This window comes from Cryptomeria japonica, chromosome 5 (genome assembly GCF_030272615.1).
Source record: "Cryptomeria japonica chromosome 5, Sugi_1.0, whole genome shotgun sequence".
In the NCBI taxonomy this organism is placed as follows: Eukaryota; Viridiplantae; Streptophyta; class Pinopsida; order Cupressales; family Cupressaceae; genus Cryptomeria; species Cryptomeria japonica.
The window spans coordinates 900,960,620-901,104,798 of NC_081409.1; the positions used below are offsets into that span (position 1 = coordinate 900,960,620).

General features: G+C 34.5%; 1 protein-coding gene across 1 annotated transcript; it reads left to right on the top strand.

The window, feature by feature from the left end:
• The first annotated feature begins 648 nt into the window (after positions 1-648).
• On the top strand, positions 649-2,619 carry LOC131034690 (subtilisin-like protease SBT1.3). The gene has a single exon (XM_057966260.2). The coding sequence runs from the start codon at positions 649-651 to the stop codon at positions 2,581-2,583; it is 1,935 nt and encodes a 644-aa protein (XP_057822243.2). The 3' UTR covers positions 2,584-2,619.
• The last annotated feature ends 141,560 nt before the right edge of the window (positions 2,620-144,179 follow it).

Sequence of the window (144,179 nt, forward strand, 5' to 3'; positions counted from 1 at the left end):
TTGAATGAAATAAACTTGCTTCTACATTGAATGTTAACATTTGATTTAACACATTTGACTTTTGAATATATTCAAAGTGTGAAGAAATAAAGATTTTTCTTACGTTATCTATCTCTCTATTTAAATATCTAAATAGGCGCGGAATTTCAAATTTATATTTGTTAATCAAAACAATTTATGATTGTTTGAAAGAATACAAATAACTAGAAAGAAGTAACAAAATTTGAACATTTGAATTTATTTACTCTTCATTCTATATAAATATGATTATTTAAAAATCAAATAGTCAATAATAATCATACAAAGCTATATTAACTAAAAATTATTCTTAATCAAGAATCATAATTTAAGAACAGTTCTGATGTAATAGATGGGTAATGGAAAAACTGTTCACATGATTCAATCCATAAAATGGAAACTTTATCTTGATATTATTGTCAATCACATGAAAGGACAATGTCCATCGTCACTTTAAATAAAGCTGGATGTAGGGACCTACACTGTTGTCTCATAGAATATGATCCGAACGCAACTATAGTTTTATCACTCGGGTTACTCACAACAGTTGTTAGTCCTAGCTACCTCCGCCAATCCTTATAAAACTCACTTTGGATTTCATTCATCCATACACAAGATAGTCTTTCCGCGATGGCGAAAGCCTGTCTTGCCACCTTCATACTCACGCTGCTTTCTCTCTCTGCCATTTTGGGCACTACTGAAAATTATGGTGGAAGAAAAGCTTACATTGTTCACATCCTCAAGTCCATGAAGCCCCAACAGTTCAATTCGCACCACCACTGGTATGCTTCAATGCTTGACCAGATCGTGCAGTCCGATCCCAGTGCAAAGGAGATGTTATATACATATGACACTCTCTTGCACGGCTTTGCTGCGCGGCTGACCAAGGCAGAGGCCCAGGCCATGGAGGTTATGGACGGCTGCTTGGCTGTCATCCACTCCTCCCTCAATAAAATTTCCACCACCCACACACCAGAGTTTCTTGGTCTCTCCTCCTCTGGATTGTGGTCGCGCTACTCTACATATGGCAAAGATATCATCGTGGGCATGATCGATACGGGAATATGGCCTGAAAGCAAAAGCTTCAAAGATGAAGGCCTTGGACCTGCTCCCACTGGATGGAAAGGCGCGTGCGAAAGTGGGAGGCGCTTCGATTCCTCCAACTGCAATGGAAAAATCATCGGAGCTCGATACTTCTCCAAAGGCTACGAAGCGCAGAACCCGACTCCAATTAATGAAACCTTGGAATACAAATCTCCTAGAGACAACGATGGGCATGGCACTCACACAGCTTCAACCGTGGCCGGCGCCGCAGTTTCCGGGATCAGTTACTTTGGCTTTGCCAATGGGACGGCGAGAGGGATGGCCCCTCAAGCTAGGCTGGCCATCTACAAAGCCTGCTGGGCAGACGGTTGCTATGACACGGACACCGTTGCTGCCATGGAACAAGCCATTGCTGACGGCGTCCACATCATTTCTATTTCAATTGGGTCACGAGATACGGCATTTTACAATGATAACAGAGCTATTGCAGCATTTGGGGCCATCGAAAGGGGTGTCTTTGTTTCTGCGTCAGCAGGAAACGGTGGGCCTTATCCGTTTACTCTTGGTAACGTGGCGCCCTGGATTACTACTGTGGGTGCGAGCAGCATCGATAGAGATTTCCCTGCATCTGTTGTTTTGGGCAACCAAGAGATGTACAAAGGCACTTCCACCTACAGCCGAGTAGATGATGCAACCTTGCAACGGCCTCTGCCATTGGTGTATGTCTCGACCAACGACAGAACAAGCTATTGTGTCCCTGGCAGCCTTGATCCCAATTTGGTTAAGGGAAAAATTGTGATCTGTAATCAAATATCTTCCTTCAAACAAGTGGCCCGAGCAGGGGGTGCGGGACTGATTGGTGCAAACGATGAGAGTTATGGGTCACAGCAGGGCATTACAAATCCAAACACTCTGCCGGCTATCAGCGTGAGTTTTACAACTGGAGAAAAAATCAAAGCTTACATCAAGAGCACCGGGAGTAATGCAACGGCTACCATGAGTCTCAAAGGATTGACGATTGTGGGAAAGGAAACAACTGCTCCCATTGTTGCTGCCTTTTCTTCAAGGGGGCCGAGCGAAGAGTATCCGCAAGTTGTCAAGCCAGATATAATTGCACCGGGTGTGAACATACTGGCAGCATACGCCGGAAAGTTGCCCTATAAGTTTCTTTCAGGGACTTCCATGGCGTGTCCTCACGTCAGTGGCATAGCAGCGCTGATTAAAGCCATACATCCTACATGGCGCCCTGCCGCTATCAAGTCCGCTCTCATGACGTCATCCTACTTGACTGACAATGCAGAGCAGCCAATCACGGATTCATTTACAATGAGAGCAGCCAATCCCTTCGTGTTGGGCGCGGGTCACGTAAATCCAAATACTGCGGTAGACCCTGGACTTGTCTACGACATGGTGCCTCAAGATTACATCACCTTCCTCTGCTCTCTCAACTACACCGAACAACAAATTGCTCCTCACAAAGTACTCAGTTTCCTGTCCCAACTCCAGTTTGGAAGCCGGTGATCTCAACTACCCATCCTTTTCCGTTGTGATGAAATCAGGGAGCAATTCAGTTCAGGTAAAGAAGAGAACAGTGACATATGTGGGTAGAGAGGGTGATGCAGTGTACCAAGTGAGTGTGAAGAACCCTGCTGGCATCACTATAAGTGTGGAACCGCAAACATTAAAGTTCGCAAAACCCTTGGAAACTGCCAGCTATAATCTAAAATTCGAAGGCACAGTCGCTTCTTGTGGCTACACATTTGGAGAGATAATTTGGAAATGTATCCAAGGAGGGTCACAGATTGTGCGAAGCCCGGTTGCCGTAAGCATCAAAGCTTGACAGTTTCATCGTACCAATATTATAATATAATATTATGTATTAAAATGTACCGTTAAAGTAGTTCTTACTTAGCTCACAAAGAGCACTTCTTATATGCAGTGGGACGACAATACTATGTATATTACCTCTCTCATGTTTGCAGTTTTTATATATTTATATATATATACATAATTTGAGTTCAATGCTTTTCTGTCTATTTTATTAAAAAATAAAAATTTGTAATAATTATAAAAGTGATTTAGATCAATTGGATACATATAAATCTTATCAAAGTCTTCAATATATGTGTCACAGTTCTCTTTCTTATGTGTCCTCACACATGTGAGAGATACATGTGTTGTAGCCCTCTTGTCTATGTGTTCTTTTCAAGCATGTGAAAGTACCCATTCTCTACCATTAGATTTAGTCAAACAATTTCTCTCTCTCTCTCACACACACACACATATACATCTATCCTCTCTTTCGATATATTATCTCATCTTCTAAATTCATCAATCTAGTGATGTTAATTGGCATCTTCTCCTCAACCCCAATCTCTCATGAATCATTCACCCTTGATCTCAAATTTAATTTTAACTCTTGATCTTCTATTCTTAACATCTACAAATCAACCCCTTTTCTATTCTTAAGCACTCCATGTTAATTCCATCACAAAATCATTAATCTTGAACAATATCCACATAAGATAATATGCAACATGTTGGAAAAGTCAAGCTATGAAAATAGGATCATGATATTTTCTACTACAAAATAAATGAGCACAAAAGCATGTCTATCAAGTATAAAAGTATACAATGAGATCCTTGTATATGAAGGCAAGGTAGAGGAGGTAGGAAGGTAGGACAAAATGATTGGCTGCCCCTCCAAATGTACAACACATGTTTTCTCATGTGACAAGTAATTGCACATGTCTTAGGTGTGCATGCAATAGGTGTCTAAAAGGGTGAGTACATATGTCTCAACCACATGAAGCAAGATAAAAGTTGAAATTCCCTAAATAGAGACTTAACTAGTGTAAATAAGTTATCCTAGAAAGGATGATTAGCTAACTAAATATGAAAAGACCATATTTACACTAACACCCCCTCTTAAATGCAACTTAAGGAATAATTTATGCAAATATGATGGGTCTAAGCTACTAAGCCATGTTTGTACCCATTTATAGATCTTTTTATAAATGAAATGAAAAAACTTGTAAAATAAAATCTCCTCTCTAGGAGATAAATGATAGAATAAAATGTACAAATGAAGAAAATAGAAGATAGGAGTCATTATGACCTCCCAAGAACTACTTTTCAATAAAATGTACAATAATTTTTCCACCCAAAGGAGAGAAAGAGAGAATTTTTATGTGACCCTCCTAAAAATTGAAAAGGATAGAACTTCAATTTGAGGATTCAATGCTCCCTCCCAAAACTAAGATGGGAAGGGAAACCATGCAACCTCTCATCAAAATATCTCTTGTATTGCTAGTAGATGTTTGACCCTAGATATTAAAAATGATCTATGATTGTTGAACAATGGTTCTCTACTTGGAAAGTAACAATATCATAAATTTGTGCAAGATGACTTCTTATTATAGATATAAATATGTTGAAAGTGTCATGAATAATTGATAATAGATTTCTATAATCCATGCAAATATCTATTCTATGTTTCTAGATTTGATTGTGTATGAAATTATTTTAACATAAATATTTATGTTAAAATAATTGAATCATCATTAGGATGAGAGAGAGCTCAAGGAATTGTAAAATGTTTAGTTGCAAAAAAAGACTCTCTAAAAAATGGGAGAGAGGGAAGGGAAAGAGAAAGGAAGGATCATGTGATTTGGGGTGAAGGACAAGGATATGAATAAACCAAGTAATATAAATTATTAATGTAACATAGTAGTAATAATAAATCCATACCTATAAACAAGTAGGAAAATAGGAAAATGAAGAATAAAGCTAAAAAATAAATTTATGAGTGAATGTTTACAAAAACATATAAATCTACTTGAAAAACTAATCAAATGAAATAATAGATACCATAAACTAAATAATTATGAGATAAAGTAAAAATGCAAAAAAGAATTAAATGAAGTATAAGATTAAAAGCTACCATGAATTAGATGAATATCTCCAAATTCATCTCATGATCCACATACTAATATGCTTCCCATGATGATGCCTGGAATTGATACTTAAATATGTTTAATCCAATGTTAGACTATGAATAATATTGATAATTTGAATCAAGTATGATATAATATTCAACTACATGAACCATGGATGTTTGGTGACAACTAGCCAAATGAAATATAATACTTCTATATAGTATGCCAAAATGGAATTTTATTAGAGTGAGACAGATGAATACATCGATACTTTGATTATAGTTTAGATGAAATTTCTACACCACAAAGGAGGCTATTAGAAAGTACAAAATCAACAATGGACATTTATAGAAACTGCAATAGATTTATATAGTGTAATACACCAACATTTCACCCTTACTAGATTGTTCCTACACACGTACCATCCAAACCTCAAGTTTCACCTGGCTAAGGGACACCATTAAGGCTAACATCATAAAACTTTCTAATTACATAAATTGAATTATATATTTTGAGAAGATCTTTCTTTGAAAAAACAAATCATGAATCAAGTGGAGCTCCATCAAAATTTCCTAATGACTCAAAAGGTCAACCCTCATTAAGGTGTAGCTCTGAGCTAAATTATTGAGCTCTTAGTCCCAAAATCTCAAATCACAAACATGGAATTATTCTAGATAACAATCCATATTGATCTTTGCACCAATAGGGCTCCATCTTGTTGTCTTTGATCCTTGTAAGGGTGATAATTGTTGATCAGAGTCTTGTGAACTTTCTGGGAAACCATCCATACTAAGATCTACACCAAACCCTTACATGTCTCCAAAAATCAAACTCTACAATACACATATTCTTAAAAAAATATTAGCATTAAAAAGGAAATCTAAAGGAAAGCAAGAAAGAAAAGAAAAAAATGATTATCATACAAAGCACCATCTCAAATCAAGAAGCTAGCTTGAGATGATGGAAATACCCATCCTCCAATGTAGCCAGTCTCCAACATGATCTTATTACAATTTATCCATTGAGTATCCATCCTCCAATGTAGCCAATCTCCAACATGATCTTATTACAATTTATCCATTCAATGACTCATATGGACCTTTGGAGGCCTTGTTAGGTGTAGCAAATATAGCCCTGAATGTCCAATCATATCTATTTGAAGATCCTTTAAAACCTTCAAAAATTTTGTCAACTGTAAAATGGATGGCTCCAAAGACATTCTTAATTTTACCTCATTATGATTAGATGATCCAAAGGTCACATGTGCCTCAACCTAATGAAATGTTTTAATTTTTGTTTTGTTCATGCCATCAAAGTTCCGCCTCAACTTTAAAAGTTGCATAATATTATTGTATTGGGATGCATATCATTGATATCAACTTGTATGGAAGTCTCCACATACTTGAATAGTGGGATGCATAGGCAACCTAATGTGTGGATATTAAAAATGCAACCCAAACACCAAAGTCGTCAATGGTTAAATGTCCAAACATTGAATTTGTTCTTCATGCAACACTCAAACTTCAGCCACCATTATCATAATTATTTACAAAAAATTATGGGTTTACAATAAAATGTTTCTTTTATTTCTGATGTTCTAATTTTCAAATTTCTTTTCATACATGAGTTCAAACTTTGTTGTTGTAAATAACCCTACTCCAAACTAACCAAAACAAAACTACACGCTAAATGTACACGGTCTATTTTATTACTTTTACCCGACTACTCTATATTAGATTATTACCACACAACAATAAAACTTTTCCTCATGTTCCTAACAAGCCTCTTCTCATGAAAAAATAAAAAGATTGAAAATCAAACTATGCACCTTTAGAAAACACTGTAGGCGTATCCATCCAATCCAGGAGTCAATCTGTAGAACATCTTCTACACCTAAGAGAGATTCAACGCATGAAGTTGTAATGACTTAAGAGTTACTTGACAATAGAAACCACGCCTCAAATACCACTGACTAAAGAAAAGCATGGCAGTTCACTGAAACACATGTGTCACCAGGCTATCATGATAGAGGTGATCAAAGATTTGATGAAACCAAGAAATCATCAGCACGAACAGTATGTGACCCCATAATGCTGACTAGAAGCATGACAGTTCACTGAAAACATGGTATTAGAGCTAACAATCTGGTAGCTCCTTCGAGTTTGGAGAGTTCTCAATATTTTTAAGTTTTGAGGTGCTGTACGTCGATTGTGGCAGCTTTGCCACATCTGCAGTAGTGTTTCCAGATCCAGTCCTTATCAGAAGGCATTCATTTTATTGTGGGAGGCTTGCATCTACTCATCTGTGGTGCGGTTGTAAGTTTCTCATTGTTCTGGTGGCCTTGAAGTCGTTTCTCATTTTGCAATCGACTTTTTGCATTCAGCTCTTGCGCAAACAAACTATTGTGTTTGTAGGATCGACTTCTTTGCTTGTTGAGGCCTTATCAAGATTGGTTGACTTCATCGGCTGGCTTTCTCTAGCAGGCATTCATTGTTTGCAGCCAAATCGAAAGTTTGCGAGTTTCTTGCGAAGGGTTACTCTGTTGGGTATTGCCTTGACCGACAGTTTCTATATCTACTTGGATCGATGAGATTTCTATCATTTGTGGAGATTTTTTTATTGGCTCCATTTGCTAGTTGAGATCATCCTGTGCATCTTGGAGCTTTGATCATGCCGTGTTCATTGTTTGGAGTGATCCATTCACCTTAGCCGAGTATTTAATTGTTTTCTTGACGTGGATCTATTTGGCGCGAGGAACCCTCTGGTAGATCGACTCTTTGTAACTCCTTCCACAGTTGGTGCAGATCTTCTTGTTTTGACCAATCGATGGCTGCTTTAGCCGTTGGTTTCCTTGTTTCCAAAGAAGGCCCATTGTGATCGAGCCAGATCGGGAAGATTAAGCTAAATCAATTTTTTTGGTGATTCACGTGTTTTGTGGATCGTGACAGTTGTTGGAAGTGGAAACAGGGGTGAATTAGAGTGAATAGATTTCTTTCTAATTAAAAATAACTAGAAGATACAGTCACAGTACAACACTAAAACAATATTCAAAAACATTCAAATAGATTGTTCTATTGAGGAGTAACAATCATTATTAATGCTTTAACAGAAATCTGAAAATTACCAGAGTGCTGCAATTAACGGAATTCTGAAAATTACCAGAGTGCTGCAATAAAACCCACTGCCATATAAAACAGATTTATGTAACATAAACATGCATAACCCATGATAGATAATATGACAAATAATAGACCAATTATGTATCAAAGCTTGACAAGAATATGATAAACTGAAATGCACAAAACAATGAGACGTCACATGACACAATTATTTTCCCGAGTGGAAAACCCTCATGGGGTAGAAAAACCACTCGAGCCTATTTTTCATTAACATCAAATCTTCAACTCTGTTACATCTGTTTTCATAGGAGCACCAACTCCTTCCACTATACTGCCTTTGTTAAGCCCAGAAACTGAAATATCATCTGCAATACTGTAGATATACAAAACCTTTTCTGTTTTTAAGAGATTTTCTATTTGAATTTTTCAATCCCGACTCCTTGCTTTAAGCAAAGAAAATATATATTTATAGATAGAACAATGAAGCCATCCTTCATTCATGAACATCACCAACTCAAGGTCATCACCTCCTTGAGTTGGGGTTAACCCAACCGCTGTAACTAAAAAACTAAAAAAAATGAAGAAGATTCCTCTTTCAGTGAACCCAAGACGGTAAAACTGAAAACTTCCTTATTTACTTTGGTTTGCATCTTAAAATGCAAATAAAAGTAATTAGAAAGTTATTTAACAATAAACTGAAACAATGTAGCTGTCCAGAAATATACGCAAGTAACAGAAAATAATAGCCTTTATTCTTCATTTCCAAAATCAAAGAATCCTTGCAAGATACCAAAGATTTACCTATTCCAACTGTAAAGGTAAAAACTGAGCAGTGTTTGAAATAAAACTCACATTCTTTTGCACTTTTACAATGGTGCCTAGAAAACAAATAAACCTACCGCATCTTGAAAAATGCTACCAAGAAAAAACTGCTTGAGAAAGTGCTATGATGTTGACTAGGGTTTGAAACATTTCAAAGCGATGAAGAAAATATCTTGGCTTAATTCCTTTGTATTTGAAAACCAAAATACTTTGCCAAAATAAAAAGATCTTTGAAGTCCAGGGCAATAAAAACATAAAGTCATTAAAAAACTTTCAATAAATAATTCTGTTTTGAGATCTGCATAATTTGTGCCACATCATCTTATTCATCCACATCATTGTCCAGGTCAAATCAAATACCTTCAGTAAGACTAATAAAACAAGATGGTCACGTGTTGTAAAATATCTGCCACAACCAATGAGATTCAACTAATCAAGTGAATCATCCAAGAGCAATTTTGTCATCAAGGACAACACAGAAGAGAAGTCAACAACAGTCCCTTTCTTGCAAGTTTGGCTGGGACAAGTATTGTGTTTGATCGGTATTTATTGTGAAGATCTAGCTGATGATCCATAGAGCCCGCAACGCACAATTGATTGAGGGGCTCGAGCTTCGTGCATTACCAAGAACGTAGCATGCTATGTGTTTGGTCAGCACATTAATAGTGGGTGGTGTTGAAGTCCTTAGCTACGATTTGGAGATCCTTGCTTGCCGGGCAACGTGCTTTGTCTTTTCCTTTGGCCACCGCATAAATGAGATTTGAAAGCTCAGTTTGGGCCCCACGATCACTTATGACAAGCGACTTGAATGCCCCTACAATAATCACAACATTAGGTTTTCTTGATCGCGCCAGAGTCTATTTTTTGTCGGCTCATTGATGTATGGTATATGCTTTGCTATGAGTATGGGGGGTGGAGAGCCACCATCGGATTGAAGAGTTGAAAAACTGTCCTAGAACAAAGATCATAGAAATATAATTACAAACAAGAATAAAGAATCTACTATAGAGTCAATTTACACAAGTCTAAAAAATTGTTTCTATGAATAACATTCACATTTTTATTATTCTATAAAACGACACAATTATAAAGGAAACATAGTAGCTTATATAAAAGCCACATTTAATACAATATTGACAACATTACATAAAAAAACAAAAACTAACTAATAAGAACTAACTTTAGTCCAACATTTGGAAAATAACTAAATCATTCACTAGACTGTTCTATGAAAATAGAATCTTGTAATAAAAAACTTGGTTGCAATCCAAAGCAGAAACTGGAAGAAGTTGTAATGACCAAACAAAACTAGTGAAGACATCGCAATTACTAAATAGAAATGTGGATGCAATCATTAATTGCCAACATACTCCCCTTGATGCGGAGAGGAGAAACAGGACAATCTTGGAGCATAAAAAATTGACTCTTGGCAACTACCTTTGTAAAAATATCAGCAAGTTGTTTTGTAGTCGTTATGTACCTGAATTCAACTTCCTTCTTCTGTACCAAAGCTTTGATAAAATGATATTTCAGATCAAAGTGTTTAGTTCTGCTATGATGTACGGGATTTTTGGCCAACTTTATGGTGCTTATATTATCATGATATATAACCGTAGACTAAACTTGTGTTTCACCTATCTCCTCAAGAACTTTCCTCAGCCACAATGCTTGAGTACTTGCAGAGGTGATTGCAACAGATTCTGCCTCCATGAATAAAAGAGAAGCTATGCTTTGCTTCTTCAAACTCCATGAAACCAAACCTGAATCGAAAGTAAAACAATTACCAGAGGTAGATTTTCGGTCATCCACACTACCTCCCCAATCAGAATCACTAAAACCAACTAGATTATATCTTTTAGTACTGCAGTAATTGTAGACGTCTAAAAATGGTCAACGCTTGCGGAGTCATACTTTAACATTTACGCATTGCCTTATTTTAGGGTTCTTGCATCGCATTAACATTTCTTCTATGTCGCGCACTTGGTCTTTATCATTTGTGAGCATCAAGTCCTTCTTCTGCATTTCTCATTTTTTATCGCTTTCGAATTAGGGTTTTGTCCTCTTGCTAATCTTGTCATTTTGTGATCGATTCATCATTGATCCTTGTCCTCTGGTCAATCTCGTCAATTTTGTGATCGATTTGTCATCGATCGTTGTCCTTTTCAAACTTGTCATTTTGTGATCGATTTGTCATCGATCCTCGTCCTTGTCAATCTTGTCATTTTGCAATTGATTTGTCATCGATCCTTGTCCTCTTGTCAATCTCGTCAATTTTGCGATCGATTTGTCATCAATCGTTGTTCTTTTCAATCATGTCAATTTGGATCAATTATTGTTCCTCGTCAATTGGCACCTTTCAATTTGGTCTCTTTATCAATCTTGGTCAATTCGCCACCAATCTCAATCGTTGGTCTCTTTATAATCTTGGTCAATTCGACAACCAATCTCAATCATTGGTCTCTTTATCAATCTTGGTCAATTCGTCAACCAATCTCAATCATTTATCAGCATTGATCCTCTGTCAATTAAAATCATGATTAAATCGACATCAATTATCTTTTGTCAAGACCTAATTGTCGTCCTTGCATTTCTAATTCATCTTCTAGGATTTTATAGTTTATTCATTTAATCTTGTCTGTCATTTTCCCTCTAGGTTAAATAATTTATTTATTTATCCTAAGTCTTCTTGTCACAATTAAATATTTATTTAATTGGCTAATTAATTCCCTCTCTTTTTGTGAATTAATTAATGAATGAAAAATTGTTAATTAATTCACCTATTTTTCTAATTTCATCAATTTCTAATTTCCTAATTTCCAATTCATTAATTCACCTAATTTTCTAATTTCTCCTAAATTCCTAAATTTCTATTTCTATTTCAAAATCTTGTCATAACTTCTTGCATAGCAATTTGTCATAAATTGTCATAAATTGTCATAACTCCTTGCATAGCAATTTGTCATACACTTGTCATAATTTTGCTATTCTTGATTTGAATTTCCTTTCAAATCTCTTCATGCTAATCTTGCCTTTTCTCCAATTTATCTATAAATTGGATGAATTTCTTCAATCAGGGATCCGAATCAATCACGCTTCTAGTATCCTTATGATGTCTTGTCAATCTTGCTTTCATATTATGCTTATGCACTTGTAGGTGAGATCCACAAACACACTAATTTGAAGGAGAAAGAAGGACAATGGGGAATTCTGGAGGAGACATTCGCATTTGTAATGGTTTGCATTTGGTTTAAATGTCTTATTTTCAGTATCTCTTTTGAATGTTATTAGGATTTGTCATTGTAATTTAGTTTTTGTGATTGAGCTAGTTTAATGTTTATATTTGCTTTGATGATTTCCAAATTCCAATCTACAGTAATGAATGCTAAAATTCATAATTCCTTTCACATACCTCAAAATTCTTTTTACAACCTTCATATGTAACTCAAAAAGTTCTAACATATATCTTGAAACAAGAGATATAACATATGCAATACCAGGCCTAAAGTGAGTGAGAAATATCAAACTCCCAACTACACTTCTATAAGTTGTCCCATGAAATTTTTCAGCACCATCATCTCTACACAATAAAACTCCTTGAGAAAGTGGGGTGGAGGTTGGTTTACAATCAATCATATCAAACTTTTTCAACATATCTTTGACATATTTTGTTTGACAGAGCAAAATTTTTTCCTTACTTTGATAAACTTCCATTCCTAAAAAATAGTACACTAGGACTAAATCGGATATCTCAAATTATTTCATCATAGAAGATTTGAAGTTATCTTTCATCATAGAATTGCTACCCATATACAACAACCCATCAACATACAAACTGACATTGAGAATGTCATTAGCTTCTTGTTTATAGTATAGGGTAGGTTCACCCTTAATTCTAGAGTGAATCCATTCTCTTATAAATAACCATCAATCCTCACATACCAAGCTTGTGGTGCTGGCTTGAGGCCATACAAGGCCTTCTTGAACTTGTAAAGTTGATGCTCCTTACCTTGCACCTCAATACCTTGTGGCTGCTCCACATAAATTTATTCTTTCAAGTACCCATTCAAGAAGGCACTTTTTACATCCATATGATGGATGCTCCATTTCTTTTGGGCTGCAAGTGAAATCAACATTCTAATAGTCTCTTGGCATGCTACAAGTGCAAATGTTTCTTCATAATTTATGCCATACATTTGAGTGAATCCTTTAGCAACTAATCTTGCTTTGTGTCTTTCAACACTTCCATCACTATGGTACTTAGTCTTGTATACCCATTTAGTACCAATCTTGTTCTTATCATGTGGAAGCTCGGTAAGCTCCCAAGACCATTTTTGTTAATAGAATCCATCTCTTGTTGCATTTCTTGCACCCAAACTTCATTAGTAAATTCATCCTCATAACATGATGGTTCGAAATTATCTTGCAAGAATAATGCAAAAGGGCCTATCTCACCTCTATGATTTTCATAATGATCTTGAATTACACTTCTTTCATAAATATCAACTAACCTTCGAACCTTCCTATTAGGACATGGGGTTGATGTTGGTCTTGCACTTGAAACTAAAGAACTAGAAGATGAGCTTCTTGGTGGATGCGTAGCACTTGGAATTAAAGTAGTAGATAGTTGTCCATGATCAATATCAACAAGAATACCACCTTTCAAAATAGATTTAGACTTCTCAACATGGTCTTTTTGATGACCATAAACCCCCCCTTCATAAAAAATTACATCTCTTGAGGCAAAAATTCTATTAGTGGAAGGGTTATATTGTTGGATATTGTTGAGAAGTTTGTTGGAATGATGTTTTGTCACTGATGTTAACATATTATTTGGTGTATTCCATTGTTGCAGTTAGAATAAATGAGTTGGTTTGGTTAGTGTGTTGTAGATGAGTTGTTGTGGTTTAATGGGTTTTGAGATGCTTATCTCTAGTTGATTCAGCAGAAGTTTCAGTGGTCTGCATGATGTTTTGATCAAGTTGTGTGATCCCGCGTGAAAGTTTGAAGCAATTAAGACTGTGAAGGTGATTCGGTGGAGGAACCCTAATTAGGTATATAAGGTATTTATCTAGAAAGATTGTGAATTCGATATTTTTGAGTAAGATCTTCATTTGCATAGATATTTGAAGGAGCCAAAAATTTCTTGGAAGATATGGAAGGAAGTAGAGCACTATTCACAAAATATTGGATTTTAGCTAAGGTGGCCCGGAGGCAAGGAAATGAAATATAGTAGCTGCAAAAGATATCAAGGAAGCCACGTAGAAGAAAGAGAAAGTTGAGGTAGGCAATATTTATTCTCTTGAGGATACTCAGATCCTCTAGATCAATCTCAAGATGGAATTCCTATGGAGTTTGAGGTAGATGCAGAGTAAATGTTGAAGCATAGGAGATTGAAGCTATGGTACCTATTTTAGATGCAAGTGGTAGTGAGAGAATTCTTTGAGGAAGACCAATAAGAATCTTTGAGTTGAAAAATCTTATTAGTTTGGTAAATACTCATTTTTGAATATTTTGTGAAAACTGTAGTGATTTAGATCAGGAAAGGAGTTGGCTGCAAATGGATTTAGTATGTTGATGAGTATGATTGCTAATTATAGAGATTTTTTACACACATGAGGTACATTATCTGAAGGTGGAATTTTTTTCAAAGCATGTTTATCATCTGAGGATATAGAGAAGGAAGTTATGCAGTTTGGAAAACAGTTTGCAAATCTATTTTTGAGTGTTTTTAAGTAGTTGGGATAGCAATTTGAGTTCTTTTGTAGACATATTCAAGCTTGTGTAAATTTGTGGAGTCAGTTTCTTCATAGTCATTCTTGTCATTGATGTTAAAGGATGAATAATTAGTGTTGTGGTTCAGATGATTCTTATTTTTGAGTTTGTCAAAAGGGCGAGAGAGAGAGAGAGAGAGAGAGAGAGAGAGAGAGAGAGAGAGAGAGAGAGAGAGAGAGAGAGAGAGAGAGAGAGAGAGAGAGATGTTGGATATTGTTGAGTTGTATGTGTGATCTAAGGGGAAGAGAATCATGATTTGCATATGTGTCTTTTTGAATTGATGTCAAAGGGGGAGAGAGTCATGTGAAAAATTGTCATATCTTGTGTTGATCTCAGGGGGAGATTGTAGAGAATTATGGGTTGTTGATTTATTTCTTTTCATTGATTTCTTTTCACATTCATATGTTTCCATCAATGCCAAAGGAGGAGATTGTTGGATATTGTTGAGAAGTTTGCTAGAATGATGTTTTGTCATTGATGTCAACATTTTCTTCTATGTATTCCAATATTGCAGTCAGATTAAATGAGTTGGTTTGGTCAGTGTGTTGCAGATAAGTTGTTTTAGTTTAATGGGTTTTGAGATGCTTATCTCTAGTTAATTTAGTAGAAGTTTGAATGGTCCACATGATGTTTTGATTAAGTTGTGTGATCCGGTATTATGATTGATATTCAGTTGTTCGTATTATTTGGTATTCTGGGTTGTTCTCTGCATTGCTTTGGAATAACCATATCTTGTTTTACAAAATTGGCAAAGTGTTTGGGACATTCAGACATGTCCTCAATTCATATTATTCATGATTTGGAAGTCCGCAAGTGAATCTTTCTTTTTGACAATTAGTTGAGTTGATGTTCTTGAGGTTCGGTATAATGATGATGAAGATTCTAGTAACTGGTGATGTTGTGGTTTTTATTGTGGCAATTCATGTTGCTTGTGTATGCTTCTAGATCATGTTTTGTTTGTCTTGGTGGTCTGCGTTGATTTTTGTGTGCTATAATGTTGCTTTTCTTGGTCCGGTGGTGTTCTTCATGTTATGTGACATTCATGATGAGTGTGGCGTGTTGCGGATGTTCGAGGCATAATTCTTGGATATGTTTCATGATCATGGTGGTGATTTGGGTTCAGACCATGTGTGTTGGACTTCATATTGAATAACTTGCTATTACACATTTCATTTATGTGTTATGCATTTTTGGGCCATGTAGAAGATCTAATTTCATGTTGTGGATATGTAAGAGCGATTGGTATGGTCATTTTATATATCAGTAGTTATGCGGTGAGTATTGGTAATCAAGTATGTGTAGTTCCTCGTGCGTAGGTGGAATATTGGTGCTCCAAATTGCAACAAAATAGAATATTAGATTAGAGTGTGTTGCAGAGCGTGCAGTTTGATATATGAGCTTAACTAGAACTATTTCCAGGCATTTGTAGATGCTATTTATTAGTTCAAACATCTTAGTTATCTATTATAGTAGATTTGTAAGGCAGTGAGCCTTCCAAGGTTGTAGCCCTTATTGTAATTTGAGCTGTGAGATCTAGGTAGTGTTCCTGAGTGCATATGCACTCCCCATTGTAATATTTTTATACTTCTAACAAAGTATATTAATATTGTGGGTCTCAATCCCACCGTTGTTTTTCCCATAACCGGGTTTGCACATAAAAATCTTGGTGTTATGGTGTTATGAGTACTTGCTTTATCTTTATGCATCTTTCCTCTCTTTATATGTGCTATGTGGTTATATGATCAGTTTAATAAAGTTAAAGATTGTTGAGCACTGATTCACCCCCCCCTCTTAGTGTTCCTTAATTCTAACATACACAACTTGTTATCTTTACTATGCTCTATTGGTATTTTGGTATGGTTTTGTCATTGATGTCAACACCTACTATCACTTATCAACTCTAGCTGAAGAATCGACAATGTTCAAGGGTGTTAGTGAATGGATTTTGCCTTTCTTAAAAATGATCAATTTCAAACTCTGTCGCCTTCTTTTAAAAACAAGTGTTCAACTAAACAGTTGGGTAAGTGTTATATAAACCACCTCCCTCTGAATTTTCCATAGGTTTGGCTCCCTATCTTAGTTATTCGGGGAAAAATCTAATTAATTTTTGATTGGTATGCTTTTAACCTAAAAGCATGTAAGGCTGCCTACTTCATTCTTGGATGAGAGGCCAATATTTCACACATATTTCAGAGAAAAATAATTAATTTTCCAACTGATTCAACACAAGGGATGGAAGTAACTGAAACAAAGTTCAGAAAACCATTCCAACAATTCAGATTGAATAGATAAGAGAAACCAAATCTATCTTCAAGCATAAATCTTTTTGAACAAAACAAAACTCATAGGAAGGAGTCCTAGAAAAATAATAATTTTCTGCAATAGAAAGGTGATTACTATTGTTTGATTAGATCAACATATGCAAAACATATGCGACTACACAGATTCAAAACCCATAGATTTTCCTTCTCCCAAAAATAGTATGATCTTATATATATATATATATATATATATATATATATATATATATATATATATATATATATATATATATATATATTATGTAACAAAGGCACAACAATACATCTATAAATTCTTTTCTATTACAGATTTTAAAGTCTGATCCTTCCTTCCACAAAACAGGACCTTTACCACACAGAGGAAAATAAAACCAAAAACTAACTAAAAATTCTTCACAAAATCTAACCCCTATCCTATATATCTTCCTTTAATTTATAGTTTTTAGAACAGGGGAGGTCTCCCTGAAAACTCGACCTCCCCCAAAATACTAATGAAACTAACAAGATATAATTGGAACAGATGTTCCGAAGTCTTTGCATAAACATGAAAAATTACATAAACAAAAAATGGAGCCTAGATCAACATATTATGTCGCGTTCTCATCATTATCTTCTTCTCCACTTTCTTGGGCATCATGGGCGGTTGTGAGTTCCTGGATTATAGATTGGTTTGAAACTTTAATCGCATTGAACTTTGCCTTTGACGCCTCCTTGTTCCACCGGTGCTTCACCATCTTTTCGGCATGTTTTGGTAACTGATCATTACCAATAAAGGTCATAGACTCAATCTGAGCAACCCATGTTATATCCTCAGGAATGAAATTACCCTTGGCTTTGATTTTCTCCATGTATATTTGCAAAACTTTTATCACATCCTGCGTGTTCAGCCTGCAAATTCCCAACTGCCAATCGTGGTCAGGGTTAACCACCTTGTTGTCATTAACAATACTGCATTGGAGATCTTGGAGTTCATACACAGAAGTCTTAGCCTCGGAGATCATAGATTTGAAGGTAAGCACCCACCACATTATGGTTTTCTTCAGCACGAAGAGCTGGCATTCATCTGTCACCAATTTGATTGAATGCTCTGTCAGGAATCGGGTAACTCCATACTCTTTTATTTTCATGAACAACGACAAGACGCTCTCCCATTTGTGTTCCTCTTTCGCCCATGGTGAAATCTGATTTTGAACTTCTATGATGAGGCTCTGTATTTCATCACATAACTTCTAGGAGTCAGTGATATACTTCTCTCCATCCTTGACTATTCCTTCAACCCATTTCTCCATAGCCTCTGCAATACTTTTGGCCCGTTGAACCTGGCTCATTAAATTTTTATTTTCTGGTGAAGTCGGGTCAAAGTTCTCTGTAGCATGAGATATAGGGAGTGCCCCAAAACAACCAATGTTTTCAATGAACTAGGCAAGAATATTTATGTGTCGCTTTAGCTCTCTCTTTTCCCGGCCGTCTTTCTCCGATCTGGTGAGCATTTTCTTTGCCGATACCTGGAAGAAATGATTGTCTGAGTCCCTACTCATGTTTCCCAGCTCCACCTTAGTAATCTCAAAATCATCTGCATTGGCCTCCTTGTTTTCATCCTTGGGCTTGTATGAGGCAATTTCAGCAACCCATTTTCTGGTTCTTTCATCATTATCCAAACGAGAAGCTTTTTTGAACTTTTTTAGCTTGGGCCTCTTCACAGTATATTTCACAACCATCTCCTGAATTGGAATAGTCACAGGAAGGAAATTTCGCTTTTTGTTTACCGAAGTGGTTAACCACTTGGGAGTTGCACTAGAATTAGTTGTTCCTTCAATGGCTTTGGAAGGTGGTGTCATAGCTATGGTTACCATATGGGAGTCTAGGGCATTAGCAATATCGCTATCCAGGTCTTCAGCTTCAAATATTTGGGTATCAAGAATCGTATCCTTCACCTCTACATCCTTAGCATGATCCATCCTTCTCTAAGAAGCACTTTGTGACCGGGTATGCCGAGGAGTACAAAAATCCAAAGCTGAGTTAGACTTGTGTCTAACCTGAGGTGGCTTTCTATCTTTACCTACATGAACAGGCATAGAAGCATTATTAGAAAAATGCTTTGGTGAACGCAGAGGAACCTCATTACTTCTCACAGAATTAGACTTGACGCCTAATTTCACTACTTTCTTCCTAGTAACCCATGCCATGGTCCTCTCTAGAACTCCTCTAGTTCTTAGTTGTATATCATCTTCTTCTTCCTCATCCCAGTTAATTGAAGGCACCTCAGTTTCTGCTCAGGATAAGTATCCGGGTTCAGAAAGTTCTAGATAGTCCTCTTCGAGCCCCTTAATGTCCAGCTTTACCCGCAGTGAAATAACCTCCTCCAACACCATCCTCATGTTTCCCCTTTTGAACACCTCGATTTCATCAGTACAATCTTCCCAGAAGTCCTCTAACTGTGGCATTGGGAGATATGGCATTAGACCAAGACTTCGAGAAAAACCCTTATTATCGAAACCTTTTCTTTCGGGATGCAGGGAGAAATTGAAGTTCTTGAGATCTGCTCCAATGCTCAAGGCGTCGGACATTGAACTGCAAGCCAACACACCTAATTGGATGGGAAAATGACCCTCCCATTTATCCCTGGGTTGCGCCTTTTTAATCACAGAGGTCAGTTGCCTACATATCTCCGCTAAAACAAAGCAATCTGAACAAAAATGTGGGAGCTTGAAGGGTTCCTCTTCAAAACCGCCTATTCTTATATAGCAAAAATGGGGAAACTAGATAAAGAAATTGCCAAACCTCCTTATCAATGTTTGCGCATCCTCGAAGAATCTTTTGGTTTTCATACATTTCAATTCATAGCACAAATCACCCAGAAAAGCATTGTGTACCCTTCTAAAATCCTACAAGGCATTATCCTTTTGTAGCATGGGGTAGAAATCATACACGGGAACATCCTCCTCAGTGAGCTGTCATGGTATTCCAACTAAATCCTTAACACATGCCAAACAGTATACAAGATATGAAGACATGAAGAAATTCTGCTTAAATTGTTTAGCCATACTCAGTTGCTCCCTCATTGAATCGGCAATCAGTTCCACCCAATCAAGGTATTGCTTCCCCTCTAGCACTAGCTGCACATAGCAATAAATCCAGTCATCGAAACTGTAGGCTTCTGCAGAGCCTCTGACTCGGTGCAACAAAAGCATGACATCATGAATGTGAGGTAGCATGTGATTCTTGGGCAACCTGGAACCACCCCTTTGAGGAACCTTTAGCTAGTATTTTGCTACATTATTTCGGTATCCGGTCCTATCCATGTTGAACTTGGTGATTGACTGAGCAGGGGAAAAATTGGAGAACTTGTAATCAGGTATCTTGAAGATAGAAGAAATTACTTCACGGTTTACAGCGAGAAGGGTTTCATTGTCGTCTTTTCTAATGGTCTCAGAGACTGGATCATACCTATTGATACATTCCCTAACCAATTCTCGGCATGGGATAGCTGGGGGGAAAGTTGTTGCCTCTATGAGACGGCTACTCAAAATCTCCACACCAAAAGAACCATCAATCCCCTTGAATATCCTTTCTTTTATAACTTCAAGATTTTCCCCTTTAAGGTCGGTATTGCTAACTATGGGCTCTGTACATGCAAGGCTAAAAACATTCCCAAACAAGTGCAGTGTGGACTTCATAATGCAAAGTGATAAGCCTTATTTTGTTGCAGCAACCCTACTACGAGAGAAGAAATACAAGCAAAAATTACAGGACAGAATGAGAAAGGAACTCACCTTCACAGTTGAGCAACCAGACAACTACCGGCGATTAATACTTCTATTCAGGAAAAAAAAAAAACACCGCAACAGCAAGGAACAATTTTTTTTAGAGAATTAATCCTTCATACCTTATAGCGAGGCCAATGATATGGAACTATTAAGTGCAATAATTCCAATTGTCAGTTTGAGTGTGTTAAATTTGAGGATTGGACATCACACGCATGCATTAAATGCATGGCGGCGTTTTTTAAGTAACCACCAGTTCTCGAAATGATTACTTACTTCGAAAAGCCAAGGATTGACATCACTCAAGATATGGTTCACCTTCCTCATATTTGGCAATTAATGCACCATCAAACCATTTAACCTACCGGACCCACCAACTTCAAACACATATGAACATCCTGAACAGACTTCATTGGGGTTCAAGTAGTTCAAGGTGTATGCCGCGCTCATGGGAAATCTTTGTTGAGAATGTTAATTATGCCAGGCTGCTAACCATTTGTGTTGTGTTGAACATGTTGAACACGTTTGAACCTTTTGAACTTGGTTTAATGAGTTCAACGCCTAGAGAGATGACATAAAATGTCACCGAACAAAAACCCTTAAAGAGCCACTGCAACACACTTAAGAAAATGTTAGTATGAAAAATCCCCTGAACACCTAGGAACCTGTGGAACCTAATTGAACCTATTGAACCCAGTTCAGGATGGTTCAAAGTGTTCACAGAGTTCAACCTATTACTACAACTCGACATTTTTTTTTATATTGTAAGGCGATTTACAAACGGACTAAGGGCTTGAACAGAGGGATTACAAGAAAGACTAGGACTCCGAAAGGAATTTTAAAAAGGAATTTGTGCCCATTACGAAGGAAAAATGATGTGGTAACAACCGGCAAGCAAGTGACTTATGCATAGTCACCTGTATCTGGTACACCGACAGGATATGATGTTCACCGGCACTTGGAATGGCACGCAAATCACCTGGTTATGCCAAAGATATCATTTGGACACTTTGTCTTGGAGATTTGTTCATTGGCATATTCATATTTGCATATTTGTTGTTATCGGCAAATTGGTCCAGGTTATACACCGACAAGCTTATCTATTCCAATTCAGCATGACACGCTATGGAGATGTTTTATTATTGTTGTAAATGCATCAAACCGACATGTTGAATCAGTTATTGCATCGAATATTGTTTTATTTGTAAATTGATTTTATTGTAATATCCTTTAGAGTTGACCTACAAAAATTGGTCTCAGGTTATGATATAAATGTAAGATCTTATTTGTAAGATCAAGTGTGGAATGTGAAGGAAGAAATAATTTGGTATATGCGAGAATAAGTAGAGCTTTACCCATGGACATCATTTGAAGGTGAAGCAAGGTTTTTATGAAGACAATCAGAACTACACCGGTACTGAGTCCAGCATAGCAAGATGCTATTTTGAGCAGTACATCCTTATTGGATTTAACCATCCAATTATAGTCAGTGTGACTCCTATTTGTGTTTGAGCGGTGAGCTCTAGGCGCTTGGCCTTTCTACATGTGTAGACCCCATTTGTATACACATACTATCTGCAGTAGTATCATCTGATTGTGGGTAAGGTTTCCCACCGTGGTTTTTCCCCTTACAGGGTTTCCAGGTACAAATATTGGTTTTATGTGTTGTGGATGTTATTGTCTTTCTATTTCATGCTTTAATCTTTACCGGTATTGTAATTAACTGATAAAACTATCTACTGGCATAAAATTTTGGTTTACCGATATTAAGCATTAAAGCTGGTTAAGTTGTTTTGTTTGAAATTATTTGACAACTGATTCACCCCCCCCTCTCAATTGTCTCTGGGACCTAACAATTGGTATCAGAGCCTATTCCTCTTTTGTAGAAGTTTAATAGCTTGAGGAGATCCAATGTCTACTAACTATTTCAGGAAGGACAGTCCTAAGCTTGATGGAACCAACTATGGCATATGGAAGATCAGAATGGAGACACGTTTGAATTGCATTAGAAAGGACATCTAGGAAGTTACAAAGAATGGCTATACTGCTCCTACTCTCGGTCAGCCTAATCCACCTACCTTAGGAAAAGATGAAGAAAATGATTGCAAAGCTAGAGAAGCACTTTTGAGCGCATTATCAGATCAACAAATGCTAGGATTATCAGATAGATCAACTGCTAAAGCTATTTGGGATCACTTGGAAACTTTGAATGAAGGAGATTCCATAGTCAAAATTGCAAAACTTGAAAGCTTCTGGGTCAGGTATGAAAATCTGAAAATGAAAGAAGATGAAAGGATTTATGATTTTATGGAAAGGGTAAATGAAATTGTTTTTTGGTATTAAATGTTGTGGAGGAACCTTAATTGAAGATGAAAAGCCCAAAGGAGAAGATAACCTCCTTGACTTCTTCATCAGAAACCCTCCTGTCTAAGAAACACAAGTCTGACTGGTCAATAATATTTGAAACAACCTAATTTATTCCTTCAAAGACTTCCATGAAGACCACATCCTAGGGATTCTTGGGGTTGAGTAAAGAAGAAAAATGAGATAACACCTACTGACTGATATCCTCAATCTTAGAAACTAGGGAATCCTTTGCTCCATATAATTCTTTGTTTCTATTCCTTTTCCTATGTCTATTAACTGACTAATGGAAGAATTTAGTTTTCATATTTCCCTCCTTGATCCATTTCATTCTCCATCTCTACTTCTAGTAAAGTTCTTTAACTAGCAGACTAGGAAGATCAACTTGAAGGGCTTTCTCACTACTTGATCTGTCTAGGGAAGCACCTAGGGCCTCAAACTCTTTCTGGACCAGATTGATTTGATACTTCAAATCATTTTTTTACTAATAAATATTTCCAAAGGAATCTTTACTCCATGAACACATACTATTCATAAGGAGTGACAATGAACTAAGGATATTGTATTAGTGCATCCTTATAGCTCTGCTAACAAGCACTATGGTACCTCACCTAAAAATAAAAAGAAACAATGAATATTGTGATGACATTAACACAAAATGATGCAACTTGAATTCACTGGATTCAATTAAAATGTTGAAAAACATGAAAGTTGAGGCAGCTTTCTAGTTTTTCTTTAAGGGATTCAATTAAAATGTTGAAAACTATGATATGCGCATTGATTAGAGAGATTTAGTATCATTTTATTCCTTCCTAGTGGACCATATTTATGAAGAGGGCAAAAATAAATATAGTTTTCTTCTACTAATAGTATGGGACTATATTCTACTGTAGTTTTTTGTATGACTTTGGTTTCACTACAAATGCATGATTTATCATGAAAACATATTTATGTATAGGAAAATGAATATATTTTTTTTTGAGAAAAATAGACGAAATGAGTGATAATTTAAAAAATATATTTTAAGAATTGTATTAAAGTTTGGTGAATTTTGTTCAAGTATATTAATTTTTATGGTGATTGTTATAAAAATTGATTTTGTTGAGAAATTATTTATATTATTAGAAATTTGTGTTAAATTTTGAAGAATGTTAATGAAAGCTATAAATTATTATGGTAATTTAAAAAAATATATATTTATGTTAACATAGAAGTGGATAGCAAGCAATCATAAGATTTACCCCTGTGTTGATACACTCATGTCATAATATAAATGGAGTCAAGAGAGAAAACCCCTCACCACCAAGCACAAACCCGTTGTTGGAAAGATATTGGAGCACACAAAATGCACAATGTAAAAAATTTGTGCTATAAAAAATACTCTAAAGTAGGATCCCTATAGCTGATTTTCCTTATGATCTAATTATTATAATTTGATTTTGTGGATCTATAAGAATATGTTAGGAATAATATTTGTTCAGCATAAAACCTTTTTTAATTCTTAGTAATTTTACTAAAAATTAATTGTGTGTTTCAACAGAAATTTCTATACAAATTTGAGAAAAAATGGCTGAATAAGATATTTTTGAAATTCAATACATTGAAGCCAACACGATATATTTGAACATTCCAGAAATGAGAAAAAGAATGATTTCTCTACCTTAATAATGAAATGTCAACAATTATTTTTTATTTCTTAAACACAACCCTTGTTTTTAATCGATAATCTTAGTTTAAGAGCAGTTCCTCATATAATAGATGGGTACTGAAACTCTATAGTGATGCTATTGTCAGTCGCATGAAAGGAGAATGTCTACCGACACTCTCATGTCATGGAGTATGAGCTGAACTCAACTATGGCTTTTTCACACGGGTTAGTCACAACACTAGTTAGTCCTAGCTGCCTCTACCAATCCTTATAAAAACTCCCTCTGGTTTTCATTCATCCATACACAAGATCTTCTCTTATATTCTTTCCGCCATGGCGGAGGCCTGTCTTGCCACCTTCCTATTCATACTGCTTTTTCTCTCTGCCATTTTGGGCATTGCTTAAAATAATGATGGGAGAAAGGCTTATACTGTTCACACCCCCAAGTCCATGAAGCCCCAACACTTCACTTCCCACCACCACTGCTATGTTTCAATGCTTGACCAGATTGTGCAATCAGATCCGAGTGCAAAGGAGATGTTATATACATATGACACTCTCTTGCATGGCTGAGCAAGGCAGAGGCCCAGGCCATGGAGGCTATGGACGGCTGCTTGGCTGCCATCCCATCTTCCCTCAATAAAATTTCAATCACGCACACACCAGATTTTCTGGGTCTCTTCTCCTCCTCTGGATTGTGGTCGCACTACTCTACATATGGTAATGATATCATAGCGGGCATGATCGACACCGGAAAATGGCCTAAAAGCAAAAGCTTCAAAGATGAAGTCCCGGGACCCGTTCCAGCTAGATGGAAAGGCACGTGTGAAAGAGGGCAGAACTTCAATCTCGTCATACTTGCAGACTGGATGCACTCACTGAACTTAGATTTAAGTTCGAATTCCCTAGCATAAGATTCCAAGTAATCTATGAACTGCGACTTGGAAGGATATGGGGAAGTCTTCAGGAAATGGCTTTCTGGGAGCTCACAGAATTGAGTTGTTTGGTGAGATGGAGCTTGAGTCTATTGTAAGTCATATGTTGCCTCATAGGCTATACAATCTTCTTTTTATACAATCTTCTTTTTCTACTATGCTTGAGGCCACTCCTTGCTCTTTTAAACAGGCTATAGTTCCCTGAGTGCCCTCAATCATACTAGAAAAAGCTGACTGTATAGCCTCTTTGTGGCAATATAGGACTTACAATAGACTCAGGCTCCATCTCCCACAAATCCTTCCAAGTTAGTTCATAGACTACTTAGAATCCTATGCTAGGGAATTCGAACTTAACCCGGTTCAATGAGTGCGTTCAGTCTCCAAAGTATGACGAGACCTGTGGTTTGTGGAGGGTTAATTAGCTCTAAGAGTTGTCCCAAGGGTTTGGCCGTACGTGAGTTTGAGTACATTTGCTGTTGGCGGACTGTTGCTACTGAAGAAATCCCGAACCAGTGTACATTTGCCGGTGGCCGATTGTATCTTCCTATGAAGAAGTGGCGAGAGCAGGCCGTCCAGGAAATTTCCTGTCAAATGATATGATATGTTATAGGGTGATAACAGTTTTGGTAGGGAATGGCTTAAATCACACACATTAAGCTTGTATTTTGGTTTAAAAGTGTTAAAGATTCGGAGTTGACTGATATTTTCTACACTTAATATGTTCTTTAATGTGTGTGATTACACTTAAAATACATTTTTAACAATAAAAATGTTTAACATTCAGAATTGACTAACATTCTCTAAACTTAAAATATTACTTAATGCATATAGTATAAAGCTGACTGGTAGATAAACCCTGAACTTGTCCAAAACATGGTGCCTCAAGATTACATCACCTTTCTCTGCTCTCTCAACTACACAGAACAACAAATTGCTCTTCTCACAAAGGACTCAGTTTCCTGTCCCAACTCTAGTTTGGAAGCCGGCTATCTCAACTATTCATCCTTTTCCGTAGTGATGCAATCAGGGAGCAATTCAGTCCAGGTAAAGAGTAGAACGGTAACATAGGTGGAAACAGGGACTGATGCAGTGTACCAAGTGAATGTGAAGATCCCTGTTGTCACCACTATAAGCGTGCTCCTGGATACTGCCAGCTATAGTGAAAAATTCGAAAGTACACTCGCTTCTAGTGGGTACACATTTCGAGAGATGATGTGGAAATGCATTATTGTACGAAGCCCAGTTGCCGTAAACATTAAAGCTTGACAGTGACTGTTTCATTATAGCATTACATTGTATATTTAAATGTACCTTTAATTACTATTTATAATTTAGCTGGCCACAAGGAGCCCTTATCATATGTAGTTGGATGGCAATACTATGTATACCTACTATTTATTAATTGATAAGAGCTGTTCTATTTAAAAATGTCTCGGGAAGAATTTTGGATCACAAAGTTGTGTTCTCTTGAATGATTATATATACAATCTCGCTAAATCATAATAGACAATAGATAAGTGTGCAAGCATATTGCATATTGTATGTGGTTGGTGCTATTAGACATAGATTTTGAATGGTGTGATTAGATTTCAACAAAAAAATATATATAATTTGGTTGGTTGGTTGGTTGGTGCGATTAGACTCTAACAAAAAAGCACAATGAGAGAGGAAGAGTCTAAATGGGAATTGATAAATGTGGTATGTGGTTGGTGCGATTAGACATCGATTTTGAATGGTGTAATTAGATTTCAACAAAAAATTATATATAATTTGGTTGGTTGGTTGGTGCGATTAGACTCCAACAAAAAAGCACAAAGAGAGAGGAAGAGTCTAAATGGGAATTGATAAATGTGGTATGTGGTTGGTGTGATTAGACTTTTGAAAAAAATAAATGCATAGAATTTGGTTGGTGTGATTAGATTCCAACAAAAAAATATATATAATTTGGTTGGTTGGTTGGTGGGATTAGACTCCAACAAAAAGTACATAGAATATTCTTTGTACTAATGATATAAGAGTGTATTATTTTGTAGCTTGTGTAATGGCATCATAGAATTTGGTTTGTGTGATTAGACTCCAACAAAAAAATATATGGAATTTGGTTGGTGTGATTAGACAACAACAAAAAATACATAGAATTTTCTTTGTACTAATGATATGGGAGTGTATTATATTGTAGCTTTTGTAATGGCATTGATAGAGTAGAATTCTTTACAACTTTGGTTTCACTACAATGCATGATTTATCATGAAACCGTTAGTGTAGGTTTTTATTTTCTTTTATGTTCGGTAACATTTATTTTTTCTACACATTATTAAGCTTGCTTAGGTTATATTAGAATGGTTAGAATGGGGACACGTGGCATAATCCTACATTCACATGTGCCATTTGCATCCACATTTGGGTGGTTGAATGTTACAACCTCTTTTGGATTTATTTGTCACCTCCCCATAACCATTTCTTGTATTTACCTGAGCTGACATAACCATGTATTTAGCATTTACCAAGTAGGTAAAACTCCCTCCTATTTTGGGCTACACAGAGTTATTGTTCCTCTTGGTTTTACATGCCCATATTTTTCTATATAAACAAGTCCCCAACTCTCCCTACACTAAGTACTGAGAATGAGAACACTAGCTCAGATTATGAGTCTAGTTTAGTGCTAGGACAATGCTGAGTTTTGTTCATCTTTGGGTTCTTGTCTTTCTTTCCTTCAGTCACATTGATCTTGGGTGACTTTATAGCTAAATTTAATAGAAACGGATTTATATAATTTATTTTAGTAAAAAGAAAAAAAATAGTCATAATTTTAAGTAAAGATATTTTTTAAAATTGTTTAAAAGTTAGGTGAATTTTGATTAAGTATATTAATTTTATGATGATTTTTTAAATATTGATTTTATGATCAAAATTGTTTGTATTATTAGAAATTTGTGTAAATTTTTGTTGAATACCAATGAAAGATATTAACTGATATGATAAATCTTTCTTCTAAAAATAATGTTTCTATAAATATACTTGACACATTAGTCAATGTTAGTAGTCTTTACACATTATTGTCATGATATAGGTAGGGTCAAGGGACAAAGCCCCTTACCACCAAACACAAATCTACAACTGGAAAGGTGTTGGATACAAACTAAACAAAGTTGTGTTTGAAAGATTGACATAAATATTAAAATCTCAGCCATACAATTTGTATTGCACCAAACAATGGTTGTGCTTGAAAGATTGATGAAATGAACAAGGTATGTAGTTGCTTACAATGACAACATGATAGTACATTAACCAATGCCCCTCCAGAATGACTTATGGAAGGGTGACTTTAAAAAAATTAGATGGAGGGATCAATAATGTGGATTGGTTGAGAGATTAAAATGGATTGGTGGAGATTACAATAATTTTAATATTTCTTCTTTATTTTTTAAGTGTAAACCTGGATTAGTTTGGTGATTAAGTAAGATCTTTTAGAGATTTAAGGTACAAAAATAAATTTTAATAAAAAATATCAAATCAAGTGAAAAGGGAATATGAGGAATAAATTAATGTATTTTATTTAATTAACAAGATATTTTTGTGGGGTAGGCGATCTTAGGACATGAGTATTTTTAATTGTTTGTATTTTATCCCTATTTAAGATAGTGTTGCAAATAGATGAAGTAATATCATTTGAAAAATTAACTTAAATACAATGGCTTTGGAAGAGATGTAACTAGTGGTTGGATACCTCAACAATAGGAAGGATGTGAGAGATGATGAGGGAGGTATTATGCCAGTTCACTTAGAGGATAGGTTAGTTTGTAGAACATGGATGTTCTTTTGAAATGGATGAATGAATTGGAGGATAAAAGATAAGAGGATACTCAAATATGGATGGATAAGGATAAGAAGATGGATTAAGAGATGGAAGGATAGGAGATGGGAAGGTTTTGAGATGATATCCATGCTAGTTGATGTGAGTAGCATGATATTTATGTATCACTTAACATCACAGACCTTGAGGTATAAGGACCAAGGTGGTTATGTGTCAATTGTGTATATGATTGACCTAAAATAAAAGGTTTGCATGTAATTATATGTTGTATAATATCATGATATGTAAAACTATGATGACTGTGTGATTATAAGATGCAAGAATTTTTATAAATACAACGAGCCATAATACACAATCATTATAATGTTAGAATGTTTTAGATGGTGTGATATATATTGTTTGTCAGGATTGCACATATTAAGATAGTTTGCATGTGTATTTATTGATTTTGGGATGTTAGAATTGAGGAACTTAGGATAGGTGTATTGGACTAGATTATTGTTGATTTATTTACTTTCCACAGTCAACCCATATATAATTCACAAATAACTTTATATCTTTTAAAATTATATTAAATTTTGTAATGGAATTCAATTATCTAAAGGCTTCGAATGTCAAGTCTTGACTTGAAAGGTAACTCAACAACTCTCTATGAACTATTGTTCTCCAAAAAGGGACTTACAAACTAGAGATAGTAGAAAATAAGGTTACATTTGAAAAAATAATACTTAATTCACATATTCCACCCTAAATAAGTGCTTTGTAATGTATAATCAGATTAAATTATGGACCTGGGACAACTTATATATCATTTGATACACTAAATATTTAAATTTTAACTTCTTATTATGAAAGAAAATTAAAAAAGAGGAAAGAGAAACAAAGATTAGAAATCATAAATCAACAATCTTGTAGGAATATACTTTAGAATTGGAAGATATATCAGTTTTAGTGTATGATTCACCATAACCTAACACAATTGTAGATAAACAATGTAAATATCCAAAAGAAACTTATAATAGATATTTGTCTAAAATTTTAAATCCTTAGAAAATGATCCTATTGATGCCAGCCTGCCTGCAACTTTGTTGCCTTCCCTTCTCATGTGACAAAGATGAATGTGGCTAATTATTTGAATGAGGGTCTTACACTTGGCAACCGTGTCTTCAAATTTCTAGTCCAGAGTAGCTTCATTGTGAAGAAGAAGGATAGTTTTTCACGAATCACCTTCTATTATAATTTGATTGTACTTTCTTTCATTGATACTAATTAGGCCATAATCAATGGCAATCACCTCTACAAAAAATGATGTTTTTGATCCCAAGTTGGCTAAGTAAGCCCCAAAAAAAATACCCCTATGGTCATGGACTACACCACCCCCACCCACCCGAGCTAGGTTACCTTTGGAGAAGAAGTTGAAGTTCAAATTCAACCAATCAGTGTTAGGAGGGGGGGGCATTTGATTTAATTTTCAAAACCAATAGATAGAACCATGAATCTGGCCAAAGAGTCAAATAAGCATAATTTTTTAGTCATCTATCAGTCTAAAGCGAGGGGGGAATAGAGTGCTTACATTTATCAAAACAACTCATATTTTCCTTGATATTAGACATTATGGTAGCAGCAAGCAGCTCCCAAAAACTCTTCTTGTCCCTGGAAAATTCAATTGTTTCTTTATTTTCACATACATCTATTAGAATGGAAAAAGTCTTGCCACCATAACTCTTTAATAAAGGGATGATTTAAAGGGGGCACAATCCTTCAAATATCCCCCTAGATCTAATTAACAAGTAACAAGTTAGAGATCCTTTGTCTAACATTCCATAAAATTTCACAATGAAACATAATATGATTGATACTTTCTTCTCTGCTCTCACACAACACACATCTATTGACAAATTGAAAATCTCATTTTTTGAGGCTATAAATAGTGAGGATATTACTATGACAACTTGTGCACAAGAAGAAACACACTTTAGGGATTGCACAAGTTCTCTAAATGACCAACTAATTAAATTAGGGAGAAGGGGAGGGATAAGCCAACTCAAAATCCAAAATGAACTATATACTTACAATCTTTGGAAGAGGCCTAGATTAATCTATCCACAACATCTTGCCTAAAACACTTGACATTAATAATAATCTTGAGGAGTTCCAAAGTTGTCATTCTTAAAGGAGGATCAAAGTTAAATGGATTGAAGTTCCATTTTCAAGGGGAGGAGCTAGGAATCCAGTAATCACTAACTACAACTCCAAGTCTTTTCATTAGGAGGCCTTCAATGGTAGAGTAGGTCGGGTGGAATTCCAAAGGGACAAAGGAAACCCATGGTTCTTTCTAGAATCTTACCCTTTGGCAATTACAAATTTTCCACTAAATTCCTTTCAAAATTATATCTTTAGTTTTTATCAAATTATTCTAGACATGGGAACCCCTCGAAAGTTCCATAGAGAACAAGAAGGAATAAGTTTTCCTTCTATGAAGATACTTAAAGTTCATGACATACAACTAGTTACCCTCTTCAAAAGCAAGTCTTGATAAAAAATTATCCATAAGGGAAATAGTCAAAGAGCGGGAATCATGAATACTAAGGCCACTAGACCTCTTATTATAACATAATTTACCCCAATCAAGGAGAGACATTCTATTTTTTTTTTGACTTTCACCAAAGGAACTCGCTTTGGATTTTCTCTAATTTCTTGGCCCAAGATGTTAGGATATGGAAAAGAGATAGGATATAAATAGAAAAGATTTGGAGGGAATAATTTAGGAGATGAAGTTTACTAATTTTACTAAGATCATTACCCTTCCATCTAGCTAACTTTATTTGAATCCTTTCAAGCAATCTAGTTCGGACTGACTCTTACATCTTCAGAGTTGTTAAAGGTAGACATAAATAAGAAGAGGGGAGGAAAGTAATCTAAAAATTCAAAATTCTAGCAATACAGACTTGAATATCATTGGGAATGTTCATGGAGAATAATGAACTCTTGTCCAGATTAATTATTTTCTCTGATGTGCTAGCATAATCTAAAAGTAAGGAGAACCATCCTCTAGCCTCCACCATTGAAACTTCACTACGTAAAATCATACCATCCACAAATTTTGGGTGGGAGATAATAAAAGAACTTGAAGAGGGCTTACTTGCTTCAAGATTACCCTAAAGAAAATATTTATGAATATTACAACCAAGCACATTAGCCATCAAAATGAATAGATATAGGGAGAGAGGAACAACACCTTGTCTGAGACTACTAGAGGAGGAGAAAAATTTCATAAGGAGAACCATTGACCATCACAAAGTATGAGGGATTTTTATAATAGGCTTCAATTAACTTCATAAGGGCCATGCAACCATATCATAGGCCTTAGAGATATCCAACTTCAAAATTGTACCCTCATTATTATTCTCCATAGAATAGATAGTTTCATGGACCACAAGAGCCGCATCAAAGATCCGATGAGTTCGTATAAATCCTTTCTGGTTACCATAGATTTTTTTTCCAAGAAAGGGCTTGAATTGATTGACATGAATTTTAGAAATTTTTTTATAAAGGGTATTATAGAGGCTTATGGGTTTTAACTCAAACATGCGGTGGTCACTCATTTTTTTGATATTAAGACAATTAAAGTTTTGTTGATCTCTTTAAGCAATCTAGCTGAAGACATAAATTTTTTCACAACCAAGATGATGTTTAAACCCATAATGTCCCAATATTTGTGGAAGAAAATAGGTGGAAATTTGTCAGGACCCGAGGGTTAGAAAATCCCAAAGGAAAAGACAACCTCCTTGACTTCTTCATCAGAAACCCTCCTGTCCAAGAAACACAAGTCTGACTAGGCAATAATATTTGAAACAACCTAATTTATTCCTTCCAAGACTTCCATGAAGACCACATCCTAGGGATTCTGGGGGTTGAGTAAAGAAGAAAAATGAGATAACACCTACTGACTGATAACCTCAATCATAGAAACTAGGGAATCCTTTGCTCCATATAATTCTTGGTTTCTATTCCTTTTCCTATGTCTATTAACTGACTAATGGAAGAATTTAGTATTCATATTTCCCTCCTTGATCCATTTCATTCTCCATCTCTACTTCTAGTAAACTTCTTTAACTACCAGACTAGGAAGATCAACTTGAAGGGCTTTCTCACTACTTGATCTGTCTAGGGAAGCACCTAGGGCCTCATACTCTTTTTGGACTAGATTGATTTGATACTTCAAATCATTTTTTTACTAATAAATATTTCCAAAGGAATCTTTACTCCATGAACACATACTATTCATAAGGAGTGACAATGAACTAAGGATATTGTATTAGTGCATCCTTATAGCTCTGATAACAAGCACTATGGTACCTCACCTAAAAAAAAAAAGAAACAATGAATATTGTGATGACATTAACACAAAATGATGCAACTTGAATTCGCTGGATTCAATTAAAAAGTTGAAAAACATGAAAGTTGAGGAAGCTTTCTTGTTTTTCTTTAAGGGATTCAATTAAAATGTTGAAAACTCTGATACGCGCATTGATTAGAGAGATTTAGTATTGTTTTATTCCTTCCTAGTCGACCATATTTATGAAGAGGGCAAAAATAAATATAGTTTTCTTCTACTAATAGTATGGGACTATATTCTACTGTAGTTTTTTGTATGACTTTGGTTTCACTACAAATGCATGATTTATCATGAAAATAGATTTATGTAGAGGAAAATGAATATAGTTTATTTTTAGAAAAATAGATGAAATGAGTGATAATTTAAAAAATATATTTTAAGAATTGTATTAAAGTTTGGTGAATTTTGTTCAAGTATATTAATTTTTATGGTGATTGTTATAAAGGTTGATTTTGTTAAGAAATTATTTATATTATTAGAAATTTGTGTTAAATTTTGAAGAATGTTAATGAAAGCTATAAATTATTATGGTAATTTAAAAAAATATATATTTATGTTAACATAGAAGTGGATAGCAAGCAATCATAAGATTTACCCCTGTGTTGATACACTCATGTCATAATATAAATGGAGTCGAGAGACAAAACCCCTCACCACCAAGCACAAACCCGTTGTTGGAAAGATATTGGAGCACACAAAATGCACAATGTAAAAAACTTGTGCTATAAAAAATACTCTAAAGTAGGATCCCTATAGTTGATTTTCCTTATGATCTAATTATTATAATTTGATTTTGTGGATCTATAAGAACATGTTAGGAATAATATTTGTTCAACATAAAATCTTTTTTTAATTCTTAGTAATTTTACTAAAAATTAATTGTGTGTTTCAAAAGAAATTTCTATACAAATTTGAGAAAAAATGGCTGAGTAAGATATTTTTGAAATTCAATACATTGAAGCCAACAAGATATATTTGAACATTCCAGAAATGAGAAAAAGAATGATTTCTCTACCTTAATAATGAAATGCCAACAATTATTTTTTATTTCTTAAACACAACCCTTGTTTGTCATCGATAATCCTAATTTAAGAGCAGTTCCTCATATAATAGATGGGTACTGAAACTCTATAGTGATGCTATTGTCAGTCGCATGAAAGGAGAATGTCTACCGACACTCTCATGTCATGGAGTATGAGCTGAACTCAACTATGGCTTTTTCACACGGGTTAGTCACAACACTAGTTAGTCCTAGCTGCCTCTACCAATCCTTATAAAAACTCCCTCTGGTTTTCATTCATTCATACACAAGATCTTCTCTTATATTCTTTCCGCCATGGCGGAGGCCTGTCTTGCCACCTTCCTATTCATACTGCTTTCTCTCTCTGCCATTTTGGGCATTGCTTAAAATAATGATGGGAGAAAGGCTTATACTGTTCACACCCCCAAGTCCATGAAGCCCCAACACTTCACTTCCCACCACCACTGCTATGTTTCAATGCTTGACCAGATTGTGCAATCAGATCCGAGTGCAAAGGAGATGTTATATACATATGACACTCTCTTGCATGGCTGAGCAAGGCAGAGGCCCAGGCCATGGAAGCTATGGACGGCTGCTTGGCTGCCATCCCATCTTCCCTCAATAAAATTTCAATCACTCACACACCAGATTTTCTGGGTCTCTTCTCTTCCTCTGGATTGTGGTCGCACTACTCTACATATGGTAATGATATCATAGCGGGCATGATCGACACCGGAAAATGGCCTGAAAGCAAAAGCTTCAAAGATGAAGTCCCGGGACCCGTTCCAGCTAGATGGAAAGGCACGTGTGAAAGAGGGCAGAACTTCAATCTCGTCATACTTGCAGACTGGATGCACTCATTGAACTTAGATTTAAGTTCGAATTCCCTAGCATAAGATTCCAAGTAATCTATGAACTGCGACTTGGAAGGATATGGGGAAGTCCTCAGGAAATGGCTTTCTGGGAGCTCACAGAATTGAATTGTTTGGTGAGATGGAGCTTGAGTCTATTGTAAGTCATATGTTGCCTCAGAGGCTATACAATCTTCTTTTTCTAGTATGCTTGAGGCCATTCCTTGCTCTTTTAAACAGGCTACCGTTCCCTGAGTGCTCTCAATCATACTAGAAAAAGCTGACTGTATAGCCTCTTTGTGGCAATATAGGACTTACAATAGACTCAGGCTCCATCTCCCACAAATCCTTCCAAGTTAGTTCATAGACTACTTAGAATCCTATGCTAGAGAATTCGAACTTAACGCGGTTCAATGAGTGCGTTCAGTCTCCAAAGTATGACGAGACCTGTGGTTTGTGGAGGGTTAATTAGCTCTAAGAGTTGTCCCAAGGGTTTGGCCGTACGTGAGTTTGAGTACATTTGCTGCTGGCGGACTGTTGCCACTGAAGAAATCCCGAACCAGTGTACATTTGCCGGTTGCCGACTGTATCTTCCTATGAAGAAGTGGCGAGAGCAGGCCATGCAGGAAATTATTTCCTGTCAAATGATATGATATGTTATAGGGTGATAACAGTTCTGGTAGGGAATGGCTTAAATCACACACATTAAGCTTGTATTTTGGTTTAAAAGTGTTAAAGATTCGAAGTTGACTGATATTTTCTATGCTTAATATGTTCTTTAATGTGTGTGATTACACTTAAAATATTACTTAATGCATATAGTGTAAAGCTGACTGATAGATAAACCCTGAACTTGTCCAAAACATGGTGCCTGAAGATTACATCACCTTTCTCTGTTCTCTCAACTACACAGAACAACAAATTGCTCTTCTCACAAAGGACTCGGTTTCCTGTCCCAACTCTAGTTTGGAAGCCGGCTATCTCAACTATTCATCCTTTTCCGTAGTGATGCAATCAGGGAGCAATTCAGTCCAGGTAAAGAGTAGAACAGTAACATAGTTGGAAACAGGGACTGATCCAGTGTACCAAGTGAATGTGAAGATCCCTGTTGTCACCACTATAAGCTATAGTGAAAAATTCGGAAGTACACTCGCTTCTAGTGGGTACACATTTGGAGAGATGATGTGGAAATGCATTAAGGAGGGTCACAGATTGTACGAAGCCCAGTTGCCGTAAACATTAAAGCTTGACAGTGACTGTTTCATTATAGCATTACATTGTATATTTAAATGTACCTTTATTTACTACTTATAATTTAGCTGGCCACAAAGAGCCCTTATCATATGTAGTTGGATGGCAATACTATGTATACCTACTGTTTATTAATTGATAAGAGCTGCTTATATTTAAAAATGTCTCGGGAAGAATTTTGGATCACAAAGTTGTGTTCTCTTGAATGATTATTATACAATCTCGCTAAATCATAATAGACAATAGATAAGTGTGCAAGCATATTGTATATTGATTCTAATGCAATAAACAATTCCTTTTAAAGCTTGAAATAAAAATGTTCCTACTAAGTTTTCCTTAAATACTCTAAGATTTTGAACAAATGATCATTAGGAGTGAAATAATGTTAAAACAAATATCTCAAATATCAAGACTCCACGTATTTTTATAGAAATTTGTATCAAGTCTATTCAAAATGACTAGTGGAAAGTGTAAGAGTAGACAAATTTAAATTTTAGGTTAGATCTCCAATATATTCACACATCATGGAAATGACTATAGTTTTTGCAATTACATTGATAGAGTAGAATTCTCTACAACTTTGGTTTCATTACAATGCACAATTTATCTTGAAAACAAATTTATATATTATTCATGGGAAAATAAATATAATGTAATTTTTAAAAAATCGATGAAATTAGTGATAATTTAAGAAATCGATTCATGAATTTGGGTTAAGTATATTGATTTTTATGGTCATTTTTGTTCTAATTTTTTATTTTGTAATGAAAATATTTTTACTCTTAAGAATTTGTATAAAAATTTGATGAATATTAATTAAAATTGTTAAATAATATGATAATTTTTTTTTTAAAAATAATGCCTTTATTAATATACTCGACACATCACATGGTCAAGGATCATAGTCTTGATACACTCATGTCATGATATAGGTGGGGTCAAGGGACAAAGCCCCTCACCACCAAGCACAAATCCAAAGACTAAACAAAGTAAAAACATTGTGTCATTGGCTCATGGGTTGGTGAAGAGTGCATAGGTTAGATTTCAAATGTTTTTAACTTTCTCATAAGATAGTTTATCTACATAAAATTATCTTTTTTGATGCCTCTTGTTGAACCAGCTGTTGTTTTTCTCACTCATTGATATTGCACGAGGGACAATAGATTGCAGTGATTTAGTGAGGGTTGTCCTAAGTGAGTTTGTTTATGTTACATAGTTCAATCTTACAATAAATGCCTCTAATTATTTTCTTTTATTTTTTATTTGACCCAATAAGTTTTATTGTTTTCCTGGACAATGTCAATGAATTAAAGGAGGCATTGGTTGTGATTTTTCAAAAGGGTTATGATGAGAAAATCATTTAGGGTTTTCATTATTTGCTGGTGCATCTCAACTCCTAAAAATTTAAACAACTTTCATTTTAAAATTAATGCAATCAATATATTTAATTCAAATTTTACATTAAAAAAATAAAAATACTTAGCTCGTTGACCTTTCCAACATCTTCATATGATTTTTGTGATGATTTGGAAAAGGGAAGATAAAAAATTGGCTCTCCCACAATGTGACTATGATTGAAAAGTTTTGTCAATTAAAGGTTTGGAAATTAGAAATAGAAAAGCCAATTTTTTAAATATCAATTTTTTTTTATGGTCAGAAAGGATTGTAATGCAATGTATTATAATACACCCGTGCTATCTCCAATTTTGACCATAATGTGAGTGTGTTATAACACAGTTGTATTATGGACTAGAGTGATTTAGCATAATGTTTGGTTGTTTCTAACCATAATGTAAATGTGTTATAATGTGCTCATACTTTGGCTCTAGAGAGCTAAAAAGTTGGGTGACAACTTTTTTGTCCCCTATTTTTATATGCACATGCCTATCTAGAGTTGTATGATAGATTATTTATACTAGTGCACAACATGAGTTCTCAGATGGGATGATGGTCTTGGAGTTTCCATGAACCTATTACTCTTGTAAAGGTTAAAGCGACTTCTATTAGGAAGGTGTATAGGTGACCATTAGACTATGGTTGTAGGAATAGCACCTGGTTGATGCTCTCCTTCTTTCATTTGAGTTGTCAAATATTAAAATTATCAAAGGCAATATTTGTATTTGTATTGAACTATTACTAAAAGATTGGCAATGCAATTATACCAACATTGAAGGTAATTATGCTAGACTATTAAGGAAAATATTGTATTATCTATCTATCAAAGACTTGAGTTGTAATTGGTAATTAATGTTGTGTTGTACTACACTGGTATTTTAATTTATTAATGAGAATGTAATTGATTATTACAGAAGTAAAGATAATCAATGAGTCTAATTCTATAAGATTTTTGTGATTATTATGTTATTAATAGAAGTTACTCTTTAATTTCATTGGAAAAAGAAAGTAGCTATGCAAGTTATGAATTTAAAAAAACTTGTGGTGTTTTATTAATGGACCAGTAGTGTTCATACAATCTCACTGAGAATACATAATTGTGTGTATGTCTTCATGGGACAAAATTAATACCTCAATAATTGATATCTAAGGGAAACTTCACTCTCTCCATTATTTTTGTTATGATTTTATTTTTTGTGTTGCGAAAGAAGATTAATTAGAGGTCATCCACTATCTCTACCACTTAGTTTTTTTAATAATAAGGGAAAGGAATGTGATATTCATAACTTTTAAAATAATTCTTCTCTTCTTAGACTCTAGAATATCAGCTATTTGATATTTTCACATACTATGTGAGATAAAGTATATTAAAAATTCTTGTTGAAATGTCATCATTTCTTGAGAGCTTGTTTTCCCTAATTTGAAAGGTTAGAATTTTGAATTCTTATAGCACCCCAAAATTTTATTGATGATTTCTTCCCTATCCTAAAATGTAGCTTGCATGTTATCATTCAAGAGGTCTTGAAATAGTGTATTCTATTTTGTATTTCTTCCTACTTTTGAGTGCTAATACTATCACTATTTATTATCTCAAAGATTTTGGTTATATTTCTTCTTTTCTCGGTGGTGATATGAAAAATGGAATTTTTGTCTTTCATACATTAGTAAAATCTTTTTACTTTTTTTCTGCTTTAGCTTTTATCTCGTGATAATGATATGCTCACTAAAGCGAGAGGAAAATGTAATATCATAAATTTTACTTCATGCAATTCCATGCTACATAAGTGCCTTCTCTTTATGTTCATTGGCTGATTTATTCACCTCCTTGTCAGTTTGTGTGCTTGGCTTGCCCCATCACTATTCCTTTTGTCTATTTCCCACCATTGTTGATTATTTTACTCATGGATGCACCACACTAGCATCTTGCAAGTATGCACTATAGAGGTGGCCATTAGAGCATTACGCCCACAATTGGTAGTGCTAGTAATGTCTCCTATTGCATTGATCGATATCAGTTTTACCTAGATAGGCTTCATATCTTTCCTTTCTAGCTTCATTTTGGTTAAGATCAATAAATTGTACTTGATAATTATTTTAAATGTACAAAGGAGGTTAGAAATTAAAGATTAGAAGTATTAAAATTAATGAGTCAAAACATTTAGTTGTTATTAAATTACCATCTATAATTTTTATTTCATCTATTGTTGATTGGTTTAAATCAATAGAGAAGAGAAATCAACATCATTGAATATTTTCTTGATCATTCAAAGCTACAGTAACATATGTTACAAATGAAATAAGAGGAAGAATTATAAATATAAAAAATACTAAATGGTAATCTATTAGTGTCTGCTATTTTCTTGATCATCTCAAGCTACAATGAAATGTGTATATAATAAAACAACATGGATAAAGTGTTTAGTGTAAGACTATAAAATGTAGTTAATCTAAATAATATTAAAATTCTTAATTACCTAGAATGGTTTGTTGAAATTTTTGATTGGGGATAACACCGATAGTTCATGATGGTAGAGAGTACCATAAATTGTAGCTACTATTCATTTGATAAAGTATAGGAAGGATTTTAGAAATAAAAATTTAGCAATATTATAGTTTAAAACAAACACATTTAATAATTAGAAATTACCATATGTAATTTTTGTTTCATCTATTGCTGATTGGTTCAAATTAATAGAGAACACAAATCAACATTGTTGAGTAATCTCTTGATTTTTCCAGAGCTACAATGACATATTTTTACATGTGCGATAAGAGGAAGAATTATTACTATGGAAAATAGTAAAATATATTAGATTAAAAGTACTCACTATGTTGTTCCCTAATAGTAGTCATTTCTTCTTCTTTGGTTGCACCTGAATGATTGAAAATGCTTTTTTTCTTTTATTTTCTGCTTACTATAGAAGGGAATTAGAATCCTACATCCTTCACTACTATTTCATTTAAATTTTTATGATTTGCATTGAATATTTGATGAAGAGAATGATATTTGTACATTTTTCTTGGACTAAAACATGGTGATATTTTTCTCGTGAGCATGTCCTCCAAGATAGGGATTGATTTAAACTTTGAAGAGGAAGAAAGAGATGTATGTAAATATTTTTTAAGTCTCTCACCGCATTCAATTAAAAAATAATCTTCCCTAGTCGGTAGATTTTGTAATGAATTCAAATAATTAACAAAACATTCAAATTTATCATTGGAAACACTAGATAAATTCTAACCATCTATAATAAAACTAACAACGAATCAGTAAAAAAAGTTCAATATTCTATTAAAAAATTGTCATTGAAATTTACCAATGTTTTGGTCTTCTCAAGTTGCAACCCCAATCACATCTTAAACTTTTGATGGATTAAGAGAAACTAAAATTGGAATAATAGGTTTTTAATTTTATTTACCTTGTTTAGTGTAGAACAAAATAAGAAACTTATAAAAATTGTGATATTGAAAGTCAAAAGTTCTTTGGTCTTCATGAGTTGCAACCTTAATCACATCTTGAGTTTTTGATAGATTGCAAGAATCTACAATTGGAATAAGGAATTATTAAGTTTAAAAACATGAAAAATAAAAATTAAAAATTAATTCAAAAACTATATAAACATTACCAATGATATTGTTTTGAAGTCTACAACTCCCACAAACATCATTATCACCATCAATCGATGGGGTAACACCATCTATAGTTCAATGGCATTAATTTAGATAGTTAGAGAAAATTAATAATATAATACTTAACGTTGAAAGGCATAAATAATTTAATCTTAGTAATTTGTTTGCTTTCTCATTACAAGGTCTCAAATCTTCAATGCATACTTGCATGTGTTTCCTCTTTTTTCCCACTCACAATCCAAAATGAAAATTTGGTCCAAATGTGATTCAAGAGGTATTACAAAACATGTCCATCTCACCAACATAATCTATAGTAGGTGTCCACTCTAGGTCATCACTTAAGAAATGAATTCCTTGGTTCAAAATATCTTACAAGTTTAGGTCAGGGAATGGTTCTCATTTATTATTTCTACCCATTACCTATCAAATTAAGATGATCAGTAGTCCTATATCTTCATCTAAATATATTAAACTAGGAGAGGCTCCAACCTTTACACAATTGCAACAAAAATAACAAAACAAAGGGCTCACAAGTGGTTAGAACCCAAGAATAAAAGCCTACTACCAAAAAGAGAACCCAACAAGCTTCCACTAACACTAGCAAATAAAAAAAACAAGGAAAACAAACCGCCAAGACAAATAAAGAAAAAACAAATAGATATAACACTCTTTAACCGAAAGCACAAACCTTTGGATTAACTGGTGGGAAAGAATTCCAACTTGCTATATAGACAAATCTCTTTACCTTTCTCCATATTAGTGAGATTTTGGATGAACCTTTCCCAAAAGAAATGGCTCAGAAGTCTGATGTGGTTTTTACCTTTGACACAAATGCTTCAATCCTTGTCAGAGTGCAGGAATCTAGATGTCTTATTTTCTTGCCCCACCTCCTTGCAATTTATTCTTGGACATCATGAAGAGTAGTAGAGTTCTTCAATGTAATCTCCATTTATTGATCAAACATGTTATCCATTTTCCTCTTCATTGTGTCCTAATTTTCCTATAGTGTCTCCACCATCTCTACCAAGTCCATATTCTTGTTGCTCTCAATTTTTCAATGAACTCCTACATAGAGTTTTTCAGTGCTTCCCATTTATCAATCATAGCAATAAATTTTTTCATTGCCATCCAAACCCCCTAGTCCTTCTTGTCCTTAGCCTAACTTGAGCTTATGACATCCACATCTTTAATAGGTTCAAGCCTATTGATTTTATTTTTTTCTACCTCAAATTATCCTAGAAGTTAGTGGATGCAAGGTTCATGCTTATTAAACACCTCACAGAGTTCATTCACTTTGGTCGTAAAGAGGGGAAATTCCTCTTTTATTAGAACACTTTAAGGAGAGGAATTATGGGAATCATGCGGGAAAAGAGGGGGGCTAGCTACTTTACACATAGTGACCATCTTTTGAATGAAGCTCCTCTTCAGCAATAACCATCTTCTTAATGAGGATTTCTCCAAAGCCGGGAGCCAGAGGAATTTTAGATTTAGCAAAATTTGAGGGGTTAATCAAGCTGGGAACCTTAAGGGGTTTTCGAGAATCATTATCCATAATCGAATTGATTGATAACTCAACATACAGACCCATGCCAAAACCCGAACCATAAGGCTTAATGGAAGGGCCATGAGAAGGGGTTAAACTCAAATGGAAATTATAAAACTATAGGGTGAGACGTTGATACAAGGGGAGGGAACCCTTAGACTTAGCCACTTCCATAGTCTATGATATGGAGGAGAAAATATAGAAGGGAGAATTTATCTTAACTCCATACTATAGGTGATTGAGTATCGAGAATCATTGAGAGTGAAAGCGCATGAAGCACTCGTCCAAGGAGATAAACTTTATTAATAGAAACACCGCATCTTTCCAAATACCAGGTAGGTAATCCCTTTTGAACTTTATTTGGAGGTGGGCCACCTTCTCCTCTAGATGCAAAAATATTTTAAAGTCTTTTAAAGATGTGATAGAAGTACGCAGTGGAGAGGATACCAAAAAAATGGTAATTTCTAAATATTTAGGTCTCATAGATTTTTTATCCTCATCTATTATGGCACATATATCTATAGGAAAATCATGTAGATCTATCCAGACTTTAATCCGCTTGGAGAAGGGGTGTAGATTGGCAAGCCTATTAGCAACCTTATTACACTCTCTAATACTATGTTGAAACACTATGTAGTCAAATGTGGTAGTGACATGATGACAATTTAAAATGATATCCACCACCTGCCAACCTAGTTTGGCTGCACCTAGTACCATCATGATTACATTCCTAGAGTTCCTTTCTATGATTAACTTTCTAGTTTTATTTTTGGAAATGAATATGAAAAAAAAAGACCACCATCATCTTGGCCATGCTAGATGTTTGAGTGCCAATATGTTCCATGTAGGCCAGAACCACATTGCCCTCTGAGTCTCTTTTTACATAGCCCCCTTCTGCTTGACCCAGGTTTCCTTTTGTAGACCCATCGAAATTTAACTTCAACTGACCTAGATCAGGGGGAACTATAGTCCTATATCTTATTAAAGAAGTATGAACAACTACATTAATTTTTTTAATCATTTCAGAATATAATTCTACTTTATGTACATATTTCTAATTTTTTTTCACCATAATCATTATGCCTTTGTAGAATATAACAACTAGTAAATATAATCAATCAAGTTTTAACCCATTTTGCCTTAGTGTTCACACTATCTTTCCAACTTAAAACTAATATACAAATAATTTGAATGACATATAAAAAAGAGCATAGAAAAAATTATGATCAAATCATTCAAGATAATCACCAATATCAATATCATTATATCCTCAATAAGATAGATTTTTGTATCCCTTCATTGAAATAATTTCTTCATAATCAATTAAATATATTTTCTATTACTAAAAGGTGAGCAATTCACTCCTATATTTCTTATTTTAATTTATCTGTTAAATGTTAAATTTCTTATGCTATATGATTTAAATAGATATAATAGAATTAAAAATTTAAAATGATTTTTACTTGAACCAAATTCACATGAATAACTCTTAAAATATGTGTGTTCAAATAGTAAATTCAAAATACTTGAATGAAATTTTCCTTCAAATTTACAACAAGTAACTTAATGTTATTCTTAGATATTTATACGTTTGTGTGTGTGTCCATGTGTCTACACACATATAGACATGTACACACACACACACACACCTATGTGTGTGTGTGTGTGTGTACATGTACACACACACACACACCTATGTGTGTGTGTGTGTCTGTACATGTACACACACACACACACCTATGTGTGTGTGTGTGTCTGTACATGTACATGTACACACACACACACACACCTATGTCTGTGTGTGTGTCTGTACATGTACACATATACATATGTGTGTGTGTGTGTGTGTGTGTAAATATATATGTGTATGTATAGATGTATTTATATATTTATAGATTTATATATATGTATGCGTATATTAATGTATATATATGTATGTATATAAACACACACACACACACATTTGTGTGTATAAATACATATCTATACACATATATATTTATATATACATGTGATGTGGAAAAATAGGGTTCAGTAGTGTGTATGGGCAAAATAGGAAGCTTAGGCCTTTTTTTTCTTTAATAACTTTACGAACGAGAATGATCCACTTGTCCCAAGATTTTCTTAGGCACAAGTTGTATTCAATGGTCCCTTGTAGGGGTACTTTAAATATGACTATGTATCTTAGGAAGAAAGATGCAAAGTAGGGTGACAAGATGACTAGAGACATTGAACTTGTAGATCAATTTTGGCAAAAGATTTTTCAGAGTAGATTGTAAAAAACATGTAGGATAAATATTAGAAAAAATTAGAGGGAGTAAGTTGCCTAGCTTAACTTGATCCCAAGAGTAGGCTCCTTTCTCCACCTTCTTTCTCTATACATATTTACATTGATCTATCACTTATTGATGTGGGAAAATAGCATTCAAAAGCTTAGGCCTATTTCCACTTTAATCACTTTGACAGGGAGAATGATCCACTTGGCCTAAGATTTTTTGAAGAACAAGGTGAATTCAGTGTTCACTCATGGGGGGACTTGAAAGATGACTCTATAATGAAGGGAGAAAGATGCAAAATAGGGTGACAAGATGATGTTTCTGTGTGCACAGGGAGATAGTGAATTGGCATACAAATTTTGGTAGAAGATCTAATAGAGAAGACTGTAACTAACCTATAGGAAAAATATTAGGAAAAATTTTAGGGAGAAGGATGCCCAAATTGACCTACTCCCAAGACTAAGGCACAATCCTACACTAGCCAATTTCAAGTCTAACACATTTTAGGCTATAGATATAGACCTACTCGCTTTGTGTCTATTTTTGTGGGTCCTTCACTTGTTCCTACACACATAAAAGAGGGAAAATGTTGGGTAGCAAAGAGTTTACCCAAATCAAACCCTTATTTTGAAATTAACCATAAAATTGAATTGAATTGTACTTGTGAGGAAAGGGTGTTGAAATTAACCAACACTTCATTTTGCACCACCACTGATATGTGGGAAAGTCTTCAGGAAATGGCTTTCTAGGGAGCTCACATAATTGTTTGGGGGTGATGGAGCTTGAGTCTTCTATTTATGTGTCATATTTTCCTTTCCCATGTGTCATATTTCCCTTTACCACATGTCTTCATCATTGATCTTAAATTTAATTGTAACTCTTGATCTTTTATTCTAAATGTGTATAAATCAAATCCTTTTCCATTCTGAAGAACTCCACATTTATTTCATCACAAAATCATCAACCTTAAATTTATCCACTTGAGATCACGTACAACATATTGGTGAAATCAAGATAGAAAAATAAGATCAAGATATCTTTCCACTAAATCATGTCTATCAAGTGTAAAAGTACACAATGAGAGACTCGCATATATTGGCAAGGTAGAGGAGTTAGGACAAAATGACTAACTACCCCTCCAAATATACAACACATGTTTTTTCATATGAGAAGTAATTGTGCATGTGACAGATATGCATGAAATAGGTACATCTTAAATGGTGAGTGTATACGTCTCAACCACACGAAGCAAGAAAGAAGTTAAAATTCTCTAACTAGAGACTTAACTAGTGTAAAATCTAAAATTGATCATTATACTAGCTATCTTGAGGATACTACAAACTTTTAAGATTTTAGTTAAACTCATAGTGGTTGTGTGGAGTCATTTTCTTATAATTGCATGTAGATCACATATGAATATAAGATTCAAAATATTTATAGAAAAAACTAATATTTGGTTTGGATCTAAAAATGTGGTGACTTATGTTCTTCTCCCAAATGTCTATGTAGAAGTGGATAGGTGATGTGATGCTCAAATGGTAAGAAGATTCAAGATGAAAGATAAAACAAATTAAAAAGAATCTTAGATGTAGGTGGTTTGAAGGTCATAAAATAATACATTATTTTTTAGCAGGATATAGATCACATCCATGAACACAATAGATCTATAAAAATTTGGAAAATTTGGCTTGAAAAATGAAGGAAACATGGTAATTTTAATATTCAAGTAAATGAAAATATTCTTGAATAATAAGAAATGGGAGATAATTTACAATTACAATTTCTTTTTTGTATGATTTTTTTGTTTAGATTATTTGTATGATATTTTTTTATGTTAGATTAACTATTTTAATTGTATATTTTGCATTCAATGTGTAATTTTATGTAAATATATTTAGACTTTATTTCATTTTATGTACTTTTCTATTTATAATAATTATATTCTCTTTAGATATAAGTATCATTTCTAGGCTCCTTAAGACTCGCCTAAATCAATCCTATGCCACATAGAGGCTATACATTCAGATTTTTCAAGCATGAGAGTTTCTCTTCTAGTGTGGCCACTGTAAAATATCCTCACATATTATTATAATAAAAAAATATCTCTCTTTTTACCTAGTCATAGATGTCATCCACATAAATTTAATTACCGACTGTTTAATTGAATCGAAAGAATTTAGTCGACTCAAACACAATAGGTATATCGAATTTCATCGAAATAATTTACTCCAATTAAATAGACTAGGTATATGTCAAATTTCTTGGTATATATTTAACGCTTTTCGAATATTTCGTTGATGCATAAAATCATGGGCCAGTTATGATTTTCCCCATCATTTCATTATAAGGTAGCAAATAATTTTTGCCATGACATATATTGAATATCAGTTTCAGAACATTTTGTTAAGTATTTTAGGATATGAAATATAATAGTCAGATTTCAAACTTATAGTAATAGCTTGTTATTTTTCCTAACTTATAAATGGTTTTGGGTAACGCATTTTTTAAATTATTTTCTATTGTAATTTTTAAATTTTAGTTTGTGATATTTTTTCTTTGAAGTAATGTAAATTTCATTTATTATTAAATAATTTATAATGTTTATTCGTATTCTACTAGCATCACATCATTCTGATGATGGATGACAAAGTGCGAGTCAAATTCATGGATTATGGAAAATTGATCTCTTTACTTTGATTTAAGTTTAAGTTTCATTACAATTCTCAACTAATGAAGAACTAATCTACTTAGAACTATAGACTCTAAATAGTTCTCCCATGTTGTCAATACACCAAAAAGTCCTTAAATAGAATCATTTATTGCACTCGTAAACTTCATGCTGGTGTAACTTGAATGCCAATTTTATCAATTTATGACATTTGCATGTCAATTTTAGTTGTTTAATATTAAGTCATACAGTGTTATGCCTTAGCTTAGAATTTCAAACTAATAAGTTATTATATATTGATGAAAGATAGATTGGATTAAACATCATAAAATGCTATTTTATTTTTATGTAAGAGATGGATCACATCCATGGACACAAGTTATCTATTTAAATTTGGAGAAATTGGCTTGAAAGATGAAAGCAACATGATATTTTTGAGATTCAATACATTGAAAGCAATAAGATATATTTGAAATTTAAGATATTTATTTTTAGTAAAATTATAAAAAATAATTTATCTATAATGTGAGTGTGTTATAACACACCTGTATTATGCCCTAGAGTGATTTAGCATAATGATTTGTTTCTTCTTACCATAATGCAAGTGTGTTATAATGTGATCACTCTTTGGCTCTATGGGAACTAAAAATTTGGGTGACAACTTTTTTGTTCCCTATCTTTATATGTACATGCCTATCTAGAGTTACATGATACATTATTTATACTAGTGCACAACACGAGTTCTCGGATTGGATGATGGTCTTGGAATTTCCATGAATCTATTCTCTTGTAATGGTTAAAGCCAACTCTATTATAAAGGTGTATAGGTGACCATTAGACTATGGTTGCAAGAAAAGCACTTGGTTGATGCTCTCCTTCTTGCATTTGAGTTGTCAAATATTAAAATTATCAAAGACAACATTAATATTTGTATTGAACTATTACTAAAAGATTGGTAATGTAGTTATACCAACATTATAGTAATTATGTTAGACTATTAAGGAAAAAATTGTATTATCTATCTATAAGAGACTTGAGCTATAACTGGTAATTAATGTGGTGTTGTACTAAATTGATACTTTAATTTATCAATGAGCATGTAATTGATTATTATAGAAGTAAAGATAATAAATGAGTCTAATTCAACAAGAGTTTTATGATTATTATGTTATTAATAGAAGTTAGTCCTTTATTTCATTAGATAGAAAGTAGCTATGCAAGTTACGAATTTAAATGAACTTGTGGTGTTTTATTAATGGACCAGTAGTATTCATTACAATCTCACTAAGAATACATAATTATGTGTATGGTTTCATGGGCCCAAATTAATACTTCAATAATTGATATCTAAGGGAAAAGTCACTCTCTTCTTCTAATATGATATTCAATAAACACCTTCAATATATTCTCCATTACTTTTGTTATGATTTTATTTTTTGTGTTGCAAAAGAAGATTAAATACAGGTCATCCACTATCTCTACCACTCGGTTTTTTTAATAATAAGGGAAAGGAATGTGATATTCATAACTTTGAAAATAATTCTTCTCTTCTTAGATTCTAGAATAGAAGCTACTTGGTATTTTCACATACTATGCGAGCTAAAATATTTAAAAAATTCTTGTTGAAATGTCATCATTTCTTGAGAGCTTGTTTGCCCCAATTTGAAAGGTTAGTATTTTGAATTCTTATAGCACCCCAAAATTTTATTGATGATTTCTTCCATATCCTAAAATGTAGCTTGAATGTTACCATTCAAAGAGGTCCTTGAAATAGTGTATTCTATTTTGTGTTTCTTCCTACTTTTGAGTGCTATCACCTTCACTATTTATTATCTCAGTGATTTTGGTTATATTTCTTCTTTTTTGGGTGGTGATATGAAAAACTTACTATTTTTGTCCTTGATAATTTAGTGAAATCTTTTCAACTTTTTTATACTTTGGCTTTTATCTCGTGATAATGATATGCTCACTAAACGGGGAAACATTTAATATCATAAATTTTATTTCATGCAATTCCATGCTATATAAGTGCCTTCTCTTTATGTTGATTGGATGATTTCTTCACCTCCTTGTCCTTTTGTGTTCTTGGCTTGCCCCATCACTCTTCCTTTCATCTATTTCCCACCATTGCTGATTATTTTACTCATGGATTCTTGTGCACCATGCTAGCATCCTACAAGTATGCAGTCTAGAGGTGGCCATTAGAGCATTATGCCTGCAATTGGTAGTGTTTGTAATGCCTCCTATTGCATTTATCAACATCAATTTTAATTCTAGGCTTCATATCTTTCCTTTCTAGCTTCATTTTGGTTAAGCTCTATAAATTGTACTTGATAATTATTCGATTAAATATTATACAAAGAAGGTTAGAAATAAAAGATTAGAAGTATTACAATTAATGAGTCAAAACATTTAGTAGTTATAAAATTACCATCTATAATTTTTATTTCATCTATTGTTGATTTGTTTAAATCAATAGAGAAGAGAAATCAACATCATTGAATATTCTCTTGATCATTCAAAGCTACAATAACATATGTTACATATGAAATAAGAGGAAGACTTATAAATATAAAAAATACTAAATGGTAATCTATTGTTGTCCAGTATTTTCTTGATCATCTAAAGCTACAATTAAATGTATCTATAATAAAACAACATGGATAAAGTGTTTAGTGTAAGACAATAAAATGTAGTTAATCTAAATAATATCAAAATTCTTAAATACATAGAATGGTTTTTTGAAATGTTTGATTGGGGATAACACCGATAGTTGATGATGGTCAACAGTAACATAAATTGTACCTACTATTCATTTTATAAAGTATAGAAAGGAGGTTAGAAATTAAAATTAGCAATATTACAATTAAAAATAAACACATTTAATAATTAGAAATTACCATAAGTAATTTTGATTTCATCTATTGTTGATTGGTTCAAATCAATAGAGATCGAAAATCAACATTGTTGAGTATTCTCTTGATATTCTAGAGCTACAATGATGAAGTTTTACATATAAAATAAGAGGAAGAAATATTACTATGGATAATAGTAAACTAAATTAGAATAAAAGTACTCACTATGTTGTTCCTTAATAGTAGTCATTTCTTCTTCTATGGCTGCACCTGAATGATTCAAAACCCTTTTTCTCTTTTTTTCTTCTACTTCCTATCGAAGGGAATTAGAATCCTACATCCTTCACTACTCTTTCATTTAAATTTTTATGATGTCCATTGCATATTTGATGAAGAGAATGATATTTGTAAATTTTTCTTGGACTAAACCATGGTGATATTTGTCTCATGACCATGTCCTTCAAGATAAGGATTGATTTAAACTTTGAAGAGGAAGTGAGAGATGCATATAAATATTTTTTAAGTCTCTCAACACATTCAATAAAAAAAAATCTTCCCTAGTCAGTAGATCTTGTAATGAATTCAAATAATTAACAAGACATTCAAATTTATCATTAGAAACACTAGATGAATTCTAACCATCTATAATAAAACTAACAATGATTCAGTAAAAAAATTCAATATTCTATTAAAAAATTGTCATATTGAAATTTACCAATTTTTTGGTCTTCTCCGGTTGCAACCCCAATCACATCTTAAAATTTTGATGCTTTAAGATAAACTAGAATTGGAATAATAGTTTTTTAATTTTATTTACCTTATTCAATGTAGAAAAAAATAACAATCTTTTAAAAATTGCGATATTGAAAGTCACAATAGCTTTGGTCTTCATGAGTTGCAACCCTAATCACATCTTTAGCTTTTGATGGATTGCAAGAATCTACAATTGGAATAGGAATTTATTAAACTTAAAAACCATAAAAAATAAAAAATAAAAATTACTTCAAAAACTATATAAATGTTACCAATGATATTATTTTGAAGTCTACAACTCCAACAAAAATCAATATCACCATCAATCGATAGGGTAACACCATTTGTAGTTCAATGACATTAATTTACATAGTTTAGAGGAAAATAATAATCATTAAAATAATAATATAATACTTAATGTCGAAAGGCACCAACAATTTAATCTTGGTCATTTGTTTGCTTTCTCTTTACAAGGTCTAAAATCTTCAACACATGCTTGCATGTGTTTCCTCTTTTTTTCCATTGACAATCAAAAATGTAAATTTAGTCCAAATGTGTTTAAAGAGGTAATACAACACATAAATCCATCTCACCAGCATCGTCTGTAGTAGGTATCCACTCTAGGTCATCAATTGAGAAATAAATTCCTTGATTCAGAATATCTTCCAGGATTAGGTCAAGGAATGGTTCCCATTTATTATTTCTACCCATTCCCAGTCAAATTAAGATGATTAGTAGTCATATATATTCATCTAAATATATTAAACTATGAGAGGCTCCAACCTTTACATAATTACAACAAAAATAACAAAACCAAGGGCTCACGAGGGGTGAGAACCCAAGAACAAAAGCCTACTACCAAAAATAGAACCCAACAAGCTTCCACTAACGCTAGCAAATAAAAAAAATAGAGCAACCAACCACCAAGACAATGCAAGAAAAAACAAATAGAAATAACAATCTCCCACCAAAAGCGCAAACCAATGGCTTACTTGGTAGGAAATAATTCCAACTTGCTATCTAGACAAATATCTTTACCTTTCTCCAAATTAGTGAGATTTTGGATGAACCTGTCCCAAAATAAATTGCCTAGAAGTCTGATGTGGTTTTCACATTTGACATAAATGATTCAATCTGCATCATAGTGGAGGAATCCAGATGTCTTCTTTTCTTGGCCCATCTCCTTGAAATTTATTCTTCAAAATCATGAAGAGTAGTAGATTTCTTTAATGTAACCTCCATGTATTGATCAAACATGCTCTCCATTTTCCTCTTCATTATGTCCTAGTTTTCCTATAGTTCCTCCACCATCTCTAGCACGTCCATATTCTTGTTGTGTTCAATTTTCTCAATTAACTCCTTCATAGAGTTTTTCAGTGCTTCCCATTTATCAGTCATAGCAATAAATTTTCTCATTGCCATCCAAGCCCCCTTTTCCTTCTTGTCCTTAGCCCAACTTGATCTTATGACATCCACATCCATAATAGGTTTGAGCCTATTGATTTTCTTTTTTTCTACCTCAAATTATCCCAGATGCCAATAGATGGAAGGTTCATGCTTATTAAGCACCTCACAAAGTTTGCTCACTTTGGCCGTAAAGAGGGGAAATTCCTCTTTTATTATATTACTCTAAGGAGAGGAATTATGGGAATCTTCGGGGAAAGGGGGGAAGGGAGTGGGTAGCTAGTTTACTCATGGTATTATCTAGGGTCTAATTTGACCTAGTAGACCATATAGAAGCTATCTCCTCCATTTCTTCTTCAACAATGACCATCTTCTTAATGATGATTTCTCCAACCACAGGAGCTAGAGGAATTTTAGATTTAGCAAAGTGAGAGGGGTTAACCAAGGTACCTTAAGAGGTTTTTGAGAATAATTACCTGTAATCAAATTGATCGATAACTCAACACACAGATCCAGGCCAAAACCTGAACAATAAAGGGTTAATGGAAAGGCCATAACAAGGGGTTAAACTCAAATAGAAATTATTAAACTGTAGGGTGAGACCTTGATGCAAGGGGAGGGAACCCATAGACTTAGCCACTTCCATAAACTAGGATATGGAGGAGAAAATAGAGAAGGGAAAATTTATCTTAACTCCATACTGTAGGTAATTGAGCATCAAGAATAGTTGAGAGTGAAACCGCATGAAGCACTCATCCAAGGTAATAAACTTTATTAATAGCAGCACCACATCTTTCCAAATACTAGGTAGGTCATCCCTTTTTAAATTTCTTTCGAGCTGGGCCACCTTCTCCTCTAGATGCAAAAATATTTTGAAGTCTTTCTTGTAATTCCCTTGTGGCTATCCTTACCATTAAAAGCACAAATCCACCTGAAGCTGTGATAGAAGTACACAATGGAGAGGATACCAAACAAAATGGTAATTTCTAAATATTTAGGCGTCATAGATTTTTTTATCCTCATCTATCATGGCACATATTTCTATAGGAAAATCATCCAGATCTATCCAAACTTTAATCCCCTTGGAGAAGGGGAGTAGGTTGGCAAGCCTATTAGCAAACTTATTACCCTCTCTAAAACTATGTTGAAATACTATATGGTCAAATGTGGTAGCGACATGATGACAATTTGAAATGATATCCACCACCTACCAACCTAGTTTGGCTGCACCTTGTAGCATAATTATTACATTCCTAGTCCTTTTCTATGATTAAATTTATACTTTTATTCTTGGCAATGAAAATGCCAAAAATGACCACCATCATCTTGGCCATGCTAGATGTTTGAGTGCCAATATTTTCCATATGGTGGTGGACCACCACATTGCCCTCTGAATCTCTTTTTACACCACCCCCTCCTACCTGGCCCAGGTTCCCTTTTAAAGAACCATCAAAATTTAACTTCAACCCACCTAGGTTGGAGGGAACCATAGCCCTATATCTTAACAAAGAATTATGAACAACTACATTAATTTTTTAATTCATTTCATAATATAATTCTATTTTAGGTATATATTTATAATTTGTTGTCACCATAATCATTATGCCTTTGTAAAATATAAGAACTAGTAAATATAATCAATCAAGTTTTGACCCAGTTTGCCTTAGTGTTCACACTATCTTTCCAACTTAAAAATAATATACAAATGATTTGAATTACATATAAAAAAGAGCATATAAAAACCAAGATCAAATCAATCAAGATCATCAACAATATCAATATCATTAAAATATCATTATATCCTCAATAAGATAGATTTTTATATCCCTTTGTTGAAATAATTTCTTCATAATCAATTAAATATATTTATAACTAAAAGATGAGCAATTCACTCCTATATTTCTTATTGTAATTTATTTGTAAAATGCCACATTTCTTATGCTATATGATTTCAACAAATATAATAGCATTAAAGATTAAAAAAAAATCCTATATTACCTATAAGTTAATTTTTACTTGAACCAAATTCACATGACTAACTCTAAAATATGTGTGTTCAAATACTAAATTCAAAGTACTTTAATGAAATTTTCTTTCAAATTCACAACTACTAACTTAATGTTATTCTTAGATATCTATGCGTGTGTATGTAAATGTATATATATGTATGTATAGATGTATTTATATATTTATAGATGTATAGATATGTATGCGTGTGTATATGTATATATATCATGTATATGTGTATATATGTATCTATATAAACACACACATATGTGTGTATAAATACATATCTATACACACATGTATACATGTGATGTGGAAAAATAGGGTTTAGTAGTGTGTATGGGCAAACTAAGAAGCTTAGGCCTATTTTCTCTTTAATAAATGATCCACTTGTCCCAAGATGCTCTTAGACACAAGTTGAATTCAATGGACCCTTGTGGGGGTACATGAAATGTGACTACACAACTTAGGAAGAAAGATGCGAAGTACGGTGAGAAGATGACTAGAGACATTGAACTTGTAGATCAATTTTGGCAGAAGATTTTGTAGAGTAGACTGTAACAAACCTGTAGGATAAATCTCAGAAAAAACTAGAGGGAATAAAGTGCCTAGCTTAACTTGATCCCTGCAATTTCAGCTCTGATGAATTATAGTTTTTAGCTCTCCACCTTCTTGCTGTATACATCTCCACCTTCTTGACCACTTTGAGAGGAAGAATGATCCACTTGGCCCAAGATTTTCTGAAGCACAAGGTGAATTCAGTGTTTTCTCGTGGGGGCCTTGAAAGATTACTCTACAATGAAGGGAGAAAGATGCAAAATAGGGTGATAAGACAATCTTTCTGTGTGCACAGGGAGATAGTGAACTGGCATACCAATTTTGATAGAAGATCCAACAAAGAAGACTGTAACCAACCAATATGATAAATCTTAGAAAAAATTGTACGGAGCAGGGTGCCCAACTTGACCTACTCCCAAGACTAAGGCACAGCCCTACTCTAGCCAATTTCAGCTCTAACAAATGTTAGTCTATAGATCTTGACCTACTTGCCCTGTGTCTATTTTTGTGGGGCACTTGTTCCTACACACATAAAAGAAAGAAAATGTTGGGTAGGAAAGAATTTACCTAAATCAAACCCTGATTTTGAAATTAACCATGAAATTGAATTGAATTGTACATGCAAAGAAAGGGTGCTGAAATTAACCAACACTTCATTTCGCACCTGAAATTAATCAACACTTCATTTCGCACCACCACTAGTATGCTTCAATTCTTGACCAGGTCGTCCACTCAGATCCGAGTGTAAAGGAGATGTTATATACATATGACACACTCTTGCACAGCTGAGCAAGGCAGAGACCTAGGCTATGGAGGGTATGAAGGGCTGCTTGGCTGTCATCCCTCTGTAAAATTTCCATCACGCACACACCAGACTTTCTGTGTCCCTCCTCCTCTAGATTGTGTTCGCACCACTCTACATATGGCAAGGATATCATATTAGGAATGATCGACATCTTAATATGGCCTGAAAGAAAAAGCTTTAAAGATGAAGGCCTTGGACCTGTTTCGGCTACATGGTAAGGCACGTGTGAAAGAGGGCAGAACTTCAATCTCGTCATACTTTGCAGACTGGATGTACTCATTGAACTAGGGATTGAGTTTTAATTCCCTACCATGGGATTCGAATTAGTCTATGAAGTGCGACTTGGAAGGATATGTGGGGAAGTCTTCAGGAAATGGCTTTCTGGGGAACTCACAGAATTGTTTGGGGGTGATGGAGATTGAGTCTTCTATTTATGTGTCATATTTCCCTTTCCCACGTGTGGGAGGAAACATTACATACATTGCAGATCTCATTTCCACGTGTTCTTTACAAGTATGTGAAAGGATCCATCCTCCACCATTGGATATATATATATATATATAGTGATGCTACTTGACATCTATTCTTCAACCCTAATCTATCATAAATTCTTCACCATTGATTTTAAATTTAATTTTAACTCTTGATCTTTTATTCTCAATGTATATAAATCAAATCCTTTTCTATCTTAAGAACTCCATATTTATTTCATCACAAAATCATCAACCTTAAATATATCCACATGAGATCATGTACAACATGTTGGTCAAATCAAGATAGAAAACAAGATCACGATATCTTTTCACTATTGAATAAATGAGCACAAAATCATGTCTATCAAGTATAAAAGTACACAATGAAAGACTTGCATATATTGGCAAGGTAGAGGAGGTAGGACAAAATGACTAACTACCTCTCCAAATGTACAACACATGTATTTTCATATACAAGTAATTGTAAATATTTCAAATGTGCATGAAATAGATACCTCTTAAATGGTGAGTATATATGTCTTAACCACATGAAGCAAGATAGAAGTTAAAATTCTCTATTTAGAGACTTAACTAGTGTAAAACCTAAAATTGATCATTATACTAGCTATCTTGAGGATACCACAAACTTTTAAGATTTTAGTTAAACTTGTAGTGGTTGTGTGGAGGCATTTTCTTAGAATTGCATGTAGATCACATATTAATATAGGATTTAAAATATTTATAGAAAAAACTAATAATTGGTTTGGATCTAAAAGTGTTGTGATTTATGTTCTTCTCCCAAAAGTTTATGTAGAAGTGGATAGGTGATGTGATGCTCAAATGGTAAGGAGATTCAAGATGAAAGATAAAACAAATAAAAAAGAAACTTAGATGTAGGTGGATTGAAGGTCATAAAATAATACATTATTTTTGTGCAAGAGATAGATCACATCCATGGACACAAGAGATCTATACAAATTTGGAAATTTTGGCTCGAGAGATGAAAGAAACATGATAATTTTAATATTCAAGTAAATGAAAAGATTCTTGAATAATAAGAAATGAGAGATGATTTACAATTACAATTTCTATTTTGCATGACTTTTTTTGTTTAAATTATTTGTATTATTTTTTAATGTTAGACTAACTATTTTAATTGTATATTTTGCATTCAATGTAAAATTTTATGAAAATGCATTTAGACTTTATTTCATTTTATATACTTTTCTATTTATATTAATTATATTCTTTGAGATATAAGTATCATTCCTAGGCTCCTTAAGACTAGCCTAAATCAAGCCTATGCCACATAGAGGCAATACATTCAGCTTTTTCATGCATGATTATTGCTCTTCTAGTCTAACCACTATAAAATATCCTCACATATTATTATCATAGAAAAAAACCTCTATTTTTACCTAGTCAGAAATGTCATCCACATAAATTTAATTACCAATAGTTTAATTGAATCGAAAGAATTTAGTCAACTCAAACACAATAGGTATATCGAATTTCATCGAAATAATTTACTCCACTTAAACGCACTAGGTATATGTCAAATTTCTTGGTATATATTTAATGCTTTTCAAATATTTTGTTGATGCATAAAATTATGCGCTAGTTATGACTTTCCCCATCATTTCATTGTAAGGTAGGAAATAAATTTTACCATGACATATATTGAATATAACTTTCAAAAAATTTTGATAAGTATTTTAGGATATGAAATATCATAGTCAGATTTCAAACTTATAAGAAGAGCTTGATATTTTTCCAAGCCTATAAATGGTTTTGGGTAATGCATATTTAAATATTTTTTTTTATATTATTTTGTATTGTATTTTTTAAATTTTAGTTTATGATTTTTTTTTTTGAAGTAATGTAAATTTCATTTACTATTAAATTATTTATAAATGTTCATTCGTATTCTATTAGCATCACATCATTTGATGATGGATGACAAATTGTGAGTCAAATAATGGTACAAAAACTAACACATAATAAATCTTAAAAACAATCATCATAAATTCATGGATTATTGAAAATTGAGCTCTTTACTTTGATTTAAGTTTAAGTTTCATTCTAATTCTCAACTAATGAAGAACTAATCTACTTTAAACTTTAGACTCTAAAGAGTTCTCCCATGTTGTCAGTACACCACTAATTCTTTAAATAGAGTCATTTATTGCACTCGTATGAAACTTCATGTTGGTTTAACTTTAATGCTAATTTTATCAATTTATGACATTTGCATGTCAATTTTAGTTGTTTAATATTAAGTGATAGGGTGTTATGTCTTGGTTTAGCATTTCAAACTAGTAAGTTATTATATATTGATGAAAGATAGATTGGATTAAAGGTCATAAAATGCTATTTTATTTTCGTGTAAGAGATGGATCACATCCATGGACACAAGATATCTATTCAAATTTGGAGAAATTGACTTGAAAGATGAAAGCAACATGATATTTTTGAGATTCAATACATTGAAAGCAATAAGATATATTTGACATTTAATATATTTATTTCCAATAAAATAAAAGATAATTTCTCTATAATAATGGTGGAAAGTGGACACATATTTTTTATTGATTTGAAAATACCCCTTATTCTTAATCGACAATCATAATCTAAAAGTAGTTCCTCATATAATAGATGGGTAATGAAAAAATTGCTCGCATGATTGAATCCAGAAACTGGAAACTCTATCTTGATATTATTGTCAATCACATGAAATGATAGAGTCATTTGTCGCTTTAAATAAAGCTGGATGTAGGGACCAACACTCTCATATCATGGAGTATGAGGCGAACGCAACTATGGCTTTTTCACACGGGTTAGTCACAACAATAGTTAGTCCTAGCTGCCTCTACCAGCCCTTATAAAACTCCCTCTGGTGTTCATTGATCCATACACAAGATATTCTCTTATATTCTTTCCGCCATGGCGGAAGCCTTTCTTGCCCTTTTCACATTCATACCGTTTTCTCTCTTTGCCATTTTGGGTACTACTAAGAATGATGATGGAAGAAAGGCTTACCTTGTTCACACCCTCAAGTCCATGAAACCAGGTCGTTTCACTTCGTACCACCACGCACTTACCAGACTCTCTGGGTCTCTCCTCCTCCTCTAGATTGTGGTCACATTACACTACATATGGCAGGGATATCATAGTGGGTACGATCGACACCCGAATATGGCCTGAAAGAAAAAGCTTGAAGATGAAGGCCTGGGACCCGTTCCGACTAGATGGAAAGGCACGTGCAAAAGCGGGGCGCAGAACTTCAATCTCATCATATTTGCAGATCGGACACACTCATTGAACGTGTCGTTAAGTTGGAATTCCCTAGCATAGGATTCTAACTAGTCTGTGAACTGCGACGTGAAGGATATGTGGGGGAAATCGTCAGGAAATGGCTTTTAAGGAGCTCATTTGGGGAGATGGAGCTTGAGTCTATTGTAATTCCTATGTGTCGACAACAAGGCTCGACATCTTCCAAAACAATTCTGCTCCCCAGAAAGCCATTTTCTGAAGATTTTCCAACATATGCTTCCAAATCGCAGTTAAACCCAGGTTCAATGAGTGCGTCCAATCTGCCAAGTATGACGACACCTGTGGTTTGCAGAGAGTTAGTACTTAGCACTAAGAGTTGTTCCAAGCGTGGTTTGGCCGTGTGTGAGTTTGAGTACATTTGTCGTTGGCTGATTGTTGCCTTTCCTCTGTTTCATCATTTGTAATTATATACTTTTAATTTGTTTCTCCAATTCATAATTAATGAAACAGTTTTATTCAACTTGTTCTAAAATTCTTTTCTCTCCTCTGCAAGTTTTCCTCTTATTTTCTAGCTAGACCCTACTGTATTTTGCAGGATTGGATAAAATTTTCCAGTGGCTGCGTTTTCTTCAAGGGGGCTAAGTAAAGGGTATCCATTCAGGATAACATTCTTTTGGTTGGGCGAAACTCTTGTGTTGTCATGTCAAAATGTTTCAGTTAATGTTCTTAGTGCATCAACAACAACCCTGTCTTTGTGTGGTAGTCTACCCGAGAATGCCCAAAGAGAATTATTGTTAGGTTCCTCTATTTTTTCCTGCCTCTTTAATGCTTTACTCAATGTTGCTCTATTAATGTTTAATGACTTACTTGTTTTGCTTATCAAATGATCATTTTTATTTTCTTTCTCATTATGGTTGATCTAATGACACGTCGAGTAGCATTAGAATCTTTAGTACGTGATTTTGAACCAATAGCTTGATATGCATCAAATAGATTTCTCACAATAGTTCTTTCACTGTTACTTTCAGATGATCTTAGGCCTAGAATTTTCATTGTCTCTCTAAAATTCAAATTTTTAATCATTTGAACAATTAATTGACATCTTGCAGTTTGATTTAAGTTTTCAAAATAGTTTTGCCATATTATTTTTACCATTCTCCTACAAGTTCATTCTTTCATTTTATTGGGCATTGGCTTCAATATATTCTCATCAATGTTAATTAGATACTGTGTTTTCCTACGAATGATTCTAGGAGGTGTTAACATCAGTGCATTATGTACATTCAATTCATCAAATAGAGAAGGTGTATGTTTATCTTTTAATTGATTATTCAATGCAGTATCTTCTTCAATTGCATTAGGTTCATACGGTAAAACAAATGTCTCTTCTTCAATTGCATTAGGTGCATTATGTTCGTTTGGTAAATCGAATTGAGATGTTGAGGATGAACTAAGAACTATGAACTAAGAATTGAGATGTTGAGGATGAACTAAGAACTCCCTCCACTTCCTGTTTCCAAATCCTCGCTCCTTTATAGTGATCACTTCCTCCACATCTAGTCCCAGCCTGTCCTTGACAAATGCTAGTCCTTGGGTTGGTATGTTCCTGTTGTTGTCCTCTTTATCATGATGATACAAACGGAGTTGGCTGACATGGAAAACATTGTGGACTCTAAGATGTGCTGGTAACTTCATCTTGTATGCAACTTTCCCAATCCGCCCTGCGATTGTGAAAGGTCCGTCAAATCTGCGACCAAGTGATGCACTCAACCCCTTGGGTGTCTTAAACTGAACTGGGTCCATCCTGAGAAAGACCTTGTCACCAACTTTGAACTCGACATTGCTCCTCCCTGAGTCTGCATAATGCTTCATTCTTTCTGCGGCCTTGACCAAGTTATGCCTCTCATGATCCACTCGATCTTGCCACTCCTTCAACCTATCTTTTGCATCCGGATAGTCCCTGACATATCCACTCAAAACAGTATGAGGAGTCAGTGGCTGTTGACCTGTAGCCAATTCAAAAGGTGAATACTGACTCGATGCACTCTTCTGCATGTTGTAGCTAAACTGCGTTGGGTCCAACAACTTTGGCCAGTTGGATTGGTCCGACCAAACAAAGTGCCTCAAATAGTCCTCCAGGACCCTATTAATCCTTTCAGTCTGTCCATCTATCTTCGGGTGATGACTCGTCAACATGAGCAACTTTGTCCCTATTAGCTTGAACATCTCCTTCCAGAAATTGCTGGTAAAGCGAGCATCCCTATCACTAATGATACTCAACGGAACACCCAAATACTTCACAACATTCCTAAAGAAGTAGTCAACAATGTCCTCGGCTCTGCACGGTGCCTTGCATGGTACAAAAACAACATACTTCGAGAACCCGTCAACCACGACCATGATACTACTGTACCCGTCCACTTCTAGAAACCCTGTGATGAAATCCATACTCACGCTTGCCCACGGTCTTATTGGTATGGGTAAGGGCTGCAACAAACCTCCCGGAGATTTAGTTACCGCCTTATCCTGTTGACATATGAGACAGCTCCTGACATACTCATCCACATCTTTCCTCATGTTCTGCCAATAGAAGCCTCTCTCAACCAATGCAAGGGTTCTCTTCTATCCTAGATGGCCTGCCCACAGACTATCATGACATTCATTGAGAACTTCCCTCCTCACATTCTTCCACTTTGGAAGGTAAACTCGATCCTGGGTGAACAACAACAACCCATCCTTGATGCTAAACTTCTGAGTTCTACCCTCCTTAGCTTGTTTATATAGCTCCGCCGCCTGAAGATCCATCAGGCATCCCTCCTTGATAGACTCCAACACCTCGCTAGATAGTTCCACTCAGCTAGCCCCGAGCCATGCCTCCTGGTCCCCTTCAATAGCAGCTAACTATCCCTTCCTTCTTAGAGCATCCGCTACAACATTCTTCTTTCCTGGGTTGTAGAGAATCTCAAAATCAAACTCTGCTAAGAACTCTTGCCACTTGGCTTGCTTTGGAGTTAGCTTCACCTGAGTCTTAAAATACGTTGAGGAAACATTGTTTGTCTTCACCACAAACTGCGTTCCCAAGAGATAGTGCCTCCAAGTTCGAAGACAATGAATGATCCCGGTCATCTCCTTCTCATGGGTAGGGTAATTCCTCTCCCTATCCTGCAACTTTCTTGACTCATAAGCCACTGGATGTCCATCCTGCATGAACACCCTTCCGACTGCAAAGTCTGAAGCATTGCTTTGAACCTTGAGTGGCCTCATGAAATCAGGCAATACCAACACTAGCGCCGACGTGAGTCTCTCCTTGAGTGTCTCAAAGGCCGTCTGACACTTGTCAGACCACTTCCACTTCTGGTCCTTCTTTAGAAGTTCTGTTAAGGGCGCAACACATCTAGAAAACCCTTCAACAAACCTCCTGTAGTAATTCGCCAAACCAAGAAATGACCTCACTTCATGAATATTCTGCAAGGGTTCCCAATCTCAGATTGCTCTTAGTTTCTCTGGATCCGGATGAATGAAACCTTTTCCAATGATATGCCCCAAGAAGTGCACCTCTTCTTGAGCAAATGCACATTTCTCCTTCTTGACAAAAAGCTTGTTCTCCCGGAGCAACTGAAATACTTTTGCCAAGTGTTGCTTTTGCTCCTCCATGTTCTTACTGTAAACTAGTATATCGTCCAGATACACCACCATAGACCTATCCAACAGAGGTCAGAAGACATCATTCATGAGTGTACAAAATGTTGCGGGTGCATTGCATAGCCCAAACGGCATCACCATGAACTCGTATGACCCATACCTAGTCACACATGCAACTTTATCCTCGTATCCCACTGCAATCCTCACTTGATAGTAGCCCTGCTTAAGATCAAGCTTGCTGAAGACCTTTGCCCCAGACAATCGGTCGAAACAATCAGAAATAAGAGGAAGGGGATACCTATTTTTGATGGTCAACTTGTTCAAGGCCCTAAAGTCGATACATAACCTCAATGTTCCATCTTTCTTCTTCTGGAACAACACAGGTGCCCCATACGGAGAATAGGATTGCTTGATGTAACCCGCCTCAAGCAGCTCCTCCAACTGCCTCTTTAGTTCTACCATCTCGAGACCAGATAACCTGTACGGAGCCTATGCTGGTGGCTTTTCCCCTGGTACCAATTCAATCTTGTGATCTACAATTCTCCTCTCTAGAAGTTGAGCAGGTAGCTTGACTGGCATAGTGTCCTCAAACTCCAGAATGACTTCCTCTACTTCAGGTGGAATGGGTGTCTCCTGCACATCCTCAAGTTCATCCCAACCTCCAAGTAGTGCTACTAAAAACATCGGTTCCTTACCATGCTTCTTGGCCGCCTTTTTCATTCCCAATGCTAAAATCATCGGAGCCTTCCCAGACTGTCGCTTCTCTGTCATCTTCACCAAGCATGTCTGCTTCGGATCTAAAAACACCAATGAATCCAGGTGAGGTATCACTACCACCTTGCCGATCTTCAAAAACTCTTGACCCAAAATCAACTTGAAATCATCCATTTCAATCACTGTCAAATCCATGCGACCCTGCCACGAGCCGACTTTTAGTGGTATGTCCCGGACAATACCATGTATCTTTTTGAATGAGGAATTCACCACCTTGAAAGAGCATGCATCCACCTGCACCTTCAGCCCCAGATCTCTAGCTCTCCCAGCTGAGATAAAGTTGTGAGTAGCTCCTGTATCCACCATAGTCACTGTGTACTTCCCACTCAACTGGGCCTCCACATAACACAACTTGTTGCAGTTCTCAGGTTCGACAGCCATTGTCCTAGGCTGCTCGGTGGCATTGACTGCACCCAAATGCTGGATCACACGCATTGCTGCAATCTGACCATCTTGGTCTGTTGACATCTGTGTAGAGTTCAACCTCTGCTACTGTGGACATTCTCTCACCCAATGATCTAAGCCTCCACAAATGAAACACCCACGCCCTCTCTTATCAGTCTTTGACTTGGCGTCTCTCGAACCTTTGCTGGAACCTTTACCAGATGAGGACTTCCCTGTCCCGCTCTGTTTACTACTAGAAGTGTCCCCCTTTCCCTTAGACTTTCCATCATCCTTGGGTTGGAACTGCTTCTTGTCTTTCTTTGCTGCATAGGATCCACCCAATGCACCCGGTGCCTTCGGCAAATCCTTGTAGTCAACCAATCGATCCGCGACTGAAATGGCCTCCTCAACATTTGGAACCTTCAGCTTCTGTAGCTCGTTCTGATTCCACGGTGCTAGACCCTTCAAGAAGTGGTACAACTTGAGATCTTGATCCATATTTGGAAATTCCAACATAAGGACCCGGAAAGCTTTGATATAATCTCAGATCTTCCCTGTTTGCTTCAAGTCTGCAAGCTATTTGGAGGAGGTCCAACCTGCATTCTCTGGCTTGAACTGCTCCTTGAGTGCATCCTGCAACTCATCCCATGTGTCTACCTTGACTACCGGCCTGCCACCCTCCATGTCCCGAAGTTTGGTCCTCCACCAAAGCTTTGCTGCTCTAGTGAGGAATCCTGTGGCTGTCTCCACCTTTTCTTTGTCCGTCAATCTCCTCATGAATTTTAGGTACCTACCCATGTCGAAGAAGAAATTCTCCATGATCTTGTCGTCTCGATCACCCTCATACTTTTCAGGTGGTGTCACTCTTGCACCCTTGGTAATCCTTGCTTGAGAAACACAACTCTTGACAAACTCGATCTCCCAAAGAGCCTTCTTCAACTCATCTTCGTGTCTAACTTGTTCTTGTTGTTCATGTCCATATAGGACCTGGGGATCCTTGATCTCGCCTTTAGCAACATCTAGTCTTACCTTGGTGGCCTCCGCGTGTGCCGACAGCTCCATCTCTTCTAAAGCCTCCAAACGGTTTCTCACTTCAAGAAGTCGCTCCTTTGTCTTGAAACTCTCAGTGACATGAATATGGGGTGAGCCCTGCTCCCCCTCTGACTCCTCGTCAGCATCCCCCACTCTTGACTTCGTCATGACTGCTGTAAATTGAACTCCCTTTTAGTGTGCTAGCTTGGGGTATCAAAACCTTGTGCTCTGATACCAACTATCACGAGGCTAGGTTTTCTCGTGCGGCACCGATGATCTTTTAGGTACTTGTCTGTGAGATCCAAGCACTTCCAAGAACTCAGACTATGCCTATAAGCACTCCCAAGCTCCAGAACCTGCACAGACACACTTGCACAACATGTACAAACTTGCATAGCAGAATCCTTACACAATAACACAATGTTGGGGCATTAAGATAGCATTATTGATCTGAAGAATGGCCCTTGGCCTGGTCTACAAACAATTCCAACTATGTCATTGGTCACTACACCGAGTACTTCCCTAGCACCTGATTACAAGTTCCCGCCCCTGGATCAACGTCCACTCTTGAAACACCAGTACAGATACCACTGCACCTCGCCCCTGGCTGTAGCTTCTCACATAGACTCCTGATCCACAAAGACCCTATCTCCTTTGGAACTCAACCTGGGGCACCACTGACTCTCTCGTGAGCCCGCGATGACTTACCCAGTAGAAGACCCAGGCCCCCTCCCTGAACGGGGACTCCAAGTCGCTCTGCTACTCTGCTACTGCTCCTACTTCACCTCTGCTCTGCAATTGCTCTGAACTCCTTTGCTCGCTGGAATGCTGTTTTGGTCCTCCTTGGATTTCTCCACCATGAACCTTCGCCTGTGGGAAAGTAAAGCACAATGTAGATATGATCTCTCGTGAACAGTCGGGGTACTCTGCTTCCCCCTATATAAGTTTTTCCTCCATATCTCACACATCTGTAGCTTGGCAATATCCATATGTCCATCACCACAACTTCCACCTACTGAGAATAACAAGGGACTTACAACCCTAGAAGCATACTAGTCTCCCCGAGACAGCAGCCCCTTACAGCAACTATATCTTTCACGTTATCTCATATATTCAATAAACAAATCATAATTTATAAGATTATGCATTTTGTACCTCAACTACTCTTCTTTTGACACCCACAATCTTCAAGACTTCAATTTTTCACCTCCATCTCTCAACTTCTCTACCTTCTATGAACAAATTAAAATGATTTTACCTTCATAATTGTTCCTTCTTTGTTTCCTACTATAGCTTTACCTCCTTCTTTGACCTCAATGAAAACAAAATTAGGTAATTTCTCAATTGTATTTCCTAGGTTTTGAGTATATTTTGTATCTTCTAGATCTTTTTGTGTTGATCCAACAATCAACTGGCAGTGATATAACTACAATCTCCTTTCCTCTTATCCCAACTCTAATAGGTTATCTTTAACATCTCGTTGTAGTGATCTTCAACTGGCAAATATCTGAAACAACTCTATCTTCAACAAATACTTGATTTGATCTTGACTTCTCTTGCACATGATGGTTCTCCTTTTTTCTATAGCATTCAATGGTTGGATCTTGGTGACTCCTTTTCTATAGTTATGGTAGCGAACATCTAATGTTTTGAGGTAATTTTCTCTTCTCAATGCTCTTTTTCTTATTGATGGTTATCATTCTTTGCTTGGCCACTTTTTACTTTATTCATTTTTCTTTTATTGGCCACTTTATACTTGTATTTTCAACAACCTTAGGTGGCCAACTCTTGCATAGTTGTATCCCTTTTTCTAGCAATCTCCATTTTTTCCTAAAACTAGTAGCTTCCTCAACAATTCTCTTATTTCTATAGTCTCCCCCTAAAATGGTAGCCTTTTTAACAGCTGTAGCTTTAAACTAAACAACTGTGGCTTCTCCACAAAAATCAATTTGTCTTATTTCACGATAGTTCCTCCTCAAACAACTTTGATCATATCTGCATCTTTTTACACAACTAATCTCCTTAGCAAAAATTATAATTGGAGTTGTTGCTTGAGATTTGCCTTTCCCTTTTGCTGGTGGCTTCTCTTTTTACCAAATAATCTTCAACAGATAGACCTTTTTTGTACATTTTTCGAACTACAAACACTAGACATTTTTTTAACTTCATTTTTCGTTCACACCAACAATTATCTACTCCCAGCAAAAAATGATCCACCGAGCTCTAATACCACTCTATTGGAATGGATTAAGAAACACTAAAGAAATCAAACACAAAAAATATGACGTGCTGCTGCACATAAGACATTTTTATTAACTTGTATAAATTGGTTTACATTCATCTCCTCTTATAGAGGTATTTTAGAGGAATTAAGTAGATTCCAGATTCTAGACTCTTCTTATGTGACCAACTAATGATTTTCTAGACTCAGCTCATTTCATTGAGATTTCTATATAATGCTAACGGTGTTAGAAATTACTGGGTACTTCCTACAGATTGAAGAGTGTGACTATTAAGTAACATTGGTTGGGTGGTTGATTATGTAATTGATGTACAAAAAAATAATCTCAAAGTAAGTCTAGACAAATAATTTTTATAACTTCATTCTCATTTTGATTAATGTGAGAAGGAAAGGGAAATTATTGATGAGCTTGGAATCTGAAAAAAATACTTTTTTAGTTTTTTGGAGTGGGAGTTTTCCTTTTTAGAGGAATCGTGCTTCACCCCAATTTCACTTTCTTTTCTTGCATTCTCATCTTCTTAAAAAAAATTCTTCACTATGCTTTCCTCTTGCAAGATATGTAATTTAAAAAAAAATAAAACATTGTGATTGTAGGGATTTGGATAATGAGCTACTATAATGAATCTAAACAAAAGCTATTTGGTTGGATAAAAATATATTATGGTATAATGCAATACTATTACTATCATTGATTTGACATATCCTTTGATTTCTAACCATTTGATATTTTCTAGATATGATCTTCATGTTCTCAAAGTGTTAGAGAGAGAATTAGAGGAGGGTGGGATGATTTGACATATCCTTTGATTTCTAATCATTTGATATTTTCTAGATATGATCTTCATGTTCTCAAAGTGTTAGAGAGAGAATTAGAGGAGGGTAGGGATGGGGAGAGATGCTAAGAAATGTGTCCCAACCTTTCTCTTAGTGTTGAGTATATGAATAATGTATTTTTTAAATAATGAAGCATAAAATATTGATTTTTGGACTGTAGACTATATTCTCAACCAAATGAAAATTCTAACTTGTTAAACAACAATCCTAGGGATTCTTGTTATATAGATCCATTCAAGAGCTATTATTAAAAATTAGATCCCAATATCATCTTCTATCAAAATTCATGGCCTCAAAAGTTGGGCCTCCTACATTGAAAATGTAAAAAAATCAAGGACATAAAAAAGAGTTATAAGAGGGAATTGAATAATTTATGTTATGAAATATAATAAGACATATTTGGAATCAGATAATGAATCCAAAATATAGCACCTAAGTTGGCAAGTGGATGATCATGCACTTATGATGGATGGATGATTCTTTAAGATTTAATTCCTTATTGTTCATATTTTCCTTACCAATATACACTTAAAGGAAAATAGAGTATTTTAGTGAATTTATAGAGGAGGTAATGCAACCAACCTTATAGAGAAATAAAGTTATATTGTGAAAATTGATGTTGTGGTCCCATGCATCATAAGATTGTGTGACAATATTGGCATTAATACTTGCTTAGAAAATTCCTTCAAGTGTAGTTTTGCAGAGGTGTGAACTATGGCCATAGAAATGATTTTTATTAAAAATAACACATTTGTTGTCCAAGATGAAGTCTTGGAACAAAAATTGGGTTTGATACCTATTAAAGGAAATCAAGAAAAATTTGAATATAGAGCAGAATATAATCCTTCCAAGAAGAAGAATACAAATATTTAAAAGCTATAGTAAGGCAATAGTATTAAGCTTGAAAGTTATGCTAAGTGTTTCCCTATTGTAAATTCAAGATACACAATACTTTTTCAGGTTTTTTATGGTTACCTTGCGAAAGAACTTGCTAAAAAATGTTGTAAGAATATTTTTGACATTGCCGATTATTTTTGTGTACAAAACTAATTTTTATGTTGATTGAGCTTTCAAAGATTCTTGTGATTTGTCTAGTGCCACTTTTGAATGTTAAGGAATAAGAGGGACATTTCAATATTGTAGAAACTAGGGAATGGGGGTTTTATATCATCTCAAGTAATTATAACTTAAAAATGTCTCTTTGGATAAGAAATGATTTTAGTTTGTTTTCTTTATTTTATTTGATGCAAATGAATTTGCAAAATACATGCATTATAAAGTGTAATTTTTGAGATAGGTAATAGATTTGGTGTTGAGCTCAATAGGGATTATTGTCCAATGAGTTTACAAGACTATGATTAAGAGTCACACTCTTCCAAGAGTCATTAGACAATGTTATGGAGCTCTATTGCACCTCAATATGGATTGTTGATAGGTGTTTTCCTAGGTCAAACGCCAGGTTTGGAATTAACCAGGTTATAATTGAATTGAGATTTGTTTGAAAGATTTGAAGAAAAGTGTTGAATAGTATACCTCAAGCTTATTGAATTTGATGAAGGTTGATGATGCGATTCTCTTTGAATGTGATCACAAGTGTTGATGTAATAACAAGACGTGAAATGGCAAGAAAAAATGAATCATAAAAAAATGCTTGGATGAATATTAGTACATAGTTTATTGCCCCATAATGTCTTCATCTAGATAATCATTTTGAAGGATATGGTGAGATGAAATGTCACCTTGTTTCTTGATGAATGTGAATAGATGATAATGAAAAGATGGGATGGATGGCTTAAAATGAATTGAAAGAATGTTCTTAAATATGTTTGTCAAGGTATTATGTAAATTAGGTTAACCTCTAATGGTCATATTGAAACATCAGGATTGAGAACCAATTGGTGGGAACCAAGAACCAACATATTTAAAATTTGACATACTTTTGAGGGACAAAGATGCTCATTGTCTAGGACAAGGTCACCAAAAATGCCCTTGTCCACCCAAAATAGGGTGGATAATGTGTGGATGAGGTGTACTCATTCTAGGACAAAAGTTTAGATCATCATGCAAACATATATGACAATAGTTTTGCAACATAAAGGCTAGAAATAGGCTCTGATAATAGATAACAGAAAACAAGATAGGACAAGGGCATAAAAAATAGTGTAAAATTATACAAGGTTACAATCTACGATGCTAAAATTTGATACCCTTTCAATCACTCAAGTGTGCTATAAATAATACTCTCCTACTACAAATAAATAGAAAAGGAGATAGTGGGTTACCCTATCGAAGAGTACATGCACCATTAAAGAAACCACATGGATACTTGGTAATCATCATAAAATATATAGAAGTAGAGATGTAGCCATATATCCATTTTATCGATTTCTCTTACAATCCAAAATTCTCCAAAAAAATTATAAGGAAACACCAATGTACCTTGCCATAAGGCTTGCTCATATCAAGTTTTAAAAGCATACCTTTCAAGTTGTGCTTCCTAATTGAATGAAATACCTCATGTGTTATGTTGATTCTATTAATAATATTCTTTTTAGGGATGAAGGCTCCACTTTTTGTTGAGAGATTATTCTTGTGAGTATTTATTTCATTCTATTCACCATCACCTTCATAATAATTTTATAAATTATGTTGTAGAGGGATATTAGATGAAAGTTTGCAAAGGTGGAGAAATCTTGCTTCTTTGGTATTAATGTAGTGATATTGTTATTTAGGTCATTCAACATCATATATTTCCCCATTATTCTACCACAAATCCAATAATTTTGTCCATCATGAATTCCTAACATTTTTGAAAAACTAGATCTAGAAACCCATTAGGACTAGGTAACTTATTACTAGGGTTTAATTAAAAGGTTACACATTTAAGTTCCTCTACCATTTATTTAAGAGACAAAAAACTCATTGTCTTCCTCTATATTAAGTTTGAGAGATAAATTTGCGTAGTTATTCTAGAATAACTTTGCAACCCCATAGCCACCAAGAAGTTCTTCAAAATAATGAACTCCCTCCACCTTCAAGTCATTGGTATTAGAAACCACAAGGCCATCCACATCACTAATCTAATAAACCCTATTCTATGTTCTCTTCACATATTGTTAATATTATAAAAGAAAATTCATTGAGTTCATCCTCTTATAGCCAAAATTCTCACGACTTTGACCACCAATAACACTCTTCTCTAGCTAGAATTTCACTATATTCTTCCATGATTTTCTTTTGTTTTATATATTTTGATTAGATCATCCCATTAGGAATGATCAATTCACTTAAATTTTGTATCTCCAATTCAAGTTTGTGTTTTTCTTGAAATATATTAAGCAATGAAGTCTTATTACAATGCTTCAACTTCCCTTCGATGAAGTGTCACCTCTTGCTAAAGATGAACATCATGGTACTAGAAAAGACTCTATAAACTACCTTTTTAAGATATAAATAAATTATTTCCTTCTAAACCATTTTTTTGAAAAAGGAACTAATAAATAGAAGGGGAAATCTTCACATATTTGAAATTCAACTAGAAATTGATCTAGAAATGGAATCAATTCAATTTTGGAGGTTGGATGAAAAGATACATCCCCATCCAATCATCTAATATTAGAAATTGGTCTATTATTTCAACAATGTTAGTGAAACCACTCCTATGGTTATTCCATGTGAATTTCACATTAATTACAACAATGTTAGCTAAACCATTTGCACTAACAAATGATGCAAAATTTGACTGCATTTGAGCCACCTAGTTAGACCCCCAATCTTTTCACTTGGTTCTAAAATAGCATTAAAGTATCGAGCTACTATGAATTTATCAACCATCATTTCAAAGTAATGTCCAAGCATGTCCCACAACGTATTATTTTCCCCTATATTTTTTGTGCCATAAACATTATATATTGAGAAAGCTAGATTTAGAAAAAGACATCTTATGTTTAAGCCAATTTTGATTTGTGACAATAATTTCGTGCATTGATTTTGTACAACTTCAACATTACTTGAATACCATACAGGCACCAAAAGGTTTGATGAAATATTCTTCCCAACCTTCACAATGGTTAAGAAAAAATTTTACATCCAAAGATGAAAGCTTAGATTCTTGAATGGAGAATAGATTTATCAATTGGTATTCTAATTGGAATTTGATCATACATCGCTTGTTAGGTGCATTTAGGCCCCTAACATTCCATCTATTAATCTTCATCATCCTTGAAGGGATGTCTCTCCTCCTTTGTATTTTAACATGCATGATCTAACTAAGGATTCTTCATGTTATAGGGCATTCTCATCCCTTTTCTATTTGATATTTTTGTGCCCAACCTTAGTATTTATTGGTCCATTGCTTGATAATTTTGTCATAGACTAACTAATATTTCTTTGATCAATTATGTTTAATGCATTCTCTTCACTTTCTTGACCCAAAATCGGATCTTTCTCCAGTTCAATATTTTTTTCTATTATCTTTGGTTCATTTGGATTGGCCCTCATCTCTTTGTTTCTTGTTTTGGTTAGCTATAAAACTTTGTCATGTTGTCTATGACTATTGGGTAAGAAGACTCAACCACTAAATGTTATTGTGTGGGCATGAGGTTTGACATATTTTCTTCATTTGATCAATTAAACACACTAGGAGGGGCATCCTTATCTTGTCCAACAAATACCATATCTAAAGTTGTATTAGGCACAAGTTAGTATTTTTAATCCATATTTTTACAATAAGGTGCATACATTCTATTTCATTGTGTGATCTGCAACCACATTTGAAACAAAAAACAATCCCTTAATATTTATGGTTTGAATCCAAATCCCTCTTCAAGTGTGTAGCCATATTGATAAAGGGATTTTGGTGATAGAAATGTGTTGAACTCACACATAGAGAATTTAATCGCTATTGCCCATGTCGATAGGTAGGACACAACCAATTTGATTTACAATTTGTTTGAAGTAATGGAGAATTAAATTACTATTTCCCATATTGATTGGTGGGGCTTAACCAAGTTGATTTACAATTTGTTTTAATCAATTAAAAATTGAATTTCTATTGCCCATATTGATTGGTAGGGAATAACCAAGTTGATTTACAATTTATTTCAAGGAATAGAGAATTGAACTGCTATTGCCCATATCAATTGGTAGGGAACAACTAGGTTGATTTATAATTGTTTCAAGCAATAGAGAATTGAATATCTATTGCCCATATCAATTGGTAGGACACAACCAAGTCAGTTTATCATTTATTTGAATAAATATTCTAACCAATATTCAAATGGAAGGTTGTTTAATGTTATCCAATAAGGGCCATTTGATGGGAAAATAACACTTAAGGTCAAAGTTTGGTGTCCAAATCTGAGTGAACACATACAGGTCCCCGATTCTCCTTAGGCTTTTGTACATTATTGTATCTCAATAAAAATCAACAAGGAAAAAATATTTTAGTAAGAAGTATATTTCACACGCTTTCTCCCAATTTCTCCTAATTTCCTTTTATCCAGTATGTATCTCTTCTTTACATTAAAAATCGCCCATAACCCTACCAATTGATTAATAGATTAATATCTACCTTCATTTAGAGAGGGGAACAACTTCAAGGTAGGCATGTGCAAAATTCTACTCTTGGTTATCCATGTGCTTTTTTTGCACTTGCCATTTTTTAATATGTCACTATATTTGAGGTATAAACAGTAAAGATATCTCATTTTGTTTTTCTAATATTTTTTATAGAGGAAAAATTCAAAATAAAAACAATTTACTTAGAAAATATTTCCTTTAATTTTTCATAATTACAATATTTAAATGTATTTCTTTGGAAAATTTTGTCTTCTTCCATTGATAGAAGCTATGGAGTCTACATTTGAAAATTATCCGATGGGTTTTTTTGGCAAATTGTCATATGGGCTCTATGCAAAACTGATATTATATGTGTTGTGACCGTATTTTGTATGTGGTTTTAGGTAGGGTGTATAAATTGATCTGTTAGATACTATAGGTTTATTTTATGAGCTGTGACTAGAGGTTTTCTTCCTAGGGTTCTTTCCTCTGGTATGCTCTTTGAATCCTGTGTAAAAAATAAAAATACTAATAAAAAAGTTTAGTGGAATAATCCACTTTTATTGAAAAAATAAATAAATTATTTATTTAAGTTTAATTATCACTATTTGATAATGAACCATTTAAAAATTAATTATTATTTTTATTTAATTAATTAAGAAATAACTATAATTATTTAGAGTATTAATTATAAAGTTTCATAATTTCAAGAGGGACTCATGACACATTTTTGTTATCTAACTTATCAAATTCTCTAATACTTGTTAATTGATAAGGATTAGTTCTATTTAAAAATACTTTGGGGAGAATTTTGTATCACTAAGTTGAGTTCTCCTAGGTCAACCTCATTGAATGATTAGATATACAACTTCAATAAAAGATAGTAGACAATAGGCAAGTGCCCAAGTAAATTATATGTTGATTCTAATGCAAGAATGAGTTCTTCCAAGGCAACCTCCTTGAATGATTAGATATACAACATTAATCAATGATACTAGACAATAGGCTAGTGGACAAGTAAATTGAATGTTGATTTTAATGCAAGAACCAACTCTCTTTAGAGCTCTGAATTGAAATGTTTGTATTGAATGCTCCTTAAGTGCTCAAAGATTTGAAATGATTATTAGAAGTGACATAATGCTAATATAGATGCCTTTAAATACCAAAACTCAATGAATTTCTATACAAATGTGTATCCAATCAATTCAATATGATTGGTAGAAAAATACAAGAGTAATCAAATTTGAATTTTAGATTAGATGCTACTATACACACATCATAGAAATGACTCATTACAATAGGTACGAAGGTAAGGATCAAGGAAGAATATGTGAAAATTAAGGCTAATAAATATTGAGAGAATGTGCGAGAGTAATTGTGAATAAGACATGAATAAGAATAAATGTACAAAAAATGTGACTATAAGTATAATTAGAAAAAAGAAAAACTAAACCTAATAGAATTAACTTGGATGTTAGAGATAGAAAAAGACTGAATTAGAATTTCGATTTCTTCCTTTTTCTTCTCTTGTTTTTCTCATACAGCACTAGTGAGCATATTAGTGTAGCCAATCCCACTGCTACGATAGCAATGAAGGTGTCTTCAGTTTCACCACTGCGTACAGTCAGGCAAACATTCTTTGAACACAAATATAAATTTTGTATATGAAGCAACTTTCCATTTCACAAAGGACAAAAAAGAAAAACACAAGGGAAAATTTCAATTAATAGCTTCAATAACTTTTCATTACTCCCCATCCAGCCTGCTTGGACAATTTTACGGCTTCAATACTCAGGCATCACATTGCAGATCGGCAAAAACAGGAATAATCAGCTCACCTTCAACATGATGTTCCAGTACTGAATGCTTGATCAATACTCCCGATCCAAGTAAAAGATAATGTTATTTTAGTAGCTGTGAATTTGGAATAGCGATCCCAATCATCTTGGTCATACAACATGATCACCTTGGAATCTGATATCATTTTTCTACCATACAATTGGATATTCATACAACATGATCAGCTTGGAATCTGATAACATTTTTCTACCATCATTACTCTGCAGCCACCATATGCCCATGGTCATGGAACTAAAAGAAATGTATTCATTCACTCTCGTTTTAAGTTGAAAAAAAAAAATTATTGAACATGCCCATTTTGATAACTCTTTGGTAATAATGTTGAACACGCAAATATTTATAACCCTTTTGAAAACAAACTTAAATTGGCTACGTGATGGTCACCTAGACCATATACAGAAGCAAAAAAGTATACGGTCAAGGATAGCCGGGATCAATAGATAAAAATGTCTCCAAAGGTTTTATGGGTCAGCATAAACAAGCAAAGAAGAATGAAAAGAATAATTATCAACTAGAAAAAATATACTCAGTATTGATAGAACAGGTGCCTTGAAGATGTACAGTCAAGGATAACAATGGAAGAGGCTTCAACAATGAATTCCAAAAAAGAGTTTTGGAGTTTTCTGTCTGATGGAAAGGTGGCATAAAAGGCATGTTTTTACCTTTAAACCAAGTTAGACTTTCTAGCAAAGAGGCGAAAATTCTGATATATAACATAAAGAGTGCCATCCAAGAGTGCCATCCATTTCATGAAAACCACCGTCTTAAAGAGCCCAAAAAATGTAATATTTACCATAAAAGATTGCAACCTTTGAATTCACCTGCAAGGTTGAGCTGATTGACTACTGTAGAACTTTTAAGAAGTTGTATATTAGTGTTTCAATAAAACCGCTGCCCTAGGAGAGGTGGTTAGAGATTATTATTATTATGCGCGTTCAAATCTGTGAGTTGCTTAAGATTTGCGAGAGCTTGAGGAATCTCTCAAGCTGAGATTATTTGACCTTAAGGAATGAACTCAGCTTCTTCAGAGAAGATGGAATGCCTCCTGTCAATTGATTATCATGCATAGAAAGGACGGTCAGCTTCTTCAAATTTTCGAACTCCTCAGGTATCAAACTGTTCAACCAGATGCAGCAAAGCTACAAAGACAAAGCACAAATAGATCTCATTAAAAGAATATTAAAAAAATATAGAAATGCATTCCATCTGCAAAACTTGTAGTTAGAGGTTTAAAACTCTAACACAAGCTCAAGTCACCCAGTACAAAAAGAAAAATAAAAATTCACTGAATCACCTTCAATGGAAAATCAATCAAAAACAAAGAGAAAAAGGAGACATTTTCAACCTTGTGGCCTGGGAATTCAACCAAGCTCCCCAGGAATGGTGTCGTTCAACATGTTGACATTGCTATAATTCTGTTAAACATGTATGCAAAATGTTAAACAGAGACAAGGCACGTTAAATGTTATAAGACTGCCACCTCCTGGATGAGTCGGCCATGTATGCAAACTGTGGAAGCAAAGTCTAGGCAAGTGAAATGTATTGCGGAATGCCACATTTGCTAGGAAATATAGGTATAAAGCTATTTTTTTCCTAGTTTATAATTAAAAAAATAGAAAACTGCTGATAAAAATGCCAAGGACCAATCAGAAAAATAGCAAAAATAAGAAGAGAAATCAGTTTAATGAAAAAATCATAGAAGATCAAAGAATAAAATTATTGGCAAATTTGTGTGGGTTCATATCAAACATGTTCCATTGACTATGATGAATAGTGGATGAATTGTCATTTCTGATGGAGACAAGTCATAGCTATCTGCAGGAAGTTGAAATGCTTCAGTTTTATTGTGACATCATGTAATAGTTTTTTTTTGTGTTTTCAAAGAAAGTCAGTTACAGTAAACATTTGGAAGAAATTATATCAGTTTTTACAATTGAATGAAAGAGATATTCGCTATTTTAAACAGTTTTAAAAACTCTTCAAATTTTATATAATTGTTTTAAGTTGAGATGTGTACCCAAATAATTACCAAATATTAATTTGAAAGGTATTACACAAGGGATTACAGCATCTGCATTAATATCAGTTTATGATGGTGAGAGCAAATGTGCCAAACAATTGTAAAGCCTTATCAAGCTTGATTTGTAAAGCTGGGCTGTAAGCCGTCTTGTTGCAGCAGGTTGTAAACTTCTTTGTAATGTGATTTTAACTTCTATGCTTTAAGAGCTGGTTTGTTTCAGATGTTAGCATCGTATTGTTTATCAAGATGGACTGTTAAAACTGATCCTATCTCTTTAGAACAACTTATCCTATTATTTCGCCGAGGTTATATTTCTCTCGTCTTATGTCTTTTTCTGCGTAGCCCCTTTTAGACTGCTAATTATTTATTTTGTAATTTTCGAATCAGCTTTTATCAATAAAAAATAAAAATACTATTCTGCCTAAAACCGTAAGGACTATTAATATATTTAAAAAACAATGAAAATTTCAATGTGATTAACACAGATTGATGTGACTTCACTAGAGTGAATTCGCTGGATTCAACTAAATTATGAATACAAAAGTAGTCAACTTTATTATACAAAAATAGGACAGTATGTGGAAAAAATATGAAAGTTGAGGCAGCTTTGTTGTTGTCTTCACGGGGACAGCGGTATATGTGCATTGTCATTCTATGCAGATAACATTTGCGAAAAGCACAATGAGAGAGGAAGAGTCTAAATGGGAATTGATAAATGTGGTATGTGGTTGGTGCGATTAGACATAGATTTTGAATGGTGTGATTAGATTCCAACAAAAAAACATATATAATTTGGTTGGTTGGTTGGTGCGATTAGACTCCAACAAAAAAGCACAAAGAGAGAGGAAGAGTCTAAATGGGAATTGATAAATGTGGTATGTGGTTGGTGTGATTAGACTTTTGAAAAAAAAAAAATGCATAGAATTTGGTTGGTGTGATTAGATTCCAACAAAAAAAAATATATAATTTGGTTGGTTGGTTGGTGCGATTAGACTCCAACAAAAAGTACATAGAATATTCTTTGTACTAATGATTATTTTGTAGCTTGTGTAATGGCATCATAGAATTTGGTTTGTATGATTAGACTCCAACAAAAAAATATATGAAATTTGGTTGGTGTTATTAGACAACAAAAAAAAATACATAGAATTTTCTTTGTACTAATGATATGGGAGTGCATTATATTGTAGCTTTTGTAATGGCATTGATAGAGTAGAATTCTTTACAACTTTGGTTTCACTACAATGCATGATTTATCATGAAACCGTTAGTGTAGGTTTTTATTTTCTTTTATGTTAGGGAACATTTATTTTTTCTACACATTATTAAGCTTGCTTAGGTTATATTAGAATGGTTAGAATGGGGACACGTGGCATAATCCTACATTCACATGTGCCATTTACATCCACATTTGGGTGGTTGAATGTCACACCCTCTTTTGGATTTATTTGTCACCTCCCCATAACCATTTCTTGTATTTACCTGAGTTGACATAACCATGTATTTAGCATTTACCAAGTAGGTAGAACTCCCTCCTATTTTAGGCTACACAAAGTTATTGTTCCTCTTGGTTTTATACGCCCATATTTTTCTATATAAACAAGTCCCCAACTCTCCCTACACTAAGTACTGAGAATGAGAACACTAGCTTAGATTATGAGTCTAGTTTAGTGCTAGGACAATGCCAAGTTTTGTTCATCTTTGGGTTCTTGTCTTTCTTTCCTTCAATCACATTGATCTTGGGTGACTTTATAGCTAAATTTAATATAAACGGATTTATATAATTTATTTTAGTAAAAAGAAAAAAAATAGTCATAATTTTAAGTAAAGATATTTTTTTAAATTGTTTAAACGTTAAGTGAATTTTGATTAAGTATATTAATTTTATGATGATTTTTTAAATATTGATTTTATGATCAAAATTGTTTGTATTATTAGAAATTTGTGTAAATTTTTGTTGAATACCAATGAAAGATATTAACTGATATGATAAATCTTTCTTCTAAAAATACCGTTTCTATAAATATACTTGACACATTAGTCAATGTTAGTAGTCTTGACACATTATTGTCATGATATAGGTAGGGTCAAGGGACAAAGCCCCTTACCGCCAGACACAAATCTAAAACTGGAAAGGTGTTGGATACAAACTAAACAAAGTTGTGTTTGAAAGATTGACATAAATATTAAAATCTCAGCCATACAATTTGTATTGCACCAAACAATGGTTGTGCTTGAAAGATTGATGAAATGAACAAGGTATGTAGTTGCTTACAATGACAACATGATAGTACATTAACCAATGCCCCTCCAAAATGACATATGGAAGGGTGACTTTAAAAAAATTAGATGGAGGGATCAATAATGTGGATTAGTTGAGAGATTAAAATGGATTGGTGGAGATTACAATAATTTTAATATTTATTTTTTATTTTTTAAGTGTAAAACTGGATTAGTTTGGTGATTAAGTAAGATTTTTAGAGATTTAAGGTACAAAAATAAATTTTAATAAAAAATATCAAATCAAGTAAAAAGGGAATATGAGGAATAAATTAATGTATTTTATTTAATTAACGAGATATTTTTGTGGGGTAGGCGATCTTAGGACATGAGTATTTTTAAGTGTTTGTATTTTATCCCTATTTAAGATAGTGTTGCAAATAGATGAAGTAATATCATTTGAAAAATTAACTTAAATACAATGGCTTTGGAAGAGATGTAACTAGTGGTTGGATACCTCAACAATAGGAAGGATGTGAGAGATGATGAGGGAGGTATTATGCTAGTTCACTTAGAGGATAGGTTAATTTGTAGAACATGGATGTTCTTTTGAAATGGATGAATGAATTGGATGATAAAAGATAAGAGATACTCAAATATGGATGGATAAGGATAAGAAGATGGATTAAGAGATGGAAGGATAGGAGATGGGAAGGTTTTGAGATGATATCCATGCTAGTTGATGTGAGTAGAATGATATTTATGTATCACTTAACATCACAGACCTTGAGGTATAAGGACCAGGGTGGTTATGTGTCAATTGTGTATATGATTGACCTAAAATAAAAGGTTTGCATGTAATTATATGTTGTATAATATCATGATATGTAAAACTATGATGACTGTGTGATTATAAGATGCAAGAATTTTTATAAATACAACGAGCCATAATACACAGTCATTATAATGTTAGAATGTTTTAGATGGTGTGATATATATTGTTTGTCAAGATTGCACATATTAAGATAGTTTGCATGTGGATTTATTGATTTGGGGATGTTAGAATTGAGGGACTTAGGATAGGTATATTGGACTAGATTATTGTTAATTTATTTACTTTCCATAGTCAACCCATATATAATTCACAAATAACTTTACATCTTTTAAAATTAAATTAAATTTTGTAATGGAATTCAATTATCTAAAGGCTTCGAATGTCAAGTCTTGACTTGAAAGGTAACTCAACAACTCTCTATGAACTATTGTTCTCCAAAAGGGGACTTACAAACTAGAGACAGTAGAAAATAAGGTTACATTTGAAGAAATGATACTTAATTCACATATTCCACCCTAAATAAGTGCTTTGTAATGTATAATCAGATTAAATTATGGACCTGGGACAACTTATATATCATTTGAGTTGTAGGAATATAATTTGGAATGGGAAGATATATCATTTTTAATGTATGATTCACCATAACCTAACACAATTGTAGATAAACAATGTAAAATCCAAAAGAAACTTATAATAGATATTTGTCTAAAATTTTAAATCCTTAGAAAATGATCCTATTGATGCCAGCCTACCTGCAACTTTGTTGCCTTCCCTTCTCATGTGACAAAGGCGAATGTGGCTAATTATTTGAATGAGGGTCTTACACTTGGCAACTGTGTCTTCAAATTTCTAGTCCAGAGTAGCTTCATTGTGAAGAAGAAGGATAGTTTTTCATGAATCACCTTCTATTATAATTTGATTGTACTTTCTTTCATTGATACTAATTAGGCCATAATCAATGGCAATCACCTCTACAAAAAATGATGTTTTTGATCCCAAGTTGGCTAAGTAAGCCACCAAAAAAATACCCCTATGGTCATGGACTACACTACCCCAACCCACCCGAGCTAGGTTACCTTTGGAGAAGCAGTTGATGTTCAAATTCAACCAATCAGTGTTAGGAGGGGGTGGCATTTGATTTAATTTTTGAAACCAATAGATAGAACCATGAATCTGGCCAAAGAGTCAAATAAGCACAATTTTTTAGTCACCTGTCAGTCTAAAGCTAGGGGGGAATAGAGTGCTTACATTTATCAAAACAACTCATATTTTCCTTGATATTAGACATTATGGTAGCAGCAAGCAGCTCCCAAAAACTCTTCTTGTCCTTGAAAAATTCAATTGTTTCTTTATTTTCACATACATCTATTAGAATGGAAAAAGTCTTGCCACCATAACTCTTTAATAAAGGGATGATTTAAAGGGGGCACAATCCTTCAAATATCCAGCCTAGATCCAATTAACAAGTAACAAGTTAGAGATCCTTTGTCTAACATTCCATGAAATTTCACAATGAAACATAATATGATTGATACTTTCTTCTCTTCTCTCACACAACACACATCTATTGACAAATTGAAAATCTCATTTTTTGAGGTTATCAATAGTGAGGATATTACTATGACAACTTGTGCACAAGAAGAAACACACTTTAGGGATTGCACAAGTTCTCTAAATGAGCGACTAATTAAATTAGGGAGAAGGGGAGGGATAAGCCAACTCAAAATCCAAAATGAACTATATACTTACAATCTTTGGAAGAGGCCTAGATTAATCTATCCATAGCATCTTGCCTAAAACACTTGACATTACTAATAATCTTGAGGAGTTCCAAAGTTGTCATTCTTAAAGGAGGATCAAAGTTAAATGGATTGAAGTTCTATTTTCGAGGGGAGGAGCTAGGAATCCAGTAATCACTAACTACAACTCCAAGTCTTTTCATTAGGAGGCCTTCAATGGCAGAGTAGGTCGGGTGGAATTCCAAAGGGACAAAGGAAACCCATGGTTCTTTCTAGAATCTTACCCTTTGGCAATTACAAATTTTCCACTAAATTCCTTTCAAAATTATATCTTTAGTTTTTATCAAATTATTCTAGACATGGGAACCCCTCGAAAGTTCCATAGAGGACACGAAGGAATAAGTGTTCCTTCTATGAAGATACTTAAAGTTCATGACATACAACTAGTTACTCTCTTCAAAAGCAAGTCTCAATAAAAATTTATCCATAAGGGAAATAGTCAAAGAGCGGGAATCATGAATACTAAGGCCACCAGACCTCTTATTATAACATAATTTACCCAAGTTAAGGAGAGACATTCTATTTTTTTTTTGACTTTTCACCAAAGGAACTTGCTTTGGATTTGCTCTAATTTCTTGGCCCAAGATGTTAGGATATGGAAAAGAGATAGGATATAAATAGAAAAGCTTTGGAGGGAATAATTTAGGAGATGAAGTTTAATAATTTTACTAAGAACATTGCCCTTCCATCTAGCTAACTTTATTTGAATCCTTTCAAGAAATCCAATTCGGATCGACTCTTACATCTTCAGAGTTGTTAAAGGTAGACATAAATAAGAAGAGGGGAGGAAAGTAATCTGAAAATTCAAAATTCTAGCAATACGGACTTGAATATCATTGGGAATGTTCATGGAGAATAATGAACTCTTGTCTAGATTAATTATTTTCTCTGATGTGCTAGCATAATCTAAAAGTAAGGAGAACCATCCTCTAGCCTCCACCACTGAAGCTTCACTACGTAAAATCATACCATCCAAAAATATTTGGTGGGAGATAATAAAAGAACCTAAAGAGGGCTTACTTGCTTCAAGATTACCCTGAAGAAAATGTTTATGAATATTACAACCGAGCACATTAGCCATGAAAATGAATAGATATAGGGAGAGAGGAACAACACCCGATTTGAGACTACTAGAGGAGGAGAAAAATTTCATAAGGAGAACCATTGACCATCACAAAGTATGAGGGATTTTTATAATAGGCTTCAATTAACTTCATAAGGGCCATGCAACCATATCATAGGCCTTAGAGATATCCAAGTTCAAAATCGTACCCTCATTATTATTCTCCATAGAATAGATAGTTTCATGGACCGCAAGAGCCGCATCAAAGATCCGATGAGTTCATATAAATCCTTTGCAGTTACCATAGATTTTTTTTCCAAGAAAGGGCTTGAATTGATTGACATGAATTTTAGAAAAAAATTTATAAAGGGTATTATAGAGGCTTATGGGTTTTAACTCAAACATGCAGTGGTCACTCATTTTTTTGGTATTAAGAAAATTAAAGTTTTGTTGATCTCTTTAAGCAATCTAGCTGAGGACATAAAATTTTTCACAACCAAGATGATGTTTAAACCTAGAATGTCCCAATATTTGTGGAAGAAACACAAGTCTGACTGGTCAATAATATTTGAAACAACCTAATTTATTCCTTCAAAGACTTCCATGAAGACCACATCCTAGGGATTCTCGGGGTTGAGTAAAGAAGAAAAATGAGATAACACCTACTGACTGATATCCTCAATCTTAGAAACTAGGGAATCCTTTGCTCCATATAATTCTTGGTTTCTATTCCTTTTCCTATGTCTATTAACTGACTAATGGAAGAATTTAGTTTTCATATTTCCCTCCTTGATCCATCTCATTCTCCATCTCTACTTCTAGTAAAGTTCTTTAACTAGCAGACTAGGAAGATCAACTTGAAGGGCTTTCTCACTACTTGATCTGTCTAGGGAAGCACCTAGGGCCTCAAACTCTTTTTGGACTAGATTGATTTGATACTTCAAATCATTTTTTTACTAATAAATATTTCCAAAGGAATCTTTACTCCATGAACACATACTATTCATAAGGAGCGACAATGAACTAAGGATATTGTATTAGTGCATCCTTATAGCTCTGCTAACAAGCACTATGGTACCTCACCTAAAAATAAAAAGAAACAATGAATATTGTGATGACATTAACACAAAATGATGCAACTTGAATTCACTGGATTCAATTAAAATGTTGAAAAACATGAAAGTTGAGGTAGCTTTCTAGTTTTTCTTTAAGGGATTCAATTAAAATATTGAAAACTATGATATGCGCATTGATTAGAGAGATTTAGTATCATTTTATTCCTTCCTAGTGGACCATATTTATGAAGAGGGCAAAAATAAATACAGTTTTCTTCTACTAATAGTATGGGACTATATTCTACTGTAGTTTTTTGTATGACTTTGGTTTCACTACAAATGCATGATTTATCATGAAAACATATTTATGTATAGGAAAATGAATATAGTTTATTTTTAGAAAAATAGACGAAATGAGTGATAATTTAAAAAATATATTTTAAGAATTGTATTAAAGTTTGGTGAATTTTGTTCAAGTATATTAATTTTTATGGTGATTGTTATAAAAATTGATTTTGTTGAGAAATTATTTATATTATTAGAAATTTGTGTTAAATTTTGAAGAATGTTAATGAAAGCTATAAATTATTATGGTAATTTAAAAAAATATATATTTATGTTAACATAGAAGTGGATAGCAAGCAATCATAAGATTTACCCTGTTTTGATACACTCATGTCATAATATAAATGGAGTCAAGAGAGAAAACCCCTCACCACCAAGCACAAACCCGTTGTTGGAAAGGTATTGGAGCACACAAAATGCACAATGTAAAAAACTTGTGCTATAAAAAATACTCTAAAGTAGGATCCCTATAGCTGATTTTCCTTATGATCTAATTATTATAATTTGATTTTGTGGATCTATAAGAATATGTTAGGAATAATATTTGTTCAGCATAAAACCTTTTTTTAATTCTTAGTAATTTTACTAAAAATTAATTGTGTGTTTCGACAGAAATTTCTATACAAATTTGAGAAAAAATGGCTGAGTAAGATATTTTTGAAATTCAATACATTGAAGCCAACAAGATATATTTGAACATTCCAGAAATGAGAAAAAGAATGATTTCTCTACCTTAATAATGAAATGTCAACAATTATTTTTTATTTCTTAAACACAACCCTTGTTTTTAATCGATAATCTTAGTTTAAGAGCAGTTCCTCATATAATAGATGGGTACTGAAACTCTATAGTGATGCTATTGTCAGTCGCATGAAAGGAGAATGTCTACCGACACTCTCATGTCATGGAGTATGAGCTGAACTCAACTATGGCTTTTTCACACGGGTTAGTCACAACACTAGTTAGTCCTAGCTGCCTCTACCAATCCTTATAAAAACTCCCTCTGGTTTTCATTCATCCATACACAAGATCTTCTCTTATATTCTTTCCGCCATGGCGGAGGCCTGTCTTGCCACCTTCCTATTCATAGTGCTTTCTCTCTCTGCCATTTTGGGCATTGCTTAAATTAATGATGGGAGAAAGGCTTATACTGTTCACACCCCCAAGTCCATGAAGCCCCAACACTTCACTTCCCACCACCACTGCTATGTTTCAATGCTTGACCAGATTGTGCAATCAGATCCGATTGCAAAGGAGATGTTATATACATATGACACTCTCTTGCATGGCTGAGCAAGGCAGAGGCCTAGGCCATGGAGGCTATGGACGGCTGCTTGGCTGCCATCCCATCTTCCCTCAATAAAATTTCAATCACGCACACACCAGATTTTCTGGGTCTCTTCTCCTCCTCTGGATTGTGGTCGCACTACTCTACATATGGTAATGATATCATAGCGGGCATAATCGACACCGGAAAATGGCCTAAAAGCAAAAGCTTCAAAGATGAAGTCCCGGGACCCGTTCCAGCTAGATGGAAAGGCACGTGTGAAAGAGGGCAGAACTTCAATCTCGTCATACTTGCAGACTGGATGCACTCACTGAACTTAGATTTAAGTTCGAATTCCCTAGCATAAGATTCCAAGTAATCTATGAACTGCGACTTGGAAGGATATGGAGAAGTCTTCAGGAAATGGCTTTCTGGGAGCTCACATAATTGAGTTGTTTGGTGAGAGTTGTTTGGTGAGATGGAGCTTGAGTCTATTGTAAGTCATATGTTGCCTCATAGGCTATACAATCTTCTATACAATCTTCTTTTTCTAGTATGCTTGAGGGCACTCCTTGCTCTTTTAAACAGGCTACAGTTCCCTGAGTGCCCTCAATCATACTAGAAAAAGCTGACTGTATAGCCTCTTTGTGGCAATATAGGACTTACAATAGACTAAGGCTCCATCTCCCACAAATCCTTCCAAGTTAGTTCAGAGACTACTTAGAATCCTATGCTAGGGAATTCGAACTTAACCCGGTTCAATGAGTGCGTTCAGTCTCCAAAGTATGACGAGACCTGTGGTTTGTGGAGGGTTAATTAGCTCTAAGAGTTGTCCCAAGGGTTTGGCCGTACGTGAGTTTGAGTACATTTGCTGTTGGCGGACTGTTGCTACTGAAGAAATCCCGAACCAGTGTACATTTGCCGGTGGCCGATTGTATCTTCCTATGAAGAAGTGGCGAGAGCAGGCCGTGCAGGAAATTTCCTGTCAAATGATATGATATGTTATAGGGTGATAACAGTTTTGGTAGGGAATGGCTTAAATCACACACATTAAGCTTGTATTTTGGTTTAAAAGTGTTAAAGATTCGGAGTTGACTGATATTTTCTATGCTTAATATGTTCTTTAATGTGTGTGATTACACTTAAAATACATTTTTAACAATAAAAATGTTTAACATTCACAATTGACTAACATTCTCTAAACTTAAAATATTACTTAATGCATATAGTGTAAAGCTGACTGGTAGATAAACCCTGAACTTGTCCAAAACATGGTGCCTCAAGATTACATCACCTTTCTCTGCTCTCTCAACTACACAGAACAACAAATTGCTCTTCTCACAAAGGACTCAGTTTCCTGTCCCAACTCTAGTTTGGAAGCCGGCTATCTCAACTATTCATCCTTTTCCGTAGTGATGCAATCAGGGAGCAATTCAGTCCAGGTAAAGAGTAGAACAGTAACATAGGTGGAAACAGGGACTGATGCAGTGTACCAAGTGAATGTGAAGATCCCTGTTGTCACCACTATAAGCGTGCTCCTGGATACTGCCAGCTATAGTGAAAAATTCGAAAGTACACTCGCTTCTAGTCGGTACACATTTGGAGAGATGATGTGGAAATGCATTATTGTACGAAGCCCAGTTGCCGTAAACATTAAAGCTTGACAGTGACTGTTTCATTATAGCATTACATTGTATATTTAAATGTACCTTTAATTACTACTTATAATTTAGCTGGCCACAAGGAGCCCTTATCATATGTAGTTGGATGGCAATACTATGTATACCTACTATTTATTAATTGATAAGAGCTTCTTATATTTAAAAATGTCTCGGGAAGAATTTTGGATCACAAAGTTGTGTTCTCTTGAATGATTATATATACAATCTCGCTAAATCATAATAGACAATAGAATAATAGACAATAGATAAGTGTGCAAGCATATTGTATATTGATTCTAATGCAATAACCAATTCCTTTTAAAACTTGAAATAAAAATGTTCCTACTAAGTGTTCCTTAAATACTCTAAGATTTTGAACAAATGATCATTAGGAGTGAAATAATGTTAAAACAAATATCTCAAATATCAAGACTCCACGTATTTTTATAGAAATTTGTATCAAGTCTATTCAAAATGACTAGTGGAAAGTGTAAGAGTAGACAAATTTAAATTTTAGGTTTGATCTCTAATATATTCACACATCATGGAAATGACTATAGTTTTTGCAATTACATTGATAGAGTAGAATTCTCTACAACTTTGGTTTCATTACAATGCACAATTTATCTTGAAAACAAATTTATATATTATTCATGGGAAAATAAATATAATCTAATTTTTTAAAAATAGATGAAATTAGTGATAATTTAAGAAATCGATTCATGAATTTGGGTTAAGTATATTGATTTTTATGGTCATTTTTGTTCTAATTTTTTATTTTGTATGAAAATATTTTTACTCTTAAGAATTTGTATAAAATTTTGATGAATATTAATTAAAATCGTTAAATAATATGATAAATATTTTTTTTCAAATAATGCCTTTATTAATATACTCGACACATCGCATGGTCAAGGATCATAGTCTTGACACACTCATGTCATGATATAGGTGGGGTCAAGGGACAAAGCCCCAGACCACCAAGCACAAATCCAAAGACTAAACAAAGTAAAAACATTGTGTCATCAGCTCATGGGTTGGTGAAGAGTGCATAGGTTAGATTTCAAATGTTTTTAACTTTCTCATAAGATAGTTTATCTACATAAAATTATCTTTTTTGATGCCTCTTGTTGAACCAGCTGTTGTTTTTCTCACTCATTGATATTGCATGAGGGACAATAGATTGCAGTGATTTAGTGAGGGTTGTCCTAAGTGAGTTTGTTTATGTTACATAGTTCAATCTTACAATAAATGCCTCTAATTCTTTTATTTTATTTTTAATTTGACCCAATAAGTTTTATTGTGTTCCTGGACAATGTCAATGAATTAAAGGAGGCATTGGTTGTGATTTTTCAAAAGGGTTATGATGAGAAAATCATTTAGGGTTTTCATTATTTGCTGGTGCATCTCAACTCCTAAAAATTTAAACAACTTTGATTTTAAAATTAATGCAATCATATATTTAATTCAAATTTTACATTAAAAAAATAAAAATACTCACCTCTTTGACCTTTCCAACATCTTCATATGATTTTTGTGATGATTTGGAAAAGGGAAGATAAAAAATTGGCTCTCCCACAATGTGACTATGATTGAAAAGTTTTGTCAATTAAAGGTTTGGAAATTAGAAATAGAAAAGCCAATTTTTTAAATATCAGTTTTGTTTTATGGTCAGAAAGGATTGTAATGCAGTGTATTATAATACACCTGTGCTATCTTGAATTTTGACCATAATGTGAGTGTGTTATAACACAGTTGTATTATGGACTAGAGTGATTTAGCATAATGTTTGGTTGCTTCTAACCATAATGCAAATGTGTTATAATGTGCTCATACTTTGGCTCTAGAAAGCTAAAAATTTGGGTGACAACTTTTTTGTCCCCTATTTCTATATGCACATGCCTATCTAGAGTTGTATGATTGATTATCTATACTAGTGCACAACATGAGTTCTCAGATGGGATGATGGTCTTGGAGTTTCCATGAACCTATTACTCTTGTAATGGTTAAAGCGGCTTCTATTAGGAAGGTGTATAGGTGACCATTAGACTATGGTTGTAGGAATAACACCTGGTTGATGCTCTCCTTCTTTCATTTGAGTTGTCAAATATTAAAATTATCAAAGGAAATATTTGTATTTGTATTGAACTATTACTAAAAGATTGGCAATGCAACTATACCAACATTGAAATTAATTATGTTAGACTATTAAGGAAAATATTGTATTATCTATCTATCAGAGCCTTGAGTTGTAACTGGTAATTAATGTTGTGTTGTACTACACTAGTATTTTAATTTATTAATGAGAATGTAATTGATTATTACAGAAGTAAGGATAATCAATGAGTCTAATTCTATAAGATTTTTGTGATTATTATGTTATTAATAGAAGTTACTCTTTAATTTCATTAGACAAAGAAAGTAGCTATTCAAGTTATGAATTTAAAAAAACTCGTGGTGTTTTATTAATGGACCAGTAGTGTTCATACAATCTCACTGAGAATACATAATTGTGTGTATGTCTTCATGGGACAAAATTAATACCTCAATAATTGATATCTAAGGGAAACTTCACTCTCTCCATTATTTTTGTTATGATTTTATTTTTTGTGTTGCGAAAGAAGATTAATTAGAGGTCATCCACTATCTCTACCACTTAGTTTTTTTAATAATAAGGGAAAGGAATGTGATATTCATAACTTTTAAAATAATTCTTCTCTTCTTAGACTCTAGAATATCAGCTATTTGATATTTTCACATACTATGTGAGATAAAGTATATAAAAAATTCTTGTTGAAATGTCATCATTTCTTGAGAGCTTGTTTTCCCTAATTTGAAAGGTTAGAATTTTGAATTCTTATAGCACCCCAAAATTTTATTGATGATTTCTTCCCTATCCTAAAATGTAGCTTCCATGTTATCATTCAAGAGGTCCTTGAAATAGTGTATTCTATTTCGTATTTCTTCCTACTTTTGAGTGCTAATACCATCACTATTTATTATCTTAGTGATTTTGGTTATATTTCTTCTTTTCTTGGTGGTGATATGAAAAATGGAATTTTTGTCTTTCATACATTAGTAAAATCTTTTTACTTTTTTTCTACTTTAGCTTTTATCTCGTGATAATGATATGCTCACTAAAGTGGGAGGAAAATGTAATATCATAAATTTTACTTCATGCAATTCCATGCTACATAAGTGCCTTCTCTTTATATTGCTTGGCTGATTTATTCACCTACTTGTCAGTTTGTGTGCTTGGCTTGCCCCATCACTATTCCTTTCGTCTATTTCCCACCATTGCTGATTATTTTACTCATGGATGCACCACACTAGCATCTTGCAAGTATGCACTATAGAGGTGGCCATTAGAGCATTACGCCCGCAATTGTTAGTGTTTGTAATGCCTCCTATTGCATTGATTGACATCAATTTTACCTAGATAGGCTTCATATCTTTCCTTTCTAGCTTCATTTTGGTTAAGATCAATAAATTGTACTTGATAATTATTTTAAATGTACAAAGGAGGTTAGAAATTAAAGATTAGAAGTATTACAATTAATGAGTCAAAACATTTAGTTGTTATTAAATTACCATCTATAATTTTTATTTCATCTATTGTTGATTGGTTTAAATCAATAGAGAAGAGAAATCAACATCATTGAATATTTTCTTGATCATTCAAAGCTACAGTAACATATGTTACATATGAAATAAGAGGAAGAATTATAAATACAAAAAATACTAAATGGTAATCTATTAGTGTCCACTATTTTCTTGATCATCTCAAGCTACAATGAAATGTGTATATAATAAAACAACATGGATAAAGTGTTTAGTGTAAGACTATAAAATGAAGTTAATCTAAATAATATTAAAATTCTTAATTACCTAGAATGGTTTGTTGAAATTTTTGATTGGGGATAACACCGATAGTTCATGATGGTCAAGAGTACCATAAATTGTAGCTACTATTCATTTGATAAAGTATAGGAAGGATTTTAGAAATAAAAATTTAGCAATATTATAGTTTAAAACAAACACATTTAATAATTAGAAATTACCATATGTAATTTTTGTTTCATCTATTGTTGATTGGTTCAAATTAATAGAGAACACAAATCAACATTGTTGAGTATTCTCTTGATTTTTCCAAAGCTACAATGACATATTTTTACATGTGCAATAAGAGGAAGAATTATTACTATGGAAAATAGTAAAATATATTAGATTAAAAGTAGAATTATTACTATGGAAAATAGTAAAATATATTAGATTAAATGTATTCACTATGTTGTTCCCTAATAGTAGTCATTTCTTCTTCTTTGGTTGCACCTGAATGATTGAAAATGCTTTTTTTCTTTTATTTTCTACTTCCTATAGAAGGGAATTAGAATCCTACATCCTTCACTATTATTTCATTTAAATTTTTATGATTTGCATTGAATATTTGATGAAGAGAATGATATTTGTACATTTTTCTTGGACTAAAACATGGTGATATTTTTCTCGCGAGCATGTCCTCCAAGATAGGGATTGATTTAAACTTTGAAGAGGAAGAAAGAGATGTATGTAAATATTTTTTAAGTCTCTCACAACATTCAATTAAAAAATAATCTTCCCTAGTCGGTAGATTTTGTAATGAATTCAAATAATTAACAAAACATTCAAATTTATCATTGGAAACACTAGATAAATTCTAACCATCTATAATAAAACTAACAACGAATCAGTAAAAAAAGTTCAATATTCTATTAAAAATTGTCATTGAAATTTACCAATGTTTTGGTCTTCTCAAGTTGCAACCCCAATCACATCTTAAACTTTTGATGTATTAAGAGAAACTAAAATTGGAATAATAGTTTTTTAATTTTATTTACCTTGTTTAGTGTAGAACAAAATAAGAAACTTATAAAAATTGTGATATTGAAAGTCAAAAGTTCTTTGGTCTTCATGAGTTGCAACCTTAATCACATCTTGAGTTTTTGATAGATTGCAAGAATCTACAATTGGAATAAGGAATTATTAAGTTTAAAAACATGAAAAATAAAAAGTAAAACTTAATTCAAAAACTATATAAACATTACCAATGATATTGTTTTGAAGTCTACAACTCCCCCAAACATCATTATCACCATCAATCGATGGGGTAACACCATCTATAGTTCAATGGCATTAATTTAGATAGTTAGAGAAAATTAATAATATAATACTTAACGTTGAAAGGCATAAATAATTTAATCTTAGTAATTTGTTTGCTTTCTCATTACAAGGTCTCAAATCTTCAATGCATACTTGCATGTGTTTCCTCTTTTTTCCCACTCACAATCCAAAATGAAAATTTGGTCCAAATATGATTCAAGAGGTATTACAAAACATGTCCATCTCACCAACATAATCTGTAGTAGGTGTCCACTCTAGGTCATCACTTAAGAAATGAATTCCTTGGTTCAAAATATCTTACAAGTTTAGGTCAGGGAATGGTTCTCATTTATTATTTCTACCCATTACCTATCAAATTAAGATGATCAGTAGTCCTATATCTTCATCTAAATATATTAAACTAGGAGAGGCTCCAACCTTTACACAATTGCAACAAAAATAACAAAACAAAGGGCTCACAAGTGGTTAGAACCCAAGAATAAAAGCCTACTACCAAAAAGAGAACTCAACAAGCTTCCACTAACACTAGAAAATAAAAAAAACTAGGTAAACAAACCGCCAAGACAAATAAAGAAAAAACAAATAGATATAACACTCTTTAACCGAAAGCACAAACCTTTGGATTAACTGGTGGGAAAGAATTCCAGCTTGCTATATAGACAAATATATTTACCTTTCTCCATATTAGTGAGATTTTGGATGAACCTTTCCCAAAAGAAATGGCTCAGAAGTCTGATGTGGTTTTTACCTTTGACACAAATGCTTCAATCCTTGTCAGAGTGCAGGAATCTAGATGTCTTATTTTCTTGCCCCACCTCCTTGCAATTTATTCTTGGACATCATGAAGAGTAGTAGAGTTCTTCAATGTAATCTCCATTTATTGATCAAACATGTTATCCATTTTCCTCTTCATTGTGTCCTAATTTTCCTATAGTGTCTCCACCATCTCTACCAAGTCCATATTCTTGTTGCTCTCAATTTTTCAATGAACTCCTACATAGAGTTTTTCAGTGCTTCCCATTTATCAATCATAGCAATACATTTTTTCATTGCCATCCAAACCCCCTAGTCCTTCTTGTCCTTAGCCTAACTTGAGCTTATGAAATCCACATCTATAATAGGTTCGAGCCTATTGATTTTATTTTTTTCTACCTCAAATTATCCTAGAAGTTAGTGGATGGAAGGTTCATGCTTATTAAACACCTCACAGAGTTCATTCACTTTGGTCGTAAAGAGGGGAAATTCCTCTTTTATTAGAGAACTCTAAGGAGAGGAATTATGGGAATCATGCGGGAAAAGAGGGGGGCTAGCTACTTTACACATAGTGACCATCTTTTGAATGAAGCTCCCCTTCAGCAATAACCATCTTCTTAATGAGGATTTCTCCAAAGGCGGGAGCCAGAGGAATTTTAGATTTAGAAAAATTTGAGGGGTTAATCAAGCTGGGAACCTTAAGGGGTTTTCGAGAATCATTATCCATAATCGAATTGATCAATAACTCAACATACAGACCCATGCCAAAACTTGAACCATAAGGCTTAATGGAAGGGCCATGAGAAGGGGTTAAACTGAAATGGAAATTATAAAACCATAGGGTGAGACCTTGATAGAAGGGGAGGGAACCCTTAGACTTAGCCACTTCCATAGTCTATGATATGGAGGAGAAAATACAGAAGGGAAAATTTATCTTAACTCCATACTATAGGTGATTGAGTATCGAGAATCATTGAGAGTGAAAGCGCATGAAGCACTCATCCAAGGAGATAAACTTTATTAATAGAAACACCACATCTTTCCAAATACCAGGTAGGTAATTCCTTTTGAACTTTATTTGGAGGTGGGCCACCTTCTCCTCTAGATGCAAAAATATTTTAAAGTCTTTTAAAGATGTGATAGAAGTACGCAGTGGAGAGGATACCAAAAAAATGGTAATTTCTAAATATTTAGGCCTCATAGATTTTTTATCCTCATCTATTATGGCACATATATCTATAGGAAAATCATGTAGACCTATCCAGACTTTAATCCGCTTGGAGAAGGGGTGTAGGTTGGCAAGCCTATTAGTAACCTTATTACACTCTCTAATACTATGTTGAAACACTATGTAGTCAAATGTGGTAGTGACATGATGACAATTTAAAATGATATCCACCACCTGCCAACCTAGTTTGGCTACACCTAGTACCATCATGATTACATTCCTAGAGTTCCTTTCTATGATTAACTTTCTAGTTTTATTCTTAGTAATGAAAATGAAAAAAAAAGACCACCATCATCTTGGCCATGCTAGATGTTTGAGTGCCAATATGTTCCATGTACGTTAAAACCACATTGCCCTCTGAGTCTCTTTTTACACAACCCCCTTCTGCTTGACCCGGGTTTCCTTTTGTAGACCCATCAAAATTTAACTTCAACTGACCTAGATCAGGGGGAACCATACTCCTATATCTTATTAAAGAAGTATGAACAACTACATTAATTTTTTTAATCATTTCAGAATATAATTCTACTTTATGTACATATTTCTAATTTGTTTTCACCATAATCATTATGCCTTTGTAGAATATAACAACTAGTAAATATAATCAATCAAGTTTTAACCCAGTTTGCCTTAGTGTTCAGACTATCTTTCCAACTTAAAACTAATATACAAATAATTTGAATGACATATAAAAAAGATCATAGAAAAAATTATGATCAAATCATTCAAGATAATCACCAATATCAATATCATTATATCCTCAATAAGATAGATTTTTGTATCCCTTCGTTGAAATAATTTCTTCATAATCAATTAAATATATTTTCTTTTGCTAAAAGGTGAGCAATTCACTCCTATATTTCTAATTTTAATTTATGTGTTAAATGTTAAATTTCTTATGCTATATGATTTAAAAAAATATAATAGATCTAAAGATTTAAAATGATTTTTACTTGAACCAAATTCACATGAATAACTCTTAAAATATGTGTGTTCAAATAGTAAATTCAAAATACTTGAATGAAATTTTCCTTCAAATTCAAAATACTTGAATGAATAATGTGTGTGTGTGTCTGTACATGTACACATATACATATATGTGTGTGTGTGTGTGTGTGTGTGTGTGTGTGTGTGTGTGTGTGTGTGTGTGTGTAAATATATATGTGTATGTATAGATGTATTTATATATTTATAGATTTATATATATGTATGCGTATATTAATGTATATATATGTATGTATATAAACACACACACACACACATGTTTGTGTATAAATACATATCTATACACATATATATTTATATATACATGTGATGTGGAAAAATAGGGTTCAGTAGTGTGTATGGGCAAAATAGGAAGCTTAGGCCTTTTTTTTCTTTAATAACTTTAAGAAGGAGAATGATCCACTTGTCCCAAGATTTTCTTAGGCACAAGTTGTATTCAATGGTCCCTTGTAGGGGTACTTTAAATATGACTATGTATCTTAGGAAGAAAGATGCAAAGTAGGGTGACAAGATGACTAGAGACATTGAACTTGTAGATCAATTTTGGCAAAAGATTTTTCATAGTAGATTGTAACAAACATGTAGGATAAATATTAGAAAAAACTAGAGGGAGTAAGCTGCCTAGCTTCACTTGATCCCAAGAGTAGGCTCCTTTCTCCACCTTCTTTCTCTATACATATTTACATTGATCTATAACTTATTGATGTGGGAAAATAGCATTCAAAAGCTTAGGCCTATTTCCACTTTAATCACTTCGAGAGGGAGAATGATCCACTTGGCCCAAGATTTTTTGAAGAACAAGGTGAATTCAGTGTTCACTCATGGGGGGACTTGAAAGATGAATCTATAATGAAGGGAGAAAGATGCAAAAGAGGGTGACAAGATGATCTTTCTATGTGCACAAGGAGATAGTGAATTGGCATACAAATTTTGGTAGAAGATCCAATAGAGAAGACTGTAACTAACCTATAGGAAAAATATTAGGAAAAATTGTAGGGAGAAGGATGCCCAAATTGACCTACTCCCAAGACTAAGGTACAATCCTACAATAGCCAATTTCAACTCTAACACATTTTAGGCTATAGATCTAGACCTACTCGCTTTGTGTCTATTTTTGTGGGTCCTTCACTTGTTCCTACACACATAAAAGAGGGAAAATGTTGGGTAGGAAAGAGTTTACCCAAATCAAACCCTTATTTTGAAATTAACCATAAAATTGAATTGAATTGTACTTGTGAGGAAAGGGTGTTGAAATTAACCAACACTTCATTTTGCACCACCACTGATATGTGGGAAAGTCTTCAGGAAATGGCTTTCTGGGGAACTCACATAATTGTTTGGGGGTGATGGAGCTTGAGTCTTCTATTTATGTGTCATATTTTCCTTTCCCATGTGTCATATTTCCCTTTCCCACGTGTCTTCATCATTGATCTTAAATTTAATTGTAACTCTTGATCTTTTATTCTAAATGTGTATAAATCAAATCCTTTTCCATTCTTAAGAACTCCACATTTATTTCATCACAAAATTATCAACCTTAAATTCATCCACTTGAGATCATGTACAACATATTGGTGAAATCAAGATAGAAAAATAAGATCAAGATATCTTTCCACTAAATCATGTCTATCAAGTGTAAAAGTACACAATGAGAGACTCGCATATATTGGAAAGGTAGAGGAGTTAGGACAAAATGACTAACTACCCCTCCAAACATACAACACATGTTTTTTCATATGAGAAGTAATTGTGCATGTGACAAATATGCATGAAATAGGTACATCTTAAATGGTGAGTGTATACGTCTCAACCACATGAAGCAAGAAAGAAGTTAAAATTCTCTAACTAGAGAATTAACTAGTGTAAAATCTAAAATTGATCATTATACTAGCTATCTTGAGTATACTACAAACTTTTAAGATTTTAGTTAAACTCGTAGTGGTTGTGTGGAGTCATTTTATTATAATTGCATGTAGATCACATATGAATATAAGATTCAAAATGTTTATAGAAAAAACTAATATTTGGTTTGGATCTAAAAATGTGGTGAATTATGTTCTTCTCCCAAATGTCTATGTAGAAGTGGATAGGTGATGTGATGCTCAAATGGTAAGAAGATTCAAGATGAAAGATAAAACAAATAAAAAAGAAACTTAGATGTAGGTGGTTTGAAGGTCATAAAATAATACATTATTTTTTAGCAGGAGATAGATCACATCCACGAACACAATAGATCTATAAAAATTTGGAAAATTTGGCTTGAAAAATGAAGGAAACATGGTAATTTTAATATTCAAGTAAATGAAAATATTCTTGAATAATAAGAAATGAGAGATAATTTACAATTACAATTTCTATTTTGTATGATTTTTTTGTTTAGATTATTTGTATGATATTTTTTTATGTTAGATTAACTATTTTAATTCTATATTTTGCATTCAATGTGTAATTTTATGTAAATATATTTAGACTTTATTTCATTTTATGTACTTTTCTATTTATATTAATTATATTCTCTTTGGATATAAGTATCATTCCTAGGCTCCTTAAGACTCGCCTAAATCAATCCTATGCCACATAGAGGCTATATATTCAGATTTTTCAAGCATGAGTGTTTCTCTTCTAGTGTGGCCACTGTAAAATATCCTCACATATTATTATAATAACAAAATATCTCTCTTTTTACCTAGTCATAGATGTCATCCACATAAATTTAATTACTGACAATTTAATTGAATTGAAAGAATTTAGTTGACTCAAACACAATAGGTAATTTCATCGAAATAATTTACTCCACTTAAATATTTAATGCTTTTCGAATATTTCATTGATGCATAAAATCATGGGCTAGTTATGATTTTCCCCATCATTTCATTATAAGGTAGCAAATAATTTTTGCCATGACATATATTGAATATCAGTTTCAGAACATTTTGTTAACTATTTTAGGATATGATATATCATTGTCAGATTTCAAACTTATAATAATAGCTTGTTATTTTTCGTAACTTATAAATGGTTTTGGGTAACGCATTTTTTAAATTATTTTGTATTGTATTTTTTAAATTTTAGTCTGTGATATTTTATTTAAAGTAATGTAAATTTCATTTATTATTAAATAATTTATAATGTTAATTCATATTCTACTAGCATCACCACATTCTAATGATGGATGACAAAGTGTGAGTCAAATTCATGGATTATGGAAAATTGATCTCTTTACTTTGATTTAAGTTTAAGTTTCATTACAATTCTCAACTAATGAAGAACTAATCTACTTAGAACTATAGACTATAAAGAGTTCTCCCATGTTGTCAATACACCAAAAATTCCTTAAGTAGAATCATTTATTGCACTCATAAACTTCATGCTGGTGTAACTTGAATGTCAATTTTATCAATTTATGACATTTGCATGTCAATTTTAGTTGTTTAATATTAAGTGATACGGTGTCTATGCCTTAGCTTAGAATTTCAAACTAATAAGTTATTATATATTGATGAAAGATAGTTTGGATTAAACGTCATAAAATGCTATTTTATTTTTGTGTAAGAGATGGATCACATCCATGGACACAAGATATCTATTTAAATTTGGAGAATTGGCTTGAAAGATGAAAGCAACATGATATTTTTGAGATTCAATACATTGAAGGCAATAAGATATATTTGAAATTTAAGATATTTATTTTTAGTAAAATTATAAAAAATAATTTATCTATAATGTGAGTGTGTTATAACACACTTCTATTATGGCCTAGAGTGATTTAGCATAATGATTCGTTGCTTCTAACCATAATTCAAGTGTGTTATAATGTGATCACACTTTGGCTCTATGGGAACTAAAAATTTGGGTGAAAACATTTTTGTTCCCTATCTTTATATGTACATGCCTATCTAGAGTTATATGATACATTATTTATATTAGTGCACAACACGAGTTCTCAGATGGGATGATGGTCTTGGAATTTCCATGAATCTATTCTCTTGTAATGGTTAAAGCCAGCTCTATTATAAAGGTGTATAGGTGACCATTAGACTATGGTTGCAAGAAAAGCACTTGGTTGATGCTCTCCTTCTTGCATTTGAGCTGTCAAATATTAAAATTATCAAACACAACATTAATATTTGTATTGAACTATTACTAAAAGATTGGTAATGTAATTATACTAACATTGAAAGTAATTATGTTAGACTATTAAGGAAAAAATTGTATTATCTATCTATAAGAGACTTGAGCTGTAACTGGTAATTAATGTGGTGTTGTACTAAATTGGTTCTTTAATTTATTAATGAGCATGTAATTGATTATTATAGAAGTAAAGATAATAAATGAGTCTAATAATTCAATAAGAGTTTTATGATTATTATGTTATTAATAGAAGTTACTCCTTTATTTCATTAGATAGAAAGTATCTATGCAAGTTACGAATTTGAATAAACTTGTGGTGTTTTATTAATGGACCAGTAGTATTCATTACAATCTCACTGAGAGTACATAGTTTCATTGGCCCAAATTAATACTTCAATAATTGATATCTAAGGGAAAAGTCACTCTCTTCTTCTAATATGATATTCAATAAACACCTTCAATATATTCTCCATTACTTTTGTTATGATTTTATTTTTTGTTTTGCAAAAGAAGATTAAATACAGGTCATCTACTATCTCTACCACTTGGTTCTTTTTATAATAAGGGAAAGGAATGTGATATTCATAACTTTGAAAATAATTCCTCTCTTCTTAGATTCTAGAATAGCAGCTACTTGATATTTTCACATTCTATGCGAGTTAAAATATTTAAAAAATTCTTGTTGAAATGTCATCATTTCTTGAGAGCTTGTTTGCCCCAATTTGAAAGGTTAGTATTTTGAATTCTTATAGCACCCCAAAATTTTATTGATGATTTCTTCCATATCCTAAAATGTAGCTTGAATGTTACCATTCAAAGAGGTCCTTGAAATAGTGTATTCTATTTTGTATTTCTTCCTACTTTTGAGTGCTATTACCTTCACTATTTATTATCTCAGTAATTTTGGTTATATTTCTTCTTTTTTTGGTCGTGATATAAAAAACTTACTATTTTTGTTCTTGATACATTACTAAAATCTTTTCAACTTTTTTATACCTTGGAATTATCTCATGATAATGATATGCTCACTAAAGTCGGGGAAAAATGTAATATCATAAATGTTATTTCATGCAATTCCATGCTATATAAGTGCCTTCTCTTTATGTTGATTGGATGATTTCTTCACCTCCTTGTCCTTTTGTGTTCTTGGCTTGCCCCATCACTCTTCCTTTCATATATTTCCCACCATTTCTGATTATTTTACTCATGGATTCATGTGCACCATGCTAGCATCCTACAAGTATGCAGTCTAGAGGTGGCCATTAGAGCATTATGCCTGCAATTGGTAGTGTTTGTAATGCCTCCTATTGCATTCATCAACATCAATCTTTCCTTTCTAGCTTCATTTTGGTTAAGATCTATAAATTGTACTTGATAATTATTTGATTAAATATTATACAAAGAATGCTAGAAATAAAAGATTAGAAGTATTACAATTAATGAGTCAAAACATTTAGTAGTTATAAAATTACCATCTATAATTTTTATTTCATCTATTGTTGATTCGTTTAAATCAATAGAGAAGAGAAATCAACATCATTGAATATTCTCTTGATCATTCAAAGCTACAATAACATATGTTACATATGAAATAAGAGGAAGACTTATAAATATAAAAAATACTAAATGGTAATCTATTGTTGTCCAGTATTTTCTTGATCATCTAAAGCTACAATTAAATGTATCTATAATAAAACAACATGGATAAAGTGTTTAGTGTAAGACAATAAAATGTAGTTAATCTAAATAATATCAAAATTCTTAATTACATAGAATGGTTTTTTGAAATGTTTGATTGGGGATAACACCGATAGTTGATGATGGTCAATAGTAACATAAATTGTACCTACTATTCATTTGATAAAGTATAGAAAGGAGGTTAGAGATTAAAATTAGCAATATTACAATTCAAAATAAACACATTTAATAATTAGAAATTACCATATGTAATTTTGGTTTCATCTATTGTTGATTGGTTCAAATCAATAGAGATCAAAAATCAACATTGTTGAGTATTCTCTTGATATTCTAGAGCTACAATGATGAAGTTTTATGTATAAAATAAGAGGAAGAAATATTATTATGGATAATAGTAAACTAAATTAGAATAAAAGTACTCACTATCTTGTTCCTTAATAGTAATCATTTCTTCTTCTATGGCTGCACCTGAATGATTCAAAACCCATTTTCTCTTTTTTTTTTCTACTTCCTATCGAAGGGAATTAGAATCCTACATCGTTCACTACTCTTTCATTTAAACTTTTATGATGTCCATTGCATATTTGATGAAGAGAATGATATTTGTAAATTTTTCTTGGACTAAACCATGGTGATATTTGTCTCATGACCATGTCCTTCAAGATAAGGATTGATTTAAACTTTGAAGAGGAAGTGAGAGATGCATCTAAATATTTTTTAAGTCTCTCAACACATTCAATAAAAAAAAATCTTCCCTAGTTAGTAGATTTTGTAATGAATTCAAATAATTAACAAGACATTCAAATTTATCATTGGAAACACTAGATGAATTCTAACCATCTATAATAAAACTAACAATGATTTAGTAAAAAAATTCAATATTCTATTAAAAAATTGTCATATTGAAATTTACCAATTTTTTGGTCTTCTCCAGTTGCAACCCCAATCACATATTAAAATTTTGATGGTTTAATATAAACTACAATTGGAATAATAGTTTTTTAATTTTATTTACCTTATTCAATGTAGAAAAAAATAACAATCTTTTAAAAATTGTGATATTGAAAGTCACAGTAGCTTTGGTCTTCATGAGTTGCAACCCTAATCACATCTTTAGCTTTTGATGGATTACAAGAATCTACAATTGGAATAGGAATTTATTAAACTTAAAAACCATAAAAAATAAAAAATAAAAATTACTTCAAAAACTATATAAATGTTACCAATGATATTATTTTGAAGTCTACAACTCCAACAAAAATCATTATCACCATCAATCGATAGGGTAACACCATTTGTAGTTCAATGACATTAATTTACATAGTTTAGAGGAAAATAATAATCATTAAAATAATAATATAATACTTAATGTCGAAAGGCACCAACAATTTAATCTTGGTCATTTGTTTCCTTTCTCTTTACAAGGTCTAAAATCTTCAACACATGCTTGCATGTGTTTCCTCTTTTTTTCCACTGACAATCAAAAATGTAAATTTAGTCCAAATATGTTTAAAGAGGTAATACAACACATAAGTCCATCTCACCAGCATCGTCTGTAGTAGGTATCCAGTCTAGGTCATCAATTGAGAAATAATTCCTTGATTCAAAATATCTTCCAGGATTAGGTCAAGGAATGGTTCCCATTTATTATTTCTACCCATTCCCAATCAAATTAAGATGATTAGTAGTCATATATATTCATCTAAATATATTGAACTAGGAGAGGCTCCAACCTTTACATAATTACAACAAAAATAACAAAACCAAGGGCTCATGAGGGGTGAGAACCCAAGAACAAAAGCCTACTACCAAAAATAGAACCCAACAAGCTTCCACTAACGCTAGCAAATCAAAAAAATAGAACAACCAACTGCCAAGACAATGCAAGAAAAAACAAATAGAAATAACAATCTCCTACCAAAAGCACAAACCAATGGCTTACTTGGTAGGAAATAATTCCAACTTGCTATCTAGAGAAATATATTTACCTTTCTCTAAATTAGTGAGATTTTGGATGAACCTTTCCCAAAATAAATTGCCTAGAAGTCTGATGTAGTTTTCACCTTTGACACAAATGCTTCAATCCGCATATCATAGTGGAGGAATCCAGATGTCTTCTTTTCTTGGCCCATCTCCTTGAAATTTATTCTTCAAAATCATGAAGAGTAGTAGATTTATTCAATGTAATCTCCATGTATTGATCAAACATGCTGTCCATTTTCCTCTTCATTATGTCCTATTTTTTCTATAGTTCCTCCACCATCTCTAGCAAGTCCATATTCTTGTTGTGTTCAATTTTCTCAATTAACTCCTTCATAGAGTTTTTCAGTGCTTCCCATTTGTCATTCATAGCAATAAATTTTCTCATTGCCATCGAAGCCCCCTTCTCCTTCTTGTCCTTAGCCCAACTTGATCTTATGACATCCACATCCATAATAGGTTTGAGCCTATTGATTTTCTTTTTTGCTACCTCAAATTATCCCAGATGCCCATAGATGGAAGGTTCATGCTTATTAAGCACCTCACAAAGTTCCCTCACTTTGGCCATAAAGAGGGGAAATTCCTCTTTTATTATATTACTCTAAGGAGAGGAATTATGGGAATCTTCGGGGAAAGGGGGGAAGGAAGTGGGTAGCTACTTTACTCATGGTATTATCTAGGGTCTAATTTGACCTAGTAGACCATACAGAAGCTGTCTCCTCCATTTCTTCTTCAACAATGGCCATGTTCTTAATGAATATTTCTCCAACCACGGGAGCTAGAGGAATTTTAGATTTAGCAAAGTGAGATGGGTTAACCAAGGTAGGCACCTTAAGGGTTTTTTGAGAAGAATTATCTGTAATCAAATTCATCGATAACTCAACACACAGATCCAAGCCAAAACTTGAACCATAAAGGGTTAATGGAAAGGCCATAAGAAGGGTTTAAACTCAAATAGAAATTGTTAAACTGTAGGGTGAGACCTTGATGCAAGGGGAGGGAACCCTTAGACTTAGCCACTTCCATGAACTAGGATATGGAGGAGAAAATACAAAAGAGAAAAATTATCTTAACTCCATATTGTAGGTGATTGAGCATCAAGAATAGTTGAGAGTGAAACTGCATGAAGCACTCATCCAAGGTAATAAACTTTATTAATAGCAGCACCACATCTTTCCAAATACTAGGTAGGTCATCCCTTTTCAAATTTCTTTTCAGCTGGGCCACCTTCTCCTCTAGATGCAAAAATATTTTAAAGTCTTTCTTGTAATTCCCTTGTGGCTATCCTTACCATTAAAAGCACAAATCCACCTGAAGATATGATAGAAGTACACAATGGAGAGGATACCAAACAAAATGGTAATTTCTAAATATTTAGGCCTCATACTTTTTTTTATCCTCATCTATCATGGCACATATTTCTATAGGAAAATCATCCAGATCTATCTAGACTTTAATTCCCTTGGAGAAGGGGAGTAGGTTGGCAAGCCTGTTAGCAACCTTATTACCCTCTCTAAAACTGTGTTGAAATACTATATGGTCAAATGTGGTAGTGACATGATGACAATTTGAAATGATATCCACCACCTACCAACCTAGTTTGGCTGCACCTTGTAGCATCATTATTACATTCCTAGTCCCTTTCTATGATTAACTTTTGTTAGTGAATAGATTTTGCTCTTTGCATTTAAATGATTAATTTTAGGACTCTGTTACCTTCTTTTAAGAACAAATGGTTCACTAAACAGTTGGGTCAGCGTTTGTTCAATCACCTCCCTCTGAATTTTTGCCTAGGTACAACTCCCTATCTAGATTTTTCATAAAGTATGTTTTTGTTTTTATATTTATATTCAAATGAAAGCTTTTAACCAGAAAATGTATAAGGCCGCCTATATCATTCTTGGATGAAAGGTTATAACTTTCCTCATATCTCATAAATAACGAAAACTATCTTCTTAATTTTCAAAGTATGTAATTACAGTAACCGAAACAAAGTTCAATATACTTCTTCCAAATAAAGACGAAAAGATTCAGAGAAAATGAATGCACCCACAAACATGAATCTTTTCCAAAGTAAACAACACATTCAAAGGAAAGAACATCAGAGGAATAATGAAAAACTGCAATGAAATAATCAAATACTGTTTCTTGATCGAATAAACATATGCAAAGACATGTTATCTATTCGGATTCAAAATACACAGATCTTTCTTCTCCCCCAAAACAATATCACCAGATTTTATATATATATCTTTATGTAATCAAAGACATAATGATACATCTGCTAATCTTTTTCCACCATAGATTTCAACCATCTCATTCCTCCTTTGATTAGGAATAAGAAAATACAAAAACAAACACACATTCCAGTTTTTTTTAAAAATCAGTTACTCCCAAAAATCCCCATCTACCATTGGTTCTACTTAATTTATAGTCTAAATGGGGGGGGGGTCTCCCTAAAAACTCGACCACTCCCTGATAAAACAGTTACAAAACCAACAGAAAGTATTTTGGGATAGTTGTCCCGAAGTTTTTACATAACTATGAAAAATGTTTTGTTTTTAAAAAAAATAAAGAAAACAAGCCCAAAGCGGATGCATTATGTTATATCTCATCATCACCCTCTTCTCCGTCTTTGCGAGCATCATGAGCAGCCATGAGTTCTTGGATCATTGATTGGCTTGCGACTTTCATTGCATTAAGCTTCACCTTTGCCACCTCTTTATTCCACCTATGTTGCACCATTTTCTCTGAGTGCTTCGGCCGCTGATCATTTCCAATGAAAACCATAGATTCGATCCTAGCCACTTTGGTTATATCCTCCAGCGTGAAACTACTCCTAACTCTGATCTTCTCCATGTTCAACTGGAATGACTTGACTACTTCCTGTGTACTTGCCCCGTAGATTCCTAGTTCCCAGTCATGATCAGGATTAACCACTTTATTATCTTTGACAATACTGCTCTGCAAATCCTGGAGTTCATAGACGGAGATTTTCGTATTCATAATTACCGACTGAAAGGTGAGCACCTGCCACATGATAGTTTTTTTAAGCATGAAAAGTTGGTATTCATCAGATACTAGCTTAATTGAATGTTCTGTCAGAAATCTGGTAGTTCCGTACTCTTCGATTTTGGTAAACAGAGGCAAGACATTTTGCCATTTGTGCTCTTCTTTCTCCCATGGTACAAGCTGATTTTGGATTTCAGAAATCAGGCCCTGTACCTCATCACACAACTTCTGGGAGTCGATAATGTATTTTTCACCATCTTTGATTACTTGTTCAATCCATTTTTCAACCGCTTCAGCGATGCTCTTAGCCCGTTGAACTTGATCCATCAACTTCTTGTTTTCCAGAGAAGTTGGGTCAAAATTCTCAGTGGCATGGGATATTGGCATTGCTCCAAGGCAACCGATGCTATCGATGAACTGAGCCAAAACACTTATATGTCTTTTAAGTTCTCTTTTCTCTCGTCCATCCTTCTTTGACCGGGTAAGCATCTTCTTCACTGACACTTGAAAAAAATGGTTATCTGTATCCCTGCTCATCTTTCCCAACTCTACTTTTGTTATTTCGAAATCATCAGAACCGACCTCTTTGTTCTCATCCTTCGGTTTGTAAGAAGCAATTTCCGCCGTCCATTTACCAGTTTCCTCGTCATTGTTTAGGTGCGCGGTGGTCTTGAACCTCTTTGGCTTTGGATTCTTCTCAGAGTACTTGGCAACCATCTCCTGAATTGGAATGGCCATAGGAAGAGAGCTCCTTTTCTTGTTCACTAAGGTTGTTAACCATTTAAGAGTCGCAGCAGAATGAGAAGTTCCTTCAATCATCTTTGGGGATGGCGTCATAGCCACAGTCACCATTTGGGAGTCTAGAGCACAAGCAACTTCACCATCCAAATCTTCAATTTCAAAGATCTGAGCTTCAAGCACGACATCTTTGGCTCCCATATCCTTTTCCTGGTCCATCCTCTTTTGGGTGACACTACGTGATCGAGTATGCCGAGGGGTATTGAAATCCAGAGTTAGGCTAGGTCTACGTCTAAGCTGAGCCGACTTGATTTCCTTATCTGCATGAACATGAGCACTATTAGAAGGGCGTTTTGGTGAAGACATACTTCTCATAGAAAGAGGCTTGGCGTTTGGCTTCATTGCTTTCTTCTTGACCACCCATGCCACTATCCTGTCCAGAACTCGTTCGGTTCTTGATTGAATGTCATCATTTTCCTCTTCATCCCAATTAATTGGGGGCATTTCAGTCTCTGCATGGGCTAAATACCCTAGTTCAAACAGTTCAAGATAATCTTCTTCAAGCCCTTTAATATCTATCTTTATTTGCAGAGAAATAACCTGTTCCAGCACCAGTCTCATATTTTCTCTTTTGAAGACTTCAAGTTCATTTGAACAGTCTTCCCATAAATCTTCTAACTGTGGCGTGGGAAGATAAGGCATTAAACCAAGGCTCCAAGAAAATCATTTGTTGTCAAACCCTTTTCTTTTAGCATACAGAGAGAAATTAAAATTTTTAAGGTCTGCATACTTAGTGCATCAGACATTGAATTACAGGATAACACTCCCAAATGTATTGGAAAATGACCTTCCCACTTGTCCTTAGGCTGTGCCTTTTTGACCATGGAAGTTAGTTGTCTGCATACTTCTGCTAGGACAAAACAATAAAAATAGAAATGCGGAAGCTTGAAGGGTTCCTCTTCAAAGCCTCCCACTCGTATATAGCAAAAGCATGGGAACTGGATGTAAAAGCTTCTGAACTTCTTAATCAAGGACTGTGCATCATTTGAAATCCATTTGGCTTTTGTACCTTTCAGTTCATGACACATATCGCCCAGGAATGCATTATGTACCATTCTGAAATCTTGTAGGGCATTGTCTTTTTGTAGCATTGGATAAAACTCATACACTGGAACATCTTCCTCAGTGGGCTGCTTGGGTATGCCGGTTAACTCCTTAACACAGGCCAGACAATACAAAAGATACGAGGACATGAAGAAGTTTTGTTGAAATTGCTTGGCTAGACTCAACTGCTCTTTCATCAAATCAGCAATTAACTCTGCCCAATCCAGATATTGTTTTCCTTCCAGAACTAATTGTACATAGCAATATATCCAATCATCAAAGCTATAAGCTTCAGTAGAACCTTTGTCTTGATGCAACAAAAGCATTACATCATGGATATGTGGCAACATGTGGTTCTTGTTAGGATTTTTAGGCAGTCTAGAACCACCTCTCTAAGGGACTTTCAACCAGTACTTCACCACATTATTCCTGTGTCTAGCTCTATCTGCATTGAACTCACTAATTGACTGAGCAGGGGAGAAATTAGAAAACTGATAATTTGGTATTTTGAACACCGAAGCAATCACTTCGCAGTTAATGGCGAGAAGGGTTTCACCGTTATCTCTTTTAATAGTTTCAGATACAGGGTCATATCTGGCAATACACTCCCGAACAAGCTCTGGACAAGGAATTGCTGGAGGAAAGGCTACAGCTTCTAAAAGTCCACTACTCAAAATCTCTATACAAAAAGTCTTATCAACACCCCTGAACACCCTTTCTTTCAAAACTTCAAGGTTCTCACCCTTCAGGTCAGTATCACTAACTATGGCTTCGGTGGACGCCATGCTAAAGACGTTTCCAAACAAGTGTAGGGTAGACTTCATGATTTCAAAACAAGAAACCCAAACCTGATTGCAGTGAAACCAAACCTCTGTATGAGAGAAAATGCAAGGGAAAACACTGGAGAAAATAAGGAAAGACTCACCTTCACAGCTGTATAATTGGGCGACGGCTAGCGGCAAGAAAAACTCCTATCTAGGGACAATATAAACACAAATCCAGTAGCAAGAGCAAATGCAGAACACAAATGATTTTCATACCTTATAAAGAAAGGTAATAATACAGACACATTAAATGCAATGATTTCACAATTTCATTCCAAACGCGGCAAATTGATAGATTAGACCCCCGCACGCATGCATTGAATGCATGGTGGCGTACTTTAAGAAACTGCCAGTTCCTGAAACGTTCACTTACTTCGAAAAAACCAAAGAACGACATCACTTTACAATATGGTTCTGCCTCTCCATATTTAGCAATAAATGCACTTCTCGAAACATCAGAAACCGCGGGACCCACCAGCATTGAACCCGTGTGAACATCTTGAACCAACTTCTTGAGTGTTCAATTAGTTCAAGATGTACGCCGTGTCAAACTATTGACCACTTTGCCATGTTGAACACGTTGAACATATTTGAACCCTTTGAACTTAGTTCAACAAGTTCAACACAAATGTTATATCATCGAACAAGAAAAACTTTATTAAAGAGCTGCTGCAAAAACTTAGAGAAAATGTTAGTATGAAGAACCTTTTCTGAACACTTTGGACCCTATTGAACCTAAATGAACATCTTGAACCTAGTTCAGAATGGTTCGACGCGTTCAAGAAGTACAATGAATTGTCCGAACTTGAACGAAAAATGACTAGAGAAGGACTTGAGGCCGCATTTAAAGACTTGAACCAAGGTAATATGGTATGAACTAGGACTCCAACATAAAAAAGGAAATTATGACCCATTCTCGGCATGAAGAATAAATGATGCGGTAACAACTTTATACTTTTATTCTTGGCAATGAAAATGCCAAAAATGACCACCATCATCTTGGCCATGCTAGATGTTTGAGTGCCAATATTTTCCATATGGTGGTGGACCACCACATTGCCCTTTGAATCTCTTTTTACACCACCCCCTCCTACCTGACCCAGGTTCCCTTTTAAAGACCCGTCAAAATTTAACTTGGTTGGAGGGAACCATAGTCCTATATCTTAATAAAGAAGTATGAACAACTACATTAATTTTTTTATTCATTTCATAATAAGTTCTATTTTAGGTAGATATTTATAATTTGTTGTCACCATAATCATTATGCCTTTGTAAAATATAAGAACTAGTAAATATAATCAATCAAGTTTTGACCCAGTTTGCCTTAGTGTTCACACTATTTTTCCAACTTAAAAATAATATACAAATGATTTGAATTACATATAAAAAAGAGCATATAAAAAACCAAGATAAAATCAATCAAGATAATCAACAATATCAATATCATTAAAATATCATTATATCCTCAATAAGATAGATTTTTATATCCCTTTGTTGAAATAATTTCTTCATAATCAATTAAATATATTTATAACTAAAAGATGAGCAATTCACTCCTATATTTCTTATTGTAATTTATGCGTTAAATGCTACATTTCTTATGCTATATGATTTCAACAAATATAATAGCATTAAAGATTAAAAAAAAAATCCTATATTACCTCTAAAAAAATCCTATATTACCTATAAGTTAATTTTTACTTGAACCAAATTCACATGACTAACTCTAAAAATATGTGTGTTCAAATACTAAATTCAAAATACTTTAATGAAATTTTCCTTCAAATTCACAACTACTAACTTAATGTTATTCTTAGATATCTATGCGTGTGTGTCCACACACACACACATGTGTGTATGTAAATGTATATATATGTATGTATAGATGTATTTATATATTTATAGATGTATAGATATGTATGCGTGTATATATGTATATTCATATTTATGTATATATATCATGTATATGTGTATATATATCTTTATATAAACACACATATGTGTGTGTATAAATACATATCTATACACACATGTATACATGTGATGTGGAAAAATAGAGTTTAGTAGCGTGTATGGGCAAACTAAGAAGCTTAGGCCTATTTTCTCTTTAATCACTTTGAGAGGGAAAATGATCCACTTGTCCCAAAATGTTCTTAGACACAAGTTGAATTCAATGGTCCCCTGTGGGGGTACATGAAATGTGACTCTACAACTTAAGAAGAAAGATGCAATGTACGGTGACAAGATGACTAGAGACATTGAACTTGTAGATCAATTTTGGCAGAAGATTTTGTAGAGTAGACTGTAACAAACCTGTAGGATAAATCTCAGAAAAAACTAGAGGGAGTAAAGTGCCTAGCTTAACTTGATCCCAAGACTAAGTCTCCTTTCTCGGCCCGATCCCTGCAATTTCAGCTCTGATGAATTATAGATTTTAGATCTCCACCTTCTTGCTGTATACATATTTGCATCGATCTATCGCCTATTGATGTGGGAAAATAGGGTTCAAAAGCTTAGGCCTATTTCCATTTTAACCACTTTGAGAGGAAGAATGATCCACTTGGCCCAAGATTTTCTGAAGCACAAGGTGAATTCAGTGTTTTCTCGTGGGGGGCTTGAAAGATTACTCTACAATGAAGGGAGAAAGATGCAAAATAGGGTGACAAGACAATCTTTCTGTGTGCACAGGGAGATAGTGAACTGGCATACCAATTTTGATAGAAGATGCAACAAAGAAGACTGTAACCAACCAATAGGACAAATCTTAGAAAAAATTGTAGGGAGCAGGGTGCCCAACTTGACCTACTCCCAAGACTAAGGCACAGCCCTACTCTAGCCAATTTCAGCTCTAACAAATGATAGGCTATAGATCTAGACCTACTTGCCCTGTGTCTATTTTTGTGGGGCGCTTGTTCTTACACACATAAAAGAAAGAAAATGTTGGGTAGGAAAGAATTTACCTAAATCAAACCCTGATTTTGAAATTAACCATGAAATTGAATTGAATTGTACATGCAAAGAAAGGGTGAAATTAACCAACACCTCATTTCGCACCTGAAATTAACCAACACTTCATTTCGCACCACCACTAGTATACTTCAATGCTTGACCAGGTCGTCCACTCAGATCCGAGTGTAAAGGAGATGTTATATACATATGACACACTCTTGCACAGCTGAGCAAGGCAGAGACCTAGGCTATGGAGGGTATGAAGGGCTGCTTGGCTGTCATCCCTAAGTAAAATTTCCATCACGCACACACCAGACTTTCTGGGTCCCTCCTCCTCTAGATTGTGGTCACACCACTCTACATATGGCAAGGATATCATATTAGGCATGATCGACATCTTAATATGGCCTGAAAGAAAAAGCTTTAAAGATGAAGGCCTTGGACCTGTTTCGGCTACATGGAAAGGCACGTGTGAAAGAGGGCAGAACTTCAATCTCGTCATACTTTGCAGACTGGATGTACTCATTGAACTAGGGATTGAGTTTTAATTCCCTACCATGGGATTCGAATTAGTCTATGAAGTGCGACTTGGAAGGATATGTGGGGAAGTCTTCAGGAAATGGCTTTCTGGGGAACTCACAGAATTGTTTGGGGGTGATGGAGATTGAGTCTTCTATTTATGTGTCATATTTCCCTTTCCCATGTGTGGGAGGAAACATTACTTGCATTGCAGATCTCATTTCCACGTGTTCTTTACAAGTATGTGAAAGGATCCATCCTCCACCATTGGATATATATATATTTATATATATATATATATATCTAGTGATGCTACTTGACATCTCTTCCTCAACCCTAATCTATCATAAATTCTTCACCATTGGATATATAGATATATAGATATATAGAATATCTATATATCTAGTGATGCTACTTGACATCTCTTCCTCAACCCTAATCTATCATAAATTCTTCACCATTGATCTTAAATTTAATGTTAACTCTTGATCTTTTATTCTCAATGTATATAAATCAAATCCTTTTCTATCTTAAGAACTCCATATTTATTTCATCAAAAAATCATCAACCTTAAATATATCCACATAAGATCATGTACAAAATGTTTGTGAAATCAAGATAGAAAATAAGATCAAGATAGCTTTTCACTAGTGAATAAATGAGCACAAAATCATGTCTATCAAGTATAAAACTACACAATGAAAGACTTGCATATATTGGCAAGGTAGAGGAGGTAGGACAAAATGACTAACTACCTCTCCAAATGTACAACACATGTTTTTTCATATACAAGTAATTGTAAATATTTCAAATGTGCATGAAATAGATACATGAAACCATTGTGCAAACAAGGGTTGTTAGGGTGTCACAAGAGAAAAAAAATCACAATTTACAAAGAATATCAATTTAATTAGTTTACTTCTACCTAAAGGGTAGGGACACACCTTAACTAATATTCCATTAAGTAAAATATTATCTTATTGAGATATATAATCTCTTTTAATTTATCTTGACAGATTTATATTTGTCACATATATTGAACCCTCAGTTTTGTTTAATATGCAAATACATTAAAATACCTCTACCTCTATAATTTCCATTTATATATTAAATATTGGGTAAGATATCATTTTCTCTATTTTCTTGAAGTCTTATTTAAAACAAGCATTTTACAATAACTCTTTTATCCTATTGGTAGCAAAATTGTAAATATTTCAAATGTGCATGAAATAGATACATCTTAAATGGTGAGTATATATGTCTTAACCACATGAAGCAAGATAGAAGTTAAAATTCTCTATTTAGAGACTTAACTAGTGTAAAACCTAAAATTGATCATTATACTAGCTATCTTGAGGATACCACAAACTTTTAAGATTTTAGTTAAACTTGTAGTGGTTGTGTGGAGGCATTTTCTTAGAATTGCATGTAGATCACATATTAATATATGATTCAAAATATTTATAGAAAAAACTAATAATTGGTTTGGACCTAAAATGTTGTGATTTATGTTCTTCTCCCAAAAGTTTATGTAGAAATGGATAGGTGATGTGATGCTCAAATGGTAAGGAGATTCAAGGTGAAAGATTATACAAATAAAAAAGAAACTTAGATGTAGGTGGATTGAAGGTCATAAAATAATACATTATTTTTGTGCAAGAGATAGATCACATCCATGGACACAAGAGAACTATACAAATTTGGAAATTTTGGCTCAAGAGACGAAGGAAACATGATAATTTTAATGTTCAAGTAAATGAAAAGATTCTTGAATAATAAGAAATGAGAGATGATTTACAATTACAGTTTCTATTTTGCATGACTTTTTTGTTTAGATTATTTGTATGATTTTTTAATGTTAGACTAGATATTTTAATTGTATATTTTGTATTCAATGTATAATTTTATGTTAATGCATTTAGACTTTATTTCATTTTATATACTTTTCTATTTATATTAATTATATTCTTTGAGATATAAGTATCATTCCTAGGCTCCTTAAGACTGGCCTAAATCAAGCCTATGCCACATAGAGGCAATACATTCAGCTTTTTCATGCATGATTATTGCTCTTCTAATATGGCCACTATAAAATATCCTCACATATTATTATCATAGAAAAAGCCCTCTCATTTTACCTAGTCATAAATGTCATCCACATAAATTTAATTATCAATAGTTTAATTGAATCGAAAGAATTTAGTCGACTCAAACGCAATAGGTATATCAAATTTCATCAAAATAATTTACTCCACTTAAACGCACTAGGTATATGTCAAATTTCTTGGTATATATTTAATACTTTTCAAATATTTCGTTGATGCATAAAATCATGTGCTAGTTATGACTTTCCTCATCATTTCATTATAAGGTAGGAAATAATTTTTACCATGACATATATTGAATATAACTTTCATAAAATTTTGTTAAGTATTTTAGGATATGAAATATCATAGTCAGATTTCAAACTTATAAGAAGAGCTTGATATTTTTCCAAGCCTATAAATGGTTTTGGGTAATGCATATTTTAATATTTTTTTTAATATTATTTTGTATTGTATTTTTTAAATTTTAGTTTATGAATTTTTTTTTTTGAAGTAATGTAAATTTCATTTACTATTAAATTATTTATAAATGTTCATTCGTATTCTATTAGCATCACATCATTTGATGATGGATGACAAAGTGTGAGTCAAATAATGATACAAAAACTAGCACATAATAAATCTTATAAACAATCATCATAAATTCATAGATTATTGAAAAATTGAGCTCTTTACTTTGACTTGAGTTTAAGTTTCATTCTAATTCTCAACTAATGAAGAACTAATCTACTTTAAACTATAGACTCTAAAGAGTTCTCCCATGTTGTCAGTACACCACAAATTCTTTAAATAGAGTCATTTATTGCACTCATATGAAACTTCATGTTGGTTTAGCTTTAATGCTAATTTTATCAATTTAAGACATTTGCATGTCAATTTTAGTTGTTTAATATTAAGTGATAGGGTGTTATGTCTTAGTTTAGCATTTCAAACTAGTAAGTTATTATATATTGATGAAAGATAGATTGGATTAAAGGTCATAAAATGCTATTTTATTTTCATGTAAGAGATGGATCACATCCATGGACACAAGATATCTAGTCAAATTTGGAGAAATTGACTTGAAAGATAAAAGCAACATGATATTTTTGAGATTCAATACATTGAAAGCAATAAGATATATTTGACATTTAATATATTTATTTCCAATAAAATAAAAGATAATTTCTCTATAATAATAGTGAAAAGTGGACACATATTTTTTATTTATTTGAAAATACCCCTTATTCTTAATCGATAATCATCATCTAAAAGTAGTTCCTCATATAATAGATGGGTAATGAAAAAATTGCTCGCATGATTGAATCCAGAAACTGGAAACTCTATCTTGATATTATTGTCAATCACATGAAATGATAGAGTCATTTGTCGCTTTAAATAAAGCTGGATGTAGGGACCAACACTCTCATATCATGGAGTATGAGGCGAACGCAACTATGGCTTTTTCACACGGGTTAGTCACAACAATAGTTAGTCCTAGCTGCCTCTACCAGCCCTTATAAAACTCCCTCTGGTGTTCATTGATCCATACACAAGATATTCTCTTATATTCTTTCCGCCATGGCGGAAGCCTTTCTTGCCCTTTTCACATTCATACCGCTTTCTCTCTCTGCCATTTTGGGTACTACTGAGAATGATGATGGAAGAAAGGCTTACCTTGTTCACACCCTCAAGTCCATGAAACCAGGCCGTTTCACTTCGCACCACCACGCACTTACCAGACTCTCTGGGTCTCTCCTCCTCCTCTAGATTGTGGTCACAGTACACTACATATGGCAGGGATATCATAGTGGGTACGATCGACACCCGAATATGGCCTGAAAGAAAAAGCTCTGAAGATGAAGGCCTGGGACCCGTTCCGACTAGATGGAAAGGCACGTGCGAAAGCGGGGCGCAGAACTTCAATCTCGTCATATTTGCAGATCGGACACACTCATTGAACGTGTCGTTAAGTTGGAATTCCCTAGCATAGGATTCTAACTAGTCTTTGAACTGCGACGTGAAAGATATGTGGGGGAAATCGTCAGGAAATGGCTTTTGAGGAGCTCATTTTGGGAGATGGAGCTTGAGTCTATTGTAATTCCTATGTTGCGACAACGAGGCTCTACATCTTCCCAAACAATTCTGCTCCCCAGAAAGCCATTTTCTGAAGATTTTCCAACATATGCTTCCAAATCGCAGTTAACCCCAGGTTCAATGAGTGCGTCCAATCTGCCAAGTATGACGACACCTGTGGTTTGCAGAGAGTTAGCACTTAGCACTAAGAGTTGTTCCAAGCGTGGTTTGGCCGTGTGTGAGTTTGAGTACATTTGCCGTTGGCTGATTGTTGCCTTTCCTCTGTTTCATCATTTGTAATTATATACTTTGTAATTTTTATGTTCTGCAATTCATAATTAATGAAGCAGTTTTATTCAACTTGTTCTAAAATTCTTTTCTCTGCTCTGCAAGTTTTCCTCTTATTTTCTAGCTAGACCCTACTGTATTTTGCAGGATTGGATAAAATTTTCCAGTGGCTGCGTTTTCTTCAAGGGGGCTAAGTAAAGGGTATCCACTCAGGACAACATCCTACAACATCCTTTCAGGACGTCATCCTACTTGACTGACAATGCAGAGCAGCCAATCCCTTTGTGTTGGGTGCTGGTCATGTGGATACAAATGATGCGGTAGACCCTGGGCTTGTCTACGACACGGTGCCTAAAGATGACATTACCTCCCTCTGCTCTCTCAACTACAAAACAAATTGCTCTTCTCACAACAATGGAATCAGTTTTCTGTCCCAACTCCAGTTTGGAAGCTGGCGATCTCAACTATACATCCTTTTCCGTAGTGATGAAATCAGGGAGCAATTCAAGGACTGATGCAATGTACCAAGTGAGTGTGAAGAACCCTCATGGCATCACTAAAAGCATGGAGCTACAAACGATAAAGTTTGGAAAGCTTCCGGATACTACAAGTTATATTGTAAAATTTGAAAGTACACTCACTTCTAGTGGCTACATAATTTGGAGAGACAATGTGGAAATGTATCGAAGGAGGGTCACAGATTGTGCGAAGCCCAGTTGCAGTAAACATTGAAGCTTGACAGTGACTGTTTCATTGTTGAAATGTGTGAAATGGATTTCACAGCGTACAGTTTTATCATTCAGAAGTCGCAACAAACAACAAATAAATAATAAAATACCATCTAAAATCTGTGAATAATGAAATTAGTTATAATGATTACTTATATGCTTCCTCTAAATGATAATTACTTATATACTTCCTCTAAATGATAATGATATTGAGTCATACCAGGCTGGTTTTTTCCACTCTCCCTATTGCATTTTTAATTTCTTTTTCCCAAAACTTAAAATCTGACATCGAAGCTCACCTGAACGTCCATCCACCCCACTTCTTAACAAAATGATTATTGACGGTATTTTTTGCTATTTGGGTTTGCTGTCCAAGATTTTATCGTGCGCGCACCCCACTAATTGCGGGCTAGTCTAAATCTTTGAGGAGCTTGACATGACAGTAATGGCTGAAAGCCTGAGGTTGCGCTTCCACTGCATCTGCTTTTTCTAATTTCCAAATTCCAATTATTCCTGCCACCTCAGATAACTATTGCACGCGGCCGTGCGGGAGGATTATTTGAGTTTGGTGTTTTTGTCTATTTAATAAAAAAATTCAAATTTGTAATTAGGTCGAGTGGATATATATATATATATATTCCTCTCTTTTAATCTATTATCTCATCTTCTAAATTTATCAATTGGCATCTTCTCTGCAACCCTAATCTTTCCTGAATCCTTCATCATTGATTCTAAATTTAATTTTAGCTTCTGAATTTCTATTCTCGGCATCTATAAATCAAACCCTTTTCTATTCGCAAACACTCTACATTTATTCCATCACAAAATCATTAATCTTGAATATATCCATGTAATACAATGTACATGTTGGAGAGGTCAATATCTAAAAATAGGATCAAGATATATCTCTACTAGTGAATAAATGAGCACAAAAGCATGTCTATAAAGTATAAAAGTACACAATGAGAGACTTGCATATGTAGGCAAGGTAGAGGAGGTAGGAAGGTAGGACAAAATCATTGACTACCCCTCCAAATGTATAACATGTTGTTTCATATGACAAGTAATTGTGCATGTGTGATGAAATACATAAATCTAAAAAGGTGAGTACATATGTCTCAACCACATGAAATGAGATAAAACTTGGAATTCTCTAAATAGTGACTTAACTAGTGTAAAGGGTCTCAACAACTTTGCCATGTTAGTACCCATTTACAAAAAAATTATAAATGAAATAAAAAAATTGTAAAATAAATCTCTCTTATTCACGCCATCTCTCCCTCCATTTGTCCTACTCTCTCTATCACTTTCTATCCATATCTATTTCTATTTCCATCTTAATATATCTATCTATTTCCCTATCCATCTCTAAGAATAGAGAAAGAATATTCCATGAAGAGGAGATCACACATCGGTCAAGGTGAACCTAAATAAGGCTATCACCTAAATAGATAACAAACCATATTTTTTTTTTTCTTCCAAATACAAATCACATAAGTTTCCTCTGACCAAAAATTCATGAAGGTCATCCATACTATCTAAAAAATCAAGAACACCACCCAACTTCCCCGAAGCAAACAAGGGAGTATTAAGTCCCCCATAAAAATCCAATTAAATTCCTAGAAGGACAACCACTGAGAGAGGAGGGAATCCCAGAGTTTTCTTCTCAAAACTGCATTGTTAAGAGCATAAATATTTGTGAGAGTACATTTCTCATTAGTTATTTTATCTAAAAAGTCTAGACACTGGAAGCTTCTATCTTGATTCCTCAGAGATCTAAAAAGATTATGGGGTTTCTATTAAATGGCTAAGGGCCCTGAAGAACCCTCAACGCTCCTACAAAAAGCATTTGAGAAAGGCCAAATGAAATTATAGACGTTGAGAAAGGCATTTGCACTCATTTTAGTTTCTTGGAGAAGGAGGATATCAAGCTTAAATTCCTTCACTTGGTTCTTCACCAAAATTTATTTATGAGAATCATTAAGTTCCCTTATGTTCTAGGAGAGGACCTTAATTTATAATGATTGCAAGAGTATAACTAATCTAGAATACTTTGGAAACCATTGGCCACATTCCAAGAAGCATTTGTCTACTGCACATCCTTGACAAATTTCCTTCCAACATTTGTATCCCTTCCCACATCTATCATCTTTCTTCAACTTGCCAAGGGGGGACTAACAAAGCCAACCACACTAGACAAGGATGACCTCCCAGGGATAGGGGTTTAACGAGAACCCAATGAAGAGTCAAATAGCCCACAACCCATCTCTGAAAGTGTCACCCCCTAGATATGAGACACAACAAGGTGGGGGGTGTCACTTGAAAATTCCCCAGAGGAGTAAGGTCCAAAGAGGCACCTAGTTGGACAAAGGGAACCATTTCCACTACCGAGAAAGACTAAAGAGTCACCAAAAACTCTGGTGAGGAGCCTAAATCCTTAGCACACCAATCCAAGCTAGGGAGGGAAAGAATTACTTTAACTGAGACTTCAAGGGGAGAAAGACCCAACCCAAAAGGAGTATGGATTGACCCCACAACTGAAGCTAGAGGGAGAGAAATCTCACCACCTAGCTCAATGAAATCCATATCAAAAACCATCTTGTCACATGGAGAAATCAATTTTGAGAACATTGAGACCAGTTTAGAAACCTATGAAGCTGAAGAAGAATATAATAGCCCCTTACCTTTTTCCTTAAGGGAAGGTTTAGATCTCTCAGCAATGTATTTGTTAGAGAGATGACAAGCAGACAAACAAAGGGGAGACAAATGTAGAATTCTCTTATTCCAATGGCTAGGACTAAGCACCAAGATGAAACTTTAGATCGATCAAGACAAGAAGAGTCGAACCAAGAGCAATGTCCATAAGTAAATGCGCATATATCAAGCACAATATTTTCCTAGTGATAGTGTTTAGGGAGATAAATTGGCCAAAGAAGTTGGCCAACGTAGCAATGATCCCCTCATCCCAAAACTCTAGGGGAAGGCCCAAGAGACAAATCTAGGCTGGAACAACACCAACTAGATGGGACTCAAGCTTTAAACCTGGGTGTCATTTATAGAGAAGTTGTTACTGACCAAAAAACCAAGGATTGAAAGAAAGGATTATGGAGTAATCCTCCTTAAGAGATAACAAGGAAAACAAAAGTGCCTTAGGGCAGCATCGAGACCAACATAGTGCCCTTAATCCCCGTCTTGTAGCTACCTACTTACAAACAAAAGAAATCACTATAAATCTCCCCATAAACATACCCACTAGGGTGTTCTCCATTTTAGCCAAAGATCTTTACAGAAGAATCTTTTATATTCACACATATACTAGTCTTGGATCATTCAATAGACACTCTTTACCTAGGCATAGACTGAACACCATCAAACAGATGTTTCCAACACCCCTAGGAAAGGTTACTAGTTTATACCACTGAAGAGGGAGAGGACCCATTCCCATTACCATCCCCACCAAAAAAAATTGCAAATGGCAGGGAGGAACCAGAGAAGGTGCCACCCTCACCATGGAGGCTCCCATCCCCCTAAATCTCAGGAAAAAGGTAGAGAAAGTCCACATGAAATTTTTCTGAGGCTGACACTATCAAGGGGTCTAGAACCAAAAGCTCAAACAAAACCATAATCACTACATCATCCTTTCCAAACTTGTTCTGCTCCTCACCAAACAGTTTCCACCCATTGCTCACAAAGCACATTTGTTAAAAAATATTTAATCAAGAGGGTCATTAGCAAAGGAATTGTAGTTAAAGAAAAGGAATTGTTCCACTAAAACTACATGACTTCATGCACACAAAAAAAAACAAGGCTTGTTTCATGATTATAATCTTTCCTTGTGTTTTATGTGCATGGAGCCATGTAGGTTTAGTAGCTAAGGGTTGTACATACTTCAATCACATCAGTCTCCCTTATTGTATTACACCCATAATTTATTATTACACTATCTTGAGGATGCCATAAAATTTATCACCTTGATGATACTTAAACTTGTAATAGTTGTGTCAATGCATTTTCTTTTCATTGCATGTAGATCACATATGAATGTAGGCTTTAGAGAATTTAAAACAAATCTACTGTTTAGTTTGGATCCAAATATATTGTGACTTATGTTCTTCTCTCAAACATATATATAAAAATGGATAGGTGGTGTGAGGTTGAAATGTTAAGGATATTGATGAAAGATCAAAGAATTAAAAAGAACCTTGAATGTAGTTAGATTGAATGCCTAAAATATTATATTATTTTTGTGTAGGAGAGAGATCACATCCATGGACACAAGAAACATATAAAAATTTGGAGAAATTGGCTTTTGGGATGAAGACAATAAGGTATTTTTGAGATTCAAAATATATACTTATTGATGTGGAAAAGAGAGAAAATGATTATTTCTCTACCATAGTAGTGAAAATTCAGCAAATATTTCTGGTTTCTTAGACATGCCCCTTAGAATAATTATTATATAACTTTAAAGAATCTTCAAGTACATAAGTGGCAAGATTTTGTGCACAAATTCCTTTTGGATCACAATATTTTAAAGCTTCTAATTTTTGACGGGCTATATAAGCAAACAATTAAATCGAGAGTTTTGTTCAATTTATAGGTAATCAATTGGTAGTTTTTGGCAACTCTAGTATTCTAAATGATGTGACAAAGTTTCACAAAAAATAATTATCCCAAGAAAAGGTTATATGTCAACTTCCATTTTCAGATTGGCAAGGTTACCAGGCACATTCGTTGTTTCTAGGGACAATAAGTTCACAACTCTCCATGCAATGTCAAGCATAGAAGAAAAGTGGTGCAGGGAACCTAGCACTCCAAGCATGCAATTTTGTTTTCTTCTAAGTTTTGTGTGTTGTCTTTTATGATGTAATAATAGACCAACCATTTGGGACTTAGGAGAGCCATGGTTGAGTTGTCCAAGTTTTTGATTATGTCATTTGTGTTCAGGATGCCATCAACCTAGGAAGTTGTAATGCTAAGGTTGATCACAGGAGTAGTACTCTGGATCATTGTCAACATGTAATAGGGGTCTATTGTTTTTTGTTTAGGACTTCTGGGATGCTTGAGAGCCTTCAGGAGCCTTGAAATGCACTTGAATGCAAAGCTGCATCTCAGGTGTCAAAAAGATGTAAAAGTTGCTGAGCAACATTTTGCAACTTTTTGCAAAAGTTGCATTTTTTATGATAAGCATTGTAAAGTTGGGTGAAACAACTAAACTAGGAGCATATAATTCAAAATAAATTTGATTGTATGGATTGGAGAATCTAGAATTCAAGAACAAGTTTTGTGTTTTCAAGAAATCTTGTCTTTTTACCATTTTTAATAGTTTTTTCTTATTTTAATTGCATTGTATGGTCTAGTACAGACTTGTCAGAGAAATAACATTGTAGGGCATGAGTGATTGTTGATTTTACTTTCCAGAAAGGTAGATTAGTAAGTTTTTTTTTGTTTGGTTGCAGAGATCTCATCCATTCTCTATAACTAGGTGTAAAACCCTTGCAAAGTAGGGTTTAAGAGCAAAATGGCCCTAACCTGAGCATTTATTGATGGCACCAGTTGAAATCAAATGGAATTATAGGTTAGGGTTTGTACATATTATTATAGTAGGTTTTATTATCTTGCAGGCCTTTGTGGAGGAGCTACAATGAAGCTCTAGGCTCACCACTAGGAGTTGGTGAGTTAGGACAACAGAAGATGTGCAAATTCTGAGCACATATGGATTGGTGGAAGTGAAATGGTGCCATTGTTGGAAATCCCTCTCAGTTCCCTTAAATAATCCTCAATTTATTTGAGCAGATATTTTGACTGGTGAATGGTTTTAAAGCCATCTTTCCAAGTCACTCGAGGAGGCTTAAACCCTTGAAAATAGTGCAGTGTTGGAAACCCCATACATGTACGGATAACCTAGATGCAATTTTCCAATATTGTTTGTAACTCTGAAAAGAGTACTCGAATATACAATGTTTTGGCTACCTTGTGTGGAAATTTTTTAAACCAGGTCCTTAAAACCACCAAGGGAGGGCTAATTGAATTAGCTCTATTTGAGCCTGGTGGAGACAAAGAGAGGTTAGAAAACCTTAGCAATGTGTTTGAAGATTCCCAAACCCCTCAAAGACATCAAAGACATAATTTAAATTCCTTTTTAACACTAAGAACCAATTAGTGTATTGTGATCCTTTGCAGAGGTGCTTGGAGCCTTAGGAGTGGAGTTGGAGATTGAGGTAGAACCCTTAATAGGCAGTTAGTTGTCAAAGCTCAAGTGGCTATACCTTGGAGGCAAGCCAAAATGGATCAGACCTTGGAGGTCTAGATAGAAAAAACCCTAACAAGTGCCATTGGATGGGCTTGAGGAGTTAGAGGGTTGAGTAGACAAGTAAACCAAAAGGTGATTAGGATTATCTCCAAGACTCTACATTAGAGTGGTATCAGAGCCACCCTTTAAAAGATTTGGTTTATGTTAGACTGTGAAGAATCAAAAGCAAGTTCAATGCCTCCAAAGGCTATGACTCTAGAAGCCATCCAATAGATGGTGGTAGAGATGATAGAAGGATTGAAGGATATGGATGAAACTAAAGGAACCAGATATGTTAAGAAGGAGAAGGGGAAGGTTAAGATAGAATGGGGAGATGAGACAGATGAAGAACTGGTAGATGGAGAGGAACAAGTAGCAGTAGCAATGCCTCAAGACCAAAAGCTATTCTTGGATGCAATCAAATCTATCTCCAAGGATAATTTGGATGGATTACCCACCTATGGTGAAAATCTCAATGGAGAAGAGTTGCTAGACTGGATAGAAGAATTAAATAATCATTTTGATTATAAGGAGGTAGCAGAGGAGAAAAGAGTCAATGTGGCCAAGTCAAGATTGAGAGGATCAACATTAGTTTGGTGGAATATGATGCAAGAAGAAAGAATACAAGAAGGTACGAAGAAGATAACTTCATGGGAGCATATGTAGATAAGACTTAAGGATCAATTCCTAATAGGGGATTATGAAGTTCAAATCCACAAGAGACTTCAAAATCTTAAACAAAGGGAGTTAGATGTCAATGTACACACTGAGGAATTCCTCAAACTCAGTTTGAGGGCTAGGAAGCATGAGAATGAAGTGGAGAAATTGTCTAGGTACATGAATGGCCTTAGAAAAAACATACAATATGAGATAAGTATCCTCACACAAGACACTATTCACAAGTATATTCAGTTGGCATTAAGGGCAGAGGAGAAGATCTAGAGGAGAAGTGAGGAAAATCATAAAAATATAGAGGTGGTAAAAAATTTAGAGGTAGAGGAACCTTTGGTAGAGGGAAAAATACATCAATAAATGAAGAGAAGCAAAGCCAAGAAGGTAGTGGGGACTCACAAAGAGGAAAATTTAGAGGATCCTTTAGAGGAAGAAGCAATTTTAGGGGCAGGTTTGGAAACTCAGGAAGAGGAAATACAGTCTTCACCGGTAGGTGCTATCACTACAATCAAGTTGGACATACCATGAGTAGGTTCCCGGGAAAAGCCTCAAGTCCAACAAGCTCATACATGGGTGAAAGAAGGACTCAATTAGTGCAAGAGGAGGACACTCAAAGTGAGACCTCTCCAATCAGCAAGGCAAGGCTTGTGACAAATGGAGAAAACTTAATGATGAGAAGAACAATGCTCAAGATACCCCAAGCTCAAGAGCCACCATAGAGGAAACGTTTGTTTAGGACCACTTGTAAGTCACATTGGAAAATTTGTAAGGTGATTGTGGATTCAGGTTCCTCTGAGAACATTGTCTCAGTTGAAATGGTGGATAAACTCAAACTGAAAAGATTGCCTCACCTCACTCCTTACAAGGTTTCATGGCTCAACCGGGGTCAACATGTCTTAGTTGATGAACAAGCATGGCTGGAATTTGAAATTAGTGAGTATAAGGACAAACTGACATGTGACATATTGCCTATGGATGCTTGTCATTTGCTGTTGGGTCGTCCATGACAATATGATGTGAAAGCCAGTCATGATGGAGAAAAGAACAACTATCTCATCACCAAGAATGGCAAGAAATATCAGATGGACCCATTCCCTGATCCAAAGGAAGAAAAGCAAGTAGGATCAAGTGTGATGATGATGAGAGAAAAAGAGTTCCTTAAGTTGTTAAAGAAAGAAGATCATTAGGGCCATGCTATAGTGTTGAAGCCTAAAGATGAAGCTAAGGCAGATCTAATGAGTGAAGTGCCTCAAGAAGTGCAAGGGCTACTAAAAAATATGCAGAAGTTATAGGAGATGTTATGCCTGATTCTTTGCCTCCAATGAGAGATGTGCATTATCAAATAGACTTGATACCAAGGGCAAATCTGCCTAACAAAGCGGCTTATAAAATGACACCTAGTCAAAATGAAGAGATCGCCAAACAAGTGCAAGAGCTCTTAGACAAAGGGTTTATTAAAAAGAGATTGATTCCATGTGTTGTTCCTACTGTATTAGTGCCTAAAAAAGGAGGAAAATGGAGGATGTGCACTGACTCAAGAGCAATCAATAAGATCACTATAAGGTATCGGTTTCCCATGCCAAGGATTGAGGACCTATTGGACAATCTAGGTGGAGCAAGCTACTTCACAAAGGTGGACTTGAAGTCTAGTTATCATAAAATAAGAATCAAACCTGGTGATGAATGGAAGACAACCTTTAGAACCAAGGCAGGCCTATATGAGTGGTTGGTGATGCCATTTGGTCTCACCAATGTACCTAGTACCTTCTGAAGGCTCATGAATGAAGTCTTAGTTGAGTTTATTGGTAGATTTTTTATTGTGTATCTTGATGAAATTTTGATCTTCAGCAGGTCCAAGGAGGAATACCTTAAGCATGTGGAGATGGTCTTGAAGAAGTTGAAGAAGGCTCAACTCAAAATCAATCTTGAAAAATGTGAGTTCTTGAAAACAGAGCTAGTTTACCTTGGTTTTATAATTTCTCAAGGATGTTTAAAGATGGATCCAAGTAAGGTAGAAGCAATACTTAATTGGCCTACACCTAGGGGCATAAGTGGTGTTATAATTTTTCATGGAATGGCATCTTTTTATAGGAAGTTTGTGAGAAACTTTAGCCATGTTTGTGCTCCTATACTCAACACCATCAAAGGAGGGATTAAATGTCATTTTAAGTGGACAGAGGAAGCCAATAAGGGATTTGAATTGTTGAAGGCTAAGATAGAAGAGCTTCCCACCCTTAGATTGCCTAATTTTAGTCAGTTGTTTATAGTAGAATGTGATGCTAGCCAAAAGGGTAGTTTTAAGCCAAGAAGGTCATCCTATAGCCTTCTTCTCAAAGAAGTTAAATGAAGATAAGAAAAGGTACTCCAAATATGAATTGGAGTTGTATGCAATGGTACAAGCATTGAAGAAGTGGCATCATTACTTGCTGCCCAAAGAGTTTATAGTTTTCACTGACAACTATGCCCTTAGTTCCCTCAACGGGCAAGAAAAGTTGAACTAGAGACGCCTAAAGTGGGTTGAATACCTACAATCCTATACCTTCACTATTAAGCATAAAAAGGGCACAAAAAATAAGGTAGCTGATGAATTAAGCAGGAGAGTCATGACTATACAGGAGATATAATTGCAAAGTGTGGGTTTGAGTGAGTTAAAAGACCTCTACAAGGATGGTAAAGATTTTGCAGAGATATATATTGTTTGTTCTGATTTTTCTAACACTTCACACATCTCTTACTCAAAATATATGATACAAGAGGGTTTTCTATTCAAAGGACATCTTCTTTGTATACCCCAATGTTCTATGAGACAAAACATTATCCAAGAAAAGCATCAAGGAGGTCTAGGAGTTCATTTTGGCATAGATAAGACTTTGGAGTAGGTTGGTAGGTTTTACTATTGGCCCAAGTTGCAATCAGAAGTGAATAGGTTTGTAGAGCAATGTACAATTTGCCAAAGAGAAAAAGGATCATCAAGTAATGTAGGTCTATATCAACCCTTGGTCATACCTCAGAGGCCTTGGGAATGTTTGAGCATGGATTTTGTGTTAGGCTTGCCAAGAACTCCAAGGGGATTTGATAGTGTGTATGTGGTGGTAGATAGGTTTAGCAAAATGGAAATTTTCATACCTTGCAAGAGAACCAATGATGCCACCTATATTGCAGGCCTCTTCTTCAAAGAGATAGTCAGAATTCATGGTCTTCCAATCAACATTGTTAGTGATAGAGATGTGAAGTTCCTAAGCCATTTTGGAGAAAGTTGGGCTTTAAGTTATCCTTTTCATATACCTATCATCTTCAATCAGATGGTCAGACAGAGGTAGTCGACAGATCATTAGGTAACTTGCTAAGATGTCTTACAAAACAACATGGGCAGACTTGGGATTTGGTACTCGGTCAGGCAGAATATGCATGCAATGACTTAGTGAACCGAAGCACACGTAAAAGTCCCTTTGAGATAGTGTATGGATTTCATCCTAGGGGTGTATTAGAGCTCAAAGATCTCAGTTCTATGGCACCTAAGAGTGCACAAGGTGAGAACTTTGCAAAAGGTATTAAAGAAGTGCATGATAAGGTAAGGCAGCCCTTACAACAAAAATTTGAGCAGTATAAGGTGCATGCTGATAAAACAAGAAAGAATGTGCAATTTAAAGTTGGAGACTTAGTGTTAGCATACATGAGAAAGGAGAGACTTCCAAAAGGGCATCCTACCAAGCTAATGATGAAGAAGATTGGACCTCTCAAGGTGGTGCACAAATATGGAAAGAATGCATATGAAGTTGAACTCCCTCCCACCTTGGGTATTTCTCCTATATTTAATGTATGTGATCTCTATCCATACAAGGGAGAGTCACAAACAAATTAGTTGTACATGTCATCACAGGTTAATGAATATTGGGTGAGGGATTTGCCACCAAGCCAACCGGTCAAGTTGGAGAGTATCTTGGAAACCAAGGTAGTAAAGAAGACAAGGAAAGGAGTCTACAAGTATTATCTTGTCAAGTGGGAAGGGTTACCTGATTCAGATGTAATGTGGATGTTAGAATCAAATATACTTCACCATGGAGTGGAGATTATAGACCTCTTAACTCAAGGGACTTGAGTTCTTTGTCCTAGGGGAGTATGGTGCAGGGTACCTAACACTCCAAGCATGCAATTTTGTTTTCTTCTAAGCTTTGTGTGTTGTATTTTTATGATGTAATAATGAGCCGTCCATTTGGGGTTGTCCAAGTTTTTGATTGTGTCATTTGTGCTCAAGATGCTATTAACCTAGGAAGTTGTAATGCTAACGTTGATCACAGGAGTAGTACTCTGGATCATTGTCAACATGTAATAGGGGTATATTGTTTTGTGTTTGGGACTCAAGGATGCTTGAGGGCCTTTAGGAGCCTTGAAATGCACTTGAACGCAAAGTTACATCTCAGTTGTCAAAAAGATGTAAAAGTTGTTGAGCAACATTTTGTAACTTTTTGCAAAAGTTGCATTTTTTATGATTGGCATTGTAAAGTTGGTTGAACCAACTAAACCAGGAGCATATAAGCCAAAATAACTTTCATTGTATGGGTTGAAGAATCTGGAATACAAGAACAAGTATTGTGTTAAATTCAAGAAATCTTGTCTTTTCACCGTTTTTTACAGTTTTTCCTTATTTTCATTGCATTGTACGGTCCAGTACGGACTTGTCAGAGAAATATAATTGCATGGAATGAGTGATTTTTTAGTGTAATTTATAGAAAGGTATATTAGTAGATTTTTTGTGTTTGGTTGCAGAGATCTCATTCATTCTCTGTAACTAGTTGTAAAACCCTTGCGAAGTAGGGTTTAAGAGGAAAATTGCTCTAACCTGAGCATCCATTGATAACACCAGTTGAAATCAGATTTTATGATAGGTTAAGGTCTATAAATATGATTAGATTAGGTTTTATTGTCTTTCAGGTCTTTGTGGAGGAGCTACAATGAAGCCCTAGGCTCACCACTAGGAGTTGGTGACTTAGGACAACAGAAGATGTGCAAATTCTGAGCACATGTGGATTGGTGGAAGTGAAATAGACCCATGGTTGTAAATCGCTTTGAGTGCCCTTAAATGATACTCAATTTATTTAATCAGATGCTTTGATTGGTGAAGGGTTTTAAAGCCATCTTTCCAAGTCACTCGGGGAGGCTTAAACCCTTCAAAATAGTGCAGTATTGGAAACCCCATGTGTATAGATAACCTAGATGCAATTTTCCAATATTTTTTGTAATTTTGAAAAGGGTACTCGAATCTACAAATTTTTTTTGGCCTTGTGTGGAATTGTTTAAAACCAAGTCCTTAAAACCACCAAGGGAGGGCAATTGAATAAGGCCTATTTGAGCCCGGTGCAGAAAAAGAGAGATTAGGAAACCTTAGCGATGGGTTTGAAGATTTCCAAACCCCTCAAAGACATCAAAGATATAATATAAATACCTTTTGAACACCAAGAACCGCTTAGTATATTGTGATCCTTTGTAGAGGTGCTTGGAGCCTTAGGAGTGGAGTTGGAGATTGAGGTGGAACCCTCAATAGGCAGTTAGTTGTCAAATCTCAAGTAGCTATACCTTGGAGGCAAGCCAAAATGGATCAAACCTTGGAGGTCTAGATAGAAAAAACCCTACCAAGTGCCATTGGATGGGCTTGAGGAGTTAGAGGGTTGAGTAGACAAGTAAACCAAAAGGTGATTAGGATTAGCTCCAAAACTCTCTGCATGAAAAAGTTTTCTCAATGGTTTTTATCGATCTGATTTAAATAAATAAAAATGGATATTTGGCATTCAATGCTTGGTTATCAACTCCTCCCTAAATGTCAATTACTATCTGAATAGAAAACATTGATTCAAAGGAGAGATTGTTATTTGTCGACACTTTAGTCTAAGTCATGCCAACCAAAGGTTGTGAAGTATCTTCAAACTATAAATTACAAAGGATAGAGAAATCCTATCAACAATTATTTTCAAATTAGTAATTGTTTTTTATTAAGATAAATAGGTTTTACAAGGACCCGAAACCCAAAGTTAAAGAGAATAACACAAATAAGCAGTCGCTAACTAGTCCAGGACCAATGACATATCAACCACAAAAATAGGGGCCAAGCCCACATAGAAAAAAAAATAGAACAAGAAAAAACCTAAAACTCACTAGACTAGAGATTGCATCATCTCTGAATTCTTCTAAATCAACGTCTTGTTGATGTCCTCGAGCTCATCCATGATGAAACTTGTGGTATTCTTCTCTTAGTTCCTTCTTCTAGTCCTCGTATAGGGGCTTGTGGTGGTTTGACATCCTGCACCCTGCAAGTTTGGTTTGTGGATTTTATCCTTCCGTTTGATGTCAGAGGAGGTAATATTGGTGATAGAATAATCTCTTTGACTTGCTATCATCGCATTTACCTTTTTAAGACCCTCAACACTGTTATTCATGGCTTCCCTGCTAATATCCACCAAGTTCTTTAGATTACACTTGATTTCTTTCAAGCTAATCTCCAACTGATCAATCCTTGATTCATGATCTAGATTTTCATGGTCTTTCCGTCTTCTGTGCATTCTTGTGTCATTCGAAGAATTGTATCCATTTTTCTTGGCATGGGCTTCTCAATGAAAGTATCAATGATGCCTTTAATTGCATCCTTTAACAAATTAATCTCCTTACTGACCCAAAGAAAGTAGTTCTCCTAGCTTTTGATAGCACTGCTAATGAGAATACCAAAATCAGAATCATTTTGGGTATCCCCCTGTTCCCCTTGTTCAACATTAATGGGGATTTCCAACTTTATTTTCTTCTCCTTTCCCTTGGTTTCCCTAGTTTTTCTAATTTTAGACTTCTTCATATTTGGTGGCCCAGAATTTTGTAATTTTGGATTGGGGTTTTATACTTACTGGCAGCCCATCTGGGGTGTTTGTTTCTTCTACTGCTTCGAGTTCCAGATGTAATATTTTATTGGGGGTCCTCCTCCTGAGAAGGACTCTATTCCAAATCATCTGAGACATTGAGGTCCCACTAGTCCATAGCCCTACTAGCCTCTTCTTCGTTCATCTCCGTATCAGACACATAATGAACATTAGTGTTGGTCGGAGAGTTGGGGGGTTTAACCACCTATGAGGGTTTAACCCCATGATACTTAGCATATTCCATGATGAGCATGATTAGCCCATCATGTAGAACAAGGTTATCACCATTTTTGGCATGATTCCTTAGGCTATTTTTAAGACAAGATAACAGATAGAAAGGAAGAGAAACTCTTTTGTTGTGGCTAAAATGATTCAATATCATAAAGTGGTAAGAGAAAATATAGGCATATCTTCCATAAAGAGTAATGTACCTCATAATCACTTCGACCATCTCCTTCCAAAGTGATTGCAAGTCCTTCCTGTTATACTTGTCATCCTTCATCTTTCACACCCTTTTCCTCTCACTATCTTTGTCAAAGAAAGCCACAATGGCTTCTTTTGCCACCTTTCTTTGTCTGTAAAACTTATTGCCTTCCATCTGCAAACCATATATCTTTGCAATGAAGGTTTCATCAATTCTAAACTCCACTCTCAATGTTGTGAGGATGCCTTTCTCCCAACCGTTCACAAAGTCCTCTATCACTTTCAGATCATTGCCATGAAGCCTCTCAAGGTATGGCATAAGGACTCCATCAGTAATCTTCGTCCATAGATCTCTATTCTTTTCCCATTTCTCATACGAGGTAGGTTCCATTCTATTCTTGTCACCTCTCATGAGAAATTTCCTTTGCAACAATGAAAAACAAAGTGGAACCAGGAAATAAAAAACCAGATACAAAAGAAGGTTCTAGAAAACCTGGTTTTGGAATTCAAACAAAAATCCCATGAAATATTATAATTCATTTGGCAGTCTATCATCATTAATGCGAGAGGAATGACCAATGCATTTGGCGTCCTTTCTTGTTAGTTCACACAATTGTATCGGGAAAGTTTCCTTTCCCATCCATGGCCGTATGTCCACATAATCCACACCCATGTTTGCCAAGTGGTCTGCTGGCCTATTACCTTCCTGATAAATGTGAGAGATCTTGAAATCCTCCAATTCAGTAATCATGATATGGCACTCCTAAATTAAATGCTTGATGGTCCATCTGGACTTAGTTTGCTTACTCACACACTTGATGATATTTAGAGAATCACTCACGAGCCAAACTTTTTTGAACCCTTCTCTGGTCGCCATGTGTAATACAATGTAAGCAGATTTAGCTTCAACATAGTGGTTTGTATGGGTTCCTAGTGGGAGTGCCACCACCGAAACAAGCCCCCACAATGCTGATTAAGATGATTCTCTAAAGACAAGGCTAAGAAGAATGGAAGAATAGGCATAGTGTTGAACTGTTAGAAATAATACCTTGGAGACATGTGAAGTTTGGGCATCCATCCTCCTCTTGGCATTGCCTTCTATAGTCCCAAAATATTATGCTTATCCTAATCTACTACTGGAAGACTCCTTGTCCTTTCTACCAAACTCACGTTGAAACAATGCTCCTAATGTACCGAGATGCTAATAAGGACATTCTCAGCATTTTATGTTGATCGGTAATTTTGTGAAGGTTCCTAATGTGTCGATAGAAACTTGGCAAGTGCTCTCAATTCACCGATGGCAAAGGAAAGATAAGTTATATTCATAAGTTACTACACTTTATTAAAATAATGATCAAAGGTTGTTAACGTAGCCCCAAATTCTGACAAAGTAAGTTTATATCTATTTTCAAGAAGCTATTACAAAGCTTTAAAAATTGTTGCCATAACTAACATGGCCCTAGAAGACATGCACGAAGAATGTGCAAGCATAGGCAAGATAAGGTTTATAGTTTTGGATTCTCACATAGCCCCATTATAGCTCTAACAATGGTAGACCCATTTTGGAACAGATATGGAGAAAATAAAATGAAGGGAAATTTTGTGGTTCTCACCTCGATGGCCAAGAGTCCTTGTCTAAAATATGGTGGATCTGATGTAATTTGTTTTGACTTTGACTATTATTGCTAGTTTTCAATTTTCTTTCCTCATTTTATGGAGTGGTTTTCTTCCATTCTTTATAGATGATCATAGCTACTTTATTATGTGAATTGAAATGTTGTTGCTTGTTTTATGTAAGCTGACAAAGGTTGATAGTTGTAGTATTGTTTTTTCCTTTGTTCTATACTTTCACATATGCTTTTATTTTTTCTTTTGTTTTATACTTTCATAGGTTCTTTATATTATAATTCATATCAACCAATTTCAATGAATCAATTTTCATTCTTATTGCTCTCAATTTTTCTTCTATTAATCTGCAAGTTGTGTTCTTATTTTCCAAGCTAGATTCTTATTTTGTAGGTTTAAATATAAAAAATTACATGTAATCAAAGCGAATGGGTGTTGGAAAGAAGAAGCATAGCATTTTTATTTGTAGATAGATTTATGTAAAGATTATCATCATCATGAAGGCAAATGTAAACCTTTGTTTTTAGATACATGCATGTTTCTCCCCTAATTTTTTCATGCTTCTTTCTTTCTTCCTATGTTGATTCTTTCAAAATTGTAACTGTTTTGCAAGCATTGCATGGTAAAATCTAGGAAATTTCGGGTTAAAAATTGAAGTTATTTTAAATGGGGGTTTCTCCTTAAAACATCTAGTATAGGTTTCTTCTAATAAGTTTTTTGAATAAACAAACTTAGAATATTAAAAGTTTCTAGTTAATCACTGAGCTCCCCACTCTTCCTCTAATAGCTAGCCAAAAGTATTCATTTGTTCTAAATTCTTGTCTATATGAGATTCTAGTGTCCCATCCTCACATGCTTCTAGAATTTCTTTCTAGTGGGACAATATTGAGCATTGGATAAACAATGACATCATCCCAACAAGAGAACATGTTTGTAGTTCTTAAGTTTGGTGCACATTTATGTCAAATCAGTTTCCTTTCCTTGTTTTACACAACTATTTTTTCCATTCTTTATGAATGATCATAGCTTCTCCATTCTTTATGGATGATCATAGCTACTTTATTTCATGTTTCACAATTGTATTAGTATCAAAGTCATAAAGTAATAATTAGGCCCTAACTAGGTTTGTCAACAATTTTATTACTGTTTTTCTGCTCTACTTTCATATAGGCTTTTGTTTTTTCCTCTATTTTATGCTTGCACAGAAGTTCTTTATATTGTAATTCATATTGTAGATTAGGAAATTGAAAATCATCAAAACAATAGAAATTAGGACAACCACAAAACCTAAAGCTACTATGAAAGCATTCCTAAATCCAATCAATGAAGACATAAAGACAAGATATTCAAATCAAATGAAATTGAAGCAAATCGATGCAAATATCTCCTTCATGTGGCTCCATTGTTCTTCTTTCGCCTTCAAATTTGATGTGGATCTCACCTACAAGTGCAAAATGCAAGTGGAAAGCAAGTTGTTGAAAGATGAAATTCGCAACATAGGGTTACTTGAAAATGTGATTGATTCCCCCTTTCATTGAAGAAAATCATCCAATTTATAGACAAAATGGAGAGAGGACAAGATTAGCATGAAGATATTTGAAAGGAAATTCAAATCAAGAATGGCAAAATTATGATAAACGTATGACAATTTCTATGCAAGGTGTATGACAAATTATGCACAAATTATGGCAAGTTGCTATGCAAGATGTATGACAAATTATGCACAAATTATGGCAAGTTGCTATGCAAGATGTATGACAAATTATGACAAGATTGAAATGCCATTCCCATGACAAAAGGGAAGAGAGAAAATAGCCTCCATGATTGCAACAAATGGAAGCATAAACATAGGAGAAAATGAGGGAATGAAATTAGGGGAAATATTAGAAAAATTAAAGAAAATAGGAGAAATAGAAATTAGGAATTAGGAGAAATTAGAAAATTAGAAAATTGAGGAAAAAGATGAAATAGAAATTAGGTGAATTAATTAATAGGTTTTCATCCATTAATTAATTCATGAAAGAGACCTAGGACTAAATAGATAGATTTATTTAACCCACAAAGAAGAAGAAAAGGATTAAATAAACAAATCATAAAACCCTAGAAATAAGAGGACAAGGAATTAGGTCAAGACACCAAGAAATTAATGTAGGTTCGATCATGATTCTGATTGACAAAGGACCAATGTTGATAAATGATTGAGATTGGTTGACAAAAATCAATGACAAATTCACCAAGATTGACAAGGAGATCAAATTGATAGGCGCCAATTGACGAGGAACAATGACTAATCAATCCAAATTGACATGATTGAAAAGGACAAGGATTGATGATGAATTGATCGCAAAATGACAAGATTGACAAGGACAAGGATCGATGACGAATCAATCGCAAAATGACAAGGTTGACAAGGACAAGGATTGATGACGAATCGATCGCAAAATGACGAGATTGACAAGTTGATAATCACAAATGATTACTAATAAGCTAAAGATGATAGAAAGACTGACAAGAGGACAAAACCATAATTTTATCATCGATTAGGATTGACGATGTCCAAAATGATGATAAATGAGCACGCACCATGATGCGACAGGATAAGATCGACCAAAATCATGACTGAAGATTGCTATTGACAAGACCTAATTCGAAAGTGAGAAAAATGAGGAATGTAGAAGAAGGACTTGATGCTCGCAAATGATAAAGACCAAGTGCGCAACATAGAAGAAATGTTAATGCGATGCAAGAACCCTAAAATAAGGTAATGCGCAAATGTTAAAGTATGACTCCACAAGCGTTGACCATTTTTAGACGTCTACATTTTGCCCCTCTTTGAGACAATGCGATTCTAAGCATTGTTTCAAAGAACAATAATGAAAATGCCCCAGACAATAACAATGACATATGCATGCCCCCTCAAGGAATTGGCCAGAAAAATCCAGAAAAGAGGCCAAGTGATCGATAAGAATGACAGAAGACAATAGGTTCGAACGGATAAAAAATCGAAGGTCGGATGCACAAAGGACAAGCAGTGGAAGGTGCAAAAGACCGCAACCATCATAAGATGGAGAGAATGCACGTCCATCTAGGTACTGACAAAGATCTATATAGGAGACATGGAGAAGGAAAAGAATTCATTTGCACTGGCCAAAGTGGAAGAGTTGTTGCTCGGGAAAAAGGACCCTTGCAGAGAGATGGCGAACATTCCAATGGCAGATCAGCTTGGGGAATGTGTATGCATCTATAGATAACCGGACAATGCGAGAGTAGTGGTATGTAGCTCAAAAACCCATATGTTCAATTTCATGAATTTTGCTTGATTGCGGGACATTGCGGGGCCCACAGGGGAGGGAAAAATGCAGATCTATGCCTGTGTGGGCGCATTCTGTGCCTATGTAATGATGTTCTATGCTTGTGTAAGGTACACAGGTGCACCTTGATGCTGCACAAGCGCAAGACAGTGTGCACAAGTGCAATTGTGCACTTATGACTGAACTAGATCGAACGGACTGCCAAGACTGATGGAAGAAATGTTAGTAAGAAGAAATTAGATAGAGGAAAGTTAGAGATGGAGGAAAACTCGCTTTCACAAATGCACATAAGTAGGTGAGAACGTTTATTTATTGTAGCAAAGCGGATTTAGAGCATCATGGCATTGAAGGCTAGAGCTGGAATGCAACCCCTTTTGCAAAAGATAGACACATCGCACACAAGGAATGAGTGAAGCATCCTAGGGTGCATCCATCAAGGGTCGAGGTATGTACGGCGTTCACAAAGTGAATGTACTTATCACAGACACCCAATGATATAGTTGCCCCAGTTTGTGACAAACATTTCACAAACAACAAACACAACAAAAAAAGGAAAGGGACCATGAACCATCCCGGTCACTCTAAATCACTCAATGACATCATCAAGCAACATAGGAACATGATCGAAGCCAAAGATAAATCAGTAAAAAGATAAGACGCACAAATTCAACCAAGTCAAACAAACTGTCTAATCGTCACTGTCAAAAGTGGAAAAGAAGAATGATCATGCTATCTGGTTTCAGGGAATGTGGTACCCCATTGAAGACAGGACATAGTCTGGTTTCGAGTATACCACGCCCTGTATAAGACCCATGATAATGTTGACAAGGACCAATGGTAATGTTGATGCTATTTTGATTGATGTGACAACTGTGATCAGGTTGAATGCTTGCTTGGTCGAATAGTTTATCTATTAATGTGTGATTTCATTAAAGCACAATGTTTGATAGATTGTCATTGGATGTATGCTCAATGATCTGTCTATGCACAAAGGGGACCATTTATTGACAAAATGTAAAATGCCAAAGAAATTGTTTTTGGATTTTGATGTTTTTCACTTTGTAGGAATTTTGAGTTTTTTTCAATTGTTTTGTTCATTTTTCAGGACTTTATTTGACTTTTTAGGGATTTTTTCAGGACATTATTTGATTTTTAGGGATTTTTTCAGGACATTATATGATAAGAAAGCTCCAGTCAACACACAGCAATAACTCCAGTAATTGATCATGACAAGGAGCGCACACCCAATGAAAATTTGAAAGACATATACAGCAACCAGGACCAAAACATATGCACAAGGACTGGAAATCTGAGTATGCAAGACAATGATGTTGACCAATCATAGGCCTGGAATAGAACATTGGGTCAGGGCAAGGATAATCGTGATAAACCTGCGGGGGGGAAAGTACAACTAGGAGTCATGATAGATAATAGAGCAATAGTCTTTTACACATGGCGCCTGTTTGCCAGGTTTTCACCATGGTACTTGCCCAAAGCACTTGTTTGCCAAGTTTTCACTAGAGGGCGAATTATTTTTCTTTGCTTACCTTTTTTTTTTTTCTTCTTTTCAATTTTTTACTTTTTTGATTTTTTTGTATTTTTGAGCTTTTGATTTTTTTTTTGTTTTTTTCAAGATCATATTGAAGAACTGCTGATAGAAAAACTATGCCCAGTACTTTTGAAGGTGCATGCTATTTACAGGATCTGACAGAGGTTCACCATCTGGGGTTGCAAGCTGATATGCCCCCAAACCATAGGCTGCAGTAACTATGAAAGGCCCAACCCAATTAGGCTCAAATTTTCCTTTGATGATGTCAGTAGATTGTGTATTCTTTGGGTTCGCCTTTAGGACCAAGTCTCCCACTTCGAAGTGTCTCCCTTTGACCTTCTTATTATAAGAGTGATGGAGACGGTTTTGATATGCTTGCAAATGTGTCAGGGTTGTCTGACATTTCTCATCTAACATCTCAAGCTGATGCAACCTAGAGACTCTGTGCGTCTAATCATCAATCAAATGTTGTAGGGAAACATGCAAAGAGATAATTTCCACTTCCAAGGGTAAAATGGCTTCCGCACCATACACCAAGGAATAAGGTGTTGCGCCAGTAGGTGTGCGGATGGAAGTGCGATAAGCCCATAGTGCTGGATTCAACTATACATGCCAATCTCGACCAACGTCATTGACAACCTTTTTCAAGATCTTAATGATGGTTTTATTTGATGCTTCGGCTTGACCATTACTTTGTGGATAGTAAGGACTAGAGAAACGGTGTTGGATGCGAAACTTTTCACAGAGTTCCTTGACATCTTTATTTTTGAATGGACAACCATTAGCTGTGACTATTGCAAGGGGAACCCCATATCTGCATATGATATAATTTAGTAGAAACTTTGAGATTTGAACACTAGTGATATAGGTCATAGGGATAGCCTCGATCCATTTTGTAAAGTATTCTATGGCTATGATGATGAATTTGTGTTTGTTTGCAGATGTCAGGTGAATCTTGCCAATAAGATCCACTCCCCATTGAGAAAAGGGCCACGGAGATATGACAGAGTGAATTTCTTGAGCTGGCGCATGAATGTAATTTCCGTGTATTTGACATTTGTAGCATTTCTTGACAAAATCATGAGCATCCTTTTCCATGGTGGGCCAATAATATCCAGCACGAACCAACTTTTTAGCTAGACTCAGACCATTGAAATGGCCCCCACATATACCATCATGAACCTCGCGTAAAGCCGTTTGTGCCTCATTAGAATCCAAACACCTGAGAAGGGTGTGGTCAAAGGAATGACGGTAAAGGGTGTGTGCGATGATGACATATTTGGCAATTTGGTGTATGAAGGCTCGGTGTTGGTTAGAGGAAAGGTTAGGTGGTAAGGTTTGGGATTTCAAATACCGATAGATGTCATTGTACCATGTGGAATTAGGACCAACAAGAACACACATCACATCTACTGTCAAAATTTCAAAAGAAGGCACCAACAACTATTTGACCAAAAATTCACATCTGTCCCTATTGTGGGGCATATTTAACATGGAAGCAATAGTTGCCATAGCATCTGTTGACTTGTTTTGAATTCTTGGAACTTGACTGAAATGGATATCAGTAAATTTTGTCTTGAAGAAATCCACCATATGCTTGTAGGGAAGAAGGTTTTCATCTTTTGTTTCATAGTTATCATTCACTTGATGGATGACTAACTGGGATTCTCCATAGACTTGCAAATGTGTAATGTTCCATTGGATTGCTATTCTGAGTCCTGTGACCAAAGCTTCGTATTCTGCAATATTATTGGTGCAATGGAAAGTGATCCTATATGAATTTGGGATAGCATCTCCTTGAGGGGTGACAAAAAATATACCTACTCCTGAGCCATACTTTGTGTGAGATCCATCAAAGTATAATTGCCATTCCTTAGAAGAAGTAAGAGCAAATACTGATTCATTAGGGAAATCTGTCAACATTGGATGATCATCATGAATAGGTGCCTCTGCAAGTTGATCTGCTATGATTTGTCCTTTTATTTCCTTTCTCTCAATGTACTCAATATCAAAATCATGTAGGATCATAACCCACTTTGCCAAGCAACCTATCAAAGCTGCCTTGCTAAGCAAGTATTTCAAGGGATCAATTTTTGCAACTAGCAATGTTTGATGATTTAACATATAGTGTCGAAGCTTCTGTGTTGCAAATACCACTGCTAAACATGCCCATTCAATAGTTGAATAATTCAATTCATAGCCCACCAGTGTCCGACTAATATAATAAATAGCCCATTCTTTGCCTTTCTCATCTTGTTGGGCTAAGAGAGCTCCCAGTGCCATTTCAGTTGCAGAGATATACAATATGAATGGCTTCCCTGCTATAGGAGGCATTAGAATAGGTGGTGACATTAGATAATCCTTAAGAGTTTGAAATGCTGATTGACATTGCTCAGTCCATTTAAAAGTGACACCTTTATGCAATAAATGTTGGAAGGGATGACATTTGTCTGCCAAGTGAGCTATAAATTGGCCGATTTACTGTAACTTCCCTTGTAGACTTCTTAGTTGATGGAGATTGGAAGGAGGAGGCATATCCATTATTGCTTTAACTTTTTCTGGGTCTACTTCTATGCCTCTATGAGAAACAATGTACCCTAATAATTTGCCGGTTGTGACACCAAAGACACATTTCTTTGGGTTGAGTCTAAGCTTGTAGGTTTCCATTCGATCAAAGATTGGGCCAAGGATGGCTAGATGACTATCTCTTGTGACGGATTTGCATAATAAGTCATCAACATAGTCTTCCATCAAAGTATGCATAAAATCATGGAAAATTGTTGTCATAGCTCTTTGATATGTTGCTCTAGCATTTTTTAAGGCCAAAGGGCATCACATTCCAACAGTAGGTACCCCAAGCACATGTGAATGCAGTCTTATGTTGATCTTCAGGAGCAATGCAAATTTGATTATATCTGGAAAAACCATCCATCAATGATCGCATCTCATATTCGACAGTCATGTCAACTATGATATCTATATTCGGTAGTGGAAAGTCATCTTTAGGGCATGCTTTATTGAGATCCCTAAAATCCGTACAGGTTCTAATGCCCCTAGTTACTTTGCTAATTGGTACCAAATTTGAAATCCAATCTGCATAACCAATTGGTCTGATAAAGCCCACATCTAATAATTTTTTGAGTTCTACTTTGACTAAGAGAGCCACCTGGGGATGCATCTTTCTGAGTTTTTGTTTGACAGGATTGGCATCTAGTTTTAATGGCAAGTGATGAAGGACTAATTCTCGATTAAGGCTAGGCATATCTGCATAAGACCATGCAAAACTGATCTTCTTCTCGAGAAAGAAATTGACAAAATCTATCTTTTCTTGTTTTGATAGAGAAGCAGTGAAATGAATGACCTTAGGGTTGTCAGGTGTACCCAAATTTATCTCTTCGGTCATTTCCACAAGCAATGTTGATTTATCCTGACTTGACGAGGGTATGTCCAATCTTCCACCTTTGGGCGCCTCAGAGAGGTTTTCACCTGCAAGTACATCTTTTATTTTTACTTTTCCATGATCAGAGAGTGCCTTATAGTTTTCACTCAAAGACCCATTCTTTTGATTTTTCACTTTTTCTTTTTATTTTTCATTTTTATGACTAGAAGATGGAGTTAACTCCCCAAAATATGTTGTGGAATCTAAATCAATAGCAAAACCTGCCTTATGATCGCCTCGTGGTATGCCTTCCCATAGTCCAAGGAATTATACAATGGCTTCATCATTTTGAAAACAATCCAATTTGAGTGGTTCTTGTTGGTCATGTTGGATAAGCTGTGGATAGACAAGGGGCATGTCATCATCAGTTTCAAGGAGAGTTAGGGCTGAGATGGTAAG

What these genes read in the sequence shown, in the direction of transcription:
- LOC131034690 (XM_057966260.2), top strand. Translation starts at nt 649, where the DNA reads ATGGCGAAAGCCTGTCTTGCCACCTTCATACTCACGCTGCTTTCTCTC.